Source organism: Gobio gobio (genome assembly GCF_949357685.1).
Source record: "Gobio gobio genome assembly, chromosome: 2".
Taxonomy (NCBI): Eukaryota; Metazoa; Chordata; class Actinopteri; order Cypriniformes; family Gobionidae; genus Gobio; species Gobio gobio.
In genome coordinates this window covers 15,631,178-15,745,241 of record NC_137098.1, presented here as the reverse complement: position 1 = coordinate 15,745,241, position 114,064 = coordinate 15,631,178, and the positions used below count along the sequence as shown (strand labels likewise).

The following is a 114,064-nucleotide window of genomic DNA, read 5'->3' as shown; positions in this document are numbered from 1 at the left end:
TTACGGGCCACAACCTGTAAGTATGATTTGTTTTTAGTTGATGTGTTTTCCTGTAATAGTTTGTATTGTTAATTGTACGTTGAAGCAAGCAAGTAAACATAATAACGCTGTTTGGCTCTGCAAACCAGTTTGTTAAATGCTCATTCATACTTAACGTTATCCGACAAACGCCTAACGTTACAAACTTTTTTTTAAATCTCAACAGCGATCTTGGAATTAGTGTAAATTATTCTTTGATTAGAGCGTTTATGTGTTGTTTATCTACAGGCATGCTAAACATGGTTCTGAGTTTGATTTGGCTACTAGTAAAGCCAATGTTTAGTGTTCGTTTTGGGTTAATAGTTCTTGCGACAGATATTTGGCTATAATCGTTCTAAAAATACAGAAGTAACGGTGCCATTCAGTAGCGATCACTATAGATCTGCAGTATTTACTCTTGAGGACTGAACAGGTTCTGCTCGATCATCTTCACTAAAATTGTCTGGGTCTGATTCGGGCTCAAATTGGTATGGTCTTATTGACGCCATTGTTTCTAATACTACCCAAAGCAAAGTCTACCGGTAAAGGTAAGGGGCGTGACGTTTCCGACAAACGTGCATGTTGGGGAAAAATTTAATATTTATGTTTGAGTTCACACAGAAGTCAAAATCTGCTTTAGCCATGCAAATCACTTCTTTTAGCTCAAAAGACACACAGTGTCTGTGGAAAACCCAGGGGGGTAGCAGTGGGATATGTAAATTGAGAGCTTTCCCGTACCAAAGGTGTTGGATAATTTAAATTAGTTCTAAGGCAGATGAAGGACCATTGTGTTTTGTTGCTTTTAATTCAAATTTGTGTATTGTTTCTCACCTCTTACTCTGAGTAAAAAAACCTTCAGTGGTTTTCCACAGATGTATGGAAAATTACTGAGGGGGGTTGTTTAAACATTGGTGGGTATAAAAGTTTGTGCTTTCTTTTGTTTTAGCAGTTCACACTCAAGGCAGCCCGAGCGGCTGCACTGACCGTGGCTCTTTCTTGCAAGAAAAATAAATCTTTATAAAGACAATTGGACTATGGTTTGTCTCTTATTAGTGATGTCAACGAATTAATTTTTGCCATTACAGCACTAGGCGGTTAGCGAATCACAACACACTGGGCCAGCTAACCAATCTGAGCCCATTGTGTATTTTTGAGGGACTGGCTTCATACAACCCGGAAACCATCAGACCGTTTTTACAAGGAGGGACAGAGCAGTGTAGAATAAAGGTAAAATATATGAAAAATAATGCAATTTTTTAAAAACGGAGATGAACACATGTTACAGTGCACCCCACAAACACAATTAAGCCTTCGAAAGAATGTGTTTTACCACCCCTTTAAAGCTACACTTTGTAACATTTTCGTCCACTAGAGGTTGCCTGTTCAAAACAAAGGCGTAGTTTGTTGACGGCACGTTTGAGCGCAGAACCTTGAGACATGGTGGAAAAGAGTCAGGATAGGACTCGGGCAGAAATCATGTTCATGGATGCGATTATTAACATTACTGTAGTATGCAGCAGAGCAGGACCGAGTGTTGTGGAGCTGAGCAAGGCCGCAGGAGCGATTGAAGAGCGGGACTGTTATTATGGCATAGTCGCCGGCGGGACTTTTATTATGACACGGTCGCCGGCGCCACTTCCGCTTTTCCAGTCATGAGTATGAGATAATGCAACACTGTTTATCCTATTAGATAATATCTGAGTGTGTTGAAAATGAAGTTATGACGTTCTCTCCGCGGCTGCTGTGACACTTGTTCACACTGCAGTGAGAGTACAGCGTTTCTGCTAAATAAAACCAGAAACCGAGGGTAACGCAGATATGACGCAATCGACAGGCGACTCCCTCAAACACATAGCTCACACGTCCCGTTCCTTGGTTAAAATAGCAATTTCTCACAATTTACAAATAGTTGGAAACATTTGGGATATTCAAAATACTCAACTGAACAAAATATATAACACTGGCCTAGTGGTTTTTGGATATTTTACTGTAAAAATCTTACATCATTCACCTTAAATAATTTTTACTAATCTTTGGTGCGTGTGTGACTGCACATGTGGTTATGTGCATGTCTGAGAGAGCATGGGTTGTTTGTGGGATGGACTGTCACAGTTGGGTTTTTTCCTTAGCGTGGGAAAGAGAGAGAATTCTGGGTTTAGCAGAGCAACTTGACGTGTGTTTGGGAGGAGAGAGAATGTAGACTAACAGACCATTCATTTTACAAGCACATATTTGAGCCCCTTCAAACTCAGCCCACAAGAGCGAGAGGAAACCGCTCTTTCCCCTCTCCCCCCTTCTCTTACTAGGACTGTTTGGAGAGCAACTGGGTGGAGTAGTGCTCTCTGACACACACATATTGTACACACACACAGACAGATGTTCATAGACATGTACCATTCAACCAGCGAGGAGTCTGATTTGGTGAGTCCCAAATATCAGTTTTAAGCTGCTTTCGCACTAGTTTTTGTCATTCTTTGTGATGTTCTACTTCCATTTTCTTCTCTTTTAAACAATGCACGGCTCCTTTCTGGAATTTTCTTGGCTGGGATGTTGTGGGTGGGAATAACACATTTCCTGAAAGTTTCCTGAAGACTTTTTTCCACAGCCTTACATTGATGTGTGAATGTGTTATAGACTGTAACGGTGCCATTACAAGCCTGTGATTGTCTTAACTACGTATGCGATGGGTTTCAACATCAAGTGTGGAATAAATAGAGCTTTCTTAGGCCAGTGTACATAGACATACTGAACTTTAGGTTTCTAAAGAACTGTGTGCAGCTGCTTGGCATGATAAAACTCAAGGAATAATAATAACTAGAAAAACATCCTCTGTAATGTCTGGATCACTTTTTTTCTCTTTGTTAAGACTTATAATAAGACTAATAAGTTTATAATTCATGCGTGTTCCCTGTTAGGTTCGGCATAGTCTATATACATATACAGTATAATGGCAAGTTTACAATCAATAAGATGTTTGAAAATAAAACAAGAATAGTAAATACATTTTTTATTTTTGATTAACAATACTTTAATGAAAAAGTGCAGAAAAGATATGTGAAAAATACCATTTAATGCAGTTAATGGGTGCTCCGTCTATCATATAAAATGTGTGCATTTGTAGCATGTGTTTTTGTAGATGGATAGATATTTTTAGCTAGTCATCTCGAGGACAAATAACTCTACACAACAAATGAAACCGCTTAATATTTAAAGTGTGAGAAAAAGGAAAGATATGTGAGAAAGAGAGAAACACAAATAGTTTACCCTGTAACCTTTAAACACTTTTAAATGCAAGCAAATCACTAGATGTAAGATTACATAGTGACATTGTCCCAGTGTGAGTGTGAGTGTAAATCTTTGGGATTAGTCGATATGTGTAATTATCCACATTGACGTGTGGTGTTCTAATTTAAAATGACAGAGTGGAACATGGTCGAATACATCCGAGTGAATTTGTGTGTGTGTTTTACGCTCTCTATGACCTCTCAGAAAAAAGTAGCCTATGCTAAATTGCCTGAGGAGCACAGCTGAGACTAAGTGATTGTGTGTGTGTGTGAGAGAGAGAGAGAGAGAGAGAGAGAGAGAGAGAGAGAGAGAGAGAGAGAGAGAGAGAGATATTATCTGCCCTTGTGATTAGGGCAGATAATCGATAAAGGTGCACTATGTAACTTTTCCTTCCACTAGAGGTTGCCTGCTCAAAACAAAGGTGTAGTTTGATGACGGCACGTTTGAGCGCAGAATCTTGAGACATGTGGTCTTCACCTCACAGCCGGTGGAAAATAATCAGGATAGGACTCGGGCAGAAATTATGTTCATGGATGCGATTATTAACGTTACTTGAGTATGAAGCAGAGCAGGACCGAGTGTTGTGGAGCTGAGCAAGGCCGCAGGAGCGATTGTTATAAAGAAGAGAGGAACACGCGCCTCACGAGCACCGGGACTGTTATTATGTCATAGTCGCTGGCGGGACTTTTATTATGACACAGTTGCCGGTGCCACTTCCGCTTTTCCGGTCATGCGTCTGAGGTAACGCAGCTCTGTTTATCATATTAGATACATCTGAGTGTGTTGAAAAGGAAATTATGACGTTTGCTCAGTGGCTGCTATGACACTTGTTACACACTGCAGTAAGAGTTAAGCGTTTCTGCAAAATTAAACTAGAAACCGAGGGTAACGCAGATATGATGCAATCGACAGGCGACTCCCTCACACGTCCCGGTTCCTTGGTTAAAATAGCAATTTCTCACGATTTACAAATAGTTGGAAACATTTGGGATATTGTAAGTACTCAACTGAACAAAATATATAACACTGGCCTAGTGTTTTTGGATATTTTACTGAAAATTGAATAAAAGCTTTAATAAAAACTTATTTTCACGCATTTCCTGTAATGTTATGACCTCAGAACACTTACCATACGCATGATTTGTAAACTAATACATTTTGATGGTTGCATCAAATAATCAACTCAGCTTTCCTGACATAGTAAACTTGCTCAGTAGCTCACCTGGTACTGCGTTGCAGTTGCTTTGTGGAGCACTTAGGTACGAGTCCCATGAAGAATGACACATACTCCACAAAATAACTCAAAGACTTGTGGGAACAAAGGCATAGTTGCTTCAGCAAATGTTTTCTTTTCATAACATTATTTGGTTAGTTTGGCGTAGGCTAGGGTTTAGTGTAGGTGGTAGGATACGTTACTTTCAAAACAAAGACCGTAAATAATATGGACGATGCATCTTCACTACCTTCCACTGAAGAAAAGTGAAGCCACCAACGTCCAAATATGACGCTGACACAGGCCCGGTTACAGAATCAAATCATTGAGGGTGCTTCTGAAATTACTAAGGGTGCTCTAGTAAAGTGCAGATAGGCTAAGCAACGGCTCCACCATAGCAGTGTACAGTGAGAAATTTATGATTATTTATTTACAAGTCATCACTTTTACCAATAATTGGAATTTCAAAAAATTACAAATTGTCTATTAATCTTTACATTGCCTTTGCATTGCTTTAAAGCCTTACTAGTATTTCAACGTCATCTTCCTGAGAACCAGAAAAAAAAGGTTTTGTGAATTTAGATTTTTTTTTAACGGTCATTATTGTTTGGAGCATAAAAAATAGGGGTATCGAAATTAATCACTTCTTCGATGCAGACGAGGACGATTCGGTATCGGTTCAGCAATAGACCATAACCGATTATAATGTACTGACGCTTTTCTGCCGTAGCATACAATGGCAGAGAGACGCGAGTGAGAGTAATTAAAATGCCCCAACTACTTTAAAAGACGGCATCTGGGCACATTTCGGTTTTTATGAACAACCTGGTAAGCACGACCTGGAGAACACGCGCTGTGTGTAAATCAAAGCTATCTGATTTATCAAAACAATTTAATTTACATTTGGTCACATAAATGTATCTCCGCGAAACGGATATAAATCCAATCTTCAATTCCCGCACTATATGCAGATTTATTGGAGTTCATGTCACCGAAAACAACAGATACGAGCTGCATTGCAACTGCTTGTATACGAGCTTATTGATCATCACTTTTTAAATTAGAAATCAAAGACTGCAATAGGAAAGCGCGCGGCAACAGCACTGGTCAAATCATTCAGTTTCTTTACTTTTAATGAAGATGATTGTATGTTGACCACCTGCAACTTTACTTTCAGTAGTTTGTGCGTTAGCACAAAGTTTCATTCAGTTTACTGTGGGTAAACATGGCCATAAATGCCATTCCCATTCTCGGCAATGCATCTATACACTGTATCTAATTTGCATATTCATGTATTTTGGGACAATATGTAATTTAAAAAGACATGTAATAATATTTTCATAAGAATGTTTTCTATTTCATAAGAATAGCCAGACTTAAAAGTGTGTATGTTGTCAGAGAAATTCACTAAAATATAATGTCCTCTACAGAGCCAAAACCTCTGTTCTGGGCTTCAGGAGGATATTCCTGTCTTGTGCAGAGTGGTATTTATATTTAGATGTCAATTTGGAAACTTTGCAATATGCAATTGTCCGTCAGTCCTCTTAGCAACAATAGTTTTATTCAATGAATGTTATAGACTTTAGCCTCAAAAGTGAACCAAGATCGCTACGATCACTAAAATGCTGTTGCTTTGTCAGTTCATCGCGATCTCACAAAGTTCCGTTATAAAAAGTTGTCAACAATAAATCTCTTACTTGCATTGTTTCTTGACTTTGTTTGTTAATGAGAGGTTTCGCGAGCCTGCATTAACTCTAAAAATGCATCTATAAATAGATGCATTTGACGCTCTCTAGAGCTCGGACACCAATGTGCAAATCTGCCAAATCTGTTTCGCCAATATTATTACAGTATCAACTGAGGGTGCTTGAGGGTGCTTTGTCTTGCACCCCCCGTAGAACTGGGCCTGCGCTGCCTGCAGGTCTGATTTGGGACCGAATCTGTGCAGTAGTGACCTCGGGACTGGAGTCTGTGCATTAGAGAGCAGGAAGTAGAGCCGCGGTATCAAAAGCCCGCCCACACTCTCTCAGATTAGAGCTTGGATCTGGCCCAAAAAAACAAGCCTGACCCTCCCCGAGCCCGTGCACGTTGTGTCTGAGCATGGCCCAGCCTGGCCCGACACATTAACTGTAATTATGAGCCCGAGCCCGATTTAAACCCGACCATTTTTTTAATACGTTCTGATGAGAACAAGCCTGTAATGAGCAAAGCGGAGCGGTGTGACGCTCAGGTCAGTAATCCGCTCTATGCCAGCGCGCTCCACTCATGAACCGCTCACCAGTAAAACAACGTTCGCTCAAATCACGCTCTATGACATTTATCTGTACTGTAGCCTACTATACTTGTTGTAGCCATTAAACAATGTTTTTGTTTCATATTTATGTTTAAATATTATAATGTTATTTTTAAATTTAATCTAGGCTATATTGATTATGAAAAGTGCAAAGATGCAAGTGGGTCAGACATGATTTTGACCACTTCCAGTGTCTCCCACAGATTAGAAACCAATTTGTGGTGGCTGGGGGGCGGATGCGGAGCATGGGGGGGGTGTTGGTGATTGGCACAAATATCGATTTCGATCTTGATTGAGTATCAATTCATTTGTATTTAGCCTACTGTACATATAAGGAAAAGTAAGTGTGCCTTTTTAGCACTATTTTAAACTTTTCTTGGGTTCAATTATATTTGCTTGCATTCATTAATATTCACTTGTGTGTGCTTATATCAGTATCATTAAAAATATTAGGATGTAAGTTAATAACTTTTTAAAATTTCACATTTAAAGAAATCTAGTGTTTGGTCATGTCTAAATATTTATTAAATGCAAAACCTAAAAATAAGTAAGAAGTTATGATCTGCAATACTTTTTTGAGCAACTAGACTAGATACATGTATATTTATTAAAGAGCCATACAGGCACCCTGTGGGTAATGGCTTTACAAATGAAAATTATAATTTTCCCAGCCACAAAATGGCTCTAATTTGCCTCTTTGCATTGTAATTCTCTATTTTAACCTTAATTACTACACTAATTGTAATATAAATAATAAAGCATATTTTAAGTGGTCATTAATGGACCATAATTATTGCACAAATAGTAGGCCTATTTAGTACCAAAAGATATCCTCAAAATATCCAATAAATATTCACATTTGACCACCAATGAGTATGAGTGTGACCAATTAGTAAGGAATACCTGAGGGCTAAATACAAGAAAAACATTAATGTTAACAATGTTGCATCTCCATCACTCTCCATAATAAAACGATAATGTAAATATGGTTGACATTATAATCAATGCAAACTATGCTGTACTGTTTACCAAAAATTGCTGCAAACACCTGTATAGTGAAGCTGTTGTTTATCCGCTTAAGTCATGCAAATTTATTGAAACAGCGCTGGTTTGTGTGGAACTATTGAGAACTATTTATTAGCCAAAAACGCTATTTATTGTTTGAATTTCGTATTCAATTTTAAAAGCTTAGACTTTCATATCAAAAGCAGGTTTTGCAGTTTGGTGTGAGATTTACTTGGGCAGAGTGAGAGCGTGAGACAGAGCCTGAAAGCAGTTTGCAACCCCAACGTTCGGTTGAATGGAACGCACCTTTTGTGTGTGTGTGAGAGAGAGAGAGAGAGAGAATACACTGCGTGTTTTAAATAGCGTGAATAACGATGCACAATATGTGGTGGCCGGTGTTGATTCTGGGGCGCACCGCCACAAATTAATCTATGTGTGGGAAACACTGACTTCATTAAGTTTTGTTTTGTAAAAAGCCTTTCTTTAAAGTGGATTTTAAAGAAAATGTATCGTTTTGTATAAATTGTATCTTAATTTGAATCTATGTTTCATCATCCAATTGCCTGAATTTAATAAATAAAGCAAAAAAAGCAAATAGGCTATAGCAGACAATAATCGTGACATGGAGGCACCGAAGCGTTCAAGATTGCTCTTGAACATGTCTCATAAATAAAACGAAACTCAGCAGGCTACTTGCCTCACAGACATGAGAAATATGTGTATAGAAAGTTTGAAATGTCTACTTTTAAACAAAACAATTGGAAACAAAAAGAAATCGTTAAGCAAAGCGCAGTTCATGCGAGCAGCTCATGACTACTCAGCAGTTCTGTTCAGAATGCTACGCTTCATCACTGCATGTGCTGTTTAACCTGCATTTTTAGACTAATCCTGAATTGTGCAGCTTTGTAAACATTTGTTTCTTAGTTATAGAATTAGTTCTTACTTTGCTGAAAAAAAAAAAAAAAAAAAAAAAAAAAATATATATATATATATTTTTATATATATATATATATATATATATATATATATATATATATATATATATATATAAATAAATATATATATATATATATATATATATATATATATATATATATATATATATATATATATAAATATAAATATATTTATATATATATATATATATATTAGGGGTGTAATGGTACACAAAACTGACGGTTCGGTACGTACCACGGTTTTGAAGTCACGGTTCGGTACGGGTTCGGTACAGCAGTTTTACAAAATTGCTTTTTATTTATTTTTATTAAATAGTGGTTTACTGAAGAAAAAAGTACTAAAAGTTTATTGAAGATATTGCTGTAAACTATAGGGAGCCCTTGCTTGCACTAAAGGTTAACAACAGAGCCAAAACTATTAGCCTAAATTCAGTTGGTATTTATTTTTAGGTATAATAATCAACACTCACACGCGCGCGCCGCGGCCACTTGGACTGACGTGTCTACAGTGATCAGTCGTCACATTAAAGAGAGTCAAAACGGCATTTATCGCTTGAATTTCATGATAAAATGGACAGAATACTTAATATGTTCGTGTGGGAACTAGGACTGAAGTGTGTTCCGCGCTTAAAACAAGCCGACTGTTAACTGTTAAAGATTGCATTCGTAACCGTTCGGTACACACGCGCACCGTACCGAAAGCCCTGTACCGAAACGGTTTGGTACGAATACGTGTACTGTTACACCCCTAATAAATATATATATAGGAAATATCGGCCTGACCCGGCCCGCGGATCGGGTTGGGTCAAGTTCGGGCTCGGGCTCGGCCAGAGAATCTAAACTCTATCTCAGATTCAGAACAACTCATTATGTTGGTGTGAATTAAACAGTAGAAATTAAAGCTAAAGTTCCTGAAAAATGTCCGTTAGTGCCGTTCACTCAGAGAAGCCACCAACTTTGCTGCCGTACCATGGGTGCAGCGGCGCAATGATATTACACAGCGCCTGAAAATAGTCCCCAGCACGCTCTCTCTGCAAGCAGGTTGTCACGTTGGTTATGTTGACGGAAGTTAGCCTATTTTCAGGTGCTATGTAATATCATTGCGCTGCTCCAATTTTACGGCAGCAAAGTTCCTTATTACGCAGGAATGAGAGAATAGTTCCTAGTAGGGATTAGGGTTGCCACCCGTCCCGTAAAATACGGAATCGTCCCGTATTTACAAGCAAAATGACGCGTTCCGTATCAAACCAATACGGGACGCGATTTGTTCCGTATTTTACATAGGTCCACACATAGTTTAATAAACACACAAGGATTTTGCAGTGTGGAGAATACTGATAGCAAATATAAACAAATCAATTTCACAATAAGTAGTACAGGAGCTCATTTGTGCGTGATTGCGTTTTAGCGGCTTTGTTGTCATAGCGGCGGAGTCTCGAGAACATGAGCTGTGCCAGAGTGTGTCTGTAAACTTGCCGGTTTTTTAAAAAACATGTCGAGCTCGCGTCGCGTGCCTCCACCGTTTAAACGCAAGAGGATCTCCAGATATAGAGCTGAATATCAAACAGGCATCAATGGGTCTGTCCAGTAACTCCTGATGAACCTCAGGCCAACTGCACACTTTATGAGAAGCATTTCAGTGTCTCAGACTGACTGACTTAAAGCAACAGCGGTGGCAGACACATCTGTGCTTCTAGGTAGCCTATAGTTTTTTTTTTATGGATAATATATTAATATAATATTCCATACATTATCAGAGCTTGGCAGACAGAATTATTATTTTTTAGACAGGTTAATTAATAGATTATAGCCTAATAAATGTAATTATTAATTTAAAATTTACCTAATCATAACCAATAATCCTGTCATATAAAGTTTGACATTTAAAACATGTTTTAGATAAAAATGGGACAAATAATTACATGATAATATAGTCATAATTTAAGTAAATTAATAAAAAAAAATACATTTTTGAAATTCAAAAAAGTGATTACTGGTTCAGAATGACTGCTTAAAGGGACAGTTCACCCAAAAATGAAAAAGCAGAACAAAGAAACTCATACAGGTCTGGAACATCATGAGGACGAGTAAATGATGACAGAATTTTCATTTTGGGCTGAACTGTCCCTTTAAAGTGCACCAAATAGGCTAAAGAGTTCTTTAGAAATAAATAAAATAATCAAATGTAAAATAATATAAAATGTATTCTGTTGCAAGTTCACATACTTGATCTCATGTTTTCTTATGGTTTATTATTGAGCTGTTAAGTTGTCAATGTAGAAATAATCATTTCATGACGTGTTTTTTTTTTTTTGGGGGGGGGGGTTGGTTCGTGAATGGGTGTCCCTTATTTTGCCACACCAAAGGTGGCAACCCTAGTAGGGATGCTCATATTGACCATTTAACCGTTAACCGATAGTATGAATTTTGACCGATTAATACTCTCAGTTAAACGGTTTAAAAAGTTTTTTTTTTTTTTTTGCTGCATGGTCACTACATAAGATAAGAAACAATATCGAGTTTATAAAACATGAAAGAACAACACGTATATCGGTGAGAACACTCGTTTTAACAGCCTATATACACCGGGACTGCATTTGACTGCATATCACAATTTTCCCAATATTGATTCTTCTTGCAATCTTAATGCAATGGACTGTGGCCTACATTAAACCTTTAAATAAAATGTTTACACAGTCATATACAATATACAGTGGCGCTTCACTCATGAACTGCTCAGTGGGAAAATGACGTGCGCTCAAATCCCGCTCCGACATGACATTTCTCTGTACTGTAGCCTACTATGCTTGTAGCCATTAAAACACGTAATTAGTTTCAGTTTAAATATTATAATGTTATTTTTTTGTTTTTGTATAAATTGTATCTTAATTTTTATCTATGTTTAATCAACCAAATTGCCTGGATTTAATAAATAATAAGCAAATAGCCTATAACAGACAATGACATGGAGGAGGCGGCGGCGCAGTGTGAACAATGGCTTAAATGAACTACTAGAAAAGAAAAAAAACTTTAGTCAGTACAGTTGTCAGTACATTATAGTCATGTCTGGGCGCAGGTCCACCATCTGATCTGGATACGGCCCGGATCCGGTTGACTGCAGGAAACCTGGGATAAACAGAGAGACTAACATTAGCGTAGATGCCATTCTTTTCATGATGTAACGAGTAAATCAGGTGTTATGGGAAGTGTTCCCGGTTTCCGGCTGACCTAATTAATGCAGCCTAACAATCACTTAATTGAAAAAAAATTGTTTACGTGTATGCCAGGTTAAAGAGATGTGTTTTTAGTCTAGATTTAAACTGACAGAGTGTGTCTGCTTCCCGAACAATGCTAGGAAGACTGTTCCAGAGTTTAGGTGCTAAATAGGAAAAGGATCGACCGGCTGCAGTTGATTTTGATTTTGATATTGTAGGTATTATCAACTGGCCAGAATTTTGAGGCCGCAATAGATGTGATGAAGTATAATCGAGTCAACACATTGGCTGCGTCCGAAATCGCATACTATGTGAGTAGGTACTACATTTGAATTTGAACGAACTTCGAGACCATTAAAAAAGTATGTTCTATATAGTATGAATGAATGTAGTATGAATGTAATCCGGACGTACTATATCCACCATGTTGTCATGATCATGTGACCTACCAGTGTCAGTTGCATCCCATCACCATAAATCATCTCCCGTGGCCTCATGGGATGGTAAAGTGTCCATTGTATGCGCACTTCAGAATCTCGCCGGAAGTAGTAGGTCATCTGGGTACTTGTTGATTACTGTTTTTCGAATACTATGAATTCGGACATACTACTCTGTTGGCGTACTGTTTTACGCATACTATATAGTAGAGAAGTATTCGATCTTGGACGCAGCTTTCAAATAATACTGCGCGTTTAAAGGTTTTTAAGTGGGCCTTTAAGTCTGTGCTCTAATTCTAAAGCATTCGATTGTTCAAGTTGGAAATTTCATTTTCAGATCAAAAAGTGAATTAATAGATTATAACTACTGCATAAATATAATTTAGTACCATAACCCCCCCCCCCCCCCCCCCCCAAAATACAAAATATTAAATAAAGAACATTATCGAACTAAAATATAGTACATTCATTTAATAAAAAATAAAAAAAAATCTGTAATTTTTGACCACCACGTGAAGACCACCAGAGGGTTAAGAAGGCTACACTTAGGTGGACCTTTATTTCATTGACATTATCGGCAAGTACAGTTTTGAAGTACACAAGTGCACAGTCAATACAATTAAGCACACTTCCTTTTTTCACAAGGGCACATACAAATTTTGCAGACACAGCACACATGCTCTCGCACACACACAAGTAAATGTGCAGTGCGTTTAATCACAGAAGACGACACACAGATGGAGAGACTCTGAAGACCAGCGCAGAGGCAGAGAGCGAGGAGGATGGGGAGGGTGGGAGATGAGAAAAGAGGGCTGAGTGAAGGCAAAACAGAGGACGTATCAGAGACACAGGAAGACTAGAGCTGACAGAAAACCGGGTGCCTGATGTTTGACTGAGGAATATGCAGAAGGCGGGAAGGACAACGTGTGAAAGAAGAACTGGCAGTTAGAGGTGCAAATCACTGCAGCAAACGTGCTTGCTTCTTTAGCGTCGGAGCGCTGGGCTCTGGGGAGCGGGGAAGGGCTCTTCATAGAGGAGCATGACAGCCTGGCTCGGTGGTGGTGCTGCTGCAGCGGGATGGACCGACTCTCATTCATTCTAGGAGGAAATACATAGGCCGTTGCAGCTCTCATCATCCACTATGCGCAGGGATCAAGAGCAAGCACATGGAATTGCGTGCCATTATCAACAACACAGCAGAACTCTTCGTCCCCACAGCGACAGCACATCTAGCATTGATAACATTAGCCCGGGCAACAGCCGAGATATTAGGTAGCATTTGACTTTATGTGGGTTAAATTGTAGTTTTAGTCAAAGCTACAGGAAAGAAAACAGTTTAGCTGAACAATAGCAATAGTGCATTTGTTGAGGTCCTTCATGCATTTTATCAAACGAGTACCTTCTGCTCTGATATAGATTTAGTTTTTTCTTTTAACTTAATGATCATTTCATTTTTGACTGTAGCAGCTCTCAGGTTTAAGTATAATGTTTGCGTATAATTTGGTAGATGATGGGCGGTGTATAGTTGTTGTTAGAGTTTATTGAAGTTTGTGGTTGGTATGGTGAGGAGAGCAAATGCTCTAACTGGATTGGCTGATGAAGGCCTCCTGGATACGACTGCTGAAACGAGCAACAGGAAACCGAGTCAAGAACAACATTGGCGTAAGAAGCTATTAATCTTAATCTACTCTATTTGTGTGTTCGAGTGAGTTGTGCGTTTGACAATTGACAGCAAAAGGATATGCTAGTATGATATTGAGCACCTTGTGATTTATTTTCTGTATGTTCTTGAATGATGATAACACCCACATTTCACTTCTGACCTTGCTTGACATTAGGTGACCATGATTCATGTTAACTCAGTGCCTAGTCAGTGTGAAGGTTTAATCTCTAAACATTTCCTTGAATCTCTCTCTATTGCCTAGTGCACAAAAGGGGGAAGAACTATTACAGAGATGCACACATTTTAATGTATTTATGTGTTAATTTTACTACCCTTATGAAAAAGAAGCGTGCTTAATTGTATTGATTGTGCATAAGTAGTCTTCAACTGTACTGTAATATAATGTTATTTATAAAAAAGGCAACTTAAGTGTACTTAAAGATAGTACACTTTAATTACTGCTTCTTAAGTACACTTTAAAAAAAATGGTAATGATGCCAAATTAACCCCCGGTTTAAAAGACGCTTTAATATATTATGCGTTTTATTAGTGAGCAACTGTTTAGACGCATTCATCGACAGAAAATGAATTATTGCTATATAGCTCAACACGGTTAGTCTTATTGTTTGAAGCTCTTGTTTTCTTGATTTAGGGTTAGAGTTAGGGTTAGTTCTCTCATTAGCATTCGCTCCCCCAGCCTCATTCAGCTCCCATGGCTCTCAGTAGTGTTGTAGTACTCGGTCTTGGTCTCGAGACCGGTCTTAAGACCATTTTTTGAAGGTCTTGTCTCGGTCTCGACTGCATTTCTTCTCATTTAATCTCAAGACCAGTCAAGAAGACCACAACTGCAAGGATATCACTAAATTGCCGGTGCATTGTCTGATTTAACAAACGTTCAATAAGCAAGAAGTTAATATTAAATGACACATTTTAAACTGTGTCTTTGCTAATTCGGCAACATTTCGTTATTAAATGAATCAGCTGCTTTGAACAAATCGGTTGAATAAATGATTCTGTGACTTAAATAATGTTAATAATGTTTTAATGTTAAATTCATCTGAACATTATTTATGCAGGTGTAATTGTACAAATTCAAATGCAACTTCTGTACCATGAATTTTATTGTTAGTGATTTGCAGACGATAAACGGCGTTACTAACAGAATAATTTTTTTCAGTAACGAGTAATCAAACGAATTACTGTTTCTCCCGTTACAACGCCGTTAGCGTTACTGAGGGAAAAAAAACGCGCCGTTACTATAATTGAGCTCACTGAAGCGGTTTTCATCCGAACAGGCTTTCTGTCAGTCGGACCTGCAATGTGTTTTTTTTTCTCTGATTGGTGTGTGTGTGTGTGTGTGTGTGTGTGCGGGCGTGCATGCCATGCGTGTTGGGGGGTGGGTGGGGTGGAACACATAACTGATGATGATTGGTGGGTGGGAGACAAGGTTGAGGTTGATAGTGGTTGAGTTCTCACGCACGCACAAGCATATGCACAGTCACAGTCACACACACCAAGTCCAACGACTTCAAAAGGTAGCTTTCGCAAACTGGAAGTATAAGCGCTACTTTTCCCTCGTTGAGGTGAAAGGTAAGAATGTTTATGTAACGTGCAGCAGGAAGAAAGAGTCTCTCCACGTCGGTGGCTAGTAATTCTAATCTAATGAAGCCTCACATCATCACATGCCGCCACAACATTAGTGGCTAAAATCCCAGGTGATAACGTGAGCTCCACTACCAAAGTAGTAGTATAGTACTGATAATATTTACACAATATTTACACCACAGTAGGCCTACTGATAATATTTACAATAATGTATTGAATTTGATAGGTGTCTCACATTGTCCCACAGCAACATTACAATAGTGTACATTAATGTACAATGTTTTATAATAATTCTATTTAGTGTCCAATTCATTCATTTAACATATTTAATATTGGGGGGTTCCAAGTTTAGAAAAAAAAAAAACCTTTCCCTGGTAATTAGTTACTTTTATAATGATGTAACTCAGTTACTAACTCAGTTACTATTTGTAAGTAGTAACTAGTAACTATAACATTACTTTTTTAAAGTAATGTGCCCAACACTGGTGATTTGATTTGTAACAGCGCTAAAGTGTCTTACTATTCTAATTGTATTTATTCATTAAATACAAGACATTTCTCAGACAGTAGATTTGGATCTTTTAGATTCATTTAAGGAGTGCCAGTCTGGTCTCTGTCTTGACTCTGTCTTGGTCTTGGTCTCAACCCCACAAAGTCTTGGTCTTTTCTTGGTTTCGGCACACACTGTTCTTGGTCTCGAATTGGTCTCGGTTTAGGTGGACTTGACCACAACACTAGCTCTCGGCCTCGTCCTGTGCCTTTAAGTTCACCTAACTGCATTTAAAATATATTTGAACTATAATATATTTTAATTTGCTTGTGTCTGAAAGCATTCAGTTTGCAATTTAAAAAATATTTAAAAGGGGTTCTGTAATAAGCAGGGTACAACTGGGCTAAAGGCACACCTTCAGAAAATGTTTGCTTTTTACTATTCCCATAGTGTATAATTTGACAAAAAAAATATATATATAAATAAGGTAAAAGGCTCACCAGCGTAGGGCAAAAGGCACTCAGTATTGATACAAATATTTTAATACTAGTTCAAAACTATCACTTTAGCAACATTTGTACTATTTTCTGTTTATTTTGATAAATAAAATAATTAATTTTTGTTCAATAAATATACTGTCAATAAAATATGTTAATATAAAAATATATTTTAAAAGTACAGAAACAAAATCATTTTAAAAAGTAAAGATTCTGAAAGCGGAGATCCCATAATAATTTAATATAGATTTACAGTAGTAACAAAAATTATTCATATAATATTTTTAAATATGCTGGTTTTTCATTATAAATATTGTGATTTATCTCTAAAGTGGACACCAAACTTGATTTATGATATTTACATCTGAATCTAACCATGACGTCAACAAATCGAAAAGTTAGCCAGCTATTTATCAGCTGCTTTTTACCCCAAATTAAGGGTTGAACGACTTTTTAAAAGTAGACAGTTATGTGATGAAAGTCGAGTCGACTAGTCCTCGATGACGTCATTAATGAACAAATAAATCTGAATCTCGAGACTCAAACGCGGGTTGCCTTGCCTTATGCAAAGCTGTGGCATATGAGACGGTGCTGCCCACAACAGCTATTGCTCCTTCATAACAGCTTAGTTGATCAGTTCTTTTGTCTTTGGGTCATTATATTTCTCACAGATTTGTGCTCGTTCTGAATCAGATGCAGATAAAGTAGCACAGTAAAGATTACATTTATATGAATACATTAGTGAGAGAGTGATTATGTGTGAACTAATTCTACCTGACAGAGTCTCTACTAATAGTGAAGCTGTGAGTTTTAGGTACTAAGAAATATATGCTAGCGTAAGTAGATTTGTATCACATGAAGAACTAGAATTAATCATTTTCCACTTACCTAATGTGTCAAGGCAGTTTTCCAGGCATTATCAAATGAAAGCAAGTGCAACCTTAGTTGAAACTGTAATAATAATATTGACGAAACAGATTTGGCAAACATTCCAGTGCGTATTTGTGTTTGTGCTCTGGATAACTTCGGATATTTCTATTTGCGGTGCTTTTGCGCAGTGAGTGGTGTAGCCAATCACAACGATTGTTGATCCTTGAAGTTTAATATTAGTCAGAATCCACTCACCACTCAAAATGCCAGAATATTTGCTAAAACAAAAACAAAAAAATGTATGAGACTGTGTTTTATTAGTGATTTAAAATATGAAATGTAATTGTAAGCTTTGTGTGAACAGCTTTGGAGAATTGTTTTTGAATTGAAATTTTTCCCCATTCAAAGAGAGCTGTACTATCAGTCATTAATTACTCACCCTCATGTCGTTCCAAACCAGTAAGACCTTCGTTCATCTTTGGAACACAAATTCCAAAGATATTTTTGATGAAATCCGAGAAATCTCTGACCTCTCCATAGACAGTGACTGTAAATTGTTAAATAGTCCTTGTGACTTCAGTTGTTCAACCTTAATTTTATGAAGCGACAAGAATACTTTTTGTGCTAAAAAAAAAACAAAAATAGCGACTTCATTTAACAATTTAGTCACGTCTGTCAGTCTCCTACGCTGTTGACATAGTAAATACAGTGTAGCGCTTCCGAGTTACATCAAAGCTACGCCAGCACTCCGGCTAACCATTGGCCAAAGCTGTTCACGTGAGCACCACGACGCATGTAATGCTGACATAGGAGCTGGCCAATATAAACTTCGTAGAAGACTGACACAGGCAAGAAGAAATTGTTGAATAAAGTAGTTTTTGTTTTGTTTTTTGTGTACAAAAAGTATTCTCTTGGCTTCATAAACTCAAGGTTGAACCACTGGAGTCACATGGACTATTTTAACGATACCTTTCTGGGCCTTGAAAGTGTTGATTTAATTGCTGTCTATGGAGGGGTCAGAGACCGAGTGCTCTTGGATTTCATCAAAAATATCTTAGTTTGTGTTCCGAAGATGAACGAAGGTCTTACGGGTTTGGAATGACATGAGGGTGAGTAACTAATGACAGAATTTTCATTTTTGGGTAGGGCTGTGCGATATTGAAGAAAAATGCGATATGCAATACCTTTATAAATAATGCGATATTCAATATGCGATACGATATTGCTTTAAGTGGTTAAAATCTATTTAAATTGTATTTAAAAAAATATTTAAGAAATGAGAATGATACCATTTATGTGTTTCACATTCTTTCTGGGAAAAGAAAGCACCGCTACAACTTCTGAAATTGACCAGCAGTGTTTTAGCAAAAATTTATGTCACAAATCTGACAATATAATTTTAACATCAATGTAAACAAAACAAAAAATGTCATGCCAATATCCAGAACATCCAGGTAAACAAAGATACCTGAACTAGGGGTGGACGATTATTTTTGTTATTTAAATGTATCTTTCTTCACATGAATTAAATATACACTGATACATAATAAAGATACAGAGGTTATTCAGCCAATATGATTTTCTCTTTTTCTTTTGTTGTTTGACAGACAGCGGCAGATTTTCTGTATTAGCAGGCTGTCACTTTAAGACATAATGCACAGATCCTATTGACACGCATTCGGTTTCTTTCCCCAACTGATATCGTTCACTTAAAGCATAACGACTGTGTTTACATGAATACTCGTCAAGACAGCCATTTTGACATACCTGTGTGTATTTGACAGTTTGAGTGTGTAACAAGACACGAAACAGAACTGAAGGGATCACACGCTTTCAGAGAGGCGGCTAGTGCACACGTTTTGGTGTTTGTGTCAGACTGTGTTGTTTTTCGCAAGTTATTGCGTTTAATAACTCTTTTTAATGTCAAGCAAGTCACATAAGTAACAGTCGTGTGCCCAGTCTATTCTCTGCTATATGCGTCGTCCTAAAACGCACACTTTTCACAATGTTGAAGTAGCCTATTAAAATCATTCAGATATTGCGTGCCGTTGCGATATGCATATTGCAATATGAACATTTGCGATATTTCGATAATTTAGATATATTGCGCAGCCCTAGTTTTGGGTGAACTAACCCTTTAAATAGCTGCCCGCATGCACTGGTATGTAGGCATGTAACACACTGGTAGATCACTAGGGACACCCCTCAACAACAACAAAATAGGTACACAAGTAGTACACAATACACATAGTGTTACACCTTAACTGCACCTTATGGCAGCCAACTTGTCTAACGGCTAGATCTGCTAGGAGGGATACTTGCGTAGTCCGATGTAGTCCACCAAAACCATTCACATCATTCAGCAGATCTATTCCTCCAATACCAAACATATCAACATTAAAAGTCCCATGACATGACAATTTCACTTTATGAGGTTTTTAAACATTAATAGGAGTTCCCCTAGCCTGTATATGGTCCCTAAGTGGCTAGAAATTTCGATAGGTGCAAACCGAGTTCTGGGTGTCCTGCTCTGCCTTTGAGAAAATGTGAGCTCAGACGAGCCAATCTGGAATCTTTCCTGTATGTCGTCATACAGGGAACGGTTACCTCCCCTTTCTTTTGGAGAAAATGGATTCAGTTTATTTTAGTCGCAATGTCAGCACAGGTTTTACAAACAGACTTTTACCATATGGATTCGACAGTACTGCCACAAACAGTGAGTAACAGTGTTCATTAATGCCTGATCTGTGATCAGTGATTTCTGATGTGTAGCTAATTATTCAAGTTCACACAGACTTTCTTTCTTAATCGTTTAATACTGTTTATGCATCAGTGAATCAAGCCAGTGAGTAAATTATTAACTTCACAACTTCACATAACTTCCGTTAGTAGCATGAAACAAATCTGTTATTTAAAGTGTGTTAAACTACAGAGAGCGATCAAAGAACACTCTCTTTATAATGTTCGGAGCTGTCAATCACATGTTGCGAGTATATCTGCACACTTGCCCAAACTGCCGTTATAAAGAATGACACTGTTATGCTGCACAACGAAGCTCTTGATGTATTCACATCGATATTGTGTTTGCTGTTAGTTGTGGTCAAAGCATTTTGTGAGAGAAATAGCGTTGCAATGACGAGATCACTGCATTCACGCGATCAACAGACTGTCTGTCTACTCAATGCTCATCACTGCAGCTTTTCATGTGATGGGAAAAGATCTAAAAAATAATGCTATAATCAACACTTTCACGATTCATTCATCTCGACAGCTGTAATGGTAAAAAAAGTAGTAAAAGTATTCGAGAGGGGTTCCACATGCTAAAAAGTTCGTAGGAGGAGGAAGAAGACAGGGTTTGCATGACTGGGACTCGTATTTATTCAGAACACTCAGATACAAACAAAATTAATTCTCAACAACTCCATACAATAAAACTTTCTTGGCAATCTTTCTCCAGCTCTCCAGCTCTCTGGTCCACGAGTACCCAGTCTGTCTCTCTCTCTCTCTCTCTCTCTCTCTCTCTCTCTCTCTCTCTCTCTCTCTCTCTCTCTCTCTCTCTCTCTCTCTGGCAGTGTTTGCAGACCATGCCATGCCCCCTCCACCACAAAATCTAATACTCATTTCAAATGCAAAGATGTCAGCCAATCACAACAGTGGGCGTTTTCACTGACGTCTCACAGCAGACATCCCTTGAAAGACGTCCTTGAAACAGAGCATTCAAGCCAGAGGCTAATATCAGGAATGCCTTTTATTTCTAAATTATGACATCTTATGATGTAAAAATAATACTAACAATATAAGTACACCTCAGGAAACATTATAAAATAATAAAAAAATCCACACCATGAGACTTTTAACATATCCATTACTATGCCAAACACTCAGAGAGTTGTCATGATAGAAGTGTATTTCTTTTTTTTATAAGGGTATTTCTTTCTTTCTTTTTAATAAGCCATGGCCAAGCACATAAAAAGTTGCTCAGTAAAAATTTTCATCCCAAGTGGTCAGCAGTTTTGGACTTTACACTGAAATAGCTTGCCCTGGATGCATTAAGTTTGATTAACTGCTGTTGATGCTGTTTGTTTATGTTTTGCTTTGTTTCAATGGTTACCAACATTCTCTTATGTATATAAAAAAAGAAATCTCTCTGCTCCTGCCATAGGGTTCTGCGGACTCATACACTAGTCGGCCATCGGACTCAGATGTGTCTCTGGAGGAAGATAAAGAGACCTTACGCAGAGAAGCTGAGAGACAGGCTCAGACTCAGCTCGAAAAGTCCAAGGTCTTGCATGTTTTACACACTTATTATGAATGTCTGATTAACTGTCAGTTTGACAAGGGTTTGTTGAATGTCTGTTTTTCTGCCTAATCGTGAGTCTATCTGTGGCTATATTCAGAATATCACACTGCCATATTACTCATGCTATATCTTTAGTAGTAGTGATTTTAATGTCAGTTTGACAAGGGTTTGTTGAATGTCTGTTTTTCTGCCTAATAGTAAGTCTATCTGTGGCTATATTCAGAATATCACACTGCCATATTACTCATGCTATATCTTTAGTAGTAGTGATTTTAATGTCAGTTTGACAAGGGTTTGTTGAATGTCTGTTTTTCTGCCTAATAGTAAGTCTATCTGTGGCTATATTCAGAATATCACACTGCCTTATTATTCATGCTATGTCTAGTAGTAGTGATTTTTACATTATTGGCATGTTATATTAAGACTGTGTCTCAAGTACTAGTTTGACCAACTAGCCATTAGACAATCAGTTTTAATTTAAATCAAATTAGACCAATCTACCTTTTTATGTAACTGACTTTAAAAAGTTAGGGGGGGGGGGGGGGGTGACTAACTTTTAAGACTACTAGTCTAAGCAGTTTATGCAACCAGCCATGCAACCAAGTATTTCTGTTTAGCCGATACGTTTTGGAAGTAGCTTTTATTTTGACAGCTACATGACTTTTATTTTGTCAGCGGTGAGAACGCAGAGATTGATAAATTGTCATATTCATGTCATTACCTGGTATTTGCTTGAGAAAATATGATTTCCAGTGCTCACAAACTTACCATATTACTTACCATAGTCCACTGTTGGTTAAAGTGTATACTTCCCTATTATTCATGTTTCTAACTATTTATTTATTTGTGAAAAGTACTATAATAGGATTGCAGGATCAAGAAGTTGCTTAAAAAAACTAATCTGTTTATTTTATCCCCCCCCCCCCCCCCCCCCCAGTTTAAATTATTATTTTTTCATATTGATTCATTTGACAAAAAAAAAACCTTTTGGGTATGTCTGCACATTGAGTGCCATCTTCTTCTGAAGCTTAGTTTGTAGCTGGGCTAATTTCTAGAACTTTCTCTGAGGCAAATCAAAGCAGCTGAAGCAATACATGAAATCTCACTGCATTAGTCTTTCCAATCTATTTTTATTCTTCTATTGTCTATTCAATCTTGTTTTTGTCACTCTCTTTTCCACCTCTAGGGGAGGTAGTTATTTTTAGTTCTTGGCTTCAATCAGATTTTATTATTTATTTATTGAATGCTCACATTAATATTGAAAATAAAGCTAGATGGCAGTAAAATATTCAAACAGAAGTAAAATTCTTCACTGACCATGTTTCTTGAAATATCAGTATCTGTTCTCACACACACGCATAGTTTCACAAATCAAACACTTTTAAAAGTGCCTTAAAGGAATATTCACCCAAAATGTATATTTTTCTTCTTCCAGGGAACACAAAATGTGTTGAGATTGTGCTTTGTTATAAAAGAAATGCTCCAAAAGAACAAAACAGCACAATATAGACTTCTAAAGCCATTCTCTAAAATAATTCTCTGGAGGATTAAAAAAATTATAATAAAAATAAAATAGTAGGCTAATGTTAAGACATTATACATAAAACTATATGTGGAGAGCATAGCTCTGTTTTTCTTTCTTTCTTGGAAATATACAGTACCAGCCATAGTTTTGAATAATTAAGATTTAGAATGATTTGAAGGATCATGTGACACTGAAGACTGGAGTAATGATGCTGAAAATTCAGCTTTGACACCATAGATTAATTACATTTTGAGATATGTTCAAAAGTTATTTTAAATTGTAATAGTATATCACACTTTTTCACTGTATTTTTGATCAAATAAATGCAGCCTTGGTTGAAGTCTCTAGATTTGTTATCTTGCTAAATCTAAATGTTTTCTGAAATTCTGGAGATACAATTGAAATTAGAAAGATATTTTTCTAAAGAGAAAAGGAAACCGAGGTTTCTCTATTCTCACTGTAGTGTAGAAACAATTGTGATACTTAAGCAATAGTATTACATTTTTATCCCTTAAGAGCAGATACCTGAATTACAGCATTTCATCAAAAATCTGAATCTGTGTTAGTCAAAGATTTTGCATAAACACTCTCAAATGAAGCAAACATGTTCTTTTTGGTGGATGAATGAAACCGTATAGCTGAACGGGCATGTACACGCAAGGTTACAATCACTACGTCTGATCAATACTGCATGTATAATGGAAAATCGTGTTACATAAGAGGCAGACAGTGGCTGTGAAAACAAAACAGGGATTTAAAAATGAACAGAGAACTGCAAACTATAAGAAATAACGCAAAATATAATTTAAAGCTCCTATAATAAATATTACATTGCATAATTATGCATTTGAATTTTCTATTGTAAAATAAAGGTGAAAGGCAGACTGAAATAAAGGAAAGATAAACGCAGCATTGTCTTGACAGATCATGGAGACTCATGAAGAGCATGTGAGCAACCCACAATCCCCACTTTCATTAGAGGACACCGTGTCCTCTGTTTGTCATACCCATAATTCATTGTGTGCGCAGTGCAGACCGTCTTGTGTCCATATTGATTTTGCCCTGTAGTAAATGCTACTGCTTATTTTCTTGCTTATTGGGGGGAAAATCTGCAAATAATAATCTGAATTAATTTGTAATGGCAACCCCCGTTTTTTTTCTGTTGTTTACTGTGCAGTTTCTAAGTAGAAACGCCTCCACCCATCTAGAAAAAAAAAACAATCATTAAAGTGAATCCTCCACTAGGAGGCAGCGAACCTACTAAGTCCATTTGTAGGTGTGTCAGCAAGCATGTCACAAAGAAATCTTAAAGGGAAAATCTGATTTTTTTCCATGTTTAAGTGCGATAATCGGGTCCCCGGTGCATCTACCAACACAGAAAATGTGAAAAAGGTCAACACATTAACTTTGTTTTGGTAAGCATTTTTCTGCAAGCATGTGAAAAAACGAGCTGCTCAGATTTCTCTCCCTTTCTGACGTAGGAAGGGGATCTATTATAATATAATATTACCGCCCCTTAATCTGTACGTTTCCACCAGTTTATTAAGCACCCCCTGAAAAGGCAGACGGTCTGTATATATTTGTTTGCTGTTAGTTGTAAGGAGTGTTTTTGTGTAATTTGCTGTGTATGCTGATGATAATGCAATTGGGAGAGAGAGTGTTTATGGACAAGACTTTAATGCGCATTTTTCTTGTACTGTGTTTTATTCAGCTCTTACAGTGATTTTCTGGAGTGAAAACAGACGCTTCATCTTTTGTGTGATGAACAATAAACTGCATAAAATACATCAGTAAAGTTTTGGCCATCATTTGGACTGGCCCGCTACAACATGTTTGTACTAATAGTGAATAAAAGCAAGATGGCAACTTGAGTTAAAACCGGAATTAAACTAAACTATACCTGTTCTGTCTCCATGCAGCATATATTATCTGGCTCTGTAGGGATTATTGTCAGACTCCGGTTCGAATTGACCACCGTTAGTTTCTGACATGTTCTGTTGTTGGCTGAATCCAAAATCGCCCCCTAAACCCTCATTCACTATTCCCTACTTTAGTCCACTAATACAGTTCACTTCAAGGAGTGAATGAAAACAGGTGAGCGAATTCGGACTCGTTATTGCAGTGCAATGTGGGATAGAATGAGTGCACTCAATAATCCACTATGGTTTTGGACACCACTACAAATGTCTGTCCCTTCAAATAGTGCCCTATTTAAGGGTATAGGGGGCAGTTCAGGCAGTTCGGATTCAGCCTAGTTGTTGCACAAGCAATTGAAGCTCCGTCCTCTTCTTGAAAGAACAGACAGGGAACAGCAGCTTGTTTGCATTTAAAGGGACATAAACAAAAACGGTGTGTTTTTTTTCTCATCGCAAGTGGCAATTTTAACATGCTATGAAAAATTATCTGTGGGGTATTTTGAGCTAAAACTTCACATACACACTCTCAGGGCATTAGAGACTTATTTTACATCTTGTAATATGTCCCCTTTAAGCTTTGACGGTGAATTCGTTTTGAGACATAAATCGGTACAAGCATTTCTCATCTCTCACCGTGTCCTAACTACACGCGACGCGACTACGAGATGCGACAAATCAATCAAAAGCCACAGCCAATCAGAACAGCGTGTGAGCGGGCTCTCGCGGCAAATGCACAGCACCAGAGATTAATCCTGACGGCACTCGCAAGGAAATGGATAGGCCTAAGTACATAATCAAATTCACAAATATCATGCCATTTAAACATTACTACAAATACATGTCACTAAGACAATCTTTGTCATAGAATATACTTGTTTGTTCATAGTTCGAACGTTCTTGTTTCCATTTGTTTAATTTCAAGATCTGAGGTAAATTATCCATTGTTGCTTTTAGTAAGACAAAGCTGGGAGCACTAAATGATATTCAAAGTCACATTACGCACTTTTAACATTAAATAAAGCACATAAACATTACCTGAGAATATGTTTTATGTTGTTGTTGTTCCAGCCGCGACGTCGCAGAAATAGAAACCGTTTCTAAAATAGATTCATCGCGTGTCGTCGTCGTGGCTGGTTAGGACAAAAACTGCAATTAACATGGAAAAGATACCTTTTATCACATGTCGCGGCGTCGCATCGCGTGTAGTTAGGACACGGTGTCTGACCACCATGTTTTTGAAATCATTCTTGTATGTAACTTTTCAGGACCTGCATGTGCCAAACCATGAAACGGAGACATTAATTCAGTACGAGCAGAAGAAGGGCAAACAAGTTGCTCATTAAATTTCCACAGTCCATCTGAGCTCGTCTGCACCTAATTCTGTCCATTGCTCTACCTCATCAGCATCATCATCTGCATATAGTGCAAAGATGTCTTTGGCACAACCCTCCTCCTGTGGAGAAAGAGACATTACACTGACAGTTCCTTCTGTTTGTTTTGCTGCCCCCCTGGCAGCGGCATCTGCAGCTTGGTTTCCCTTTGATTCAGGCGAGTTGTCCTTTGAGTGTCCTGTTACTTTGATAACAGCTCCTTCTGCAGGGAGAGCACATGACGCCATGAGTTAAATGACCTGCTGTTGGTGAGAGTTAGGAAGTCCAGCAGTAGTTAAAAATCCTCTGCGTTTCCACACAGGTCCGAAACTCCATATGCTTTTTATGGTCTGTGTACACATTGACCCTTTTTCCTTAAGCAAACTGCAGGGCTTGTATCAAAATGAGAAGTTCTGCAACTTGAGCCCCTTCGCTTGAAAGAGAACCACAGTCAGCAGTTTCACCATGGTCGTTTACAACAGACCAGCCTGTGAAGTGTGTTCACTGCTCATGAAAGCTGGACCCATTAACAAACAGTTTCATGGCATTAGGTAGGGGCTCTGTGTCTAGAGGGCTCTTGGTGACATGTACAATTAGTTGTAGACAGTTATTTCCCTCATCCTGTAGCAGTGAGGCAGATAGTATTATCACCTTGGCGTGAAGCTGCAGTCCGTAACTTTTTGCGCTCTAAACAGAACTTCATCAACTTTCTCTGTTTATGTCTATGGTGAGTCACGCAGGGACTGTGCTCCTCTGCAGTGGTTCCTACCAGTCCGGTCTGAAATAGTCCCAATATAAACACTTATTATAAGTGTATCATAATTGCTGTGTTCAGGATTTCTTTGGGCGGGGCTAAAACTAGGGATGCACGATTTTGGATTTTTTGCCGATATCCGATATGCCGATATTTTTCAACTAATTTTGGCCGATGCCGATATCGATACCGATATATGTTTATTTTTTCCCTTTGTTTGTGTTTGGAAACCACCATTTTGAGCAAAAAAAAAAAAAATTAATTCTGGTTTCAGATTTCTGAGGTCTCCTTACTAAAAGGATACTTGTTAAAGATAAATAAATGTTAATAAAGTTCTTTTTATAATAAGAGTATATTAAAAGCGCTGAAAATAACAATAATAAAGTCAGTGATTTTTCATCCCAGACAGATGCAGTTGTAACCTAAATATTTTATTTTTGGATTTAATGTTTGTGCACATGAAGTGGGGGTTACATGGTATCAGTTAATGCTGTATTTAGCTTCAAATAAAAAAAATAGAATTATTTTAGTGCTCCTTGGATTATTTTTCATCATCCATTTCATAACATTTTATTACAGATTAATAAACTGTAAATAAAAGTATTTAAAGGTCCCGTTCTTTGTGATCCCATTGTTCAAACTTTAGTTATTGTGTAATGTTGCTGTTAGAGCATAAATAATACCTGTAAAATTATAAAGCTCAAAGTTCAATGCCAAGCGAGATATTTTATTTAACAGAAGTTCCCTTTCAAAGCCTACAGCGAACGGCCGGCTTGGACTACATCCTGGTACAGCTTGCTTTAATGACGTCAGTAGAACAGTTCGTTGACTAACCTCCGCCCACAAGAATACGCAAAAAAGGGGGCGTGGTCTTGTTGCTCTCGTGGAGAAGAGGAAGTTTTACGTTTGTATATTGTGTTTGTCGCCATGCCGTCGAGACGCTGTTATTTTCATCACCTTTGTTTGGCTTTCCCAGGGATGCGGTACTTAGAGATCATTGAGCGCATACATCTCCCCGTTAAGAGGCGTGACCTTTCCGTGCAACGTGCGCTAAGCTGCTGTCGAATCACAACACAGGAACCGGGCAACGTGCGCTAAGCTGCGGTCAAATCACAACACGGGAACCGCTGGCACAATCAGAACTCGTTACGTATTTCTGAAGGAGGGACTTCATAGAACAAGGAACTCATCAGCCGGTTTTTAGGACCGTGAAAACAGCGGTATACAGATAAGTAAATTGTCTGAAAAATACTGTGTTTTTTTACACGCGAAACATGAACACGTTATATTGCACACTGTAAACACAATCAAAGCTTCAAAAAAACACGAAGAACGGGACCTTTAATTTACAAGTGTCATGCTTGTGACATCATTACCGCTTTATTTATTCAGAAAAAGAAGTAACTTCTTTATTTTGTGTATTCTACTTTTCATTTTATTACTGTAACAACAGCGCCCCCACTTGTTTTGCACTAGTTTTGTTGAGAAAACCTGGCAATCCTGCTTTGATTCACAAATCCAAGGCAGCATTTAAAAACTGTCGGTATAAATCAACATACATGCAATGTATTTGCTTGTTTTCACTTCAAGGCTGACATGATCTTATCGCTAGCAGTCCTTGCACACATGAGTTATTGCAGGCTCATATCAACACGTTATCATATCGGCAAGGCATATTGGCTTAATTTTTTCATATCCGATGTCGTGCCGATAATATTGTGCATCCCTAGCTAAAACAGTGGCTTAATGTGATGCACTGGAGCCAATGAGCCTGGCTCCTTCCCTAACACGATCATAACTAGAGCACATTCGCATCAGTTCGCCCGCTCGATCGCGAGTTACTGTCAGTACCATTAGTTACTACAGCCTACAAATTACAAAACAGCTTACAGAACTAAAACGATGATATCAGGAAGAGGTGGATACATTTTTTGAACAGTTACCTTGATGGAGAGCTGAGGATTACCACCAAAACCTGCCTCTGCAGTGACTTTACACCGGATAGTTTTACAAACTTTTATAAGAGACAACTGGGATTCACTGATAATCCACTGCAGAATGGGGCAAACCGATTATCTGAGTGTCGCAATTGAGCGCCGACAGCGGACACGCCCCCAGCGTTTGAGAGCAGAGAATGATTTTGATTGAGATTTTGATAAGCAATTGTATTTACTTGGCAGATTTTTTTTATGATTCAAATTTGGCTGGGTGATTAATAAAATGTGTCTGTGGTGTGACAAACTGAGAACAAATATTTAATTTTGACTTTACAGGGACTTTAATGATCAAGCTCCTTCTTATCTTAAAGATATTCTTATCCCACATTCATCCAGCAGATCCTTAAGATAAGATTTGTTAATAAGATTAATAAGATTTGTCTGTGGTGTGAGAAACTCAGAACAAATATTTAATTTTGACTTTACAGGGACTTTAATGATCAAGCTCCTTCTTATCTTAAAGATATTCTTATCTCACATTCATCTAGCAGATCCTTAAGATCTTCTGATAGGTATCTTTTGTATGTCCCTCGATCATGTTTAAAAACCAAGGGTGATAGAGCTTTTTCAGTTGCTGCTCCTTGCTTATGGAATCAGTCGCCACTGGATATCCACCTTACACCTTTTATTATCATTTTTAAGAAAAGGCTGAAACTTTTATCTCCTAGGCATTTTGATCTAATTTTAGTGTTGTTTAATCGTCTGTCTTCTATGTTGTTTTATTCTGTTTTTATATTTAATATTTTCTTTACTCTGTTAAGCACTTTGGTCAGCTTTGCTGTGTTTAATTGTGCTATATTAATAAAATGTACATTGTACATCACATGAAAATTTGTATGTCCACATTTTTGCTCAAAAGTGTGGCTTCCCACTTGGCCCGTCTCTGATTAGAGATTGAGCCTTAACAGTTTCAGGATCTGATGCCTGGTGTGTACTACTGCCTTTTGGTGGGCTACAACTTCCTGAGTTATTTTTAGAGCCCACTCTGCACATATCAACAAGCAAGGAGGCTGTACTGCCATTGAGGCAAGAATTGGGGTTGAGGAATATCCTACTATTCCTAATAATCTTCCTGGAACGCTGACCAAGAGCTGCTGAATAGGATTTATTACCCACCCAGGTCCAGCATCAGCATGCCTTAAAGCAGGTGTGGAAGCAAGAGCCTTTTTACTACTCACAAATGCATCTTCCATCTCCTCTGTCCATTCAATTAATTGTGGCCCTGGCTTTCCTCCTTTCAAGGCCTCTGTAAGTGGCTTAGATAGATCAGTGTTAGCCAGAAGCCATATCACCCTATAGCCCAAGAGACTGGTTGCCCACTGAAGCCAAGCAGGTTTGAACCTGGATGGGAGACCTCCTGGGAAGATGATCGCTGCTTGAAGAAGTGTTAGTGAGGTCAGCAGGGGGTGCTCACCCTGTGGTCTGTGTGGGTCCAAACGCACCCAATACTATACACTAGGGTTATTCAAATCTTGCCTTGGAGGGCCAATGTGCTGCAGAGTTTAGCTCCAACCCTGATCAAACTCACCTACCTGTGATTTTCTAATGAACCTGAAGACATTGCTTAGCATGTTCAGGTGTGTTTGATTAGGGTTGGAGCTAAACTCTGCAGTGCAAGATTTGAATAACCCTGCTATAAACCAAGGCTCTGCCTCTCTGTGGTCATTAAAGGGTAACTTCAGTGATTAAGTATTAAGCTTTGTATCAGTAGAAACCCCGTAGTATATTTGAATTATGGTACTTTCCCCCCTCATATCCCCCTGAGACGAGAGAATTATGCATTTTATTTCTGGAATATCGTCATTTTGCGTCATCGGAGGATTTTTTTGGCCAGAGGCTAAAAACTACAGCCAGTAGAGGGAGCTGTTCCGCATGTTTTCAACCCGCCCACAGGGGAGAGATCTCACTCACAGAATGAAAATGCGCTTGGCTTGGCTCGGTCTCGGGCATTCATAACTGGAGCGATGCGGAGCAAAGTGAGTGTTTCAACTTTTCAACTAATTCCTATGAAAGTTTAGCTTTCCATATGCGATCAGAAAACGCAACAGACTGGACACGCGCCGAGAATGACAGCCGCGCTCAGCTCCTACTTCCCTCTCGTGCTGAATAAAAATCTGACTCCTGCTGCGTTTGTCCTGCTGCGTTTGTCCCACACTTTATTGAAAAAACACGTTCAGTTTTTAATTGTAGTGTTTATTCTCTAACTGAACGAAATTATTGTATTAATATGAAGATCAAAACGACGTTGGGGGCAGTGTAGGGAGTTCTGGGAGTTCTGTAGGGAATTCTGGGAGTCGTTGTCTTTCATCCACATGAGACAAAAATACATTTTCTGTCTTTTCTCAGTCTAGAAGGCACCAAATTCAAAAATAATTTCACATTTCTACTACATAAATGACACATTTTGGCTTCATCATTCTGTCTCCTCTCCACCAATAAGCTGGTGTGTGGTGGGCGTTCTGGTGCAATATGGCTTCCGTTGCGTCATTTTGGTGGATGCTGCATATTGGTGGTGGTTGAGGAGATTCCCTCCTTCCATATTCCAAATTATATTAATAATTATTATTATTATTATTACTCAGAAACATACTTGCGGCAGTAATTCAGAAGTCCTATTACTTGCCTTAGACCAGTAACAGTGGTTCAACCAAGTTCAGCAATGGCCTTAAGTCTCTCAGGGGTGATGTGTCAGCCATAAACTCCAACAATTTGACCCAGATAGTTGACTATGGGTTGTGCTGTAACTTTTTTCAAATTCACCTTGAAACCCTAATTTTCAAGGGCTTTCAAAACAGTTTTTACAGCAGTTAAATGTTTGAACTTCGCTGGGCTAGCAATCAAAATGTCATCCACATATTGCAGTATTACAGATTGCATCGTCAGATTAATTTGTCTTGCATACAGGGTCAATGAATGATGCAAGTGTCTGATGAAACGGCGTGGAAGAGGTAAAAAACCTCTGTGGTAAATGAGTCCATGTCCATTGTTGGCCGTTACAGGTGAAAGCAACCTGATCCTCAGGTTCTAAGGGGCAAGTCCAAAACCCGTTAGAAATGTCCAATGACAGTGTTCAGATCCTATGTCATGCAAAATAGTTGCTGGCTTGTAGGTAATTGACAGAATCCCGCTGGTCTGACCCATACAGGACATAGATCAGCATATCTGTCTTGTCTTCTTAAAGTGTCATGAAACGCACCCTGTTTTAGCCTGGTTGTTCACACCTCAGAGCTGAAAAAGTCTCTAGAAATGGGCGTGTAAAGCTGTGGAAAATTGGAAGTGTAGAGGGGGTAAGAGGGGAGACAACAACAAATAAAACACAGACCTACAACACACTCATTATGCTGACACATGAATATTAAAATATGACCGTTGAAGGAGAAAAACACAGAGTTGAGGGCACCTTGATGTGTTTTGAAAATGTGACAACAAACGAGGGAGAAACACGGAAGAACACTACGTTTATGAGCACTATGTAACGACACATGTCAGTTTAAAAGAAAGAATAAAGGCTTAGGTACTTTTTTGTCCATTGTTCTTCTTTGAATTTGAATGCTCTACATCATGTGTATCAGAATAATCCATCATGTCATTGCATTAATGATCAGACGTACAGCTGTATCAATGTCCTTATTTGTACATACAGTGAAGAAAATAAGTATTTGAACACCCTGCTATTTTGCAAGTTCTCCAACTTAGAAATCATGGAGGGGTCTGAAATTGTCATCGTAGGTGCATGTCCACTGTGAGAGACATAATCTAAAAAAAAATCCAGAAATCACAATGTATGATTTTTTAACTGTTTATTTGTATGATACAGCTGCAAATAAGTATTTGAACACCTGAGAAAATCAATGTTAATATTTGGTACAGTAGCCTTTGTTTGCAATTACAGAGGTCAAACGTTTCCTGTAGTTTTTCACCAGGTTTGCACTGCAGGAGGGATTTTGGCCCACTCCTCCACATAGATCTTCTCTAGATCAATCAGTTTCCTGGCTTGTCGCTGAGAAACACAGAGTTTGAGCTCCCTCCAAAGATTCTCTATTGGGTTTAGGTCTGGAGACTGGCTAGGCCACGCCAGAACCTTGATATGCTTCTTACAGAGCCACTCCTTGGTTATCCTGGCTGTGTGCTTCGGGTCATTGTCATGTTGGAAGACCCAGCCTCGACCCATCTTCAATGCTCTAACTGAGGGAAGGAGGTTGTTCCCCAAAATCTTGCAATACATGGCCCCGGTCATCCTCTCCTTAATACAGTGCAGTTGCCCTGTCCCATGTGCAGAAAAACACCCCCAAAGCATGATGCTACCACCCCCATGCTTCACAGTAGGGATGGTGTTCTTGGGATGGTACTCATCATTCTTCTTCCTCCAAACACGTTTAGTGGAATTATGACCAAAAAGTTCTATTTTGGTCTCATCTGACCACATGACTTTCTCCCATGACTCCTCTGGATCATCCAAATGGTCATTGGCAAACTTAAGACGGGCCTTGACATGTGCTGGTTTAAGCAGGGGAACCTTCCGTGCCATGCATGATTTCAAACCATGACGTCTTAGTGTATTACCAACAGTAACCTTGGAAACGGTGGTCCCAGCTCTTTTCAGGTCATTGACCAGCTCCTCCCGTGTAGTTCTGGGCTGATTTCTCACCTTTCTTAGGATCATTGAGACCCCACGAGGTGAGATCTTGCATGGAGCCCCAGTCCGAGGGAGATTTGACAGTCATGTTTAGCTTCTTCCATTTTCTAATGATGGCTCCAACAGTGGACCTTTTTTCACCAAGCTGCTTGGCAATTTCCCCGTAGCCCTTTCCAGCCTTGTGGTGGTGCACAATTTTGTCTCCAGTGTCTTTGGACAGCTCTTTGGTCTTGGCCATGTTAGTAATTGGATTCTTACCGATTGTATGGGGTGGACAGGTGTCTTTATGCAGCTGATGACCTCAAACAGGTGCATCTAATTTAGGATAATAAATGGAGTGGAGGTGGACATTTTAAAGGCAGACTAACAGGTCTTTGAGGGTCAGAATTCTAGATGATAGACAGGTGTTCAAATACTTATTTGCAGCTGTATCATACAAATAAATAGTTAAAAAATCATATATTGTGATTTCTCTCTCAGTGGACATGCACCTACGATGACAATTTCAGACCCCTCAATGATTTCCAAGTGGGAGAACTTGCAAAATAGCAGGGTGTTCAAATACTTATTTTCCTCACTGTATATTTCATTTGAAGATGGCGTGATTAAGTATGTGCACATATACAGTGCTAGTTCATGTTTAGAGCACTACAGTAGGCTATATTAAATATGTCCATAAAAACTACAGTCCGTATATGATTCGTATGATCTGTGTCGCGGTATTGCACGTTGACGTCAGAATCTGTGACTCTCCGACTTTGCTTTTCAGGCCGGAAGACAAAAATAGCTCTAGAAATGCAAAAATAACTTCCACTTTTGAATAAACTTAATGAGTACCTTTAGGGTTTTCAATGATGGCTGTACATATCTGTTCACATCTCAAACAATGTATTTTGCGGTTTCATGGCCCTTTAATATGATCATTCCACCACCCCAGGGTGCCAGTGGTTCACCTCACTGGAGCCATCTCCTCATAGGGCATCCTGTAACAAAGACACTGAGAAACACACACACACACACACACACACACACACACACACACACACACACACACACACACACACACACACACACACACACACACACACACACACACACACACACACACACACACACACACACACACACACACACACACACACACACACACACACACACACACACACACACACACACACACACACACACACACACACACATCTTCCTTAAGGCTGAAGTCATCAGAGCTCTAGCTAAATCAGGAAACATGTCCAAAAGATAGTGATAAAATGTACTTTCTCACAGTCAGAGGCTACAGTACAGTATTCTTCTTTATTCTCTAGTGATGAAGACGAAAAGTAAATGTTTTAATTGTGAACTGGTCACACAGAGAAGGGCCGGTTGTGACCTGTGTAACCTAGACTGCCAAGGTCAGTAGGAGGAATTCAAAATATGTTCTGTGCTACTCCTAAGGACATAAGAACATGGAGAAACAGCACGTCAAGGCATATGACGCATGATGCTAAACTACTTCAATCTCATAAACCTAAAGAATTGTTTCAAATCATTAAAATTTTTGGAAGGATAAATATTAATTAATAACTGATCAAAACCACTTAAAAGGATATAGCCTAATGAACGGGAGGTCAACGTCAAAACACTCATGCGTTTTTCAAAATAACTTATTTTGTGTACCAAAGGTTTGGAATAGCATGAGAGTTGTTGTAATGTTCTAATCTTTCTCTTCTACTACTCGTTAATATTTCATACTGTATTCACTCTTCGTCCTTCTACACAGACTAAACCAGTGGCATTTGCAGTACGTACTAATGTTGGCTACAGCGCCTCCTTTGAAGATGATGTCCCTGTGCCTGGAATGGGAGTCTCATTTGAGCCTAAAGATTTCCTTCATGTTAAAGAAGTATGTATATACATATACACACATATCCATATTTACATATATACAGAAAAAAGTAAGAATAATTATTACGATTGAGTTCAAATCAGTTTTAATTCTAAATAAACCTGAACAAATAAAATGAATACCATATGTCCATATCACAACAAACACAAAGCACAATACTCAAAATACATTTATTATCACAGATTCTTTTACTCAAACAGACACACATATAAAACAATTGTTTATGGTCTTAAATTCTGAATTGGACATTTTTACTATAAGGTTCTGTGAGATTGTTATTGTATACTTTGTGTGTTTAATGACAGAAATTTAATAACGACTGGTGGATTGGTCGCTTGGTGAAAGAAGGGTGTGACATCGGTTTCATCCCAAGTCCAGTGAAGCTTGAAAGCACTCGCCTCCACCAAGAGCAACGTGGAAAACAAGGAAAATTTTACTCAAGGTATCTGTTCCACAAATGCACAAGTTCTTCTCCAAACAAACTCGTTGTTGGTCCATCGGTCGTATTTTTCTCCAAATCGATTTCGAATAGCTAACAACTCTTACTGCATGCACTACAACAGACTTTTAAAAATGGTGGTTGAAATAAAATGCTGCGTGGAGTCAACCAATCAGCATGTTCAGCACCCAAGTCCCACCCCCCGAAAGTTCCTTAACTTTGAAAAAGTACTGCCTCGTGAGCAGGGACTTTCTGAGGGGGAAATTTTGGGCTTTTGGGGGCCTGAAACCGCACATTTTTGAAAGTGGGTTTCAAAGTGCAAGTTTTTGAGGACAATATCATTATTGTCTCCATTTAAACTACAAAAACTTGGAAAAATTTGTGAAAACTGATGTCATGCATACAAGTATTACATGTTCATATGACTATAGGTGTGTAGTGTTTTTTTACAAATTGACATTGACAACTACTGGCCTGGCATACAGAATACGGCATTTTAATCGTTTTCGCGGATACATGTGCGTGAACGGGATTAATTTTGACAACGTTGTCACCTGTACACGAAAAACGCGAAGGAAAATTTTTGCAGGAAAAACCTGCTCAGTTGGCCTAAGCCAGTGGTTCTCAAACCTGTTCTGGGCTAGCCTGGATGCCAGCCGAACTTAGCCCCGCCCACAACATTTTAACTTGGGCAGTTTGGTCTGGACTTGATCCGTAGAGAAGTAATTATGATAGACGATGATGGACAGATGATAAACAGTAAAGTAATCATCCATGTCATCAAAGGCGCTTGGGTTGAATTTGTTCTAATCTTAAACGGAGAACTTGTTCGTATATGCATTCACCTTTACTATTTCTCTCAGAAATGATGATCGTGTTGGTAAGTAAGTACTCTGTGTATCCTTAAATTATTTTTTTACAACACCGGCAAAGATTGTTTACACTCATCTTTTTCTTCTAATGTTAGGCTACTTATTCCAGCGTGCGCGCAGACAGGGTTGCCAAGTTTTTACAACAAAACCCGCCCAATTGCTAACGTTACTCAAAACTAGCCAAAAACAAGCCCATTAGCTTTCCGGGGGGGTTCTCCGGGAAAAAAGGTATTTGGGGGGTAAAATATGTGTTATTTTGGCAGGGCTGCCTGCTAAAATTCGCATTTCTGGGTCTGTATATCACATAATTGGGGTCGCTTCAACTAGCGGACTTGGCAACACAGTGCAGTTGAGTTCTGTTGACATTTGACAACTAACATTATGCGTCGCTCCGTTGCTCTGATTGGTTGTAGGTCTATCCAATTGAGGTCTTTCCTGGTTCGGTTGAAACACGCCCCATAATCACAGCCCAACGGAGCAGTATCAGACTAAAATTCTGACTAGAATTAAGTATGATGACGTCAGGCTAGTTCTGGGCTGCAGCGAAACGTTGGAAAATGCTGCCTGTGGAGGACACATTTCAAGGTCGGAAGGCATCAAGGCACGTCCAAATCTAATGTTAGCTTTACTTCCCGTCTCCTGAGATACCTTCATCTGATCAAGTTTTGAAGGCAGCATATATGTATCGTTTCGCTGACTTTGATATCCCACAATCCTGTGCATTCCATTCGGTTGAGCTGGAAAAAAAAGATACCGTCCGACTGTTTTTTACCAACATTTTCCACTTCTGATATAATTTCTAGTGAGAAATGAATAATGTAGTAATTCAATATTTGTTTAGTTCTCACCAAAGCTCTCTATTTTGCTGTAGATCATTAAACCGTTACACTGCCTCAGTAGTCTGTCCGAAATTAGTTTCGTGAGGTGCCTTCATTGCACAAACACTGCCTTACAAGTCATTGTCTGATAAGGCATCGAGGCAACGAGTCAGCAGCCTAGGGCCTAGTCCACACGTCCTTCACTGTCCACACGACACCACTGCAACCGGAGTTTCTAAAAATGTTCACCCTGGCAGGAGTTTTCAAAAAAAGTTCAGTTTCAGTGTCGGTATACTGCGTTTACGTGTGGACTAACGGCCAAACCGTATAGAAAAATACCCGTGTTCGTGTGGACAGGGCCTAGGTTTTAGGACGCAGCCCTGGATTACCACGAACCCGCACATTTAGTTTGTCTCCCTCATCTATCACACCTGATTAAACTCTTGAGCTTATTAGTAGAGACTGCAAGACCTGAAATGGGTGTGTCTGATGAGGGAGGCATACAAAATGTGCAGGGCTAGTGGTACTCCAGGACAGGTTTGAGAACCACTAGAATACATAAAAGCAGAAAGACCTTACATCTTTCTTTTTTGATTGTATGTTGTTGTTTTTCCTTCACAGTAAATCAGGGGCAAACTCTTCATCTAGTTTAGGAGACATTGTTTCAAACTCCCGTAAATCAACCCCTCCCTCCTCAGGTAAGTTATCAAAATTGGATGTTACTTTAAAACTCAATGTTATATTTTCAACATTATTCAGCTGATCAAAAAATATATATTTTTGATGTACTTTGTATTATATTTGATATGTCACATCATATAAGTTTTCAACACATCCTCTATCCTAGTCCAAAAATTCTAGATGAATGTAAACAGGATTCACTTTTGGAATTTTCTATCTTAGCATGCATCTAAGTTATAATTTATTATCATAAATTGTCAACGTTTAACATGTGCGAGAACTGAAAGCAACAAAAGGGAGACTCCGGGAGTCTGTTAACGCTAACAATACTAGGAACTGTGAGGAGGCAAAATTTGAGAAAAGAATATGGAGGAAGAAAGCACTGGAAATGCAGTGGCAGTCACTATTACAACAAAAGATTTAAATGGGTAAGTTGCTGTGTCAGCTTCTGAAGTACAGGGATGAAGACGGATGAAGAAATTTCCTCAGATGATTTGAGAGTTCAGATGATTTGATTTGACACAATGAGTGTGTGGAGCCAAATGTGCGACGAAAGCAGCAGTTTATATATGCTACTCCAGCATTTTGATTGGTCGGAGAATGGACTTTCTCCTCCTGAAGTTTTGTTTGTTTGAAGGGATACTCCATCCAGAAATAAAAATTCTGTGATCATTTACTCTCATGTCACTTCAAAACTTTCTTCTGTTGAACATTGAAAAGATTGGAGAATCTTTTTTTTCTTCCTTTTTTCTTGTCCATACAATGGGCTTCAGTGTTGTTAGGTTCCCAGCATTCTTCGAAATGTCGTCTTTTGTGTTTCACAGAAAAAAGAAATGCATACAGGTTTGGAACCACATGAGGGTGAGTAAATGATTACAGAATTTTCATTTTGGGTGGACTATCCCTTTAATAACTCCATTGTGTGTAATGTTGGAATAATAACACAATATTATTATTCTATAAAACAATTCCAGTTAAAATCCTTTAGGATTGATTGCCAATTATGATTTTAAAAAATTTGACTAGAGCCAACTGAAACACTTGCCATTATGGAAGCCCGTTTCCGCCACTAAATAAAAAAATAAAAAGAGTAATTGCGACTTTTTATCTCAGATAAAAAAAAAATTCCTCACAGTTGCGAGTTATAAAGTCAGAATTTCTGAGATATAAACTCGCAATTGCGTGATAGTCACAATTCTGACTTTTTTTCCTCACAATTACGAGTTATAAAGTCAGAATTCTGAGATATAAACTTGCAATTGCGTGATATAAAGTCACAACTCTGACCGAGAAAAAAAAGTCAGAATTGTGACTTTGTATCACGCAATTGCGAGTTTATATCTCAGAAATTCTGACTTTATATCACGCAATTGCAAGTTTATATCTCAGAAATTCTGACTTTATATCACGCAATATTTAGTTTGCCTTTATATTCTTTTAAATATATTATTTACATAATAAGTACTCTTTTTAAAAGTATGTGTAGTTTTTCACAAGGGTCTGCTTTTACTGAAATGCAGTATGCTTCATTGCATTTAGTGTGCGAAATAGTTGTAAACTGGTGCCTTATAAATCGTTTTTAAATGAATGTTGTACATTTACAAGTGTCTTTCTTAAGGTCTGTATGAATTCCCTTTTGTGTTTTGCTGAGGCTCATATGTAAGTGTGTGCATTTATATATGTGTGTGTAGCTGTGGACATAGACGCTGCTGGGTTAGATCCAGAGGAGAGTGACCCTCTTCCCAATCAGCGTTCTCCCAAAGCCAGCCCAAACACAATAATATCCCCTTTAGCCCGTGAGAAACGAATGCCTTTCTTTAAGAAGGTAAAGCATACCGATGGACGCTCCCTCGTTCTGCATCTGTCTGTCACCTCCTGCACAGCAGCATCAAGCAGAGCCTGTTTTGTTTGTCTCAACGTTCATGCCAGCTTATTCCACTCACACTTTCCCTTCTCTCTCCCTGTCTTTTCCACTCACTCTTTCCCTGTCTTTTCTTTGTTCTTCCACACTCCCTTGGTCTTCTCTTTTTGTCTGTTTCCCTTCCTCTTTTCCTCAGCTAAGCAGAGGCATAAGTCGGTAAGTTAGGCCTCGCAGAGAGCCATGCAGTGGATTCCTGAGGCCTGCTGCGGGTCATTCCTGTTATGCTGTACCTATGCTTGTGCTGTAGTTTATTAATTATAGTTTTTTGACAGAAAATTAACAGAATGCCTAAAAGGACGGAAATTAAATGCCACAAAACATCTCTAAAGGTGCAAACACATTTACTGTTGCTTGGCGAAATTTCAGTCAATCCAGTAATTTAAAAAGAAATCCTTGTTTTTGGGAGTTTTGTGAAAAAGATGTAGTTTATGCTTATGTTCAAGTTGGTCACACAAATTCACCAACAAAAAGCTGCTTGGTTTGAACTATGCTTCTATGCTACATCACTACATTATTGACAATAGACAATGGACTTTTTTTGCCCATGTAATTTGGCTGAAATCTTGCTAATGTGATTGTACCTTAATACACTCTTCAAAATAAAAGTTTCCAAAAGGGGGTTTAGCAGCGATGCCATAGAATAATAATTTTTGTTCTTCAAAGAACCTTTCATTGATCAGTTCTTCAAAGATCCTTTTTGAAGTATATTTTAATAATCTAAGGAACCCTTTCCCACTATAAAGAACCTTTTGTGCAGTGGAAAGGTTCCATGGATGTTAAAGTCCCACTGAAGTGCCTTGAAACGCACAGCATTATTCAATGTGTTGATGTAATTTCCACTGAAACAGGAAGACAGGGCGGGACATATCGAGCAGCTATTAAAAATAGCGTACGTATATATTAGGGATGCCACAATTCTCAATATAATATTGAACCATTCGGTACGGCATTCAATCAACGGTTCAATACACGCTTGTGAATTTCGGTTTTGCGTTTGCGTAATTAATTCTTTTTATTTCTCTCCGAATTTGCTCTGTTTGAGTGTGCCTGTGAATCTACGCGCTGATGTGAGCAAATATCCAATCACTATGCACTAAAGTTAGGGGTGTTTAGCCACGCTTGCAATGCTGTTCACACTTTAACACAGCGGTGAAGTGAGGAATCACGAAAGTTAATTTTTGCATACGTTTTAAAGCCTTGCCGGTTAAACATTTCATTTGCGTGCTTAATAAGCACTGCTTTAAAATGCGCTTTCCCAAGCATGTGCACTAAACGCCTGTCAAACACATGATTACAGGACTGAGTAGTCTTACTGCGCTAATACTGTCAAATACACACAAGGTTAACATAAACACAGTCGGTTATGTCTAAAGTGAAAGTAAAATCGATGTGTATCTGTATATTAGATGCGTGCAGGTCTTAAATTGACAGCAGCGCAGCCTAGTTAATACGCTGTCGGCTTGTCCTTAAAGGGACAGTTCACTCTAAAATTGTCATTATGTACTCACTCTAATGTTGTTCCAAACCTGTATTCATTTTTTCTGTGGAACACAGACAGTTGAATACCAGACAGCTGATGGTAGCCATTGACTTCTATATTAGAACTTATACTTCATGTGAGATGGTGGTCCAGTGTGTTAAACCATGGAACTGATAAGCAGAAGGTTGCTGGTTCGATCCCAGCGGTCACCACCAGTGTTGAGCAAGGCACTCCACCTTGAGCAAGGCACTTTACTCCATGTTGCTCCAGGGGGATTGTCCCTGTAATAAGGGCACTGTAAGTCGCTTTGGATAAAAGCGTCTGCCACATGTATAAATATAAATATAATATAAAATATATTATTATTTCCTACAATGGGGACCAGCAACTGTTTGGTTTCCAACATTCTTCAAAATATATTTTTATAGTAAGGTTCTTTAGACTATAAAATGGTTAGAAAAAATGGTTCTTTAAAGAACCTTTCACAAAACGGTTCTTCAAGGAACCTGAAAATGGTTCTTCTATGGCATCGCCGTGAAAACCCCTTTTTGGTTTTTCCTGAAACATTTATTTTTAAAAGTATAGCTAATAAATAACCTTAAGGTTGACATGCCAATAAGCTTTATTTTTAAGAGTGTACAAGAGATGTTTGTGCTGTTGTTTTTCCACCAAATGGCATGTTAACTTGAACCATTACCACCAAAATTTAAGTAATGAAATGACTATTTTCTTATGTTTAGTTAATTATAAGAAAGGTAACAACTATAATCTGCTATGAATCCTACTCCTTGAGGGCCACATTCCTACAGAGTTTAGCTCCACTTTACCTGCCAAGTTTCTATTGATCTTGAATACTTTGATTAGCTGGTTCAGCTGTGTTTGATTAGGGCTGTGACAAGAGGACCCTGGCCCTCCAGGAGCAGGATTCTGCACCCTTGATCTTAAATATTGTAAGTTTAATATTTTGTCCTCTATATTAAGACATGAAAATGTACGACATGGTAGGAATGATCGGATGGCCACTTCCTAGTAACCCTGTGTGGGTCTTCCTTCTGACATTTCTCTTGTACAGCTTTGAATTTGCATTTGTTGTGTGTGCATGTTTAAACAATTAAATTATTATTTATACAATTATATAATAACTTTCTAATAACAGCGCTGTTATAAAAGCCTGATATTAACAAATCTTTTACTAAACTCCTCAGTATGTGTGAAACACCTGATGTGTATTATGTACATTGGGTTTTCAGTTGGGTGTCAAACTTAATTTGAGCTCAGGCAAAAGTAATGCATTACATCATTTAAAAGAACAATATTAACCCTTTTTTCCTTCAATTTAACTGTAATATTTAGCAATACAGCAATGTAATAACAGGACATACTTAGCCTGCTGACATTAAATTTGACACCTGCAAAGTAGATATTGATCTTGAATATGGATATCCTGAACAACAGTTTTCCCTCTTTTATCCCTCCTAGATGTGGTTGTAAACTGTGTGTTCTTCTATTGTGTTTGTATTTGCATTCTGTGAGGTGTGTGTAAGAGGTTAATGTTGTGTTTTTGTGGTGCTCTACAGACAGAGCATATTCCTCCATATGATGTGGTGCCATCTATGAGACCAGTGGTGCTAGTAGGACCCTCCCTCAAGGGCTACGAGGTCAGGTGCTGCAAAAAGCATTGTGACTTCATAGAGAATATATTTAAGGGCTAATTCACCCAAAAAAACACTAAAACACTTTTTGATGTATTTTATGGTTTTAGTAGAATGTCCCTTCTCCATAAAATTTAAGTACTGTAAAGTGTAAAAGTGTGACCCTGGACCACAAAACAAGTCATAATTCGCATGGGTATATTTGTGGCAATAGCCAACAATACAATTTATGGGTCAAAATTATTGATTTTTTTTTTATCCCAAAAATCAGGATACCAAGGATAGACAATGTTCCATGAAGATATTTTGTAAATTTCCTACCGTAAATATATAAAAAATGTATTAATAGTTGCAATATTCATTGCTAGGGAGTTCATTTGGACAACTTTAAAGGCGATTTTCTCAATATTTCCTTTCTTCTTCTTTTTTTGCACCCTCAGATTCCAGATTTTCAAAAAGTTGTATCTCGGCAAATATTTTCAAATATTGTCCTATCCTAACAAACAATCGAAAACGTATTTATTCAGAAAATCTAAATTTCCAAAAATGTACCCTCATGACTGATTTTTGTGGTCCAGGGTCACAAATGACAAAACATTGCAAACATCTGTTGTTTTTAAGGGAAAGCAGTAAGCACTAAAAATAAATGCACTGTAAATGAGTAATTAGGAAATGACATGCCCATGGCCTTTTGTTTGTTCACACACACAGCTCTTACTGGCCTACATCTGTTACACTCACCTCCCCTAAAGCCCCATTCACACTGCCAGCAACTTTTTCACTGTATGTCGCTAGTCTCTGTACTGTGAGACACTTGGCGTTCCCAGTGCTGTTGCTCTGATGCTATTGGTAGACTGCACGTCTTGTCATTTCTAGAGAAAATGCAATAACAAGTGATATATAAAACTAACATATTCTAATTTGACTAGCAATTAGGTTTAAAAGAATTAAAAGTAACATTCTGCTGTTGGAGAGTGTTGTGATATAAACCACAATTAAACTCACTCATACTGTTCTACATGAGTAAAACATCATTTGAATTTGCTAAATAATCAATTTTCTTGTTCCTAATAATTAACATAACACAGGGGAAACTGTAATATGAACTGCAGCAGTGATAAACTGTTCACTGCATCATATAATATTACAAACTATCAATGTATGAATCAAAAGCCCTATTCGGACGTAATTGTTTCTCACGTGGACGTCTGTAAAAATAAATTTGTATGCCACCGCAGTGATAAGACTCATGCATTCAGATGGTGATTTATTCACGGTGGAGGAGCGAGTTTCGTGATCCTGGGAACGCACTGCTCACGTGGTCAATAACATGATTGACTGCTGTAAATAAAATGTCATCTGCTTGATATAATAAGAATAAATGCATATTTAAATTTAATAGGAAAATAATATCGTAATTATCATTGAATTATTTAATTCTGTTTAAAAATAGGAAGATATATAGACGCGCATCATGTTCATGTTATTGACCACGTGAACAGTGCGTTCCCAAGTGCGCAGGATCACAAAACTCGCTCCTCCACCGTGAATAAATCCGAATGCATGAGTTCTAGCACTGAGGTGGCATGCACATTTATTTTTACGGACGTCCACGTGAGAAACAATTACCGTCCGAAGAGGGCTAAACTCACTAAGACTGCCGATAGTTTCTTTTCCACGCATCATTATTTTATCATATCCATGTATGTGGTTACAGTCAAATCATATAAAACTGTGAAATTGTCCTGAACTGTCCTGTCTTGCCTGCACTCGTGTGCGGTGATGTGAGCTCCACAGACAGTCAACTACTATTGGTTGTCGCATGAAATTTGCGTCTAATTTGCATAAAGTTTACATTTCTGAACTTTTGTTGCGTATGCTTTTGACATGCATACATTCTATCGCCAACAGTCACTGTCGTATCGCCGGAAGTTGAAATGAATGGGATCATGGCGTTTTGTCGCTACGTGTCGCTGGCGGTGTGGAAAAAAAAAAAACGTACTCCCTGGCCTCAAGAGACGTGTTCTTGTTAACGCGCCTGCCGATTTGAATCCCATTTGGAGTAGGTCGAGTAGGACCAGTTACATTTGGTGCCGTGACCAGGATGGGAGTGAGGTATAGGGGGGTGAGTGGAACAGATGTAGACCAGTAAGAGCTGTGCATGTAAACCTCACTCCCCTGATATCAAGAGGCGCACTAGCGACTGGCGCTAGCGACTACTGTCTTGAGCGTTCTTGTTAGCACACCCGCCTCCCATGCTGGAGACCTCCGTTCGAACACTGCTCGGAGCGGGTCGAGTAGGACCTGTGAATTGTATAAAGAAAAATGGGTAACATTTTACAATAAGGTCACCTTTTTAGCTTTTAGCTTTTAATAATTTAGCTTGAGCTTTTAGCATTAGCTTTTAACATTACTGTATTTATATATATATATATATATATATATATATATATATATATATATATATATATATATATATATATATATAGATATAGATATAGATATATAGAATAGGAGAAATGGTGTTCAAATTTACAAAAACAAAACAAACCAAAACATTAAAGGGGTCATGACATTCATTGATTTCGTTATATGTTCCTTGATGTTCACTTATGTTAAAGTTTTTTTTTGCATAAAACAAAAACAAAACAAAAAACATGGACTCCTTTAAGAAATAAATGTAACTTTTGTGTTAAGGCCGCTACATACTCCGCAAGAACAGAGAAAAAAGTTCTCGCTCCCAGGGCTGCGTGAACAAAATTACGTCATTTTGTTCTCGGAGCCCTGGTTTGGGAGTTCTCGCGGCTTGTTCTCGTCACATCGTCTGAGCAGAACTTTTTTCTTGTGGGTGATGTTCGGCACCTGCTTTTCTCATGAAGTATGGAATGTCCTGACCAGAACGAACTTTGTTCTTGCCACCTCGAGAAAACAAACAAATTTCTTTGTTCTTGCAGAGTATGTACCAAGCTTTATACTTCAAGTCTTCTAAAGTCAGACATTTCTATGAGGAACAGAGAAATTTAAGCTGAAAATCTTGCCATATGCACTAGCTCTCCTGATGTGATCAGCATACAGTTTGAAAAGAGTGGGCAGTTTGCTTATCTAATGTGTAAATATCTTATTACAAATATCAACTGTACAGTGACACAACCTTGAGTTGGTAATGAGTTATATTTTGGGTGAACTATGTCATAAATCATGACAGGTGAAAATTTCATAAATCTCCATGCCTGATTACGCTCCTCTTTTTAGTCATGCACAGTATTTGAGTGATTTTAATATATGTTTTTACTTATCACTTCATATTTACATTTAATTGTAACGCATTTAGATTTATGCTGGCCGTATGAATTTTCTGGAAATAAAAGGCTGGAACAGAAAGCAAAAAAACTGACATGTTCCATTTTTGCGTGCAAACAGGTTACAGATATGATGCAGAAAGCGCTGTTTGACTTTCTGAAGCACCGCTTTGAGGGAAGGTAAGTCTTTAAGCTGTTTCTCTTCCTCCTTCACCCTCCTTTGGGATCGTTTATATATTTGTGTGTGTATGTCACGTGAGTGTTCAGTGTTTCTTAAAATAGTCACATCTCATTGCCTTAATTGGCCATGCTGGTCCATAAGCACACAACTGGGTCACATGCTTGTACCTTCCCTTGACTGCAGTTTTCCCGACACGACTGCTCTGTATTTCCAGTATGACGTTTAAAACAAACATGTTGGTGAATGTTTTGGTGAATCTCATTCAGTTCATTTTGAAATCTGTTGGATAGAGAGAAACAGAAACATGTGTGCAATGACTAATTCCACTGTAGTTAAAATAGAATACTAATCTTGTACTTGTCTAAGAACCCCTAATACTGCTATTCCATAGCCAAATACACAGAAGCTGCACACACAGTTCTAGATCTTTTACGTCTACAAATGATGTCCAGGACATTGGTAATTGCTGCTCATGGTGTCTCTTTCACTGTCCTTGTTTTCTCTAATTCAGGATATCAATCACAAGGGTGGCTGCTGATATTTCTCTGGCCAAGCGCTCTGTGCTGAACAACCCCAGTAAACACGCCATCATTGAGCGCTCAAATATACGCTCCAATTTAGGTCAGTTAAAGTGTTTGTATTTCTATTTTATTTGGTATCATGGTTTGGTGTGGCTGACCAAGAAATTTTATATTTTGTGAAATGTTTAATATATTTTTTATATTGTAGTAATTTCACAACAGGAAATTGATGTAAACATGTGAGCATGTGAACATAAAAGCAGTTTAGCCTATATTTTAAATATTTCTCAACTGTACGACAGATCTTAACTTGAGTGTGAAAAAATCAGTCAAAAGGAGGAGATGAGACACAAATCTTATACAGCTCTATTGCTCCACCCCCTGTTTGCTTTTGGCATGGAGGGATGGGAATTTTCAGTTTTCAGGTGACAGCATCAGTAAAATGTTCAAATAATAGGGGTCAAACATGATATCAGTTAAAGGGTTACTTCAGCGATTAGCATTAAGCTTTGTATCAATAGAAACCCGGTAGGATATTTGAATGATCATGCTTCCCCCCCCCCCTCCCCATATCCCCCTGAGATGAGAGATTTATGTATTTTATGTCTGGAAAAAACCCTCCGATGACGCAAATATTGTAATTTTGCGTCATTTTTTGGCCAGAGGCTAAAGACAGAGCAAAGCGAGTGTTCTCAATGAATTCCTATGAAAGTTAAACTTCCATAGGCATGAACTGAAAACGTGCCAGACTGGACACGCACCATGAAGGCCGTGAATGAATACCGGTCGGCTATGCTCATTTTAGTTTCGGTTTAAAATTAGCGCCAGTTCAGGTGCGGGTTGCTTGAATTGTGGCTTCATAAAAACACAACAACAAAACAGTACAATGATAAACTCACTTAAATAGGCGCATTTCGCTTTGAAACCAAATCTTCTGTGATCATTTGGTCTGTCAGCTCCTCACTCTCTGATGAATGTAATCTGACTCTTGCTGCGTTTGTTCTGCGACCAGGCCCGTCGCAAGGGGGGTGCGAGGCCCGGGGGTATAGCCTATTAAGGGGGGTCGTTGCTATAATGAATAACAATTTGTTGTTTATGTGGATATTTAAGAAGAAAAAAAATTGTATATTCAGTTTAACAGCATTATCAAGAAGTTAAACCGTGTAACTGAACTGTGCAGTACGCACATTTTGACGCTAAAATTATGTTCTAAATTATGAATGGGCCAACATGTTTGCAAAATCCACTTGAATGAGTTTGGACTGCTCTCTCACATCAAGTGATTTCTCAGTCAGTAAAATAAACAGACAGTATTGTCAGTATTGTACAGCACTGTTTAAAAACATTTAAAACGTCTAGAGATGGAGCACTGCTGCTCCGACAGGTGAGTAATAGTTAGGCTACGCTTATTTAACTTTAATAGTGTTAAATAAAAAACCTTTTGTGCGTACCATCAGATGAAATGCAGGTGCACGTCCGTGCTTTCTCCATCCATTCAACAAATGTACATCCTTGAATGAACGTGCATTTCTAGCGTATTTACTTGAACTTCTTAGGCAATATCTATGGTTTGACCCATTTCAGAGGCGGCCAAAATCTGAAATTTGAATGGACTGGGAATAAAGCTCTATGTATGAACGTGATGCGCGATGCCGCGCTGAATAAAATGTTTTCACGCATGAATCACTGTCACACGCACAGAGAAATAGGCTATTGCAAGTTAGCCTACTGCATAATACATTTTTAACAAGCACAATAATAAAGCATCACGATACACACCTTTAGCTATGTTTTTTTTATAACTACTATAGTTTTTTGATGGACAAAAACATGAATTTCAACTATTGACTTTACATCATCAAGTCATCACTTTACTTTTAGGCGAGGCCCTGTGCGGTCGCACACTTGGCACAGCCCTTACGACGGTACTGGCTGCGACACTCATTTTGCTCGTGCTGTATTGAGCAGACACTTTCAGTTTTTAATTGTAGTTTCTGTTCTCTAACAGAACTAAATTATTTTATTACTATAAAATTCAAAACGACGGTGGGGTGGGGCCGCGGTGGGCAAGAGATGTAACCGTTGGCGTGGCTTGGGAATGGCCTCTTAGGACAGTGAAGCAAGTGCATTCTCGGAGTTGTTGTCTTTCATCCATATGAGACAAAAATACATTTTCTGGCTTTTCTCAGTCTAGAAGGCACCAACTTCTAAAATAATTTCACATTTTTACTATATAAGTGACCCAAATTTAAATACACATTCATCTTTCCAGCACTGAAGTACCCTTTTAAGTAGGGAATCAAACCATAATTTTGTAGTTAGTAGGGGGAGACTAAACAATAAAAATATGGCAAAATATAAGAGAAATGCAGAAACACCTGTTTGCCATATTTTCCAAAAGTATGCGTGACCGTATGGTTGATATGTCTGTAAAGGGTTAAAATAGCCAGATAGTTGGACAGACTGAAGTGTGACAATATGGCCTTCTGAGAGTGATTTATGAGGCTGTCCATGAGGATATTTTATTTTTTTCATCAAGCAGACATAGTTAAAAAAAAATGAAATTCTATTTCAATAATGTTACTTACACATACACCGATCAGGCATAACATTATGACCGGTGAAATGAATAACACTGATTATCTCTTCATCATTAGAAGCAGGAATAATTGGCATATGTAAAGCAAACGTAAGGATTTGAGCGAGTTTGACAGGGCCAAGTTATGATGGCTAGACGACTGGGTCAGAGCATCTCCAAAACTGCAGCTCTTGTGGGGTGTTCCCGGTCTGCAGTGGTCAGTATCTATCAAAAGTGGTCCAAGGAAGGAACAGTGGTGAACCGGCGACAGGGTCATTGATGCACGTGGGGAGCGAAGGCTGGCCTGTGTGATCCGATCAAACAGACGAACTACTGTAGCTCAAATTGCTCAACAAGTTAATGCTGGTTCTGATAGAAAGGTGTCAGAATACACAGTGCATCGCAGTTTGTTGTGTATGGGGCTGCATGGCCACAGACCAGTCAGGGAGCGACGGCTGGCCCATGTGGTCCAATCAAACAGACGAGCTACTGTAGTTTATGCTGGTTCTGATAGAAAGGTGTCAGAATCAGTCAATAGAATGAACTTGATGGAATTAATATTACAATCAATTCGTCCAGCGAACACTCCGTATTAATCGTCTATCAACTCTCAGAAAGGATATTTTTCGTGGCCACAGAAAAATAACGCTTTCATACTAAGTACAGTGCTATTTGTACACACTGTTAAAGGGACTTTGATTTGCAAGCAGTGACAGAATTTAATACTCACATGAATGTGCACAAACTAAATCATACATGCATAACTAGTCTAAACAAACACGTATACATAATCAGTCATGGAAAGTGGAACATGGAAAGTGAATGAATTAAACTAAAACAGAAACAAGGGAATGAAGCTATGGAAATGAACAGAACCTGAACAGAACCATCGGCACCTTGGCAACAAGGGGTTATACAAGCTTATACTAAACCTCTGTTTAGTTACATGTAAGATACTTGCACAATGCCTTAGCCGTTGAACGAGCGTTCTGCTGCAGTCTCAGAAGAAAGTCTTGACGGTTCAGTATGCTGCAGTCTCAGAAGAAAGTCTTGACGGTTCAGTAGTTTGATGGTGGTGAAGCTGGAACGGGTTCTTCCAGGTTGAAGATTGACAGCGGTGTTAGTCTGTTATTCTCGGTTATGGTGTGGAAAGTTCAACACATTATTCTTTCTGAATTGTAATAATAGCTTCCAGTGATTTGGGCTCTGTATTGTCTGTCATGCTCTATTATCACCTTTATTCTTTCATTCTTGTGTGTGTGTGTGTGTGTGTGTGTGTGTGTGTGTGTGTGTGTGTGTGTGTGTGTGTGTGTGTGTGTGTGTGTGTGTGTGTGTGTGTGTGTGTGTGTGTGTGTGTGTGTGTGTGTGTGTGTGTGTGTGTGTGTGTGTGTGTGTGTGTAGCGGAGGTACAGAGTGAGATCGAGAGGATATTTGAGCTGGCTCGGACATTGCAGCTGGTGGTTCTTGACGCGGACACAATAAACCACCCAACCCAACTGGGAAAAACTTCTCTTGCTCCTATTATTGTCTACATCAAGATCACATCTCCAAAGGTACACACACAGATAAGTCTCAATCATGTATATTAGTGTGAAAACCCTGTTCTCTCACTTACTATCCCTTGTGAAAAAGAAACGCAATAAATAAAGGCCTTCTGTAGCAAAGTGATGCGTTTGTGTAAGAAAAATATCCATATTTAAAGCTTTATAAACTAAAATAACCAGCTTCCGGCGGTCAGCGGTACGCAAATCAACTTGCTCTAAAAGAGTAACCCCTGACGCAATGTATAGGAGCAGCGCCAGCTTTGACGCCTCTTACGGATAGGGCTGGGCAACAAAACTCAAGCCCCTCTTCTTTTATATCGAAATCCTCCAGCATTTCTCTTTAAAAATTCTCGTTTTAGACTTCTAATTCATGACCGGTGTTTTGTTTTGCTCTATCCTCTGCGCTTCTGCGTTCGTCAATACGCATGCGTCAAGGGTTCAATGGTCAAAGGTCGACTTGCATACCGTTGACCACCAGAAGCTAGTTATTTTAGTCTATAAAGTTTTAAATATGACAAAAATTACCTAACAAGCCACTGCCATTATAAAGCTTTGAAGAGCCAGGACATTTTTAATATCAATCTGATTGTGTTCGTCTGAAAGAAGAATGTCGTATACCTAGGATGACTTGAGGGTGAGTAAATCATGTGCTGATTTTTATTTTTGGGTGAACTAACCCTTCAAGTATGACTTGCATCTTTATCAATTAAAACATTAACCTAACGCTAACCCCCTTGAGACGACATCTGTTCTCTTCATGATGACGTGTGTCTCGGCGGAGGGTGGGACTGCATCCTCCACCACTGACTGCAAACTGGCATTCTGCCTCCATTTAGTTAGCAACACCCAACTTCCTATGACCCAATCATTCCAGAGGACAAAATCAAGTTCAGTCCCACATTTTCCTCATTCCAAAAGCCATTTGACTCAGATATACGTCACAATAGGGAAGAAAAGACACAAGATCACAACTTCCGTTTCATGCCAACTTTAAGAAACAGTCATGGAAGTACACTCTCTTTGTGTGCACTTAAGTGCTATTGATTAATATTACGTTCTCTGCCAGTACAGTTTTTTTGGGGGGAAAAAGTACAATTAATACAATTAAGCACACTTCTTTTTTACAAGGGACCCTGATTGTCTCTCACATTGTCTTTCTGTCTTTCAACAATGATATATTGCTGCAATATTGTTTCTGACATGCCTATCTTTCAGGTTTTGCAAAGGTTAATAAAATCTAGAGGGAAGTCTCAGGCAAAACATCTCAATGTACAGATGGTGGCAGCAGACAAATTGGCCCAGTGCCCTTCAGTGAGTGTAAACGCACGCACGCACGCGCACGCGCACACACACACACACACACACACACACACACACACACACACACACACACACACACACACACACACACACACACACACACACACACACACACACACACACACAGACACACGTCTGGTTTACTATCTTTGTGGGGACTCCATAGATGTAATGGTTTTTATACTGTACAAACTGTAGTCTATATTTTATATTACTAATATTTATATTACTTATATTTTGTCACTATATTTTTCAACTAAACATCGTAATAAATCTAAATAATAAACTAAATTAACCATATAAACCAAATTACTGATCTAATTATTGATCTAAAGCCCACACTGTCACCGTATGGAAATTGAAATGAACTGATGACATCAAATGGCTGTACGGCTGAATAAAATTATGCTGCATTATTTTCCTGTTTAACACTGTAAAGCTGCTTTGAAACAATCTACATTGTTAAAAGCGCTATATAAATAAAGTTGACTTGACTTGACTTTATTCTATCCCTTTACACTAAACCTACCTCTAAACCTACCCATCAGACAAAACTTTCTGCATTTTTACATTTTCAAAAAAACTAATACTGTATGCTTTATAAGCTTGTTTCTTGTCTGGCTGTCACCAGACCAAGCTCAATCTTTTAAGATTGAACATTGGTCTGGGGAGTCTGCTCTGTATTTTCTACTGCACAAGAGGCGTGATCAATGGCCATAGTTCAAATGACTCTACGCAATTGGATAGTCCTTCAACCAATCAGACCAACGATTCTTTGCAGAGCGACGCGAAAACTCCAGGCAGGAAACGTGTCTACAAACGTGTTGGTTTGTAGCATTGATCAGCGGTTTGCAGAAGCAGCAATGGCATAGAGCGATTTTTGCAGGTTGCGCAAAATAAAACAAGAAAATGAGTGGTATTTACACCCACTCAAGCAATTTGTTTGCTAAACTAAAACTAAAGCTGTTTGCCATCGCTTCTCTATCGTCGTCAAGTCAAGTCAACCTTATTTATATAGCGCTTTTAACAATGCAGATTGTTTCAAAGCAGCTTTACAGTGTTAAACAGGAAAATAATGCAGCATAATTTTATTCAGCCGTATAGCCGTTCTGGAGAAAATGGTGATGTCATCAGTTCATTTCAATTATCATACAGTGACAGTGTGGGCTTTAGATCAGTAATTAGAGTAGTCATTTAGTTTATATTGTTAATTTAGTTTAATAATTACATTTATTTGGATATTTAGTTGAAAAATTTAGAAAAATGTAGTGTTAAAATCATTGTGTTAAACCCGCCAATAGCGTGCCAGGTGGATAAGCGAGTTTGTGATTGGTCCCCGCAGATTTGTAATGGAAGCAGGATAGAAAAATGTACAGGTTTCCAGCCTGAGCTGCAGGGCGAAATCAAATCTCCGGCAGATCGGGCTGGGTTTACCCAGTCTAGCTTGTTTCCTCATGGGGACCTCAATTTAGGTCCCTACAGGTACATGAGTCCCCATGAGTCAGTGTGCATTCAGGTTGAAGTCTCCGCCGGGATAGAAAAATATGAACACAGGCAAACACTTATTTTTAAATAATGCTAATTATAACAACAAATGAACTCAAACTCTAATTGTACTCCCAAAAGTTCACAAACATTAACTGTATAAACAAAGAAATTGTTGTATAACCCAAATTGTGAGTTCTTTTGCTAAACTTTCTATATTAATAAAAAGTTTGCTTTATCCCAAAGTGATTCCCTACATTTTATATAGGCAAAATAATTTGACTTGGTGTATTTTGTATAACTAACCAAACAAGTGTGTGTATAAAGCAGACATTTTATAAATAATTACTTAAGATACTCGAACTCGCACTCTCCACTCTCGAACAATTCATTTTCCTGTCCATGTTTGTTCTCTGTCCAGGAGCTGTTTGACATAATTCTTGATGAGAATCAGTTGGAGGACGCCTGTGAGCACATGGCTGATTACCTGGAGGCCTACTGGAAGTCCACTCATCCCCCCAGTGTCCCTCAGACAAACCCTCTGCTAGAAAAGCTTACCTCAGTGGCTGCAGCTGCAGTTGCCCGCAAGGAAACGCGGCCTAATCCTCAGTTAAAGGTGCTTATGAAATTTCAGTACATTTTAATTATTTTTTGTCATGCTTAAAAGTAGTACACTTATTTTAAGGTGTTGACTAACAAACTAAAGCACATTTAGAGTACTTGATTATAATTTTAATTGTAGTGTGTTGGTCGATATTACATTTTAAAGTTCATATATTTTCCATGTATTAAATTGCAACTTCATAATTACAAATATATTTAAAGTTTGAATAGAACATGACATTAAAGTATATTTTAGTTAACCATAAATGCATGTCGGTACATTCGGCAGTACACTTTAACTATATTTCAAACACAATGAAGTTTTTATGGAATTATAATATAGCATTTTTTTAAATATATTTTATATATTTTAATATATTTATTTTGTCAAGATTTGTTCCTACACATCTCTAATCATATCTATCTTATTTCACATTACAATGTTTTATTAACTTTGTTCTGCAGATGTAAAAAGTAAAACTGCATTCTGTATAAATTGAATTTTGAATAAAATTTGCAGTAATTAATCCCATTTAAAAAAATATATCATTTAAAAAATACCATGTATTCTTAATGCTAAACAGATAGCGATAACCACACATGCTTCTGAATATTGCTTGAGCTAAATAGTGTAGACTGCTTAAAGGTACAGTACACTATGGCCCTGTTTACACTAGTTTACACTTTCGTTTAAAAACGCATAACTTTTGCTAAGATTACATCTGTCGTCTACGCTACTCCGGCATTTTCACACCTTGAAAGCGAAGAGTTTCGAAAACGTTGCAGACCCCGTTTTAGTTTGAAAACTCCGGGGTTGCGTTTCAGTGTAAACGGAACAAAACTGAGACTTTTGACATTGACAGAATGGCTGCCCACATTACGCTACATGACAATAACAGACCAGGACTGCTTTTCCCCAAAAGCACTGCACGCCTAAGTTTATTGTAGAGACCATTGGTGGCTATTGTATTACAATTAGTGGTTTGGCATAGATTAATTTTTTAAATCTAGATTATTCTCACTGTAATCTTGTAATCTAGATTAATCTAGATTAAAATGGCTCATTTGAATTCTGCCGAAGGCATTCAGAATATTTGTGCTCGTAAGTGATCATTTCTTATTGTAGTTTGAATAATAAATAACTTCTGTCCCTTTAAGACCTGACGCACACATGGATCCCAAACTGTTCCTGTGAGCTGGTTATGACTGTGTTTACGTTAAAACTCACCAAGATGGGTGATTGAGTTATGTGCAACCCCGCGCGAAATTCAGACCAGTCACACCAATACTAACATGCAGTCATGAGGAAAAATCCAGCAGAACACCAGTTCGCCATGTTCAGAGGGTTAACCGGACTGAATGAGAGGAGGCGGGTGCGTGTCAACTCGCTGTCGGTCGGAGAGCGCAGCTGATATCTATACTGTAAAAAATGAGTATCGTATCGTTTCAGATATTTCAATATCGATACATATCGAAATATGGATATTTTTGACAACACAAAGACTCGTTCTCTCGCCCCTACAGAGCAATTCGGCTAGGTGTACATCCGCGCTAAAATATCAAGGTGAAAGTCATCATAGCTTGCGTAGTATAGACCCAGCTCCCAACCCAACTTTGAGAATAGATTAACGGCAATATTTTTTTTAATCGCCCGATAAGAGTCTCACGTTAACGCAACACGTTAACGCCGATAACGGCCCACCACTAATTACAATGCTTTTGGGAAACGCAGCTCAGATTCGTCTCTCTCAACGGCTGTAACAGACCTGTCTCGACGACCGCGTAAACAATAACACGGAGACGGAACTGCATGCTTTGCTGATTTTGTGGTTCTTTTTAGCAGCCGCCGTGCAGTTAAACGCTGTATTGTATAATACTGCAGCTGTTTACATGCGCAAGAGGCAACTGTTGACACGCATGCCTAGTTTGTATGAACGGGCACGTGACATGCGTTTTCAGCCGTGCATTTTAGACATAGATCATTTCTGAAACGCTATGGAAACGCCAGTGTAGATGAGGACCGTTTTAAAAAATGTTTTTAAAACAAAAACGCACTTGTGTAAACAGGGCCTCTGTAACTTGATAATGTATTCACTAATTTAAATATTAATTTTGAACAAAAACAATCCTTCCAAAAGGCGTTTTTATCTTAAACAAGCTAGTTAAAAGTGTTTATATTTAGACCGGACTGGATGGTTTTCACAGGAAATGATGTATATGCGTCATTCGCTTATGTGTGTCTCGTCATATCCGTAAATAGAGAAAAGTTGCTTTGGCTACTTTGACGCGTGTATGGTGTGGGAGTGGTATAGGTTAGTTGTCACAATGAGCGGAATTGGTTGGAGCAATCCCCTGTTTTTAAAGAAACTGCGAACATAGAAAAGTCTGCTGGCAAAAATAGAACGTGACAGAGCTCGTAATAAAACAAGAATCAACATCGGCGTTGCTTGGCTTTTCAGAGATAGCGAGAAGTTTGAGAACTGAAGGATTTGAAATGTTGCAAAAGCGACGCAGAGATGACGTTTTTTTACTCAATAGGTGAGTAAGGTACAGATAAGTTGTCTTAGCTCTCTAACAGAGTTCATTGTAAAGCATTACGAATGGTCATTTCATTATGGGTTGTTGTAGAATTTATTTTCAAAGAAGAACCGTGTCTATTAATGGGTATAGCTGCAGTAACATCTTCAGCTAGCCAGCTTGAGATCCTTTCCATCTAAACTGGTTCTATATTTTAAGCCTAGTAGTGAATGTTTTATGAGCAATAGCACAATCTCTCTTTCTTTTATTAGTTATGAGAAAGAACCGTATTCATCCGCACAGCCCGCATGATCTTCTGCTAAATGCGTACAATTTATTTTTTTTCATGGCTGGAGGGCCAAGTGTTACATAGTGTACTTTTTAAATCAAGCAATTTTTAGAAACAGTAGCAACAAATGAAAAACTGGAATAAAAGTTTAACACAATTTAAAAATAATATTGTTTTATATATAAATGGGCCATTTATTAACTAAAGATGCATCATCCGAGTTTCCAGTGTTGACAGAGCTGTTAAATTGACTGTTTAAACTTTTAACAAGACTCTTACTTTAACTCAAAACTGCAATCACAATTACAAGCCATGCTTCAATTATAACACTACATGTTGTAATATTCATGTTTTTGCAAATCGTTCTGTTGACAAACACTGCTGCTGCTCAGACTGAGGAGGTTACTCCTATTAAAGACTAGTAGCCTCAGTCACGGTGAGTGTGTGTGTGTGTGTGTGTGTGTGTGTGTGTGTGTGTGTGTGTGTGTGTGTGTGTGTGTGTGTGTGTGTGTGTGTGTGTGTGTGTGTGTGTGTGTGTGTGTGTGTGTGTGTGTGTGTGTGTGTGTGTGTGTGTGTGTGTGTGTGCAACACTGTCAATAATTTAAACACTGACGCTTGGTCAAGTTCAGAATGGTGACCGCGCATGTGCTTTCATTATATGTAAACGATCAGAATCAACCTCCATTTTTCCACAGAAGACATACTACTTTTGAAATTGCATAATGATAAGTAAATGAGGTCAGTTTTAGTTGAGCTATTCCTTTGATAATCTTATTGTTGACTTTTTAATATGGAGTTATTACATTGGCATTCTAGGGAGAGTGATTTAATGTGGTTTGTAGTGATTTGCTGTGACTTTAAAGATTTGCATGTGTGTGTGTGTGTGTGTGTGTGTGTGTGTGTGTGTGTGTGTGTGTGTGTGTGTGTGTGTGTGTGTGTGTGTGTGTGTGTGTGTGTGTGTGTGTGTGTGTGTTGTATTAAAAACATTGTATTGAGATATTTTCTATGATTTTCTTACTGCAAAATAATTATAATTTTGGTAACACTTTACAATAAGGTTCCATTTGTTAGCATTGGTTATCTACATTAGTTGATACTACTAACTAACAATTAGTAATTCTTCTAGGCCCTGTTTCACAGACGGGGCTTAGACTAAGCCAGAATTAGGCCTTAGTTCAAATAGGAAGGGTTACTTCAGCGATTAGCATTAATCTTTGTATCAATAGAAACCCGGTAGTATATTCGAAAGATCCTTATCAGTTGTTGTCTTTCATCCATATGAGCCAAAAATACATTTTATGGCTTTTCTCAGAGAAGACACCAACTTCAAAAATTATTTCACATTTCTACTACATAAATGACCCAAATTTAAATTTACACATTCATCTTTTCAGCGCTGAAGTACCCCTTTAAGTAGCTTTTATAAACGTGCCTAAGAAAAAACATCTTGAGACAAAACAATGGATCGGAAATATTTTAAGATATCTCTGTGCAAGATTCTTTCAGTTAAAAGAGCTCAAACATGCATTTTAGTCTGGGACTAGCTTAAACATTGTCTGTGAAACCGAGGGCTAAAGTATCTATTAATTTTAATGTTAAAACAAGACACAACAGGCAAAACCATTGTTATTTCATGCACTGGTCAATCTTGAGATTTGGGCTTCCATAACAGTCTTTTTTCAGAACAGTGGAAAGAAAACGTCCAAAATGTTTATTTTATCACACTTTGCGTCATCACATCTATTTGTGTCTGTATATTTTGATTACGGTATCTTTTAAAGGCAGCGAGTTAGAAATATCCAGTTGACTGTAGTTTCTGATTTATGGAGTGATAAAAAAAAAAGAGCTATTCAAAATCCCTTCTATAGAAACCCGTAACTCTAATATGTCAACAAAATGACAAAAGAATGTTGAACTTGGCTTTATCCAATGTTCAGATTGATGTTCTGGAAATGCATGCAAATTAGCGCATAGTTAATTACTGTAGATAAAGCCTCAATTGCAGGACGCATTAAATGTAACATTTCAGAAAACTTCTTAAAGGGTTAGTTCACCCAAAAATGAAAATTCTGTCAGTAATTTCTCACCATGTTGTTCCAACCATGTAAGACCTTCGTTCATCTTCGGAACATAATTTAGTATATTTTTGATGAAATCTGAGAGCTGTCTCACTCCTCCATAGGCTTTCAGAGGGACTGAAACTTGATGGCCCAGAATAGTAAGTAAAAACGTCATTTAAGGAGTCCAAATGACTACAGTGGCTCTGTATTAAGTCTATCATGCGACGAAAATACTTTTTGAGCGGAAAAACAACAAAAATAACGACTTTATCACACTATTATTGTTGTTCAATTTGAGTGCCACGACGCATGCGCGAGAACTTAGATTACGGCGTTCTTCTTCTACTACTACTTGACTGGCTGCTCACTCTTTCGGAGTAGGGTTAATCTCAGTTCTCGCGCATGCGTCGTGGCGCTCCCGCGAACTCTCGTCAGAGGCTCAAATTGAACAACAATAATAGTGTGATAAAGTCGTTATTTTTGTTGTTTTTCCGCTCAAAAAGTATTTTCGTCGCATGATAGACTTAATACAGAGCCACTGTAGTCATTTGGACTCCTTAAATTACGTTTTTACTTACTATTCTGGGCCATCAAGTTTCAGTCCCTCTGAAAGCCTATGGAGGAGTGAGACAGCTCTCAGATTTCATCAAAAATATACTAAATTATGTTCCGAAGATGAACGAAGGTCTTACATGGTTGGAACAACATGAGGGTGAGTAATTACTGACAGAATTTTCATTTTTGGGTGAACTAACCCTTTAATGTCTTGATGAACTGTAATTCATCTGAGGAAAGTATGGTGACTTTTGTTTCCTTTATTTACCTGTAGTGTATTGCCTTTCAGCATTTACTAGGGGTGTAACGGTACATGTATTCGTATTGAACCGTTTTGGTACAGGGCTTTCGGTACGGTGCACGCGTGTACCGAACGGTTATGAATGTAATCTTTAACAGTTAACAGTCGGCTTGTTGTAAGCGCGGAACACACTTCAATCCAAGTTCCCACACGAACATATTAAGTATTCAGTCCATTTTATCACGAAATTCAAACGATAAATGCCGTTTTAACACTCTTTAATGTGAAGTGACTGATAGACGCGTATCAGTTCAACTTAAAGCGGCAGCGCACGAGTCAATGCGATCATCTCTTCCTAAAGAATAAACATAAATTAATATATCTTAAGGTATTTTGAGGGTACATTACAACTTACTGAAATGTATCATATGTCGTGTAATCGCTCCATCTGTGTTTCAACCGCGGAAAGACAATAAAACAGCTTGTAAACAATGTCATGCAGAATCACGTTTACCTCAGAAGTCATTCAGTGTCCACAGCTGTTAGCTGTACATGCACTATATTAGCCGTTATGATCATTATATTAGCCGTTATATTCATTATATTAGCCGTTATATATTCATTATATTAGCCGTTATATTCATTATATTAGCCTATTTATATTCAATATATACTAGCCTGTTAGTGATGTCTTGTTTATTTAATGTATGTTTAAATAAACCTGTCATGAAAATTACAGCCACTAAATGATTATATTTCAACAACGAATATAAATAATTAGATTTAGAAGTTAATGCAAAAACTGCCTTATGTGAAGCTTATGAGTATTGATTATTATATCTAAAAATAAATAGCAACTGAATTTAGGCTAATAGTTTGGGCTCTGTTGTTAATCTTTAATAGCTATATGTAAGTATATAGTTTACAGCATTATCTTTAAGAAACTTTTAGTTTTAATTTAAGGAAAGACATAATTTTTTTCATTAAACCACTGTTGAATAAAAATTAATAAAAAGCAATTTTGTAAAACTGCTGTACCGAATCCATACCGAACCGGGACTTCAAAACCGAGGTACGTACCGAACCGTCAGTTTTGTGTACTGTTACACCCCTAGCATTTATTAATACATTATAAAAAAATAAGATGTATCTGTTAAATGGACCTGAGCTGACATGAACAAAGATTAATGCATACTGTAACAAATGTATTGCTCATTGTTAGTTAATGCATAAACTAATGTTGATTTAAAGGGATGGTTCACCCAAAAATGAACATTTGCTGTTCATTTACTCACCCTCAAGGCCATCTAAGATGTATAGGTGCCTTTTTTTCCTTCAGTAGAGGAGTAAAGATGCTTATTAGCATGCATATTTCTAGGATATTGGCTGTTTATTAGTACTTATAAAGCACATATTAATGCCTTGTTCTGCATGAACATGTTTTATATCCTTAATCCTACCCAATACCTAAACGTAACAACCTTACTAACTATTAATAAGCAGTAATTATGAGCTTATTGAGGCAAAAGTCACAGTTAATAATTAGTTAATAGTGAGAATTGGACCCTAAACTAAAGTGTGACCAAAATATTTAGCTGAAACCGTCCTTGCTGATTCATATAATGCAAGTCAAAACTGTCACTTTGAGAGTCAAAAAACATATACAGGCAAACCAAAATGAATACCCCGTCGCTCCTGATGATACATTGAGGTCTTACGAAGCCAAACGATCAGTTTGTGCAAGAAACTGGGAAGATTGACTTTTCACAGATTCCCAACGTTTGAGATCCTGCGCATACGTCATTATGCAACAGGAAGCTCGCGCTCCAGACTGCCGTGAACACGCTCAGGACCGTTTGCAGAGGCTGTGGATTAAAGGTAATGTTGTAAATAATGTTCAGTTTCTTGCACAGAGGGATCGTTTTGCTTCATAAGACCTCAATGTATCGTCGGGAGCCATGGGTATTAATTTTGTTTTGCCTGTATACACTGATCAGGCATAACATTATGATATTTCCTAATATTGTGTTGATCCCCCTTTTGCTGCCAAAACAGCCCTGAGCCGTCGAGGCATGGACTCCACTAGACCCCTGAAGGTGTGCTGTGGTATCTGGCACCAAGATGTTAGCAGCAGATCATTTAAGTCCTGTAAGTTGCAAGGTGGGGCCTCCATGGATCGGACTTGTTTGTTCAGCACATCCCACAGATGCTCGATTGGATTGAGATCTGGGAAATTTGGAGGCAAAGTCAACTCCTCAAACTTGATGTTATGCTCCTCAAACCATTCCTGAACCATTTTTGCTTCGTGGCAGGGCGCATTATATTATATTACCGCATTATCACATGTGATGTAAAAGAAAACATGACTCATCAGATCAGGCCTTCTTCCATTGCTAGGTGGTCCAGTTCTAATGCTCACGTGCACACTGTTGGCTCTTTCGATGGTGGACAGGGGTCAGCATGGGCACCCTGACTTGTCTGCGGCTATGCAGCCCCATACGCAACAAACTGTGATGCACTGTGTATTCTGACACCTTTCTATCAGAACCAGCATTAACATGAGCAATTTGAGCCAGAGTCCTGCACGGGTGCAGGTAGCCGCGGGTACCCGACGGGTGACCCGCGAATATTGCTGAAACGGGTGAAAAACATCCTACTGTGTCGGAAACGGGTGCGGGTTGAGTCGGACAAGGGAGAACACGGGTCTAAACACAGGTTTTAAACGTGCAAACGAATATAGGCCTATATATAAAAATTAGGGGTGTAACGATTCATCTACTACATCGATGTATCGATTTATTTTCCTACGATCTAACTACATCGATCTGTGCTCGGCAAGTTGGCCTTCCGGACGACATATATCGATCTAACATCGTTTTAAAAGGTAATCAATCGATTGTATCGATCATAGGAAATGACGCATTGGATTTAAGCACGTCAGACTTTAAATGGATGTTTTTTCTTAGCACTTTTAATGATAAAGGCGTTAAACGTTACTCGATTCAGTCTGCCTATCTGTGACATCATCGCAACGCACGCACCAGCAGCAGCGCTAAGAAAACAAAACAGCATGGCGTATGGCAGAGGAGAAGCCAACCAGCGAGAAATTATCAAGCCACCAGGAGAAAGAGCTAAGTTAGTAACGTGTTACCTGTACTTTCAAACCTTGCTAAATGTTACCTGTGCATTCCTGACACCAGTGCGCCAGCAGAGCGAGTTTTTGTACTGCTGGCAACATATAGTGAACGCACAGACAAGTGTTCTGCGGTCAGATCATGTTGATATTTTTGAAAAAAAATATGTAGAGTCATTGAAGAGTAGCTGGTTACATTTTATCTTTTGTTAAATATTGTTTGTTTATTAAACTGAGAGTAGTAGCAGGTTCAGCCAGTTTATTCAAACTGAAGAAATGTTGGTTGCACTTTATTTTTGATATTAATATTGTATTTGAATTATTTTAATGTTGAAAAACAACAGCAAAAGTAACAGGTACACCTACTATTAATTAAACCTGAAGAGAAGTTAGTTGCACTTTATTTTTGATATTAATATTGTAATATTATTATGTTGGATAACAAAAGCAGAAGTAGCAGGTTAACCTACTGTTGAAATGTTGGTTGCACTTACTGTGCTTTTATTGAAAATGTATTGAATATTGAAAATGAGAGCAGAAAAGGTTAACTTCCTGTTAATTCAACCTAAACTGTTGGTTGCACTTTATTCAAATAAAATTTGAATGCATTTGCCATTAATTGTTGTTTACTTGTTTGTTTATATCCATAATTAATTGATACCTGATTCCCTTACAAGAAACAACAGGAATCTAGGAAACTTCACCTGCACTGACCAGTATCCAGATATTTATTTCAGTCACACAATTTTTGGCTAAAAAGTTACTGAATCGATTTCAGGTCACTGAATCGTTTCGGATCGTATCGTTCTAAATGAACCAAAATCGTCCTTGAATCGTATCGACAACCTCAAATCGTGATACGAATCGAATCGTTGTTAAAACGAATCGTTACACCCCTAATAAAAATATATGCATGTTGTAAATCTGTACCTAAAAATATGCATATACAAAAATATGCCTTGCCTGTATTTCAAATTGGAAAAATTTCAAATCCATAAGAATCACAACCGCGCGCACGCGATCTGCCTGCACTGCAGTCGTCAAGATGGATCATGAGGAGTTGAAGAAAAGATAGCCGCAAATGTGGAACTTCATCGCTGAGGAAGCACGCAGATAACTGTGGTAACAAAACCAAGCACAAGCAGTTCTATCGAACAGTATTTTTGTTATGTTTCCTGAGTTTGGTCTCTTAATAACTGTCTTAGTACATTAAGCCACGTTAAGCGTTTTCTTATAATGGTTTTCTATGGGAGGAAAAGGCTTAACATGTAATTAAACGCATTGAGTTCATATTCTGGGCTCATCTGATATTTTTTGTACATAGCATACGTTATTAGTATTATGTTTACTGAGATTGTGTTAATGGTCGTGTAATAACTTCTGTATGCTGGCAATAAACATGTCTATTGATTTTATTGCGGATGCGGGTCCGGTGTTGGTTCTATTTTAAGCTGGTCGGGTCGGGTGCGGATTTTATTTAGTGCTGTTGTCGGAAAACGGGTCGGATGCTGTTTTAAGCACTGCGGGTACTGGTGGGTGCGCATTTACAAAACCGGACCTGTGCAGGACTCTGATTTGAGCTGCAGTAGCTCGTCTGTTTGATTGGACCACACGGGCCAGCCTTCGCACCCCACGTGCATCAATGGGCCTTGGCCGCCCATGACCCTGTCGCCAGTTCACCACTGTTCCTTCCTTGGACCACTTTTGATAGATACTGACCACTGCAGACCGGGAACACCCCACAAGAGCTGCAGATGCTCTGACCCAGTCGTCCAGCCATCATAAATAGGCCCTTGTCAAACTCGCTCAAATCCTTACGCTTGCCCATTTTTCCTGCTTCTAACACATCAACTTTGAGGACGAAATGTTCACTTGCTGCCTAATATATCCCACCCACTAACAGGCGTCGTGATGAAGAGATAATCAGTGTTATTCACTTCACCTGTTAGTGGTCATAATGTTAAGCCTGATCGGTGTATGCTTTTTTGAAGGTAACCATTGACTTGCATTATATAAATCACCAAGTTTCAGCTAAAGATCTTCTCTACTGTTCTACTGAAGGAAAAAAAGATGGCTTGAGGGTGAGTAAATTAACATAACATTTTCATTTTTGGGTGTACTATCACTTTAATGGGACCTCCCTATTGTAAAGTGTTACCATCATTTCAAGAAAAAAATCTTGGAATGCTACTTGCTGGATGGACCTTGTGAAGTAATCCCAGAACGTGCTCTTTGGTTGAGTTTCAAACATGCATTTTTAGAAAAAAAGATCCAAGACACTTCTTCCAGTCCAAAAAAGTGAAAAAGCCTTTATTCATGTCATGGACAATTTTGGGTGTGCAAATCCATATAACTGCATTGTTTTATGTGCGTGTTACTAAAACAGGAAATTGGCGGTGACCAGAAAGCAGATCAACCAATGGGCGACAGGACAGGCTTTTATGATAACCATCATCATCATCATCATCACTACCAAAGTCAGAAGCAAGGAAGTTTGGAAGAAGACAACACTGAGGAGAGAAACGCTAAAGACCAACAACAGTTACAGAGTGAATGGAAAAGCCATCACCATTCCTCATCCACGCGGACTGAACACCACAGTCATCCTCATAATCATCACCGCCACCATCACCACCATCACAATCGGACGACGCGGACACTTTCCAAACAAGAGACGTTAGAGTCCACGTATCCCGAGCCTCTTGCTGGACATACACAGACTCACAGAGATGCGGAGGAACCGGACCCGTCGACTCAGCCAAACCATCATCACCATCACCATCACCATCACCGCGGGGACAAAGAGAAGGAATATGACCACAACGAGAAGAACTGCCGACAAAGAGGAAAGCCGAGATCGCAACGAGAACATCATCATGAGAGGGACAGGAAGCGAGGCGAGGAGGAATGGGCGAGAGAGCATTACATAGAGCAGTGATACAAACACACACAACCGTGCCAGTCACACACACACACATTCTACTGCTGACCTCTTCCATGGCCTTTGATTGGCCTCACGTCAATGTTATGTTTTACAGGGCATTGTATTGTTTATGACACACGTTTTTTTTTCCAAGTGTGGAGACGATAATTAAAGACAATTATATATTAATTTAATATGGCATGAATGATGAAATTCTGTCTTCCTTTGAAGGTCGTCTATTAATTTTTTTATTTGCATTCATGGTATTATTGAATGAATCATAGGTGCATGTTATTCCAAAGAAGAAAAATCATTTTTGAAAAATGGCAAAATGTGGGGGGGGGGGTTGTATCTGATTTCATTCCTTAAATTCTAGATTGATATAATTAAATTACTAGTAATTACTTTAATTATTATTATTATTTTGCTGTTGTCCTTGAATATTCTGTTCTCCCAGAAAGATGTCACATTAGAGGAGTAAAATGTGTTGTGAATGTCATTTCATGTTGAATTCTCAACTGCGTTTTCACTGCTGTTTTAGTTAGTTCTAAAACAAAATAGGATATTTATTTTCTGTTGTGTTGATGTCGTTTAGAATTGTTATTTAATGTTAAATACTTGTGTGTTAAAGGTGTGTATTGCCTTGCATATAGGATAAAGACATTACAAAAATGACATGATAGTTTTGGTTTGTCCTGACGAATTGACCAGGAGTTAATGAAATGTCACAGTTAAATTAAAAGATGATGTTTAGCTGTATTGTCTTTGAATTGCTGGAGATTTGATAGATACTCAGAGAGAGAGAGTATTTAATGTTAGCGTTTTACAGCAAAATGTGTTATTTGAGCTGTAATGTTGTTTAAATTGTCCTTTTAGCAGCAAGTCGTCTTCAGTTTTGCAGATTAACTTTTGCATTACTAAATTTGTCGGGGCGGGGGGAACGATTAAGTCTTTCAATGACTTACTCAAATTAGACACATCATGAAAAAGTAACGAATTTCCATTATCTTTTTAAATAAAACTGTCAAATTTACAATGCAAACATTGAAAGGACCCTTCCAGTCATGTGTCATTCAGTCATTTCTATTGTTGTGACTTCAAAACAGAATGAGGAACAGCATCTGCAATCTAGATACTTCTGGCCATCACTTGAAAACAATCAATTTGAATATCACAAGTATTTGTCAATCAGAATTTCAAAATTACATATTGTTTTCTTATCAATTAAATAAGAAATGTAGGCCTGGTTTCACAGGGCTTAACGTTAGATTAAGCCAATAGTAACTTTTATAAACGTGCCTTAGAAAGAAAGAAAAAAACATTACTGGTGTGCATCTTGAGCCAAAACAATGGCACTGATATATGTTAAAGATATGTCAGTGCAAGACTCTTTCAGTTAAAACAGCTCAAACATGTATTTTAGTCTGGGGCTAGCTTGACTGTTGTTGTGCCGAAAACGGCACCCCTGCCGCGAAAAGCACCCCCATCGCGAGAACGCGCATTTGTAGATAACCGCCTTAAAACGAATACCAATCATCAGCGTTCTCGTTATATATCACATTTTACTCTCATTAAAGTCCAGATATTATGTAACCTAAGCTTGTTTCTGAATTCAAAGAAAAAAATTATCTCGCAAAATACTTTATTTTTCATCAAAAATGTCTGAATAATTATTGGTTTGATTGTACGTATGTATGTTTATATATATAAATGTATAATACATATATATATATATACATATACATATATATATATATACATATATACAGGGAGTGCAGAATTATTAGGCACGTTGATTTTCTGATCATATTTTTTTTCCAGGCACATTTGACCAATTCCAAACCACAGTAATCCTAATAACTACTATTGATTTAGTATTTAATAATGTATAAGTGATATATAATTGTTCATGAAGGCTGGAAATGAAAATCACCTTATATTCAGGTGTGCAGAATTATTAGGCATGTTTTCTTTTACAGATAAATTGAGCCAAAAAAGAGATTTAACTCAGACTGAAAAGTCAAAAAGTATTAAATGCCCATGAGAAGGATGCAATACTAATGCAATACTAGACATTGCAGTTAAGGCGTGACCATTGGACAGTGAAATGCTCGTTGGGTCAGCAGGATCTGACAAAAACAGGTGGTGAAGAAAAGACACCTGTTAACTGCAAAAGAATTAAGAATTAAGGTGAAGAATTAAGGGTGAAACCATCAGGAACCCTTTAGTCTCCAGCGCCACCATTTTCCAAAGCTGCAACCTACCTGGAGTCTCCAGAAGTGCAAGGTGTCAGGATCTCAGAGACTTCAGTTAGGTAAAGAATCCTAAAAAATGACCCCCACTAGATAAGAATCACAAGCTGAAGTGTTGTAAAATACATGAAGAAGGTTTTTTTATAGGCTTTATGGACAGATAGGTTGAGAATGACTCTTGAAGGACCAGCACCACATCCTCTAGTACCACTGTTTGAAGAATTCATCTTCCAGAATCTGGCAGTACGTTTTGGGAGTTTTTTACTAGTAGGTGCAGGACACTATGTAAGTGATGATAGCAAAATAAAGTAAACTGTGACATTATACACAAAACATCTTCATACAGTGGACTGTTGTTAAAATTTTGAGAGAAATTCTAAGAAAATACAGTGCTGTTGATAAAGCATATTAAATATTACAGTCAGTCTTGATTAGTTCATGTTGATATATCTCCCACTAGGAAAATGCCAAATCCACGAGATTCACCCCACTTAATGGCTTCAGTCATATTACTATACTCCCAAAAGGATTTGATGCTCGAACCAACAGAGACCATTTTTGGAGGGGGTGCTTTTCGCGGCAAGACAGTCTGACAGGAAATGCACCCCCTCATATCTCCCACTAGGAAAATGCCAAATCCACGAGATTCACCCCACTTAATGGCTTCAGTCATATTACTATACTCCCCCGGATAAGCGGAAGAAGATGGATGGATGGATGGATCATTTCAAGTTCATTACTGTCTTATCACTGTATGAGCATGTGATTGACTATTTATGATTGAAGTATGTATTTATTTAAAAGATTAATGTTTACGTGTAATTATAGTTAATGAGGACACATTCACAAATTGGGTTAGTATTAAATAAACAATGTTTTAATAAAAAAATATTAAAGTGTTCAAATAATACACACATTTTAAAAAGAACAAAAAAAAATTGCTGGAAAAGTGCACTTACACACTGTAATTGTCTTACACACTATATTTAACAGGTATTGCCTGTTTTTTTTTAAACTTTTAAAAAAGTTATTGTGCTTTATCAAAAATTATTAAATAATAATAATAGCAAAAACAAAGTGCAAAGGCAGTTTTAAACAGGTTAAGTTACCATATGCAGCTTGACTGTCTCTTATAATAGGTTTGAATTCAGAAAAACAATCTGCCTAACTTTGTTAGGATTCCATTGTATTTAATTTGTAAACAAGGTGATATAAAGATAAAAATGACAACCCTAATCAAACTACAGCGAAGGTGAAGCAAGCGACCCCTTTTGAATCGCTCTGGCGGTTCTCGAATCTCAATTTCGTTCTCGTTCTCGAGTCAAGAATCGGTTGCAACTGGTTGCAGCGGTTTTCGGATCAGCAGTACACTGAACCGAGAACTGTTTATTTCGGACATGTCTGATTGAGAACCGATGAGCTGATGATACTGAGCATGCGTCGAGCGACTGACTGACTGCACGGGCTGCGTTCGAAACCGCATACTTCCCTACTATATAGTATGTAAAAAGCAGTAGGCGAGCGAAGAGTATGCTCGAATCCTTTGTATTCATAAAAGAGTTGGCGAGAACTACCAGGGTTTTGGAGTATTTCTCGCGAGATTCGGACGTGCGTATACTGATCTATTTCGACCTCACTCAGACCGTCACCACGGTCTTACCTTGAATGACGCCATTCTTCCGCCTATCCTCGAGACCTAATAACAACAATGTCAGGTGACTGACCCTAGGGGTTGGCTATATAACATCCAGGTGAACCAACCACTTCCTCTTGCCTTTCTCGCCTCATCTGAGACCGAAGCGGTAGAGCGCGTTTTTTGTGCTTCATTTCTACAGGAGACATCCTATTCCAATCCGTCACGTTCGTGCAGGTGCTTCAAGTCCCTGAGGATTGTTGGATTCTCCACATTTGTATATTTAGGTGCGCCGTTGGAACGCACTTCGGTGAGTTTTTTTCTCTTTAATTTCATAAGTTTGTTTACAGGTGTGGGTCAGCTGTTCGCAGCAGACAGTAGTTGTTTTTTTTTTCCATTTTTTGCTGCGTGTTCGCACGTAGAATGATGGATATATAATATGATTAGGAGTTCTGTGACTTATTTTTTCTGTATTGTTGTGAATAATTATTTTCAAACAAATACCATATAGTTTATTTTGAGGCATTTGCTTTTCTTAAAAAAAAAAAAAATAAAATAAAAAAAAAAGGGGGATCTGTTCGCAGACTCCTTTCAGAGAATGATGACTGATTAGTGATTCGTCACTATTTATATGTTAATAACACTGTGATTGTGGTGTAAACATTGATAATCATTACAAAATATTGTGATTGGGTTACGGTCAATCCTTTATTTTTTTCCTTAATCACAGACTGTTGTTATATGAGTGACTTGGACTCTGACTTGTTGTCATGAACCAGTCAAATTGCCGGTTTTGTCAAACAGACATACATCCAAGGGATGGACACAGGGAATGCCCATCCTGTTTGGGTATGCAGCATCTATTAGACGATATCGAAAGTCCCTGTGCAGCTGCGATAGGGCTTTCCTTACAGGAAAGAGTGCAGAGAGCTAGACATTCAGGTGGTTGTAACAAAGTGGATCCCAGTAGTTCATTGGGGAATGAACAATCTCACAAACGTAAGAGGCCTGATGAATGTACCAGGTCCTCACGTTCTGAAGAGCCCAAGGACGATACACAGTCACAAATTTTAGCTGCATTACGTGACTTAGCTGGTAGACTTGATACACATAGTTCTCCAGTAGGTGTGCAACCATCTGCTCTGCCTGTTGCATCCTCACCTGGAGATGTGTTAACAGCATTTCAGGAAAGGAGAGATGATTCTATGGATATTGTATCACTGCATGCAAATAATTCACTTTGTGATAGTGAGGGGAATGTTGAAGAAAATGAGGAAGATGAATCCAGGTCTGAAGTTTCAGAAGGAGGCTCGCATTCTGATATTTTTTTGCGCATTTTAAGTGCGGCAAGGATCCTGGGCCTTGATACTCAGGAAGAAGCCACAGCTCCAGTTCCCACACAAGGTGTATGGACGAGCATTTCCCGCGTGCAGCCTCCTGCATCTATTCCGGTGGCTGAAGATTATTCTCAGATGTTGAAGAAAGCTTGGAATAACCCCAAAGCTGCACCTCAGTTTAACGCAGGCTGTAGGAGGTTTGTAAAGTTAGACTACCCCCCTGAGAGTGGTATGGGGAACATGCCTTCAGTGGAGCGAGAGATTGCAAGCCTGACTACTTTGGGACCTGATAAGGTCACAGACAACCCTCGCTGTCCTGGTAAAGAGTGTCAGAAGACCGCTCGACTAATGTGCCAAGCATATAATGCAGGCACTCAGGCAGCCCGAGCGGGAAATGCTTTGGCAATAGTTTTGGCTGCCTTAAGGAAGATTATCAATACAGAGGACCGTGATGCTATAAATCTGATTGACACAGCACTCATTACGCACTCACAGCTTACCAGGGATATTGGAGCATCTATGTCTTCGGCTATGTTAGCCCGAAGACAGATATGGTTGGCTCAAACATCTTTGCCGGAGACTATTAGGAAGGAACTGACTAATATGCCAGTTGTTCCTGGCCGGGTATTCCATGCTGATTCCCAGTCTGTGCTGGATACTGCCGATCAGGCAAGACGCATGAGAGAATCAGTTCAGCAGACATTTGGCGGACCTTCCAGATATGGCCATAGAGCTGCTCAATCCTTTCTGCCCTCACACTTTCCTCGTTCGGAATCTTGGGGGTATGACAGAGGACGGACTAGGGGATACCAATTCCGTGGTAGAGGTTCTAGACAAGCCCACCGAGCTCCCCAAACTGACCAGTCGCACACTCCAGTCAGGGGGGGATATTTTAGGGGGCGTACTTCCAGGGGTTTCAAATCCCAGGGAGGTAATGCATAGCGGTCTTGGAGTCGCCGAAGCATGCTCCCAACTATGCCTGGACAGTTGGGAGAAGGTAACATCAGATCCTTGGGTCTTGGATACCATCAGGACAGGATACCGGATACAGTTTCGGCGACGCCCTCCTACTTTTTCAGGAGTTCAAAAGACCATAGTCAAAGACCCAGTCCAGGCACAAATTTTGGCCAAAGAGATCACTGTTTTATTACAGAAAAAGGCAATTGTACAGATAAAAGCCAGCAAACAGCTCACTGGGTTTTATTCAAAGTATTTCCTAGTACCAAAAAAAGACAGTGGGCTTCGACCCATTCTAGACTTAAGGCAACTGAACAAGTTCCTGAAAAAACTACCTTTCAAAATGTTAACTACAGCTCAAATTCTGGAGTCCATAGAGCTGGGGGAATGGTTCACTTCCATAGACTTAAAGGATGCATATTTCCATATACCGATATGCCAGGATCATCATCCGTTTCTTCGCTTTGCCTATCAAGACAAGGTTTATCAGTTCAGGGTCCTTCCATTTGGCCTGTCTCTGTCTCCAAGGGTCTTCACCAGGGTGGTTGCAACAGCCCTTCGTCCCCTTCAGTGTGCAGGGTTGAAAATTTTGTTATACCTGGACGACTGGCTAATTTGTGCTCCATCTCGCAGTCAAGCCATAAAGGACACAGAAATAGTACTTCGACATATCCAGTCTCTAGGTCTCAAGGTGAACCGGGAAAAAAGCAATCTAAATTCCAGACAACACACAGTGTTTGTGGGAATTTCACTCAATTCCCAAATGATGACTGCATACCTATCACCCCAGAGGGTGGTACAATTGATCAATATAGTTCGCTCATTCCGGGTGGACAAGAGAATGAAGCTGATTCAATTCCAGCGGTTGTTAGGTATGATTGCGGCAGCAGCGGTTGTGATCCCACTTGGCCTTCTCAGAGCCCGTCCTCTACAACGCTGGCTGAACAGCTTCCAATTACACCCCAAATTACACAGACAAGTGACGATAAGGGTTACACGAAGGTGTGTGCAAATGTTACACCCTTGGAACAACAAGGCGTTGCTATCACAAGGGGTTCCCTTGGGCAACATTCCAGCAAGGCGTTCTGTGATAACTACAGATGCCTCTCTGACGGGGTGGGGAGCAGTTTGGGAAGGCAGGTCCATCAGGGGTCTCTGGGAATCTCCCTGGACCTTAGAGCACATCAATGTACTGGAACTCAGAGCAGTGTACCTTTCTCTGAAGGCTTTTTTCCCATGGCTGCAAAACAAACATGTGCTGGTGAGGACGGACAACATGGCTGCAGTGTACCACATCAATCACCAAGGCGGCACCAGATCAATACGCTGTCTCCAGGTGACAAAAGAGTTACTGTTTTGGGCGTTTCAAAAACTCTCATCACTCAGAGCAGTATACATACCGGGGGTTGCGAACATAGCAGCAGACCTGCTGTCTCGAACTGGACCTCTTCCGGGAGAGTGGCGGCTCCATCCGGAAGTTGTGAGATTCATATGGGATCAGTTTGGTGTGGCGAAGATCGACCTGTTTGCGACCACAGAGACAACACATTGCAATCTATGGTATTCCCTGAACAGTCAGGGAGGTCCCTTGGGGATAGATGCACTATCTCAAGAGTGGCCGGAAGAGTTATTATACGCTTTTCCTCCCTTACCTCTGATTCCACTAGTGCTCAGCAGAGTAGCACGGGGCCGTCACAGAGTGTTACTTGTGGCTCCGAGATGGCCAAAGAAACCTTGGTTTCCGGCTCTTGTGCGTTTGGTCCAGGGTCACCCCTTACCATTACCAAGGAGGGCCGATCTCCTCTCTCAAGCGGAGGGCCAAATCTGGCACCAGAGTCCAGAGAAGCTACAGCTTTGGGTATGGCCTCTACTCAGTCCCTCTCTAAAGACTTAGATGAAGCTGTATTGAGGACTATACATAGTTCTAAGGCACCCTCTACGTGGAGTAACTACTCTAGCAAGTGGAGAGTATTCTCAACATGGTGTCAAGACCAACGACTAGAAAAGTCTACATTGCAGCTATCTCCCACTTTCATGTCTTAGTAGACGGTGTAAGTGTTGGCAAACACCCTTTAGTGTTTCAATTCCTTAAGGGTGCACACCGTTTACACCCAAGACGAGTTATGAGGTCTCCTGCTTGGGACCTTTCTATTGTTCTACACTCACTGACGGAAGTACCTTTTGAACCATTGGAACAGGCCGATCTCAAATTCTTGACATGGAAGACAGTCTTTCTCCCGGCGATATGTTCGGCCAAAAGAGTTGGTGAATTGCACTCTTTATCAGTTAGTGAAGACTGCCTGAGATGGAAGGCAGAACAAACAGGGGTTTTTCTCTGGCCAAACCCGTCATTCCTACCCAAGGTCCTTAGACCTAGTACAATAAATCAGGTGATTGAACTTGATGCTTTTCGTCCAGATCCCCTTTGTTCAGGGGCGGGATTGGATAACTCTTATCTATGTCCGATTAGACATTCACACATTCATTGCGTCAGTCACACACGCAACTATTCATATGTTTTGACAAGAAGTGTGTAGGCAAACCTGTGTCTAAACAGCGATTGTCTCATTGGATAGTGGATACAATTTCACAGGCATATTCCAATCAAAATCTACCCATCCCTGTTGATCTTGTTGCTCATTCTACCAGGAGTATGGCTACTTCCTGGGTGGCACTTAAGGGGGTAGCACTTTCAGACATTTGTGCTGCAGCTTCTTGGAGCTCTCCATGCACGTTTACTAGATTTTATAGGATTAATGTGACAAATCCGAATTCTTTTGGGTCCACTGTTCTATCTGTGGTCAGGTGTACAGGAAAAGGGAAAGATATTAGTCCCTCGTGACCCTGGTGGTATAAGTCATCCAAGGTAAGACCGTGGTGACGGTCTGAGTGAGGTCGAAATAGATCGTAAGTTATGTCCATAACTATGGATCTATGAGACCGAACGATGACCGTCACCATCCTTTGTCACTCGGGACGAACTGGGCGTTCCAGGCAAGAGGAAGTGGTTGGTTCACCTGGATGTTATATAGCCAACCCCTAGGGTCAGTCACCTGACATTGTTGTTATTAGGTCTCGAGGATAGGCGGAAGAATGGCGTCATTCAAGGTAAGACCGTGGTGACGGTCATCGTTCGGTCTCATAGATCCATAGTTATGGACATAACTTACGTTGTTGCGTTCGAATATGCCTACTTACCTACTATATAGTAGGCGAAAACAGTATGTGAAAGGAGTAGTATGTTCGAAACCTCAGTAATCATAAAAGAGTAGGCGAGAAGTTCCCGGATGGCCTACTGATTCCGCCCAGATTTTGAAGCACCCATCGTTGGATACTTTTCTGTCCCTGCCTTCCCATGAGGCCACAGGAAAGGATACGTCATTAGCGAATATGTCGGAGAAGGGAAACGCGGGTGTTTTCAAATGTGAGTATCACAAACCCAAATCACTGTTCCCTTGTGTTAAAATTGCATTTGTTGAAGTACTGTAGAGTAAACGGTTGAATAGTTGAAGGTGTAAAGACGACAGACAGTATAGTATAGTTGTGATTGTGCTGTAAAAACACGCTTTATTATGTAACTTATAGCTAACAAGGGATCTCCAGTAACACACATACGAGTCTCCAAAGTGGATTTACACACATTCTAAAACATATGCATCTTATAGAGTCTTACTAAATGTCAATTTAACATCTGACAGGAAAATCTTCAATAAGTATTGCAGATGAGCACATCACAACATGAAATAGACATCTAAGTAATGCATGTGTGCTGTTATGTAGAATTCAATGCTGGCAACACTGTTTACATTAGCTGAATGTAAATAAACAAATGTACATAAAGTAACTTAACATAAGTTATCTATTGTATTTGTCCATTAGTACATTAGTAGAGGAACATTTGTGTGGGATTTAAAGTGAGTTAATACATAAGTAACTAAAATGTAGTATTGAGCACATAAACACAGAGGTAACGTGAATCTTGTTTGGATGTTATAGGGACAGATGAGCTCACACGTGTGCTTATCCAGTGGAGAGTGTCTCATGAACCCCTCTTCACTGGAAAGCGGAATGCTGCCATCAAAGGCTTTGAGTGAGTATACCATACAAAATAATTGAATTTATTTCAGCACTTGAGTTATTACAGCACTTTTTGATTCTTGATCTCTCATCACTTGTTGCAGAGCTTCTGTGGTTGAGCCTTGCTCAAGGACACACTGGTGTGGAGATGGCTGAGGAGATCGAAGCAGAAACCTTCTGCTTTAGTCCACTACACCACAAAAGTGATAAAGCTACAATACAAATAGCATGTAATTGTAAAAATATTAAATTAAATATGGCACGAAATGGGATGCTGACAACATGAATTGTAAAAGGTTTAAAGTAGTCATGCTGATGGAGAGCAGGCACACGGATGTTTGGAGCAGACATCAGCAGTCAGATTGTCCCGCACATGTTCTCCACTCTTGCTTCAGGGTTGTGGGGTCCAGGAGGGACAGGAGGGACATGATGGACGGCTAGGACAGGCGAAGGTGTTCATGATGGTCAACTGCTTCATCAATATAAAGCCGCAGAACTGACACAGCTGTGTGGAGATGGCAGCAGATGTGGGGTTCACCGGCTGTAAATTCATGATAGTTTGTTAGAACAATACATTTGAATAAAGCTTTGTTTCATGTGTTGTTGACTTTTATTAATTTATTGTGATGTTTATTTTTATTAATTCTTTTACTCATTAATTCATGTTTCCTATTGTTGTCAGTAAATAAAATATTTTAATAACTCATGCATTAATTCATTGCTTGACTGAAAATTGATATGTAGGCTATTCACAGTGGCTGCATTTGTTCTAGTGTGTATTCATGCATCGCTATGTCATATGACAAATTGTATTTTGCTTGTTTTACTAAAATGATATAATAATAAAAAAAAGTAATATAATTTAGTATTTGTCAGCATTTGTCATTATTATTGTAAGTGTTTTAGTGGGCTAGCAATGCAGTTCATTCTGGGGTAATCTTAATTTTGAATAGTGATACTTACATTTTTCGAGTATAAAATCAACAGTTTTCTCCAAAGGTGAGCTCCTCGATCAGCTGAAAGACGTCTCTGTGCAGACACTGAGGGAAACCGCACAGGTCGGGCTGTGGAGTTACTGATGCTTTGAGCTCTCACTGCACCTGTCACTCATATCTTTTATTTTATAATTACATGATTGTATCTTTAACAATCATAACGATAAAACAAAAAAAATATCATAGGTCTACATACATTACAAAGAAAAAAACAATAACAAGGTTAGACGTCTTTGAATAATTCATCATAATGGAATACAAATGTTATTTCATAAGCTTGAGGGATGAAACAGGAGTTAAATTTAAAAAGAAAAAGGAAAATATAAAAGATTTAGGCCAATTTTGCTTGTGGATGATTTTTTTTTTGCATATAAAATAAAGAAATTAACAACATATTCAAGAGATCACGATTTTGGGTTTTGATAAGGATAAAACTGGAATCACAAGATAAATGGGCAGCTGTTTCTTCAACAAGACCACACAATTAGCACGTTTAATCAATATTAAGATATGTATAGATCGATGAATTAAACCTGTCACTCATGTCTTTCAAGTTGTTGCTTGTGATAACGTCGTAGGTCACACGATAACGTCAACATGGCGCATAAAGTGCGGATCGCATTCATACTTAACGAGATCAGGCAATGTAGTACCTACTCTTTTAGAGCTCGTTAAGTAAGTACTTATTGAAAATGAGTACACTCAATGAGTATGCGGTTTCGAACGCAGCCACGGTCTCTCTGAACCGAACGAACAACAGCTGATATGAGCGCGTGTCTGTGAAACGACTCCGACATGAATGAGGGGAAAATCTGGCGAACCGTATTTATTTAATTACAAAAACATAGTAAGTGGATCATGGTTTCTGCACTGATGAAGACTGATTTATTGATTTTATAACTGTAGGCTAAAGATCGTTTGCATCACTGCATGTGTTTGGATGCTTTAGATGTAAAACTTTGGATTATGATGATTATGATTACCAGATTATGATGATATTTTATCTGACTGATGTTATAATTACTGACTTTATATATTTTCATGTGTAAAGTGTGTTTATCCAACCCGCAATAGACTTGACGCAATGACGTCATCGCGAAATGACGTCATTACGTTTGAGCGTAAAAGAAGCGGGGCCCAGAGGTGTTGTACCTCGTTTCCCTCCTTCTGGGAACAGTAGTTATATGCATAACTCAACGTTCCCATTCAGTCGGTCAACTTGGTACAACACATGACTATGGGACATATATTCACGCCCCGCCAAGTCGCTGAACTAAACGTAATAGACCAGCACCGCCACATAACCCTTTTCCGAGGGAAAGATGCATGGCCCCTATAAAAACCCCTGTGGTTTGCACAGCCTGAGTTACTGTTGCCGTAGTGGCAACTAGCGGGTACACCGGACAAATGTGCACAGTGATGCCCAGCTGGCATCCCACGAGAATATTAAACCAAGCCCCTGACATCTCCATGCCCTTGTAGAGTGCTCACACACCTCACCAGGCAGAACCAACTCCTTCCATGCTATAGAAATAGCCTTGTACAATCCAATGTGAAAGACATCGCTCAGATAGCGGCTTCCCACTGGCTGAGTTGGAAAACATGACAAAAGGCTGGTCAGGCGAGTGCATAGCCTGCAACTGCCGAACGCACCTGCGTACGAATCGCAAATGGCGCAAAGCACAAAGCAAGTATCCTGTTTTTCTCTGAGTCAGAGATTTCATAGGGCAGACAGCTCGAACGAGAGCATACTCCCAACCTGACTTTAGGCATATACGCCGCATTTGGATGCAACACCACCAAGTGCAGCTTGGGTGCAAACTGCAAAGGGGATGCACCAATAGCGCATGAAGATAACCAACATGCTTTGCTGGTGCCAGTATCCATGACAAGGAATCATCCTTATATTCAAGGATTCTAAAGGCTTAAACGGAGGTTCACACCTAGCCTCCAGATCAACCATCAGGTCATGACCATTACAGTTTGTAACGAGCCTAAAAACGCTGACCTTAAAGCTCCAGGTATACTTTGGATGTCTGCGTTCTGCGCACCATTCGTGTGACGTAAAATCTCGTCAACAGGAGGGCCTTTGGTGCGCATGCCACAGCGTATGAGTGACTTGACCACTTGCGGACAAAGTTCACTCAGAAGCACGCATTCCGAACCCATCAACACTTAAGTCCAAAGTATTCCGTCAGCATGCAGCCCAATTGTTTTTGAGAATGCATGGAAGGTGCGCATACAACAGCGCATGTGCAAGAAAAACAGAAGCGACAGAAGAGTCACAACAATTATACTGCACATGTATTGAACTTGGTCATCCGCGCTCATTTGACTGCGTGTGTGACGCATCTGGATGCGGGAAATTAACCATACCCGGCCTTCCTGGCCAAAGGAGTATACCGTGACCAGCTCACACTCTCAACAGATGGAGTGGAACGCGAGAGTTCCCTGACAGTCCGTGAACTGTCCGTGTGACGTAATAATCACCATTAGGAGAGTCCGCAGATGGCCGCGCACACTGTCCGTGTGCAGCCCAATTTTTGGGACCGCGGACGGTGCACATAAAACAGCACATGTGCGAGTGACATGAATCATATAGCATGTTTCCTATGTACTACTGTACACTCAAAGCGCTTTACACTCATGTCAGGGGTCTCTCCTCAACCACCAGCAGTGTTCAGCATCCACTTGGATGATGCAAGGGCAGTCACAGTACAATGGCACCAGCGCGCTCACCACACACCAACTATAGGTGGAGAGGAGAGAGAGAGCACTTGAAAACCAAAGCACTCGAAAACCAAAAATGCACTAGATAGTGCACATGCGCCAAAAGCACCTTTCCACTGATGTGGGCAATGGAGTAGGCTATACTTTGAAAAACTCACACTCTCGACTGTGCCCGAAACGGAGCAAAAATCGTAGTATGCCAGGACCCTCTTAAGGAACCGAAAAATGCGCGCTTTAGCGCAGCACCATTAATGCCCTCATGAAAGCCGAAAACAGTCGCCCAATAAACTTCCAGCATGGAATGGGAGTGACTTTTCTTCGGAGAAGAAAACAGTATCAATCAGGCACTGACACAGTGATACAGATTTTCACCTGCACCAAACTTCAAACATGCGCTACTTCAACACAACACGGTGTGCTTCAGAAAGCAAGCGCCCTGTTTTGTTGCTATAGTCAGATTCTCCCTCTCTTAACATGTAGACCCTTAGAGACCACAGTTCCGGCCGAGGGTGCAGAATCTGCCTCCTGCATAGGGGAAGACACCATGGTGTGTGTCCTTAACAGCAATGCCCTGATGCTTGTGTACCATTTCTTTTTCTCTGGCCAGCAAGATGCCACCAAAATCAGTGATGGACCCTTCTGCATACAGCAGAATCCTGGGCTATACGTGTTGGGACATCCACCCCCTACGGGGCACTCCAGTCCATAATCAAGAAAACAGCGGGCGGCACATGTTTTCTGCAGATGCAAAAAGATACACATTTCTGCACCCGATCTGCACCACTATTCAAGAGTGCATAAGCCACCGCAGGTCTGCCTTGTATCAAGAGCATCCATGCCAATTGCAGCAGAGAGGGAGTACCTCCTTGCCTACATATATATGACCATTGTCATATTTTCCATTCTGAACAATGCTTGCCCTGCTGGGTCAAGTGTTTCAGCACCAGGAGAACTATTCCACATAAATGTATGTGAAGCTCTTACAGCGCTGTCAACCACTCTCCTCTTACAGAGTTTCTCGTCCATGTTGTGACGTTTGTCATCACTAATGAACATGCCGTAACCCTGCCCAGGGGAATTCCTTCTGTTAACAGATCTAGGACTCCCAGGGGACCATGGTCTGAACGCCCAACAGCGCTACTGAACCATGCTTAAATGTCACATGGCATATAGCAAGTTACCGAACGCCCAGCGCCGGAACTGCAAACACAAAGAGGAGAATCCAGCAGTACTACTGCTATCGGGGTCATGAGCCCCAGCAGTCTCAGCACTGCAAAAGTCCTCTGCCCTCTGTTCGGTTCTGAATCTATCCCCAGACCAAGATATAACAGACCGAAACATAACAGCCCCTTTTGAGATTATCTGAAAAATCCCAGAGCTCGTAAAATGGAAAAACAAGTGCATGTGTTTTACAACACTGCGTGTTCCCTGCTGTCTGCAGCCAGGAGCACGTCATCCAAATAGGAGAACAATATTATGCTCTGATGGCACAGCAGAACCAACACCGCTTCTGCATATCTTTCAGATATGCGCAGTGCCATTAGGATCTATAGGCAATCCCATCAACGGAGACCTCAGAAATGTTTTCTGTGCTCCTGTTTGATTGTGGCAAGATGCATCGGGCAAAAACACACCGATGTAAGCCGATCCCGAGGATGCAGAGGGCAGAACAGGTGACATACTGCAATCATTTTTGAACTTGACACATTAACCACTCTAAAGTGTTTGTTCAACTGCTGCAAGTCTGGTATATATATTTTTTTTTTTTGGAGGAGGAGGAGGAGGAGGAATTTACTCTGAAAAATCTCTTTCTCCATTTTCCCTTGTGGCAAAACTTGAATTGCCATTTTGCTGAGGAGAGCACGGATTTCCCCTCTCAAACAATGAAGTTGCAATTACTCCGCCAAACCAGAGGGGGGCGCGAGAGAAACCGCAGCCGACAGCCCTACTGGAATCGTGCGAAGAAGCCATGGTGTTGTTAGTGCGCTTACGCGCCACCGTTCAAGGCAGACAGCGAGGAGGATTCTCAAGCATCACTTGTGGAATCCCGCGTCCTTCTGCAAACATCACTGTAAATTGCATAACACTGCATTATTCTCATCTGTCGGCATACGGCCAGACTGTGAGGTTAGAGGTTCCAGTGCAATCTGATTGTTTTAACAAATCAACACATGAGGTCTTGTATGCTCAACACACATTTTATTGACAACATACTTAAACTGAACCCGCTATTTTGCTGGGTTACTGCCCAATCTGGATAGATCGGCAGGCGAGTTTGCATCGCTGATTTTACAGGAATCAAACCCGCAAGCTTCTGTATCACGGCAGGACTATCGACAAACTTTGTTGCCGCTCTCCAACACAGATCAATTCAAGGGCTATCATTAGAGCATTCCTCGCCCGCTTCTAGCGAGACCGAATCACCCCGTGAACGCTACACCGACACTCCTCGGTCTATACCCGATCATCCCAACTCTCCGTGGCCTCCAAAACCGGCGATCACCGTATCTGGATCAGCACCTGAAGACAGGAGCGGGCCGTGTTCGACCACTGCCCCGCCAAGCGGAACGGCAGAGCTGCCGGTAGGGCACAACGTACACGCACTGGGGTTGGAGAGATCTAGTCCAGCCTAATTAGACAAAGACTGGGAAGATGCCTCAGCAGTCCCAAGTCCCGCTGACAGTCCATCCGTGAGCCCCATGACCGGCCTCGCCGCACCGCCTCGGCGGATGCGGGACCGATCCACGGGGCTCACGAGGCTGGCCGGCCTCATCGAACACGGCCAGCCGAGAGCGGAGCAGCCTGAGTGTCAGCTCTCATAATGCTCGCAAGCGGCTCCCTCGAGAGCCGCCCGAGCATGCTGAACACCCTACTTATGATTATACCATGAACACCCACATGCCATAGGACAGGGGAGATAACCTGTTCAGATATTTATCATGACAAAATTTATTAGCCATTTGTTAGTTGTACTAAACTCAAGCCAAAAACTTCTCTTTTATGTCTTTTCCATTAACAAGAGTCATCACTGTGGATTATCTTGTGAATGTGGCATAAGTTTGAACATTTTGTTTGAGAAAAACTTATTAGCCTTTCGTTAGCAAAGCTAAACTTGTTGCTAAATAAGCTTTCTCTTTTTGCCTTAATTTCGACAATAATCACCACCGTGGGCTTTTCTTGCGAAAATGTGGCGTGATGGTGTTCAAGCAGCACGGTGAAGAGCTGAAGAACAAGGGAAATGACGCATACGACTGCATTTATATGCTGTGGGTCGTGACCCCGCCCACGTCGTCATGCGTCATTGGCCTTTCAGGCGTGAATAAAGGTGTCTTCAGCAGATGGCGCTAGAGCGCGATATCCCATAGTCATGTGTTGTACCGAGTTGACCGACTGAATGGGAACCGGACTTCCCATCACTACTCTGTATATAGATTGTGTTAATCAAGCACACGGTGATTAGCATGCATATGTTGTGTATATTTAAATGATAGAAGAGAGTCATATTGATTGTTTAAAAAAAGTTTATTTGAATAAGATACTAATAATTGTGTTTGGCTTTGTTTTTCAAGGCCGGGTTTTTTTTGTTTTGGAGTATTTTTTTTCCCCTTTCCTTTGATCTAAATTCTCTGTTGAGAGTTCCTGAATTGCTGCTGAGGTTGTGTTCCGATTCCGAGATTTCTGTCCTGCTGTGGATTTCCCATCCCTGGTTGGACTGGCGAGCCATCCCATCGTCCCTGGAAACCTGTAGAAAGAGTTGTGAGAAACAAAGTTTCTGAGTGGGTAGGACAGAACTACACACATTGCATATTTTCCAATTTACCTGGATTTTCCTGAAGACAAGAATTCAAGTTTTTTTCTTCTTCATGGACTGAACTATCTTCATTTTGATGAACATTCTTATTTTTGCAATTGAGACAATTGTTTAATCTGAACTTGAAATATGGAGGTTGAGATTTATAAAAATTGACATTGGGAAATTTTGATTGTGTTTTTCTGGTATATGGTCATTTAATTGAAATACTGCATATTTCTGTCATTTAATCGTTTTATTTAATTTAATTTCTATAATTATTCTATCAACCAACAAAGATAGAAAATACACTTACCTTTTATTTAATTAATTGCAGTCCAGTAGTCTGAGTGATTTATTCAAGTGAGTTTATTATCACTGTAGATTTTGCTAGTTTTGCTTCAGCGAGTCGAGTCCATAGTTTGAAATTGTGAAATCTAGAACCTGAGCCACACGCTACAGATCACAGAAGATTTGTTTTCAAAGTGAAATGTAAAAGTGTTGTCGTGGCAAAATTTCAACTATCGCCGCATTACTGAATAAGAGACAAAACCTTGCCCAACTGTCTTTATAAAGATTTAATTTTTTTGCAAGAAATGAGTCACAGTCAAACAGCCATCTTCAATGTCTGCAGAGTGCACTACATAACAGCACTCAGCTTTTATCAGTTTCCCAAACAAAGTCACTCCTCCTGTATATTTCCACACATGACAAGAAAAGCAGCACTTGCTCAAATCCCCGAGTGTGCTGTTCATTTTAACTCTGATCCCTAATCCCTGTTCTCTATATTCTGTATATGACCTTTTACCTAGTAAGCTGGTTCTGTATGAATATATGCAAATCAATAAACATTTCATGCGCAATGTTTAAAGGTCCCATGGCATGGCATTTTTCTATTATTTTATAGTGTTTTCTGAGGTGTACTTATATTATTAGTATGATTTTTACATCATAAAATGTCATAATTTAGAAATAAAAGGCATTTTTTCTATACTGCTGTTTGCCCTGTGGCTGAATGCCCTGCTTCAAGAGGCGTGTCTGCTGTGAGACTTCAGTAAAAACGCCCACTGTTGTGATTGGCTGACATCTTTGCATTTTAAATGAGCGGTGGGGGCGTGGTTTAACGAGGCACGAGTCTGCCAGAGAGACGGATGGACCTGTGTTCACTTCTCATCAGTTCTCTCAGCATGTCTCAGTTCAGGGTGAACTGTTGTAGTTACTAGCATATACTTCAGGTTATTAGTTTATTTCTAGTCGGAGGGGCTGTCACTCATGTCAGAAAGTTAGTAACTTTAGTAAATTATGGATCAGCGCTGACTCGAGACGCGAACCGTTTAGAACGATTCAGTCCGATTTGGTGAACTGGTTCGGTTCACTAAAAAGAACCGATTCAAAAGAATGATTCGTTCGCGAACCGGACATCACGGAGATGAAGCGATTGCTAACAAAGTTATTTATAGTAACTACTGAGTTATGAGAGCGCTGTCAGTCAGCGCGAGTTTATTGTGTTTGTATCTGAGAGTTCTGAATAAACACGAGTCCCAGTCACACCGAGTCCTCTTCATCATTATTCTACCAACTTTGTAACACATGCAATGTACCATTACAGCGAGATGAACGAGTTAGTAAGTGTTGAGTATTGCATTATTTCTAGATATGTTCCAATCATATGAATAGCGTCATTGACGCGCATTGAGTAACGTTACACAGCGCAAACAAAGACACAACAGCTGTAATCGAATGTAACGTTAATCCAGTTTATTGTGGGGAAAGCTGGCTAGCCTAGCCGGATACCCTCACGCTTACCCCCCTTCTGCTTAATCTCACGCCGCGTTTGGCTCCTCCGCTGTGGGCCAGATGCAGTACTGGGGGTCGGGATGTTGGAGGCCGAGCTTCGGCGTGCGTGAAGTTTATCTCTAAAGATGTGACTGCTGATGTTAAACAGAAAAGACTGTATGCACATTTTAGAACAGATAGACGCGACAAGGACGTACAAAAACACTGACTCACAAGATAGAAAACATGAAAACACTGTTCTGTCGGGAGAGAGAGAAGCCGCTGCGTGTCCACAAATAATAAATAATAAGCTACACATAAGAAATCAATGATCACAGATCAGAAGGAACTGAAGAAAGACTTCTGTTTTCATTTGTACATCCAAACACTGAGAAACTGCCAGTGTTCACTCGTTCACAAGTAACGTTAATGATCTCGAGTGTTTGCATGGGCGTGCCAGATTCTCTGGGCGGAGGAAAGGGAGGAAACCGTTCCTGCTTGGACGTCAAACCAGGAGACTTCAGGATTGGCTCGTCTGGCCTGTCATTTTCTCAAAGGCAGAGAGAGACAGCCAGAACTCGGGTTTACACCGATCAACATTTCTATCCACTTGGGGACAATATTCAGGCTAGGGGAACTCATATTAATGTTGAAATACCTCATAAAATGAAAATTTCATGCCATGGGACCTTTAATGTATATAGCCATGATTCAATTTTCCCATAACAGTGTCTATTTAAGTGAGTTTGTTATTGTACCGTTTTGTTGTTGTGTTTTTCATTAGCCAATTATTCTTAATGATCCCACAATTCAAGCAACCTGTCCCTGAATAGGTGCTAATTCTAAACCAAAAGTAAAACGTGCAGGGCCAAACTTTCTTTCATTCACGACCTCAGTCATTCACCGTACTTGTCCACTGCCGTGTTTTCAGTTCTTACCTACGGAAGCTTAAATTCCATAGGAATTAATTGAGAACACTCGCTTTGCACCACTCTGTTATGAATGCTCGAGAAGCCGCATTTTACTTTGGGTTTGGAATTAGCTATTTAAAAGCCCTTACCGATGATACCGGTATTACCAGTAATGCAGATTAACCAGTAGAAAAATGTCCTCACGTCACATCCCTAGTTTCAGATAAGATTAATCTTATAGTCTAATAAATATAGTCTAATAAGCAACATTTAAGAATCTGACATTATTGCACTGGATGTTGTTGCAATATAGCTTGTTACCAAAGTTGCAAAATGTATGTCACACTACAAGTTACAATTGCACTATAAAACAAATGAAAAAGCAACATACCGTGGAACGGGATTTCAGCTCTGACATTAACTGCATTATGTGGGCTCTTGAATCTGTCTTATCAGGTCCACTCACACCAGATTCAGATATTGACAGCCAACGAGTTACTGCCTGTGTGTAATAAATGGTGTGGAAATATAAAATAATTTATTTAAAATGAGATCTTCTAGTGGTCTAATGAATTGAATGACTAGAAGAATTGTTAGCAATTGATGGCAACAACTAAAACCTAATAATAAAAAAAAATTAAATATGTTAATATGTTGTCTTCAGACCATCATATGCATATGTTGACCTCAGGTCATCACTGATTTATTCTGTTATGCGATGTTGTCTTCAGACCATCATATGCAAATGTTGACCTCAGGTCATCACTGATTTATTCTGTTATGCGATGTTGTCTTCTGTTTAACAGTTTTTATTGGTTTTTTCCTTGAATGTAGAATTTTCAACAGCACATAGTGAATCATAACATACAAAAATGTTATGGCTGTATAATACAAATGTTAACCAATATAAAAGATACCCCACCCAACCAACCATCCCAGTAGTCCCTTAAAATCCAGATTATCCCAAGAATGATTGTCCATTGAAGATCTTGTCCAACTAAGGAATGAAGAAAGAGCGTTTACAGTATAGCATATCCTTACAAAATAAGTGATTACCAGACCAGTAATGGAATGAGTGGAATACATAACTTATACTAATAATAATACTGAAAATGAGCTATCTAAATAAATATAGACTTCGACATTTAAAAAAGAAATAACTAAAGAAATAAACAGTAAATCAAATCAAATTAGGAAGAAGATTAAAATAAAAATAATAATAAATAAAAATAAATAAAAAAAAGGGAGAGGGGGGGGAACTGCCGCTAAACTCTGATGATAACATCTTAGTCATCCTTATTTAAAGGAGTTTGCAAGCTCTCGTAGTACTCTAAAAAGGGGGACCAGACCTTCCTAAATGATTGGATAGAGCCTCTAAGGGTATATCTGATCTTTTCAAGTTTTAGAAAATGCATTACATCTCTAATCCATCTTGTGAAACTAGGGGGTGCTTGTTCCTTCCATGAGAGCAGGATGAGACGCCTGGCAATCAAGGAAGTGAATGCTATAAGGGGACATTTTTTGGGGTGAATTTCAGGGATAAAACCAAAGAGGGCACTTACAGGGTTGGGGGTCATGTTTTTTTGAAGCATAATATTGTAGGCACCAAAAATTTTGGCCCAAAACGTGTTAAGTCTAGGGCATGACCAGAACATGTGTATACAGTCTGCTGGTTGGCCTTTACAGCGAGGGCATGAGGGGTCGACATTAGGAAAGATTTTCACCAGCCTGGTCTTAGTTAAGTGTACTCTTAAAACTATTTTAAGTTGTATCAAGTTGTGCCTGGCACAAGGGGAGGAAACATATATTGAGTCAAGCACAGCCTTCCAATAATCATCTGTAAGTTCCTTTCCGAGGTCATTCTCCCACAGACTCCTAATATCATGCAAAGAATGTGGGGAGATATTGCTTATACAGTTATAGAGAGTCGAGATTAGGCCTTTACGTGAAGGGGGTAACGAAAGAATGTGGTCGACTGTGTTGCTCGCTGGATAGTCTGGAAAGGAAGTTATATTTTTCTGGACAAAGTGTTTAATTTGGAGAAATCGAAAGAAGTGGGAAGTGGGTAAATCAAATAGTTGAGAGAGTTGGGTGAATGATCCAAACTTGCCATCAACATAGAGATTGGAGATAGAATTAATACCCTTAGAAGCCCAAGTTCCAAAGGTAGAGTCTGTGAGAGAAGGGGGAAAATTATAATTATTCTTTATGGGAGAGTGCACCGACAATGTTTGCAACTTAAAGTGTCTTCTGAATTGAGACCAAATTCTAATAGAGTGACAGACCACCGGGTTAGCACAGAATTGGCTTCGAGGGGGGGGGGAGATGGGGCACAAAGTATGGCGCCTAGATCAAATGAGCTGGAGGCACACTCCATCTGTAGCCAGACTTAATTCCCATTAGGGCTCTCCCCTCCCAACCAATGTAGCATTGTCTTTATATTACAAGCCCAATGAAAATAAATAAAATTGGGTAGAGCTAGACCAGCCAACTTTTTAGGTCTTTGGAGGGCGCTTCTTTTGATTCTGGGCGGTTTACCATTCCAGATAAAAGAGGATATATTACTCTCCAATGAATTGAAGAATGATTTTTTAATCAGGATGGGAATATTTTGGAAGAGGTACAGAAATTTTGGTAACATAATCATTTTGATAAGGTTAATACGCCCTGCTAGGGACAGCGGGAGATTCACCCATCTAGCCATGTCTTTTTTACATTTTTCAAACAAGATGTTAAAATTCTTAGTAAAGATGGAGGAGAAAGCAGGAGTAATCTCTACCCCGAGATATCTGAAGCCTTTATTGACAATTCTAAATGGGAAATGTGATGCCGGTATTAAAGTGGCTGCCTGATTAAGAGGAAACATCTCGCTTTTTTCGAAATTTATTTTATAGCCCGAGAGGTGTCCAAATTGAGTCAGAATATTGAGAATGGACGGAACAGAGCTCAGTGGGTCTGAGACATATAAAAGAATGTCGTCTGCATAAAGGGATAATTTGTGTGTGAGGCTCCAACGTTCTATGCCCCGGAAATCCCCAGATTGTCTAAGAGCAATGGCCAGTGGCTCAATGGCAATGGCGAAGAGTAAAGGAGACAGACTGCAGCCTTGACGAGTGCCTCTGCCTAGAGAAAAGTACTCTGATTGCTGTCCATTAGAAATTACTGTGGCAGTAGGGTGGGAATAGAGGAGTTTTATCCAGGAGATGAAGAAGTCTCCAAAGCCGAATTTCCTTAAGGTTGCAAACAGTCTCGCCATTCTACCCGATCGAACGCTTTTTCAGCATCAAGGGATATAACCATTTCCGGGGAGCGGGATGAGGGAGAATAAACAATATTAAAGAGTCTTCTAAAATTTGAACTGGAGTGCCTATTTAAGATGAAGCCTGTTTGGTCTGTTGCGATAATTTGTGGGATAACTGTCTCCAATCTAGCCGCCAGAATCTTGGATAGAATTTTATAATCCACATTCAGCAGAGAGATAGGGCGATAGGAGGAGCACTGAAGTGGATCTTTTCCCCCTTTTGGTAGTAAAATTATAGCGGCTTGTCGCAGAGTAGGAGGGAGCCGTCCAGAAGACAGAGATTCATTGAACATGGCTTGGAGCAGAGGGCATACCATAGGTGCAAATTTTTTGTAAAATTCGGAAGAATACCCATCAGGACCAGGTGTCTTATTGCCTTTCAAAGAATTGATAGCTTTTAGAATATCTGTCTTGGAGATCTCACCCTCCAGAGATGTTTTTTGTTCAGTTTGAATAGAGGGAAGGTGAAGGTTATCAAGGAATTGATTGGGCTGTGAGGGGTTACCATCACATTCAGAGCTGTATAGTTTACTGTAGTATTGTTTAAAGATGTTGTTAATTTCCAGGTAGTCTGTTACAATCTCCCCTGTTTGACTATAAATCTTGGGAATAAGGCGAGATGATTGGGCTTGGCGAGCTTGTTGGGCGAGTATCCTGCCAGCCTTGTCTCCTGATTCGTAAAATTTTTAACTCACCTTAGTGAGTAAATAAGTGGCTTTGTCTGTAGAAAGTAAATCATATTCTGTCTGTAATCGGAGTCTCTCTTTGAAAAGTGTTGGGGTTGGAGAGGAGGAATATGGATTATCAATCTCTGCAATAGCTCGCGAGATATCCTTAAATTTGGAGTCTCTTGCCTTTTTTGACCTGGAAGAATATTCAATTATTTGCCCACGTAGATAAGCCTTGAGAGTTTCCCAAAAGGTTGACTGGGAAACTTCTGGGGAGGTGTTAGTTTCAATAAAAAAGTTAATTTGGGAGGAAACATGATTTACAAATTGTTCGTCGGAAGTGAGGAGGGGATTAAGCCTCCAGTTGCGGGATGGCCTCAGACCGTTAGGAAGTGCTATGTGGAAAGAGACCGCACTATGATCTGAGATTGTATTGCTATGATAGGAGCAAGAGCTAACGCAACCCAGTAGTCTATCATCTAAAAGAAAGTAGTCGATGCGAGTGTAGGTGTGATGGACATTAGAGAAGAAGGAGAATACTTTTTGATTATTAAATTTAAATCTCCAGATGTCCGAGACACCATTATGAGATATAAAATCATTGATAACTTTCGCAGATTTAGTGAGGGGAAGGACCTTGTTTGATGATCTGTCTAGCACTGTGTTGAGTACACAGTTAAAGTCTCCCCCTATTATTAAATTATAGTTATTGTCACAGGGGATAGCGGAGAATAGTTTATTAAAAAAGTTGTAATCATCAAAGTTTGGAGCATACACGTTGATCAAAATGACCAGACTGGCGAAAAGCCGACCTGCTACAATAACAAATCTCCCATTTTTATCAGAAATCACTTCTTCAGCTTGAAAAGGGATGTCTTTATGCACAAGGATTGCTGTCCCTGTTGCCTTAAAGTTGAACTTGGAGTGGAACACTTGTCCAACCCAGCCTCTTTTAAGATAATTTACATGGTCATTCTTGAGATGGGTTTCCTGCAGAAAGGCTATGTCTGATTTTAATTGTTGTAGATAGGATGTTATTTTTTGCCTTTTCAACCCGGTATTCATCCCCTTGGTATTTAGAGAGACAAAGTGAATGGGCCGATTTTGGTTGTAATTAGTTTTAGATGCCATCATTCACTAAATTATGGGGGTGTAAATAGAATGCAGCGGCATAGGAAGGGAATGAAAAAAAAAAAAAAATGAAAAAAACTGAGAAAAAGGCATCTGGATGGGGACAGGGATCACGAAAAGAACTCAAAGCTACCAGCTTAGAGAACACCAAACTTACACTAGAACTCTGTTGCACAAAAGAAACAAAACAATTAAGACTATTACATATTATAATATGTTACTTGTGCAAAGACACTGTGTGTCAAATAAAAGAAATTGGAACAACTAATGCAGCCCTCAAAATAAGTGAATATTTATGTGTAATAGACAGAGCAGCTATAGCAAATGGAAAGAAATATTACAGGAGTAGAGTATCGAACAGGAACCATCATCATGTCCATCCGCCAGCGCTCTCCGGGCTAGCGTTTGCACCTGCGTGAATGCGCGCCGTGCGCGAGCGCACATGTACTGGGGCACACTCGAACGAGAACGGAGGAAGGCCGCAAGGAAGCGTGTCTAACTCAATAGATTAACGTTTAAAACGGAGAATGGCTGACTTCAGACTCGAACAACACGGGGCGGTGAAAACACAAAGCACCCCCGCAAAAAGACATCCGCTCTTGACTCGGAGTAACGTTAGTTGTATCAGCGTCAAGATTAATGTCTCATGAAATAGTGGAAGTAGGAGGAATACCTGACCGGTTGTTTAGAAGAAAAGCTGAAACTTCTACAGGGGAGGAAAAAGTTAATTTCTGTCTGTTTTTGTCTGTGACTTGAAGTTTGGCAGGAAAAAACATCCGATATCCAAATCCAGCGTTTCTCAGCTGCGACTTCACTGTGTAGTACGCTGCTCTTTTCTTGGAAACTTCTGCGCTGTAGTCGGGGAAAATGTGAATCTCAGAGCCGCGAAAGGAGAGAGGTCCAGACTCTCTGGCCAGTTTCAGGATGCGCTCTTTGTCCTGGTAACGGTGGATCCGTGCAATGAACGGGCGCGGCGGGTCGTCCTGTTTCCTGCGCGAGATGGCTACTCTATGCGCTCTGTCAACGGATGGAGGTGAAGAAAAAGCCTCTGCGCCAAAGATCTCAGCCAGGAATACCTCCATGAAAGTCGTTGGGTGCGAACCCTCAACTTTTTCAGGTAAGCCAGTAACACGGATATTGTTGCGCCTCGATCTATTTTCCGAATCGTCCGTCTTGAATTTGAGGGCCTCGTTTTCTCTAGACAGGGTCCTGCAGGTAGCTTCGAGGGTCAGTAGCCTGGATTCCATGTCGTTAAGTGACGTTTCCATGTGTTGGATGGTATGGTCGTGCCTATCAATCGTTGCACGGTCAGCAATTGTTGAACAGACAATTTGGCTATAATGCGGTCCTCCATTGAGTTGAGGAGTTTCTCCATGTCTGCCAGGGTTAGCGGCGCATTGTTAGGAGCATGCGGCTCATTTTGATTAGCTTGCATTCCGGCATCGTGGCTGTCCTCTGAAGAGCCTTCTGTGGGTTGGTTTTGCTTTTTGGTCGGCTTCCCCATCTTAAAAACGCTTTCACACAGGCTTGCTCAAGTTAATTGTAATAATAAAGTGTATAATAGTCGAATTTAGCAAGGATTTCGACAGAGCTCTCCCAGTTTGCGACCTACGCCGTCATCGCTCAAACCGGAAGTCCGATGTTGTCTTAAGACCATCATATGCATATGTTGACCTCAGGTCATCATATGCATATGTTGACCTCAGGTCATCACTGATTTATTCTGTTACGCGATGTTGTCTTCAGACCATCATATGCAAATGTTGACTTCAGGTCATCACTGATTTATTCCGTTACGCGATGTTGTCTTCAGACCATCATATGCAAATGTTGACCTCAGGTCATCACTGATTTATTCTGTTACGCAATGTTGTCTTCAGACCATCATATGCAAATGTTGACCTCAGGTCATCACTGATTTATTCTGTTACGCGATGTTGTCTTCAGACCATCATATGCATATGTTGACCTCAGGTCATCATATGCATATGTTGACCTCAGGTCATCATATGCATATGTTGACCTCAGGTCATCACTGATTTATTCTGTTACGCGATGTTGTCTTCAGACCATCATATGCATATGTTGACCTCAGGTCATCATATGCAAATGTTGACCTCAGGTCATCACTGATTTATTCTGTTACGCGATGTTGTCTTCAGACCATCATATGCATATGTTGACCTCAGGTCATCACTGATTTATTCTGTTACGCGATGTTGTCTTCAGACCATCATATGCATATGTTGACCTCAGGTCATCACTGATTTATTCTGTTACGCAATGTTGTCTTCAGACCATCATATGCAAATGTTGACCTCAGGTCATCATATGCAAATGTTGACCTCAGGTCATCACTGATTTATTCTGTTACGCGATGTTGTCTTCAGACCATCATATGCAAATGTTGACCTCAGGTCATCATATGCAAATGTTGACCTCAGGTCATCACTGATTTATTCTGTTACGCAATGTTGTCTTCAGACCATCATATGCAAATGTTGACCTCAGGTCATCATATGCAAATGTTGACCTCAGGTCATCACTGATTTATTCTGTTACGCGATGTTGTCTTCAGACCATCATATGCATATGTTGACCTCAGGTCATCACTGATTTATTCTGTTACGCAATGTTGTCTTCAGACCATCATATGCAAATGTTGACCTCAGGTCATCACTGATTTATTCTGTTACGCTATGTTGTCTTCAGACCATCATATGCATATGTTGACCTCAGGTCATCACTGATTTATTCTGTTACGCGATGTTGTCTTCAGACCATCATATGCATATGTTGACCTCAGGTCATCATATGCAAATGTTGACCTCAGGTCATCACTGATTTATTCTGTTACGCGATGTTGTCTTCAGACCATCATGTGCAAATGTTGACCTCAGGTCATCACTGATTTATTCTGTTACGCGATGTTGTCTTCAGACCATCATATGCAAATGTTGACCTCAGGTCATCACTGATTTATTCTGTTACGCGATGTTGTCTTCAGACCATCATATGCATATGTTGACCTCAGGCCATCACTGATTTATTCTGTTACGCAATGTTGTCTTCAGACCATCATATGCAAATGTTGACCTCAGGTCATCATATGCAAATGTTGACCTCAGGTCATCACTGATTTATTCTGTTACGCGATGTTGTCTTCAGACCATCATATGCATATGTTGACCTCAGGTCATCACTGATTTATTCTGTTACGCAATGTTGTCTTCAGACCATCATATGCAAATGTTGACCTCAGGTCATCACTGATTTATTCTGTTACGCGATGTTGTCTTCAGACCATCATATGCATATGTTGACCTCAGGTCATCATATGCACATGTTGACCTCAGGTCATCACTGATTTATTCTGTTACGCGATGTTGTCTTCAGACCATCATATGCATATGTTGTCTTCAGGTCATCACTGATTTATTCTGTTACGCGATGTTGTCTTCAGACCATCATATGCATATGTTGACCTCAGGTCATCATATGCAAATGTTGACCTCAGGTCATCACTGATTTATTCTGTTACGCTATGTTGTCTTCAGACCATCATATGCATATGTTGACCTCAGGTCATCACTGATTTATTCTGTTACGCGATGTTGTCTTCAGACCATCATATGCATATGTTGACCTCAGGTCATCACTGATTTATTCTGTTACGCGATGTTGTCTTCAGACCATCATATGCAAATGTTGACCTCAGGTCATCATATGCAAATGTTGACCTCAGGTAATCACTGATTTATTCTGTTACACGATGTTGTCTTCAGACCATCGTATGCATATGTTGACCTCAGGTCATCATATGCATATGTTGACCTCAGGTCATCACTGATTTATTCTGTTACGCGATGTTGTCTTCAGACCATCATATGCATATGTTGTCTTCAGGTCATCACTGATTTATTCTGTTACGCGATGTTGTCTTCAGACCATCATATGCATATGTTGACCTCAGGTCATCATATGCAAATGTTGACCTCAGGTCATCACTGATTTATTCTGTTACGCGATGTTGTCTTCAGACCATCATATGCATATGTTGACCTCAAGTCATCACTGATTTATTCTGTTACGCGATGTTGTCTTCAGACCATCATATGCATATGTTGACCTCAGGTCATCACTGATTTATTCTGTTACGCGATGTTGTCTTCAGACCATCATATGCATATGTTGACCTCAGGTCATCACTGATTTATTCTATTACGCGATGTTGTCTTCAGACCATCATATGCATATGTTGACCTCAGGTCATCATATGCAAATGTTGACCTCAGGTCATCACTGATTTATTCTGTTACGCGATGTTGTCTTCAGACCATCATATGCAAATGTTGACCTCAGGTCATCACTGATTTATTCTGTTACGCGATGTTGTCTTCAGACCATCATATGCATATGTTGACCTCAGGTCATCATATGCAAATGTTGACCTCAGGTCATCACTGATTTATTCTGTTACGCGATGTTGTCTTCAGACCATCATATGCATATGTTGACCTCAGGTCATCATATGCAAATGTTGACCTCAGGTCATCACTGATTTATTCTGTTATGCGATATTGTCTTCAGACCATCATATGCATATGTTGACCTCAGGTCATCACTGATTTATTCTGTTACGCGATGTTGTCTTCAGACCATCATATGCATATGTTGACCTCAGGTCATCATATGCATATGTTGACCTCAGGTCATCACTGATTTATTCTGTTACGCGATGTTGTCTTCAGACCATCATATGCATATGTTGACCTCAGGTCATCATATGCATATGTTGACCTCAGGTCATCACTGATTTATTCTGTTACGCAATGTTGTCTTCAGACCATCATATGCAAATGTTGACCTCAGGTCATCATATGCAAATGTTGACCTCAGGTCATCACTGATTTATTCTGTTACGCGATGTTGTCTTCAGACCATCATATGCATATGTTGACCTCAGGTCATCACTGATTTATTCTGTTACGCGATGTTGTCTTCAGACCATCATATGCATATGTTGACCTCAGGTCATCACTGATTTATTCTGTTACGCGATGTTGTCTTCAGACCATCATATGCATATGTTGACCTCAGGTCATCATATGCATATGTTGACCTCAGGTCATCACTGATTTATTCTGTTACGCAATGTTGTCTTCAGACCATCATATGCAAATGTTGACCTCAGGTCATCATATGCAAATGTTGACCTCAGGTCATCACTGATTTATTCTGATACGCGATGTTGTCTTCAGACCATCATATGCATATGTTGACCTCAGGTCATCATATGCAAATGTTGACCTCAGGTCATCACTTATTTATTCTGTTACGCGATGTTGTCTTCAGACCATCATATGCATATATTGACCTCAGGTCATCATATGCAAATGTTGACCTCAGGTCATCACTGATTTATTCTGTTACGCGATGTTGTCTTCAGACCATCATATGCATATGTTGACCTCAGGTCATCATATGCATATGTTGACCTCAGGTCATCATATGCAAATGTTGACCTCAGGTCATCACTGATTTATTCTGTTACGTGATGTTGTCTTCAGACCATCATATGCATATGTTGACCTCAGGTCATCATATGCATATGTTGACCTCAGGTCATCATATGCATATGTTGACCTCAGGTCATCACTGATTTATTCTGTTACGCAATGTTGTCTTCAGACCATCATATGCAAATGTTGACCTCAGGTCATCACTGATTTATTCTGTTACGCGATGTTGTCTTCAGACCATCATATGCATATGTTGACCTCAGGTCATCTTATGCATATGTTGACCTCAGGTCATCATATGCAAATGTTGACCTCAGGTCATCATATGTATATATTGACCTCAGGTCATCACTTATTTATTCTGTTACGCAATGTTGTCTTCAGACCATCATATGCAAATGTTGACCTCAGGTCATCATATGCATATGTTGACCTCAGGTCATCACTGATTTATTCTGTTACGCAATGTTGTCTTCAGACCATCATATGCAAATGTTGACCTCAGGTCATCACTGATTTATTCTGTTACGCGATGTTGTCTTCAGACCATCATATGCATATGTTGACCTCAGGTCATCATATGCATATGTTGACCTCAGGTCATCATATGCAAATGTTGACCTCAGGTCATCATATGCATATGTTGACCTCAGGTCATCACTGATTTATTCTGTTACGCAATGTTGTCTTCAGACCATCATATGCAAATGTTGACCTCAGGTCATCACTGATTTATTCTGTTACGCGATGTTGTCTTCAGACCATCATATGCATATGTTGACCTCAGGTCATCATATGCATATGTTGACCTCAGGTCATCATATGCAAATGTTGACCTCAGGTCATCATATGCAAATGTTGACCTCAGGTCATCATATGCATATGTTGACCTCAGGTCATCACTGATTTATTCTGTTACGCAATGTTGTCTTCAGACCATCATATGCAAATGTTGACCTCAGGTCATCACTGATTTATTCTGTTACGCGATGTTGTCTTCAGACCATCATATGTATATGTTGACCTCAGGTCATCATATGCATATGTTGACCTCAGGTCATCACTGATTTATTCTGTTACGCGATGTTGTCTTCAGACCATCATATGTATATGTTGACCTCAGGTCATCATATGCATATGTTGACCTCAGGTCATCACTGATTTATTCTGTTACGCAATGTTGTCTTCAGACCATCATATGCAAATGTTGACCTCAGGTCATCACTGATTTATTCTGTTACGCGATGTTGTCTTCAGACCATCATATGCATATGTTGACCTCAGGTCATCACTGATTTATTCTGTTACGCAATGTTGTCTTCAGACCATCATATGCAAATGTTGACCTCAGGTCATCACTGATTTATTCTGTTACGCGATGTTGTCTTCAGACCATCATATGCATATGTTGACCTCAGGTCATCACTGATTTATTCTGTTACGCGATGTTGTCTTCAGACCATCATATGCATATGTTGACCTCAGGTCATCACTGATTTATTCTGTTACGTGATGTTCTCTTCAGACCATCATATGCATATGTTGACCTCAGGTCATCATATGCATATGTTGACCTCAGGTCATCACTGATTTATTCTGCTACGCGATGTGTTCTTCAGACTACAGGGTATGCAAATGTTGACCTCAGGTCATCACTGATTTATTCTGTTACGCGATGTTGTCTTCAGACCATCATATGCATATGTTGACCTCAGGTCATCATATGCAAATGTTGACCTCAGGTCATCACTGATTTATTCTGTTACGCGATGTTGTCTTCAGACCATTATATGCATATGTTGACCTCAGGTCATCATATGCAAATGTTGACCTCAGGTCATCATATGCAAATGTTGACCTCAGGTCATCACTGATTTATTCTGTTACGTGATGTTGTCTTCAGACCATCATATGCATATGTTGACCTCAGGTCATCATATGCATATGTTGGCCTCAGGTCATCATATGCATATGTTGACCTCAGGTCATCACTGATTTATTCTGTTACGCAATGTTGTCTTCAGACCATCATATGCAAATGTTGACCTCAGGTCATCACTGATTTAATCTGTTACGCGATGTTGTCTTCAGACCATCATATGCATATGTTGACCTCAGGTCATCACTGATTTATTCTGTTACGCAATGTTGTCTTCAGACCATCATATGCATATGTTGACCTCAGGTCATCACTGATTTATTCTGTTACGCAATGTTGTCTTCAGACCATCATATGCAAATGTTGACCTCAGGTCATCACTGATTTATTCTGTTACGCGATGTTGTCTTCAGACCATCATATGCAAATGTTGACCTCAGGTCATCATATGCAAATGTTGACCTCAGGTCATCACTGATTTATTCTGTTACGCGATGTTGTCTTCAGACCATCATATGCAAATGTTGACCTCAGGTCATCATATGCATATGATGACCTCAGGTCATCACTGATTTATTCTGTTACGCGATGTTGTCTTCAGACCATCATATGCAAATGTTGACCTCAGGTCATCATATGCATATGTTGACCTCAGGTCATCACTGATTTATTCTGTTAAGCGATGTTGTCTTCAGACCATCATATGCATATGTTGACCTCAGGTCATCACTGATTAAGTTGGCTTGGGAGAGCCAACTTACTGAAATCCTAATAAACTAGAATGGGGTAAACTGGGGCAAATCAAACTAGAATGGGGTAAACTGGGGCAAATCAAACTAGAATGGGGTAAACTGGGGCAAATCATACTAGAATGGGGTAAACTGGGGTAAATCAAACTAGAATGGGGTAAACTAGGGCAAATCAAACTAGAATGGGGTAAACTGGGGCAAATCAAACTAGAATGGGGTAAACTGGGTTAAATCAAACTAGAATGGGGTAAACTGGGGCAAATCAAACTAGAATGGGGTAAACTGGGGCAAATCATACTAGAATGGGGTAAACGGGTAAATTAAACTAGAATGGGGTAAACTGGGGTAAATCAAACTAGAATGGGGTAAACTGGGGCAAATCAAACTAGAATGGGATAAACTGGGGCAAATCAAACTAGAATGGGGTAAACTGGAGCAAATCATACTAGAATGGGGTAAACTGGGGCAAATCATACTAGAATGGGGTAAACTGGGGTAAATCAAACTAGAAGGGGGTAAACTGGGGTAAATCAAACTAGAATGGGGTAAAATGGGGTAAATCAAACTAGAATAGGGTAAACTGGGGTAAAACATACTAGAATGGGGTAAATAAAACTAGACTGGGGTAAATCATACTAGAATGGGGTAAACTGGGGTAAATCAAACTAGAATGAGTAAAGTTTGTAAACAAACTTTGAAGTTGGCTTGAGAAGTGAGTGAGTTTACAGACAGACACACATTCACTCACTCACTCACTCACTCACTCACTCACTCACTCACTCACTCACTCACTCACTCACTCACTCACTCACTCACTCACTCACACACACTCTCTCACACACACACACACACACACACACACACACACACACACACACACACACACACACACACACACACACACACACACACACACACACACACACACACACACACACACACACACACACACACACACACACACACACTCACTCACTCACTCACTCACTCACTCACTCACACACTTTATCACACACACACACACACACACACACACACACACACACACACACACACACACACACACACACACACTCACTCACACTCTCTCACACACACAAACACACAAACACACACACACACTCACTCACTCACTCACACACACACTCTCTCTCACACACACACACACACACACTCACTCACACACTCACTCACTCACTCACACACTCTCTCTCTCTCACACACACACACACACACACACACACACACACACACACACACACACACACACACACACACACACACACACACACTCACTCACTCACTCACTCACTCACTCACTCACTCTCTCTCTCTCACACACACACACACACACACACACACACACTCACATTCACACTTACTCACTCAAACACTCACTCGTTCTAGAATGATTTATCACAGTTTACCTCATTCTAGTTTGATTTACCCCATTCTCGTATGATTTACCCCATTCTAGTTTGATTTACCCCAATCTAGTTTGATTTACCCCAATCTAGTATGATTTACCCCATTCTAGTTTGATTTACCCCAATCTAGTATGATTTACCCCATTCTAGTTTGATTTACCCCATTCTAGTTTAATTTATCCCAATCTAGTATGATTTACCCCATTCTAGTTTGATTTACCCCAGTTAACCCCATTCTAGTATGATTTACCCCAGTCTAGTTTGATTTACCCCATTCTAGTATGATTTACCCCAGTTTACCCTATTCTAGTTTGATTTACCCCAGTTTACCCCATTCTAGTATGATTTACCCCAGTTTACCCCATTCTAGTTTGATTTGCCCCAGTTTACCCCATTCTAGTATGATTTTCCCCAGTTAACCCCATTCTAGTTTGATTTGCCCCAGTTTACCCCATTCTAGTATCATTTGCCCCAGTTTACCCCATTCTAGTTTGATTTGCCCCAGTTTACCCCATTCTAGTTTGATTTACCCCAGTTTATCCCATTCTAGTTTGATTTACCCCAGTTTATCCCATTCTAGTTTGATTTGCCCCAGTTTATCCCATTCTAGTATGATTTGCCCCAGTTTACCCCATTCTAGTTTGATTTGCTCCAGTTTACCCCATTCTAGTTTGATTTGCCCCAGTTTACCCCATTCTAGTTTGATTTGGCCCAGTTAACCCCATTCTAGTTTAATTTGCCCCAGTTTACCCCATTCTAGTTTGATTTGCCCCAGTTTACCCCATTCTAGTATGATTGACCCCAGTTTACCCCATTCTAGTATGATTTGCCCCAGTTTACCCCATTCTAGTTTGATTTGCCCCAGTTTACCCCATTCTATTTTGATTTGCCCCGGTTTACCCCATTCTAGTATGATTTGCCCCAGTTTACCCCATTCTAGTTTGATTTACCCCAGTTTACCCCATTCTAGTATGATTTGCCCCAGTTTGCCCCAGTTTACCCCATTCTAGTATGATTTGCCCCAGTTTACCCCATTCTAGTTTGATTTGCCCCAGTTTACCCCATTCTAGTTTGATTTGCCCCAGTTTACCCCATTCTAGTTTGATTTGCTCCAGTTTACCCCATTCTAGTACGATTTACCCCAGTTTACCCCATTCTAGTTTGATTTGCCCCAGTTTACCCCATTCTAGTATGATTTGCCCCAGTTTACCCCATTCTAGTATGATTGACCCCAGTTTACCCCATTCTAGTATGATTTGCCCCAGTTTACCCCATTCTAGTTTGATTTGCCCCAGTTTACCCCATTCTAGTATGATTTACCCCAGTTTACCTTTGATTTATTCTGTTACACGATGTTGTCTTCAGACCATCATATGCAAATGTTGACCTCAGGTCATCATATGCAAATGTTGACCTCAGGTCATCACTGATTTATTCTGTTACGCGATGTTGTCTTCAGACCATCATATGCATATGTTGACCTCAGGTCATCATATGCATATGTTGACCTCAGGTCATCACTAATTTATTCTGTTACGCAATGTTGTCTTCAGACCATCATATGCCAATATTGACCTCAGGTCATCATATGCAAATGTTGACCTCAGGTCATCATATGCAAATGTTGACCTCAGGTCATCACTGATTTATTCTGTTACGCAATGTTGTCTTCAGACCATCATATGCATATGTTGACCTCAGGTCATCACTGATTTATTCTGTTTCGCGATGTTGTCTTCAGACCATCATATGCAAATGTTGACCTCAGGTCATCATATGCAAATGTTGACCTCAGGTCATCACTGATTTATTCTGTTACGCGATGTTGTCTTCAGACCATCATATGCAAATGTTGACCTCAGGTCATCACTGATTTATTCTGTTACGCAATGTTGTCTTCAGACCATCATATGCAAATGTTGACCTCAGGTCATCACTGATTTATTCTGTTACGCGATGTTGTCTTCAGACCATCATATGCAAATGTTGACCTCAGGTCATCATATGCAAATGTTGACCTCAGGTCATCACTGATTTATTCTGTTACGCGATGTTGTCTTCAGACCATCATATGCAAATGTTGACCTCAGGTCATCATATGCATATGATGACCTCAGGTCATCACTGATTTATTCTGTTACGCGATGTTGTCTTCAGACCATCATATGCAAATGTTGACCTCAGGTCATCATATGCAAATGTTGACCTCAGGTCATCACTGATTTATTCTGTTACGCGATGTTGTCTTCAGACCATCATATGCATATGTTGACCTCAGGTCTTCATATGCAAATGTTGACCTCAGGTCATCATATGCATATGTTGACCTCAGGTCATCACTGATTTATTCTGTTATGCGATGTTGTCTTCAGACCATCATATGCAAATGTTGACCTCAGGTCATCATATGCAAATGTTGACCTCAGGTCATCACTGATTTATTCTGTTACGCAATGTTGTCTTCAGACCATCATATGCAAATGTTGACCTCAGGTCATCATATGCAAATGTTGACCTCAGGTCATCACTGATTTATTCTGTTACGCGATGTTGTCTTCAGATCATCATATTGAAGGGTCAAGGGTCAAGCCAAACATCACTTGTCTCTTCATCAGACACATATCCTTCAAGAATGATTTTATGTTCAATATTAAAATAAGAATTAATGATAATCAAGTTATAACAGTGTCCTACATTTGATAAATCAGTTCTCTATATTCAAGGAGTTATTTAGGATATTGTAGTGTTTTAGTTGCTCTGTGCTTTTGAATCCAGACTTTGATATACTTTTCTTTCTTACTAAATAGAATAAATTCACTTCTGAACTAGAGTTAGTATCAGCATGTTTTGGAGAAGTGCTTTGTTGATAGTTAGTTAAGATGCTCCCGACCTTGATGGAAACTGTTATTCTGTGAAGCTTTGTGTGTGCGTCTCATGATTCTGTGCAGATCCAGTATTGGAGATGGTCCTTTCGGCAGACGATTCTAGACTTGGAGGCGTCTTTTCTATGACCTCCGAGGTCGCTAGGGACTAATCTGGGCCTGGGCGACATCAAGTCTACGCATTTTTAGTGATATATGCTCCTATCTGTCTACGTGTGGAAAGTTGCTTACATTGCATGTTGTTAGAACGAATCAGAATCATTCCACATGGCAGTAATGACGTGTCTAGACCTTGAAAACCGTATAACTGTTCAGAAAATTGTATGTACGTTAGACGGAGGCGGGGAGACTGTTAGAGGGAGTGCGGCCTACAAACTCCTCTTGAGCTGGCTTCTGCTGATGAAACTGCAAACTATTCTTCAGTAAAATTTTCTTTAATTAATCTGACTCCTGACTCCTGGTCTTCATTTTTTCACTACTGGTCCTGGGTCCTAAGCTGTTACCCCAACAGTTTATGGTGGAGATTTGGCGAGCAATCATTCCTTGGTACACCTCTGGCAAACAAGTAGATAAGGTAGTATATTTTTATTATTAGACTTGTCTGACTGGAAGAGACTGGGTTAGGGGAACGGGAGAGCTTTATTTCAATGGGAAATAGGGAATAATTAACTAAAGGATTGTGTTTCGGCTTCTCTGAGTAAGTCGAGAGCTTTTTGAGAAACACACAAGGGGTATAAGAAGTCGCTCCAGTAGGCCAATAATTTGGAAACGGGGTGCAACGTAGGCATGCTTAAAGGGGAGAGAGCTGATTAAGGGCTAAGGTAAGGATACCACTCCTAAAAGGGGCATGCGGCACTGGACAAAGGGGGCCAGTGCATCACCGCAAACCTTCTCCGTCTCTTCCAACTCAGATAGGGGATCCCCGAATTTAGGACAATATACAGTTAGGGATTAAGTTATTAGTTAAACAAAATAAAAATAGATTCAGGGTTGTTTGCCAGGGATGCATCAGGAACGATCCCGAGTAAAATGTAAGGTATGACCCAAATTGGAATGGACCAGTAAGTGACTTTTTCGTATAAGTGTAGTTTGCAGTTTCATCACGCAGAAGCCACAGCTGTGTTGGTTAAAGATCTTCGCCTCCATCTCTGCTGGTATAATTTCAGGTGAGTATGAACTTTGACTAAAAGGATGGCTAAAAATTTGAGTGACATAATCAGTCCAGATAAAGATTTTGAGACGAAAGACAGCAAACGCTGTAAGCAGCGCTGCTCTGAAGCCCTGACGTCAAAGAAATTTGAAAGAATTATTAAGTAAATGGGCAGCAAAAGTTTTAATTCTAATTGGAAAAGTTAATCAGAAACTTGACTGGCTAAAAGCTAAAAGACTGGAAAAATTTTAATTCCTAACTGTTTGTGAGATAAATTGGCAGAAATCACTGAAAATTATGTAGGATTTGGTCTGTGTAGTCTGAGTAAAAGGACTTGTTTTTAAAAGTTGTTTTTGAAAAGAAAAAGGAAAAAAGCAGATATAGTCACGGACACGGAGGGATTTTAAACAGAGGTACACAGATTGAAAATAAGGAAATAAGTAATAAGTTCAATAAATTGAAGTCTTAAGGAATTCCTTTTAAAAGGAAAGATCTATGATCATTTTAAAATAAATTATGGTTAAAAGAATAACGACGTAACTATATAATTAGAGACATAGAGGGTTTAAATGATAAAAATGTTAAAATGATTCGTGAAAAATTCTGATAAAGTTTATTTGACTGGATGTTGGTAAAAACACCGTAGGAGAATGGGTGTTAAAGGCTAAAAACCCTAGAAGCTGATGTTTTGGTTTCAAGAGATAAGCTCATGCAGAGCTGTAATGAAACAATTCGCTTATCTGAATCTGGCCCACTATGTCATTTCTGGTGCTGTGGCTAAAATTGGAAGTAACTCAGACTCAATTTAGATGTTTGAAGTTTAAATTTATTGTATGGGCAAAAGACAAATATAAAATTATGATCATTTGAAAACGTAATTTCTGGCAAAAGATAGAGTTAAAAGGATAATGTCTGATGTTTATTGGAAGATAAATGCAATCTCTAGCCAAGTCTTATGCTGTGTTAGAGTGACAAGTTAAAAGTTTATGAAAATGCAGTACCATTACTGAATGCATAGAAGTCTCTCTCTATTTCAAAACCAGCTCAAGGCTGATACCTGAGCCTGTGCCACAGATGATAGAAGATATTGATGAGTAAAAGCACATGGCATCACTTGAAAATAATAAGACATGTTTTAGGGAAAACAGTGTTTAAAAAGGTATGAGATGAATTTAACATTGAAGTTAAAGTCTTAGAAGACTGTTAAAAAGGTTAGAGAGAGAGAGAGAGAGAGAGAGAGAGAGAGAGAGAGAGAGAGAGAGAGAGAGAGAGAGAGAGAGAGAGAGAGACTGCTTGTGGAAGCAGGGATGGTGCAATTTGTTATCGCCCTGCTAAAGCTGAAACAAAACAAAGAAAATTATATCAGAACCAAAACAATCCAGCTGACTTTGGTTGAGACAAATTAATAATGAGCAGATGCAAAAACTGAGTTTAAATAATAATTTGAGTAAACACTAAAAGTAAAATTTGCGAATGAGCAATTAATGTTTAATGTGTGTGTGGGTGTGACTGCACTTTATGTTGTATGTGTTCCTAGAACTGTTCTGTCCTAATTGGGTGTCATTAACCTCTGGAATGAGTGTTTGACCATTACAGATGGGTTAAAGGTCCCATGGCATGGCATTTTTCTATTATTTTATAGTGTTTTCTGAGGTGTACTTATATTATTAGTATGATTTTTACATCATAAAATGTCATAATTTAGAAATAAAAGGCATTTTTTCTATACTGCTGTTTGCCCTGTGGCTGAATGCCCTGCTTCAAGAGGCGTGTCTGCTGTGAGACTTCAGTAAAAACGCCCACTGTTGTGATTGGCTGATATCTTTGCATTTTAAATGAGCGGAGGGGGCGTGGTTTAACGAGGCACGAGCAGGCACGAGTCTGCCAGAGAGACGGATGGACCTGAGTTCACTTCACATCAGTTCTCTCAGCATGTCTCAGTTCAGGGTGAACTGTTGTAGTTACTAGCATATACTTCAGGTTATTAGTTTATTTCTAGTCGGAGGGGCTGTCACTCATGTCAGAAAGTTAGTAACTTTAGTAAATTATGGATCAGCGCTGACTCGAGACGCGAACCGTTTAGAACGATTCAGTCCGATTTGGTGAACTGGTTCGGTTCACTAAAAAGAACCGATTCAAAAGAATGATTCGTTCGCGAACCGGACATCACGGAGACGAAGCGATTGCTAACAAAGTTATTTATAGTAACTACTGAGTTATGAGAGCGCTGTCAGTCAGCGCGAGTTTATTGTGTTTGTATCTGAGAGTTCAGAATAAACACGAGTCCCAGTCACACCGAGTCCTCTTCATCATTATTCTACCAACTTTGTAACACATGCAATGTACCATTACAGCGAGATGAACGAGTTAGTAAGTGTTGAGTATAGCATTATTTCTAGATATGTTCCAATTAGGGATGAAACGATTACCGGTTTCACGATAAACCACGATAAAATTTAGTGACGGTTAGTAATATCGTATAAAATTTTATTATCATTAAAACCGCGTGTGATTATCACGGTTGTGAAAATTCGCGGTAAATCTTGTCCAGTCAGCATCAGTCTGGCGCACCGCTGTTTTCTGAATGAGGAGAAATGGCAGAAAGCAGTGACAGCACTCGGGGGATTGTTCTGCCTTCTAAAAGGACCAAATCTGAGGCGTGGTCATATTTTGGCTTTTACAAAAGTCCTGAGGGAAACTTAATTTAAGATGGTCACCCTGTCTGCAAACATGCCAGAAGAAAGTCGCTGTAATAGGGTAAACACTTCAAAACTACGAACGCAAGGCAAGTGGACTTTGACCTCAATACCAAACCTACGTCTGGGAAATAATAACGTGAAGCGAACGAACAAATTCAGACAAGACTAGGGTGACATTTAAGGGATAATAATCAGGGTTTGACATTAACAACCGCCATTTGCGAGTGTAACGTTATTTCGGCTGCACACTAGCCACTCTGGCTGTTGAACTTATAATAGTCTTCTCAAAAGCCATCTGTTATAATCGCGTTGCGCATTATAAGCACTTACACGTGCTTCTATTGAGTTTATGAATGCAGTATCTCATAATCAGAGGCGTTCAGATTAGCGGAGTTTTGTTCAGAGCGCGCGCCGCTCTCACACGCTGAAATCTGCACTCAAAGCAGAGATTAACGTGTGTTGTACGCAGGAGATTCACTCATCATACAGTGGATGACTGCTTTTGTTCTATTTCAGCAGCGAAAATGGTTTAAAAAAAACACAGCAGAACCACAGCGCATCTGATATGACTGGCATAACGCTGGCGAATTTAGGGACCGTCTCTAAAGTTACACACAACATTGGTAACGTTATACACGTTTCAAACTTCAATAGCATTTGAAGAGAATGACAGTCATAAAAAGACTGTAAAGTGTTCATCTAGGTGTCAGGTATGATGCACACATTTTGATATTTAATAAAATAAACTGTCAAATCATATGGAAATATGGATATGCATTATTTCACTAGGATACTGTTTGGGCTCTAACACAAAATATGCTAGATTTAAATGTGTCTGATAGAACACTGATGAGAATATTGCTTGGGAATATATTTACAGTGATAATATTAGAGATTATATTTACGACAAATTATTATTATTTGTGTTATGCGTTGCTATTGATGACGGCCATTAAGGAAGGAAATCCCACAGAATCTAGCTTAAAAAAGTGCTTAGAGCTGCTTTAGTTATTTGTTGAATTTCAAATATAAAACTTGTTGAAATGTTTTAAGTGTGTGCATCTGTTCTTTTTGAACACTTTCATTTCGTTTGAACAAAACCGTGATAATATTGATAACCGTGATCATTTGGGTCACTATAATCGTGATGTTAAATTTCCATACCGTTTCATCCCTAGTTCCAATCATATGAATAGCGTCATTGACGCGCATTGAGTAACGTTACACAGCGCAAACAAAGACACAACAGCTGTAATCGAATGTAATCCAGTTTATTGTGGGGAAAGCTGGCTAGCCTAGCCGGATACCCTCACGCTTACCCTCCTTCTGCTTAATCTCACGCCGCGTTTGGTGCCTCCGCTGTGGGCCAGATTCAGTACTGGGGGTCGGGGATGTTGGAGGCCGAGCTTCGGCGTGTGTGAAGTTTATCTCTAAAGATGTGACTGCTGATGTTAAACAGAAAAGACTGTATGCACATTTTAGAACAGATAGACGCGACAAGGACGTACAAAAACACTGACTCACAAGATAGAAAACACGAAAACACTGTTCTGTCGGGAGATAGAGAAGCCGCTGCGTGTCCACAAATAATAAATAATAAGCTACACATAAGAAATTAATGATCACAGATCAGAAGGAACTGAAGAAAGACTTCTGTTTTCATTTGTACATCCAAACACTGAGAAACTGCCAGTGTTCACTCGTTCACAAGTAACGTTAATGATCTCGAGTGTTTGCATGGGCGTGCCAGATTCTCTGGGCGGGGGAAAGGGAGGAAACCGCTCCTGCTTGGATGTCAAACCAGGAGACTTCAGGATTGGCTCGTCTGGACTGTCATTTTCTCAAAGGCAGAGAAAGACAGCCAGAACTCGGTTTTACACCGATCAACATTTCTATCCACTTGGGGACAATATTCAGGCTAGGGGAACTCATATTAATGTTGAAATACCTCATAAAATGAAAATTTCATGCCATGGGACCTTTAAGGTAAACGACAACCTTTAGAGAGACTGATAATTTTGAAGGATTCTGGTGAAAAGATGATCCAGAACACGGGACGAGCTTTAAATGGATTGTTATCCAGCTCTGTCTGTTATGACGACTTTCGTCATTTATGATGTTGATTTGAATTACTCTCTGGATTAGTTAAAGTGGAATTGTAAAGTTAAAGATTGCCGTCCATCATGGGTTAAACCCCTTGTCTAAATTCAAATGAGGGCTTAAATTTAATAATGTCAAGTGATTAAAAATGGTAGGCGTAAATGTTATAGACTTGACGGCAGAGACAAAGTGACAAATTGGCTGAAGTCACTATCTAAATTATCCAGAGACCCCCTCAAAATTCTGAAAGGCCGGAGGGCGACCAAAGAGATAACTTCTAAAAATGAAAAGTTTTATTTTTACTTTATTTTAATTTTTTATGATATTTTGATTTATATAGAGAACCACAATTAATGTTAAAGAAGAAGTGACTTTAAGTCTTTCTGTGTGACTGTGATTGAGATAAGAGGAAAATAATATTTTGGTTTCTGCAGAGCAGGAGAGATAAGAAACAATAATGATCATATTGTGTGGCATCTTCAGATTGATAGAGGAATAATGAGAAATAGCCCAAAGATTAATGTTGTGAAATAGAATTTAGGAACACCCGTAAAGAGTTAATATAGATATAAATGAGTGATATTGATGAACAAATCATTCTAAAACAGCTTTAAAGAAATTGATGATGACTTATAGTCCAAATTTAAAGTAATATGGGAGATTATGAAATCTGTAAGTTCTTGGTAAAGTTATGACACGTTTGGGTGTAAGTGGCAAGATAAGGCTAGTGAGGATTTGATGAAGTATCACTGCCAAGTGACATGAATTAAGAGGTTTAATATTTTGGTCATTTGGAGCTTACACCTGAAGAGTTTTAATGAACAAGACATTGAGAATAAAATAAAAAATAAAAAAGGGTACTTTAAAGAAAACCCTGATGAATGATTTATAATGTTTTACTAATAACATGGTGATTAATAATTTGGTATTTGGTATGATAAAGATGAGTGAACAAACTTATTGAATGGAATACGAATTGATAATTAAGTCATTTTGATGAAAAGGTTTTAACATTAACTATTTTCTTTTTATGGATAAGTTCATCAACAGTTATGTGGGCTATGAGGGGAGAAAATGAGTCTGTTGGAAAAAGTAAATTTAGCAAAAGGGGTCTTGAGTAAAAATTAGGAACAAGTTTATGTTTTAAGTGGAAATAATGAGATGGATGATATGAATGTTTTCTTTTCTTTTCTAGTCTTTTGATGTGGTGCATGCTATATAAGACTGAATGCAATTGGATGGACTATTCTGTTGTTGTTTTTTTATTTTTTTTTATTTTTTATTTCAGGCCACTATTGAGTTTTATACCTGAAAAGGGCTGTTTTGAAATTAGGAACCAGCCTAAATTGGTAGACCATTAATACCCCCACATTGGCCTCAGTAGAAACTTAAAGGGTGGGTTCTAGAATCCACTGCCTCTCCAATATAACTGTATATATATCTTAATTAAATTTATAATCAAAGACTCAGTCAATATTTATCTTTCTATATTATTATCATGAATTGAATGATCCTCCCTAGGTATGATTTTGTTTCTTCCTTTATATTTTCTAAAGTTTGTATTTGCTCTCTGAGTGGTGACTGAGGGTCTGTCCTAGGCGTGTGTGATGTCTCACGAGAACACTCGTATCAGGAAAACTGTGTGATCAGGAACTATTATTCACCTGTCTCCATGTTTTTACTAATTTGAAATCAGACCCGGGGCTCTGCTGACTCTTGAATGCACTTTCCAAAAGGTTCCAGAGAATATCAGATCCTGTTGAGGGTCAAAGATCTTAAGCGATGACCAATGAGCATGAGGTGATTCCCCGATGACGGGTAAGCTTTCCTTTTGGCCAGCGAAGGACAACCTAAGCCAATGGGGGTCACCGCCATTGGGGCACCTCCAAGAAGGGGGGTGTTTTTATGTGAGGTGTGTATGAGAGGTGAGGCAGATGTCTGTGAGGCCAGCAGCATCACTGTGGGGAGGGGAAGCTGTGTTTCGTAGGGGCCAAGGTCAAGACTGGACACAGCAGCCCCTGCCCTAATATTGGCCCCTCTATACCGCTCACCAAATACCGCATAATTGAGAGCCAGGAAACACCTTAAAGATTGGCATTCAAGGGTCAGCTGAGATCATTCTGGTCATTTTAACCTTGCAAATTTCAGTCATGTGTTCAGATTTTAGAGGCATCACACACCTCTAACTTGATGGGAATGCAGCAACAGAGATTGCTCATTTAGCCCGGCTTCCAGAGATTAAATATGGATTTGTCTTTCATTTTATTTTATTTTATTCTATATTTCCTTTTACTGAAACCCTAAATAATTGTATGAATACTATTGTACTATATTGTCTGTTCCCCTCTCAATGAGAGAAAGCACGCTATCAGTATGTTGATCAGGAGTTTTGAGTTAAGAAGAACATTGGGGCCCTGTTTGTGAGTGGAAGGGGTAAAAGAGCCTCAAAACGGGGACTGGTCTTTTTAGTGGCCAGCATGTCCGTGATGAGGTGAAGAGACAATTGTGACCCTAAAGGGAAACATGCGTCACCACTTGACCTTCCGTAGTGACCTCACTTGTAGACCAGACGTGGCGGTATGGGACCCCCACATATGGTCTAAAAGGGGGGAATGAAGGGTCAAGGGTCAAGCCAAACATCACTTGTCTCTTCATCAGACACATATCCTTCAAGAATGATTTTATGTTCAATATTAAAATAAGAATTAATGATAATCAAGTTATAACAGTGTCCTACATTTGATAAATCAGTTCTCTATATTCAAGGAGTGATTTAGGATATTGTAGTGTTTTAGTTGCTCTGTGCTTTTGAATCCAGACTTTGATATACTTTTCTTTCTTACTAAATAGAATAAATTCACTTCTGAACTAGAGTTAGTATCAGCATGTTTTGGAGAAGTGCTTTGTTGATAGTTAGTTAAGATGCTCCCGACCTTGATGGAAACTGTTATTCTGTGAAGCTTTGTGTGTGCGTCTCATGATTCTGTGCAGATCCAGTATTGGAGATGGTCCTTTCGGCAGACGATTCTAGACTTGGA

At 39.4% G+C, this 114,064-nt stretch overlaps 1 protein-coding gene across 1 annotated transcript; it reads left to right on the top strand.

Annotated features, from left to right (window-relative positions):
* The first annotated feature begins 2,307 nt into the window (after positions 1-2,307).
* On the top strand, positions 2,308-68,120 carry cacnb2a (calcium channel, voltage-dependent, beta 2a). Its single transcript, XM_079810696.1, has 13 exons — positions 2,308-2,439; positions 21,710-21,829; positions 35,823-35,945; positions 36,254-36,390; positions 38,699-38,775; positions 40,450-40,583; positions 43,737-43,817; positions 47,232-47,290; positions 47,803-47,912; positions 51,792-51,943; positions 53,150-53,245; positions 55,161-55,355; positions 66,524-68,120. Exons 1-13 carry the CDS (start codon positions 2,395-2,397, stop codon positions 67,073-67,075), a joined length of 1,881 nt encoding a protein of 626 aa, XP_079666822.1. The 5' UTR covers positions 2,308-2,394; the 3' UTR covers positions 67,076-68,120.
* Positions 68,121-114,064: the final 45,944 nt, after the last annotated feature.

Coding starts and splice junctions, on each gene's coding strand:
- cacnb2a (XM_079810696.1), top strand. CDS start 2,395: ATGTTCATAGACATGTACCATTCAACCAGCGAGGAGTCTGATTTG. Junction 36,391..38,698: donor CAAGGAAAATTTTACTCAAG/GTATCTGTTCCA, acceptor TTTCCTTCACAG/TAAATCAGGGGCAAACTCTT. Junction 55,356..66,523: donor GGCCTAATCCTCAGTTAAAG/GTGCTTATGAAA, acceptor TTACTAAAACAG/GAAATTGGCGGTGACCAGAA.